The sequence below is a fragment of the Solanum pennellii genome, chromosome 7 (assembly GCF_001406875.1).
Source record: "Solanum pennellii chromosome 7, SPENNV200".
NCBI lineage: Eukaryota > Viridiplantae > Streptophyta > Magnoliopsida > Solanales > Solanaceae > Solanum > Solanum pennellii.
Genome location: NC_028643.1, coordinates 30,509,911 through 30,654,089, shown reverse-complemented (window position 1 = coordinate 30,654,089; position 144,179 = coordinate 30,509,911).

The following is a 144,179-nucleotide window of genomic DNA, read 5'->3' as shown; positions in this document are numbered from 1 at the left end:
AACTATACATAGGATGTAGTTTAAGACACTCATTGGGTTCCTTGTTCAATGACTAAGAATGACCTAGTGTCATTACATAACTCTAGTTCACCTCTTGATTATCCTACCCAAACACCTTTGGTATCGTTCATTTCATTATATGTATTACATGAGGCTATCCACCTTCTTTCTTTGTGAACTTTAATTTTCACTGTCATAGATCATGTGAGCTCCACGAAATATTGTGTCTACCCCACACCAAAAAGAGGTAGAATCACAAGCCAAAGTTAAACTAAAACATCCTAGCGTATATAGGGAGTAGAATCCTGCTAGATCCCTATGTTGGCTGCATAGGTTAAAACACTAGGAGATAAAAGGAGATTCATACCCGTCAAGATGGACAGTCTCATCTAATGAGAATTACACGAACCTCTGACTTCCCGAAAGAAGGAATCTCCACTCATAGATAGCCTATAGGTGCACAGTATAAAGTTCCATTACATTCATCGCATACATCATAGAAGCTAGATTCTAGCCGGAGGACATCATAGCTCATTAGATGATTTCTCATATCATCATTAGAATGAAGTATAGATTAACTTTATTACTTTTATTAGAGTGTCGATAAAGACTTGTCTCTTCATTAACATTATACTCTCAAAGGTGAGTACATTTTGGTAACATTTACTTCGGCTCATTTGAGATTGCTCTCATATTTCACATTAGCCTCTTATGATGTTGTCACAACATTCATTAGTCTTAGCACACTTTCTCTTTATAATTAATCACCCTTTTTTACGTGATTGTTCATTTAACAATATGCCAATGCACTTGGCCTTTTAGTGTGTTCCACACTCTTACTTAACCCTTCTGGGGTAACATCTTAGGTTCACTTACTTTTAAACGTCTGCTGGACTTATATATGCAAGCCATGTGGCTTCATTCGTAATTCATCTAAGTGATTCATACTTACCCAAGGTAATGGGTACAAGACTTATCTATCTTGTAAGTATGCCAAAGTCTCAATTTTGATTCCTATAGGCAGCGGCATTATTATTTAATCATGTAGGACTTATGTGACAATACGGAATCGGGCAAGGGAACCCTATTTCAAATCCCTTGTATAACACCTAGATAATTTTCTTTATGATTTTAATTGTAATAAACTTATTAGCTATGGAACCCGATCTACATTCCCCACACCTACACCTCGTTTCTTTCATTTCTTGATTTTCGTCTTAAACATTTCGGCCTGGGGGATCCAAGATCGCATCCCCGCACCCACATTCTTTTCTTTTTCTTTCATTACTTGATTCATTCGTTTAGACAAGGAGGGTGTGGGATGAAACCCCCACAACCCCATTTTATTTTTCTCCTTAATTCTCCTCATTCAGCCTGAGAGGTTGTGGATTTGATCCCACATAACTCATTTTATTATTTCTTTATATCATTTTTCTCCTCTGTACTTCACCCATACAAGATGTTGTGGGTTCGAACCCTACACGCCTCACTTCATTTTCTTTCATTTTTCTCCTAATTTTTCATTTGAGCTTTACCCCATTCTGAAACCCCCTCATCTCATTTTATTAAATAATTTTTATTACTTGTATATGGTGACGTCTTGGGTTAAATTCCCGCTGACTTCATGCATTTTATAAAGAATGCAAAAACAATTTTTTTTTACAGTAAGCTTGGCCGAAACAAATTCCCAGAATGTTGGAAATTTGTTCACCCTTTTTGCAGTCCATTTTCTCAATTTTTAAATGTTAGATTTAGGAAAATTTTCCTGTATAATCTAGTGCATCTTTAGGTGAGTTCTCATGGTTAGTTTTTGAAATTTGATCACATTTTTGTAGTACATTTTATGACCCTCTTTTATGTTAAACATTAAGACATTTCAAGTAGTTTTACGGTGATCTTTAGGTGCATCTTCAAGGTTACTTTCAATCAAAATTATCATTTAATTCTGCAACTTTGAATTTATATGAACATCACATTTTTAACATATTTGCACACACATATTTCATAATATTTTAACATGTCAATATAAAGCTTCAAACTGTGGCTAATTCACGGTACACACATGTACAAACAAGTTAACAAACTTCAGATTTTTGGAACACCTATTTCATTTCTACAAAATTCCAAATACACATCTAAACACGTAATCATAACCAGCGCTGATATCATCTACAAGAAGTCATACCAATGCATACTTGAATATTTCAAAGGATCTAATGACACCGGCATGCAACAAGGACAACCTTAGTTTGTTTTGATTTTGAATAGTCTAAAACATACGGGCCTCATGGGAAAGAGATCAAGAGAAAACAAACACATACCTTAATGTCGTTCAACACTTGTTTCAATGCTTCCAATATCCCACGATGCCAAGCCTCACCACCGAAACATCAAGAACAACCCGTTGAGGAACCCCTTTTTGTTTTAATTTTTAGAATGTCTTTGCTTTTGATTTTTAGCGTTCAAGTTCTTGATAAACTTTATTTTTTTGTTCTATTCTTTTTCTTTTGTCGAAGAATGATCGTGCAAGTACGGGGAGAGTAGATAGACAGACGTGAGAATGAGTGGATTAGGATTAGGAGAAAAAGATGGATACTCAGTCAAACTAGCACTCCCCATTATTTATTAATTTTAGTATAAATCTGATTTTCCTTTACTTGAGTAAGAAAATTAAATATTAATTAATTCAACTGATTCACTAAATACCAATTAATTTATGTAATTCGTTGCTTCAGCCAGGTACGTACACGGGTAAAGCTTAACTTCGCATAAGGGTTAAATTTTGTCAATCCCTACCTAAAGTTCCCCTTAATCATATAACTTGAGTAATTAATTAATACTTAGGGTAATTACAATACTACCCTTAGACTAGAAAAGACCATTTTACCCCTAGACCATCTAAACATAAGATTACCCCTTTTGAAGTCCGGTTAAGACTCATGCGGGATAATCTTCATATTTTGGTGCCCTACATCGGTGGACCCAACCTTGACTAGATCAACTAACTCACAAAGTTTGTTGGCTTGGATGTTGAATATGTTCAGAGGTCTGGTTCTACGCGCATCAATCAATGTGTACCCGGTCTAATCGTAGGCATTCTAGATACATTATGCAGTACTTATCATAGTCATTTTAGGGTTTTTACATTACCCCCCCCCCTCAGGAACATTCGTCCCCGAATGATACTTCTAATTATCTCGTACAATGCAAGTAATAATAACATAAGAACTTTACATAGTCAAGAAATATAAGCATAAAATAGAAGAGACAAGTAAACTAAGACTTAAGAATAAGGAGTCTAACCTCAAGAGCTGAAAAGATGAGCATAGTGGGATCTGATATCTTCCTCGGACTCCAACGTAGAACCCACAATAAGGTGGTTCCTCCACAATACCTTACCCTCCTTGTTTCTCAGCTGCTTTACCTGCCGGTCAAAAATTTCAACAGAAACCTCCTCATAGGATAAGTATTCAGCAACCCCCAGACAATCAATAGGTAGAATCAATGCTGGATCACCAAGGCTCTTCTTTATTATAGAGACATGAAAGACTGGATGAACAGAAGCTAGCTACACTGGAAACACCAACTCATAGGCCACCTTACCCACACGCTGTAGAATCTCGTATGGCCTGACGTACCTAGGACTCAACTTCCCCTTCTTGCAAAACCACATCACCCCCTTCAGGGGTGATATCTTAAGTGTACTTGGTCACCAACATCAAATTCTAAGTGTCATTTCCTTTTATCTGCATTAGACTTCTTCCGACTGTAAGTAGTAGCCAACCTGTCCCTTATAACACTGACCTTCCCCAAGGCCTCATTAATGATATCAGGACCCAAAATGGATGACTCTCCAATCTCGAACCACCCAAATGGAGACCTATACCTCCTACCATATAGTTCCTCAAATGGTGTCATTCGAATACTGGAGAGATAACTGTTATTATATGAGACCTCTATCAATGGCAGATGGTAGTCCCAATAACCTCTGAAATTGATCAATAAGGCCCTCAACATGTCATCCAATGTCTGAATGGTGCGCTCTACCTATCTATCTGCCTGAGGGTTGAAGGAACTACTGAGATTTACCTGCGTGCCTAATCTCTTCTGAAAAGATCTCTATAAATGCAAAGGTAACTGAGCTCCTCTATATGAAATGATAGACAAAGGAATACCATGACACCTTACAAGCTCATCAATGTAGAGTCTCGCATAATCCTCGTCCAAGTAAGTAGACTTCACGTGGATAAAGTGGGCAGACTTAGTCATCCTTTCCACAATAACCCATATGGAGTCATGCTGTTTCCTAGTTCTTGGAAAACCAACCACGAAGTCCATGTTAATGGCCTCTCACTTCCAAGTCAGGACCTCAGTCATCTGAGTGATACCACCATACTTAAGGTTCTCCGCCTTAACCTGCTGGCAATTAGGACACTTGGCCACATACTAAGCAATGTCTTTTTTCCTTTTATCCCACCAATAAATTTGCTTGAGGTCATGGTACATCTTGGTGGAACTTGGATGTATCGAATACCTGGAACCATGGGCCTCTGCAACAATATTTGTCTGCAAATCATCCACGTCTGGTACACAAAGCCTGTCATGGTACCTATGTATTATATAACCTCCCAAAGCAAAGGACTCATTCATCTTTACCAGTACAGAGTAATTAAACTCCATCAACACATGATCAAGATGATGACCCTTCTTGGCTTCAGCTACCAAGGATGATTAAGAACTGGGATAAACTGAAACACCCACACTAGAAGAAGCCATCAACCGCACACCTAGTCTGGCAAGTCTTTATACATCCTTCACCAACTCCTTCTTCCCACCATCAACGTGGGATGTACTCCCCATGGTCACCCTCCTCAAAGCATCTGCTATAACATTTGCCTTTCCTGGATCCTAGTAGACACTCATGTCATAGTCTTTCAATAGTTCCAACCATCTCCGCTGATGTAGATTCAACTCCCTCTGTGTGAAAAGTACTGGAGACTCTTGTGGTCTGTGAACACATCCACGTGCACTCCACAAAAGTAATGCTTCCACAACATCAATGCAAACACCAAAACTGCGACCTCTAGGTCATGAGTGGGATAATTGTTCTCATGAACCTTGAGTTGTCTGGATGCATATGCTATCACCTTACCACCCTGAATAAGAACACAACCCAAAATAACCCTAGATGCATCACAATAAACACTATAATTCTCACCATATTTAGTTAACGTAAGTACTAGAAATTCTGTTAGTCTGTCCTTGAGCTCCTTGAAACTATTTTCATATGTCTCCGCCCATTCGAACTTTGCTTTCTTCTTAGTCAATGGTGTTAGTGGGGAAGCAATGGAAGAAAAACCCTCAACGAACCTGTGGTAGTAACCAACTAATCCCAGAAACCTACGGATATCGGTGGGAGTAAGAGGTCTTGTCCAATTCCTTACATCCTCAGTATTCCTGAGGTAAATCTTTACACCCTGATCGACACAACATGACCCAAGAAGGTCACTGATCTAAGCCAGAATTCACACTTGCTGAATTTGGCATATAGTTGATTTTGTCTAAGTACCTGCAATGTTAGCCTCAAATGTTGTTCATGATCTTCCTTGGTCTTAGAGTAGATGAGGATTTCATCAATTAATACTATTGCGAAAGAATCAAGGTATTCACCAAAGACTCGGTTCATGAGGCCCATAAATGCAGCTAGTGCACTAGTGAGACAAAATGACATTACTAAGAACTCATAATGGTTATAACGGGTACGAAAGGCTGTCTTTGGGATATCTTTATCCCAAACCCCAAGTTGAAGATAACTTGAAAGAAGATCAATTTTCGAAAAGAATCTACAACCTTGGAATTGATCGAATAAGTCATCTATTATGGGAAGTGGATACCTGTTCTTTATAGTGACTTTGTTGAGCTTCCTATAATCGATAAACATCCTAAGGGTTCCATCATTGTTTTTCAGAAATAGCACTGGCGCTCCCCAACGGAATAAGCTCAACTGGATGAAGCCCTTTTCAGTGAGATCTTTTAGTTGCAGCTTCAACTCTTTGAGTTAAGCTGGAGCCATTCTGTAGGGAGGAATTGAAATCGATTTGGTATCGGGATCTAGCTTGATACCAAAAACAATCTCTCGAGGGGGAGGGACTGAAGGCAAATCATTAGGGAAAACATCTTGGAAACCATTTATTACAAGCACTAAGTCTATGGAAGGAATGCAAAGATCTAGATAATTGACACTCACAAGATGACATAATAATCCCTTGGACATCATTTTATTAGCTTTTAGGTTTGAAATCAAGGGACTTGAACGACTCGAATTGTACCCCTACCATACAAGCTTTAATTTATTAGGGAACAGAATATTACAACCCTACTATGACAATCCATGAAGGCATAATGTTTATGAAGCCAGTCCATACCAATTATAATATAAAAGTCATTCATGGGTAACTCAACCAGGTCTGCACACATAATCATACCACATACTACTATTGGGCAGTCTTTATGAACCCTTTCATCTCTCACATTTTCTCTCATGGGAGTACTTACTACAATAGGATCATGCAAAAGGTCAGGTAGTGTTCCAAAAGTAATGCAAGCAAGGGAGTCACAAAAGAAAGTGTAGATCCTAGATAAAGTAAAGCATAAATAGTGGTTTAGAAACTTGTAGCATACCTGTGACCTCATCAGCAAACATTCGTTCTCCTCCCTGCCCTTCAAGGCGTAGAATTTGTTCCTTTTAGGTTGCTCGGCTGTAGTAGCATTCTTGGGATTATACCTAGGCTGAACATTACCTCCAGCCTAACCCCTATTCACTGGGCAGTCCGTGACCATGTGTCCGCTCTTTCCACAATCCAAGCAGGCATTTGTACCTAGTTTGCACTCTCTACTGTGAATATGACCACACCTGCTACATTCCTTTCTAGGATGCTACACATCACCTCTATTCCCTTCTTTGGCTCTGGTCTGCCTCTTCTAGGTGTTACACTCCTCTTAGAGTTAGATTTCAATGAACTATGATGACCTTTTTTAAATAAGGGCTGATCATGAACTACGAAGTTGCTTCTGCCACAACCTCTATTGGAACCTGTCTGGTCAGAAGGTTTAGGCCTCCTGACCTCAAGGACTCTCCTCTTCTTCTGGATATCCTCAACAACTAGACCTCTATCATGAGCCTGGACAAGTCCATGCTATCATGTTGTATCCTAGTCTGACACTCCTACTCAAACTCCTCAAAGATCGCTGTAAGGAACCTGCTCCTCTCATCGTTGTTGTTCGACACAAAAGAAGTGGCATACCTGTAAAATTTCATGAATTTCAGGAAGAACTCCCTGACAGTCATCGATCCCTACTTAAGGTTGATGAACTCCTCAACCTTAGCCTCTCTGATATCTCTAAGGAAGAACCTCTCCAGAAAAGTTGTCTTTAACCGCTCCCATATAATCTGATGTCCGCCAACGCCCTGCTATCCTTCCACATCTTGCACCAAGACTATGAAATATCCTTTAATTGGTACGAGGCCAGCTAATCTTTCTCAATCTTTGTGGACCCCGTTTCTACAAGAATCTTCTAGACCTCCTCGACAAACTCCTGAGGGTCCTCTATAGTCTTAGATCCTGTAAACTTGTTCACCATGTGTGGGCTTGTGGGGTCTCCCACTGAACCTCTTGTCTGTTGTCTTGGGTTGTCATAGCCTGAGCCTGCATAGTTATGGCTGAAGCAATCTGTGCCAAAGTTGTCCGCACCTCAGCATCATTCAATCCAGTTGGGTTAAGTGGCATGGTCACTCCTGCAGCTGGAGCCCGGGATGGAACTTGGTTGTCCCCACCAGCTGCTCCTGCTCTTCCTCGACCAGCATTCCCCCTTGTGTTTATTTTCTAAAAAACTAAGAATTGATGTTAGATACTCTCATAACACCAAGAGTTCAGACGTTAAGGAAAGCACGATAAGATCAGAAGAAGAGAATTTTTTCTATGCATCATGCAGTCTATAATTCATGATAGAGGTGCACTTCAATATCATAAGTTAGAAACTACTCGATGTGGTTGATGTGAACTTATTAAACTTGAAATTTAAACTTAGGGCTCTGATACCACATTTGTCACGACCGAAATCTAGACCCCAAACAAGACCGGCGGCGTTGACCTCTCAGATATCGCATACAAGCCTACAGACGTCGTCGTTACTTCGTCTAGGTTAATTTTAGCAGAAAATTTGAACTTTTGTTTACTTAAAATTTATATTGGAAAACATTGATCTTTCATTATACTATCTACGTAAACTTTTAAGCATTCACAACAACCATCTAACTCAAGATAATAAAATGAAGGATATAGTCATCAGTATAAAGCTGCCAAAATTGCACCAATACAACGTTTGAAAGTAAATACGAAAGAAACTGTAGTGGAATATACTCGACTAGATTGTGCCTACGTCTACACTAGAATAAATCAGTAAGTATCCTCAAAAGCATGAGGGTCTATCAAATCCGGAGGAAAGCTCCACGTCCGGGTAACTTCTACGTCAACTCGTAAGCTCTAACGTCCAGCTACACCAGCACCATAAAGTAGATAAATGTATGGAATTAGTACACACTTGCACTAAGTATGGGTATATGAAAGCACACACCAAGGACATGCATGATTTAGATTATCTCTCTCCTAACGATATAAGTTATGGAAAGTCAAGTCATTGGACTTTCCAAAATAGGATAAGGAAAGTAATGCCATGAGATTAACATGCATAATCATACGTATCATATTGCACTCAGTACATAAAATATTGCATGTAGCACATAACATATTTCATAATTCACATATCATATTTCGCTTCATTCGTTCATATTCCATGAGACCTTGGAATCATTGACTTAACATTAGGACTTCCCAAAATGAGGGCTCAACATATGAGACCTCAACTAGGGATCCTTCTTTAGCAAACACATAGTCTACTTCATTCTTTCGTACGTACTTCATTTCATTTAATTTAAATCATAGTCTAGTGTAAACACCAGCTATACCTAGTGTCAGAACCCGAAAGCACCCCCTAGATGTTATGGAGAACCCTCGTTTCGTGACCGAGCGTACATGACCATATGGGGTCTTGTACAAGCTATTTACTATCTCTAATCACATAAGACATGAAAAGTAGTGCGGAAATTTAAAAATTTTCACGAATAATTAAAAAAAGACAATCTTTCATAAATACTTGGAGATTCTCGTTGTCACAACCCAACTTAAAGACACGACATAATAGATGTAATATCTTAGGGACATGCCCCTCTACAATAAATTAAAATGCAGAATAAGCCTTTAAATGAAAACTAAGAAAAGGACTATGCCTTAGAATATATGAGGACATATGTTTCCTTGAGAGAAACTTTCCCAAGATGTTCCTTCTAGCCTTCAAAACTTCAAAAGTTTCCAACCCATAAATATATTGTATAGAAAAGTATGGGGTTGGTACAAAACAATGTACTATGTATGGAATATTCAATAACATGTAAAAATGGGAATTTTAGTAAAAATAACTTTCACGCAATATGAGTAAAACATTTATGAATACGAAGGCAAAACGTCATACTAACTATCATTTACAACTTAGATAGAAATTCACATAAATTTAAGCCAACAAAAAACGTTACAATAAACCAAATTGACCTTCATAGTGCATTCCGTAAGCATGGACAATAAATACATTTTAACGTTGAAAATGAATCATATAAATCATTGACAATAAATTCAACTTTAACAATTACAATGAACTATCCTACACTAAATGAGTGAACTTCCAAGGACAAGAGAAAGAAAAAGTGAACTCATTTTCCATAAGAGTTTCCTAACCTCGTAATTATCCTAAGACTCACTACCAAATAGTTAAGACTTACCAAAACCATCAATCTGGATTAATTATCCTTCCTAGCTACCATCTCATAGGAAGTGTTCTTCTTGGGAGCATTAGGATCTAGGGAAGCTTGATTGATATCTTTCCCCATTGAATTGAGGTTTGGGCAGTCCCTCATCTTGTGGATTTTATGAACACATGAAAAATAACCATCCATTCTAGCAAGACACTTACCCCCTTGTTGCTTTCCACAAGTAAGGCACCTAGCCCTTTCATAGGAATGACCACCACCTTGAAAATGTTGATTTTGAGACCTATACTTGTTTTTGATGGAAGAATCTTGGGGATAAAACCTCTTCTTAGGCCTTTGATGACTAGAATCATCCGAACTAGGCCTTTTACCCTCTTGTCTTATTTCCCTAATTTTGGACTCCTCAATTTGTTGCGCATAAACTATGAGCATATAGTTATCGATATCGTTAAGAAGCATTGTCGTATGAAACTCTTTTTCCACCAAGATAGACACTCCCATTATAAACTTGTTCATCCTATCCCTAGGGTTGTCTACCATGGTCGGTGCATACTTAGAGAGTTAGGTGTATTTGAGAGAGTACTGTTGCACACTCATTCCACTTTGATGAAAGTTCATTAGTTCAACCATTTTCTTCTCCCTCCACTCTTGGTAAAGAACCTATCCAAAAAATCCTCATTGAATTCTTCCTAATCAACCGACCCTCTTTGTATGGTTGTCTCACTTCTCCATTGCTCAAACCACACTTGAGCCACCTCCTTATGTTGGTAAGCAGCTAACTCCGCTTTCTCCCTACGGGTCACACCCATAAAATCTACCACTTTGAAAACCTCATCTATGAAATCTTGTGGATCTTAATCAACCTTACTGCAATGAAAAGTAGGAGGGTTGATCCTCATTAAATCCCAAAAACTAGAGGCGGGAGTACTAGCATTTGGCTGGGGCCTATCTCCTCAGTTAGCCTGGCCGATAAAGTGATTGTTGAAACATGATCTTGAGCAATCATGAGTTGTGTCAAGTTAATTTGGGAATCCTGCAACTCTGTATTAGTCATATCACCCTCAACAAAAGAAGCTCGAGGCGTAGGAGGCACTAGAGGTCCTTGGGATTCCGGAGGAACTAGAGGTTCTTGGGGTTCCGAAAGCACTTGAGTTTCTTTAAGGGGAATGTCAACTCTCTCCCTCCTCTAGGCCGACAATAGGAACTTGGTCAAGTCGAGGGATCCTCTCATTAGCTACACCACCCTCCTTCCTTCTCGCGGTCGATCTCCTTGTATTCATGTCCTATAAACACAAAGAGAAAAGGTTAAGAGAAGACACCTTATATTACTCAACTCTACGACACGACATTAAAATAAAAAAGAATGTCAAATTTCTATCATTCTATAGCCACTTGTCCATGGATGTGTCGAAATCACACCAATGACCAAGATACTACTAGATGTGGCTTTTGAGTCTTTTAGAAGCTAAACTATTTCCCATAACCTTATACACTTATACGAAGTTTGTCACGACCTGAAAGCACCCCCTAGAAGTTAGGGACAACCCTCGTTTCCTGACCGGGCGTAGTTGACCCTTTGGGGTCTAGTACAAGCCCTTTAATTTCGTTCATCAAATAATACATAAAAAGTAGTGCGGAAATTTTAAACTTTGCGCGAATAGTTAATAAAAGTCAATCTTTCATAAATACTTAGACAATCTTTTCGTAACAATCCAAGTTAATGACACGACATAATACACGTAATATCTTAGGGACATGACCCTCTACAATAAAGTAAAATACATATAAAAGTCTGTTAATAAAAACTAAGAAAAGGACTATGCCCTCAAATATATTAGGACATACTTTGCGTTGAGAGAAGCTTTCCCAAGCTCTTCCTTCTAGACTTCAAACCTTCAACAACTTCCAACCTATAGTTTTATAGTATAGAAAAGTATGGGGTTAGTAAAAAAACAATGTACTAAGTATGGCATATGCAAAAACATGTAAAAAGGAACATTTTAGTAATAATAACTTTTCATGCAATTAAAGTAAAACATTCATGAATACAAAGGCAAAAAGTCATACTATCCATCATTTACAACTTAGGTAGGAATTCATATAATTTTAAGCCAACAAGAAACATTACAATAGACAAACTTGACCTTCATACTGAAATCATTAAGCATGTACAATATATACATTTGAACACTGACAATGAATCATTTAAAGCATTCACAATAAATTCAACTTAAACAATTACAATGAACTATCCTACTCAAATTGAGTTAACCTTTAAGGCCAAGCGAAAGAGAAAGTGAACTCATTTTCCATAAGAGTTTCCCTACCTCGGAATTATCCTAAGACTCACTAAGGTAAGATATGAAGGTAGTATGCATATGCCTCCTCCAATGCACACCAATTAAATCCTCAAGACCACCCCTTTCGGCTTACTCAAATAGGGAGAAACAAGCCCCTCAAGTAATGGCAAGACATTAAAAGACACCTAACAAACCACCAAAGTCTTCCCTCTCGGAATGCCTACTTAGTGCAATGAGTAGATAGCGTCGCATACCAACACCTACCCTAAGTATTACATTCTTTTAGAAGGTTTAGCACAAGGTCATTCCTTTAAAAATGTCCTACCTAGTGGTATGAGTATATAAGGTCTCATACTACCACCTACCCTAAGTAGTACGTTCTTTTAGAAGATTTAGTTTATTTGATTATTTGTGGGGGATTTTCTTAACCGACATAGACCATGAGACCTAGTCATGGAATCCAATTAATTACCTCTATCGGATAAGGTATCCTTACTTGCCTAGAGTAACGTCATGCTTCTTAGATTTTACATGGCTCTCCCAATAGCTACACCTATTTGCACACATAGTTAAGGGATAAGGAGATTGCCACCAAGTAACTTATTCTATACTAACGAGGAGTACTCATTTAAAAAGGTAATTTGGAAGTAAAATATCTCAACTCACGAAGTAAAATCCACTTCTCTTTCATATCCTCTCGGTGCTAGGCCTAACTCCCCACAGATTTCTTAACATAGTAGTCTATCATAGAAAGCTCACTAGGAAATGGTGAGGTTGCTGCTAGACACCACATCTCAACTCACGAAGTGTGTCCACCTCAAGATTCCCCATTTTACTTAATTAGTATAATACATTCTTAAATGTATGTGTGTATACATGTGCACACCTTTCATATAAGATCATTTGGTTTTCGTCAAGTTCTACACATACTTTAACCTTGGTTTATCACGTTACACACCCTACATGCTTGTCATAATAATAAACTTTATTTTGACTTAAACTAGGTCAAGCATGCAATTCAAGGTACACCACAACACAATACAAGACCCATTTCCAATATCTCTTCATTTCATATTTTAGAGCTTCAAGATTACATATTCAAACATACTAAACAACATCATGTTCTTCAACTAGCACCGCCATCCATATGATGACCTACCACTCAATATTAATTAGTAATAAGAACTATATAATGAAAGCAACTAAACATCAATTCAAACCATAATCAATTATCATAAATTTATCAATATTTAACCATATTAAAGCCCTTTGGGCAGTAGCTACACCAACATGACATATAGAAGAAGACCCAAGTTCATAATCTACTCAAATCATGCTCACATAAACAAATTTCAAGCCAAAGGTTGAAGTATAAATAAAAAAGATTTTATTTGAGTTTTAACATCAATATCATCAATTAACCCCAAAAAAAATACATTTAAACCATTAAAACATAAATACAAGAAGACCGCTACTAGAATTAAAAGTTAGACGGAGTTTTAGCTTAGAAACTATTTTTGGAAATTGGCTTCTTGAATGGAAAGTTATTAAAGAATGAATACCATACCTCACTTAATGAAGAAAAATACAAGAGTTTTTGATGAAGAGACACGTCCAACCAGCCCTCCTATCGTTCCTTGACCTCTAGCTTTTAATGAATTCTTGAGATAGTTTGTCTTTAGAGAGAGAGAGAGTTCGAATATTTTGAAGAGAGCGGTCTTGTCTAGGTCTAGGGTTTAAAATGATTTTAACAAAACCTAAACACACTAAAATTGTCCAGCTAGGGTCTGAAAGACTTGGGGTTTATTTACTTAAAACACCCCAAGTTGGCAGCAACTACACAGAATTGCAGCCCTCCTCGACGGATCATCACCAATGGACCGTTGGTAGGGGTCCGTTGGTATATACTTAGCTCGAAATGGAGCATGAACAATTGAAATTCACTGGTCCAATCGACTTACTAATTCGAAGGACCGTTGAGGGACAAACGAACCGTCGTTGTGGTCATCGATGGCCACTGCTTTTTTTTTTGCAGATTTTGCCCAAGTCTTGGGCCCTTCATCTATGGCCCCTTCTAGGTCCTTGGTTGGGTCATTATCGGATGTTAAACCCCTAAACTAATTCATCTATGTCTTAGGAACATTCAAAGCATGTTTAAAAAAAACGAACACTTAAACTTCGTCTTAACACAACAAGACACACTAGTACATTCGAAGGCATACTTTCCAAACATCATGGATGCTCATGGTTGATTGAACTCCAATCTTAAACCAAATTTCACACACAAGGTAAGGAGGCTAAACTAACTTAGTATAACTAAAAATCAACACAAGAAACAACCGCGAGGCTCTAGCTCACCTTAATTCTTTGTGGGGCGTTAAACCTAGGATGTAGTTTAAGACTGTCATTGGGTTCACTTTGCAATGACTAAGAATGAACTAGTGTCAATACATAACTCTAGTTCACCTCTTGATTATCCTACCCAAACACCTTTGGTATCATTCATTTCATTGTATGCATTACATCAGGCTGACCTCATTCTTTCTTTGGGAATTATAACTTTAACCGACATATATCATGTGAGCTCCATGAAATCCTTTGACTACACCAATCCTAAAAGAGGTGGAAGAACCGGCCAAAGTGAAACCAAAACATGCTAGCGTATATAGGGAATTGAACCCTGCTAGATCCCTATGTTGGCTGCATAGCTTCAAAGATTATGACACATAAGGAGACCCATACCTTTCTGGATGGACATTCTCTTCTCATGAGAGTTACACCAACCTCTGCCTTCCAAAAAGAAGAAATCGCCTCTCATAGCTAGCCTATGGGTGCTCAGTGTAAAGTTCCGTTACATTCATCTCATGAATCATAGATGTTGGCTTCTAATGGCTTCTCATTAGATGATTTCTCATCTCATTATTAGTATTAAGTTTATATTAACTTTAATACTTTTATTAGAGTGTTCATAGAGACTGGTCTCTTCATTAACTTTACACTCTCATAAGTGAGTACGTTTTTGTAACATTTACTTAGGCTTATTTTAGATTGCTCTCATATTTCATATTATCCTCTCATCATGTTATCACCACATTAATTAGTCTTAACACAATTGTAATTCATAATTACTCACCCCTTTTTACATAAATGTGCATTTCATCATATGTCAATGCACTTGTCCTTTTAGTGTTTTCCACACTCTTACTTAACCCTTCTGAGGTCACATCGTTCATTGCATAACATCATAGGTTCACTTACTTTTAAACGTCTGCTGGACTTATGGATCCACACATACAAGCCATGAGGCTTCATTCCTAATTCGTCTAAGTGATTCATACTTTCCCAAGATTATGTGGTACAAGACTTATGCATCTTGTAAGTATGCCAAGGTCTCAATTTTGATTCCCATAGGCAGCATGCATTAATTGTTTAATCAAGTAGGACTTATTTGTCAATACAGAATTGGGCAAGGGAACCTTATTTCAAATCCCTTTTATAACAATTAGTTAATTTTCTTTATGATTTTCGTTGTCATAAACTTCTTGGCTAGGGAACCGAAGATCAATTCCCCACACCCACACTTCCTTTCTTTCTTTTCTAGATTTTTAGTCCTGATTATTTGGCCTGGGGGACCCAAGATAGAATCTCCACGCCCACATTCTTTTCTTTTTCTCTCTTTACTTGGTTACATTGTTTAGACTAAGAGGGTGTGGGGTAAAACCCCCACAACCCCATTTAATGTTTTTCCTTAATTCTCTTCATTTAGCCAAGAGGTTGTAGGTTCTATTCCAACATACCTCATTTTATTATTTCTTTAATTTTTTTTCTATTCTATCCTTCACCAATCGAATAGGTTGTGGGTTCGAACCCCCTCACTTCATTTTCATTCATTTTTCACCAAAATTTTTGCTTTTGCTTTACCCCATTTCAAGTCCCCCTAACCTCATTTTATTATTTAATTTTTTTTTATTATATGTATATGTTGAGGTCTTGGGTTCAATTTCCACTTACCTCATGCATTTTAAAGAAAAAATTAGAAAATTTTTTTTTACAGTAAGCTTGTCGGAGACAAATTTCCAGAATACTGGAAATTTGTTTACCCTTTTTGAAGTCCTTTTTCTAAAAATTAAAATGTTAGATTTAGGACAGTTTGGTGTAACATTTAGTGCATCTTTGTATGAGTTCTTATGGTTACTTTCAAAAATTTGAACACCTTTTTGAAGTCCATTTTCTCACCGTCTTTTCCGTTAAACATTAAGACATTTCGAGTAGTTTTTAGGGATATCCTTAGGTGCATATTCAAGGTTATTTTCAGTCAAGAATTTTAATTTAATTCAGCAACTTTTAACTTATATGAACATCACGTTTTTAACATACTCGCACACACATAATTCATAGCATTTTAACATGCCAATATCAAGCTTCAAATTGTGGCTTATTCACGAAACACATATGCACAAGCAAGTTAACAAACTTCACATTTTTGGAACACCTCTTTCATTTATAATAATTCCGAATACACATTCAAACAAGTAATCACAACCAGCGTTAAAATCATCTACCTGAAGTCATACGAACACATACTTGAATTTTTCACAGGATCTAATGACAAGGGAATGCAACGGGGACAACCTTTTTTTTTATTTTATTGTGAATAGTATGAACATTAGGGGTATCTTGGGAAAGGGACCAAGAGGGAAAAAAACCCATACCTTAATGTCATTCAACAGTTTTTCGAATGCTGCAAATTTCCCACGAAACCAAGCCTCACCACCGAAACTTCAAGCACAACCCATCGAGGAACCCCTTTTCATTTTCATTTTTATAATGTCTTTCCATTTGAGTTTTAGCGTTCATGTTCCCGCTGAACATTACATTTTTGTTCAGTTCTTCTTCTTTTGTTGAAGCCTGATCTTGCAAGTGAGGGTGAAAGTAGATAGAGAGACGTGATAATGAGTCGATTAGGATAAGGAGAGTTATGTGGAGACTTAGTCAAATTAGGAATCCTCATTATTTAATATTTTTTTTATAAATCTGATTTTCCTTTAATTAAATTTGAAATTAAATATTAATTAATTCAACTAAGTCACTAAATAATAATTAATTCATTTAATTCGTTGCTTCCACGCAGGTTCGAACCCAGGTAAAGCTTAAATTCACATAAAGGTCAAATTCGGTCAACCCCTACCTGAATTGCCCCTTAATCATATTAATTAATTAATTAATATTTAAGGTAGTTATAATACTATCCTTATCCTGGAAGAGACTATTTTACCCCTAGTTCTTCCAAACATAAGATTACCCCTTTCAAGTTCAATTAAGACTCATCCGCACCAACCTTCATATTCAGGTTCCCTACATGGATGGACCCAACATTACCTAGCCCAACTGACTTAGAAAGTTGGTTGGCTTGGTTGTTGCATAGGTTCAGAGGTCTGGTTTTACGCGCATCAATGCACGTGAACTCGGTCTAATCTTAGCATTCTAAGTACATTAAGAATTATTTAGCATAGTGAATTTAGGATTGTTACATTGAAAGTCTTGGTGTTCAAGAGAACCTCTTTTCTGAGTAGGTTCTGGTTTAAATCCTTGATCGCCAAATGAAGGGGTTTAGGAACAAAAAGGTGGCCTCCGTAAAAGTGTTACAGAGAAACCACCTAGTTGAGGGAACAGCATGGGAGATCGAGGTCGACATTGAAGTCCCGTTATCCTCCTCACTTTCTTAATGAAGGTTAGTTGTTTCTCAATGAAGGTTAGTTGTTTTTACTTTTAATGAATATTATGACTAAATTTTATATTTCTTTCATTTCGGTGATGTTTTGCAAAATATGCATTTTATGGTGTTATTATAGTGAGGTTAAAGTGAACTATGCACATTCACTTTAAAATTTGCAATCCTTCTAGTTTGGAGCTATGTTGTGCTTTTTGATATGGTGTGTCATTAAGAATTGATGTTCAGCATGATGGTAAGTTGAATTTTGTCCTAATTTACTCATATTTCGTATGTTCAGCTCATGTTGTTTTGAGAAGGAAATTACTCATAATGTGATTTTGAGACATTTGTGTGAGAATTGATGTTTTGAATTACTATATGTGAAAAATGCCATGATTGAAGTTTTAACTCATGTTGTTATGCATTTTTGTTGGTTGTACTGCTTGTCTTGAGTCTATTCCTCCCTTTCAAAGAATTTTAGTTTAATTTGGGGATGAATGTTCCTTAGGGGGGATAATGTAATACTCCGAAAGTCTAAGACATCTTCCAGAACTTAGAATAGGTGTGAAAAGGTTTAGACACTATTTTAAGAATATAAATAGTTTATATAAGTTATTTAGGAAGTTTAGGAATCAAAACATCAAGAAACGTCCATGACGTTCCCAAACTAGTTCGATGAGGTATTAGCACCTTAGCCTATTTTACTATGTTTTAGGTGTTGGAAATTGATAAATTTTTGTGGAAGGCGGTTTAATATGTCTTAGAGTTAATTCATAGTCGAAACCTCTGTGTACGACTCTCCAAGGACCAACGAACGACACTTGAGGAGGACCCTTTCAAGTTGGCAAAAACCTTCCAAAAGGCATTGTGCACGACTGAGTACCATTGACGGATAGTGGTCCAATAGACGGGGCATCTTTTACATTTGAGTTTACCCGATAGAAGTAACCGGCATCGTTGTCCTCTTTGAGGACTAACACTAGAATATTAGTTTACATCATCATATTATAAGTCTAATTTAGCGGAAAATATAAAACTTTTATTACTTCTACGTTGGAGGTTTACATAGAACTCTATATAGATATAATTATATATATATCAAGCATACATAGACCCTTCCTATAAGAAGGTTACATAGACTTCTACTTTTTTTGCACATACATATATAAGATAGAAATTGGTGTCAAAGATTGTCTCATCTCATGACCATCTAACTAGATTTTCAAATTTTTGGCCTAGCCTATAGATCAATGTGAAGAGATCCTCATATAGGCTTTACAAAATGGGAATTCAAATGAAAGAAGATAAAATATAATAGCCTTTAACCTATAATGAAAACAAAAGCTCGATATTGGCATCGCCCTCAGAAAATGAGGACCTACCCCACATGGATGATCATAGGATCCAAGCTTCTTCAAGTCGCCTTCCAAAATACTTCGATGGCCAAAACATAAAAATTTTGGACAAAAGGGAAGAAAAAGGGGCTAGTACGCCACTTATACTAAGTATGAGACCATATGCACAAATAAGATCAAATCATGCTAAAAGGGGATATTTAATTAAACCATGCTATTTTACTCTTTAAACATCTTTTGCATAATCAAGTAAGTCACACCAAGTAACGAAACATGCTTACTAACTCAAACAGGTAATATACATATCATCGTGCTTGAACCCATAACCTACTAAAACCCTATCACCAAGTAATGACATCACAAACACGAATAAGAGTACATTTCATTTTAACAAAGCAAGATAATTACAAAAAACTCCTATAAAGTCAAAAAGTGCAATGACGAAGCAAAGCCCCATAACCTTAATCAAACAATCCAAAAATAATAATGTCCAACACCCTACTTCACATAACATGACAATTACATATACATTTCATATTACTTTAACGATATAACCCAACTCATATTCATAATTGAACTAATAAACATATGATATCAACAATGTGCAAGTTCATCATATGCATGCCATATTTATCATTATAAACATAACCATACCTAACATAATCCCCCTATGACTACCCTCAAGCGCTAACTAGTGCAAATGCTTCGGTAGAGTCTCATACCCCTACCTAGACTAAGCTAGACCACTTAGGTTATCCTGGATAGAGTTCAATCCTTGAATTCATTTTAAATTTTTGGAACAACTCACTCTAACAAACATTTACCACATTCGCTAGTGTGGAATCTGGTGTCATAATACCCTACAGCGTAAGAAGGCGCACTAATTTCCATGGTTGTACAAAAATATAAAACCTAGAAACTACGTGGATCCACTAGTTATCATTCCTATGTGGGCAACATAGTTCAAGAACTAGGAGATATAGTTTGGACCCTTTTTATGCTCCATGCATTGTAGTCTCCAGTCTCAAGAGTATTTTAGTGCTCCTACCTTCCCTATGTGGGAAGGGACACTCCTTAATCTACTTCACTTAGTGCTAAGCTAGAGTCACATTTTGAAATGTCATTAAACCTTTAATTATCAATCATAGCTTAGTTTAGGTCATAGGCTCTACCCCTTGTACAATCATGATCATCAATAGCTCAATAAGAATTGTATGAGTATAAGTCCTTTCATTACAATTTATATAAGTGAGGTTAGCACATTAGAATTTCATATTATAATAAGGCACATTGAAAATAATAATCATCTTTATAACACATACACTTTCATCAACCTCAAAACATAGTCTTGACATTTCAATTAATTATCATACCATGCTATGAATCAAAATACAAGGCTTACTCCAATATAACATCATGCCTTAACCACAATTAATCACAATTGGAAGTAAAGATAGATATTGTAAGACTTTTTAAGTCTCCATTGTAGTTCTTCATTTAGGCCTTACCATAAACGCTTAATTCAATCCAACTAAAAAATACCACATAATAATCCAATAATTAACATTATAAAAAGAATAGAAGAGTCACTACACGATTATTCAATACTAAATCAAAGCTTAAGACAAGATACAAAGGTCAATTCCCATAACCTAGATCACTTTTAAAGAACTATTATGAAAGTATACAAATTATCCAAATTTTTTCATGGTTAGTGTAACAACATCATTTAATAGTGATTTAACCAATAGTAAAATCAACTAAATCAATCCCAACCTAATTCACATTAAGATCAAACCTAGGGTTAAGGGTTAAGTGTAATGTTCTTCTATGTAGATCAAAACATCACAAATTATCCTAATAAATTTAAAATACATGTTAATATATTCATATTATCTAATAGAAAACATTATAAATTCAAATCATAATCCTAATTTCGAGGTTGAGAAGAACCCACATGAAACCCAACTTTTGAAAACATTTTGAAGAAACACTTTGAAGAAAGACGTCTCAAAGGTGAATTAAGATCCCATACCTTAACGTTTGATGAAGATTTGTTGCTGAAATCGTCCCATTTCAGCCACAAAAACCTCCCCCTAGCTTGTCTTAAATGCTGTTCAAATAGAGAGAGAATGAAGAGAGAAGGAAGAGTGTTTATTTTTGTGAGTCGTGTTTAGATTAATAAGGGTTGGGATCTTTATATGGGGGGGGGGGGGAATTATCTAATTTATCTTCCTTTAATACCTAAAGAAATCCTAATCCCTTAATTATTTTAATTGAAACAAACATAAATTGTCCGTAAAATATTACCCTAATAGATGGAACCCCATCGACGGGCTGTCTATGAATCAACGTTTGGTCCCTCCTCCGTCCTGCACAACCGTCATCTTTGTCAGAGACATGTGCACGCGAGGGATTTCCCAATTTGGCTCATGTTGGTATAATGGTAGGCATCTACGGCCCGTCGATCCACACATGAGCCATTCTTTGGCTTTCCTGGTATGCAAAACTGCCAGGCAGTGTTGCCTCCAACGTACTATGGTCCTCTTTAAGGGACCTTGGTTGGTCCTTGGGAAGCCGTACCCGAATGTTTCGACCATGAATCACCTTAAAACTTGTTATTACACTTCCACCGAATTTCACGAATTTCCGACTCCTAAAAGCTAGTCAAATAGGTAAAGGCACTGTAGTACCCCTTAGAACTAGTTTCTAAACTTCATGGACGTTCTTGGACGTTTTGGTTCATAATCTTCCTAAATGATCTATTTTCATTTTAACAGGTCTTAAAACAGTGTTTATACCCCATGTCACCTATGTTAGGCTTTAAGACTCGTCTTGGATTTTTAAAGGTGTTACATTATCACCCCTTAGGAGCATTCGTCCCCGAATGACACTCAATTCATTTGAATAGAGTGAAGACAGAAGCACAACCAATCAACAATATCATTTAAACAAGGCAATTTCAAATCTAGAATTACCACTCATAAGGCTCAAACACTTCATCATGAGCTATTTCCTTCTCACAACACACATGAGCTCAATATACATTACACGAGTCAATTAGCACAAAGTTCAAATTATCAATAGGTTACACAATTTTTTACTAAGACTCACCATGTCAAAATACACAACATAACTAAAACAAACCAAAAAGGAAAATTTTCAAGTTTAAGCATCAGCTTACTGTAATTAACTGTAATGCAACCAAAAAATGCACCTTTTTGCAAATCTTTACAAAAAATCATGAAACTTCAAACTTTAGTCATATTTATATTATAAAAAGGAATGACTAAACTTAATTATAAATAAAAGAGCGTGACGGGAGTTCATGTTAGCCTCATCCTCCCATGTTGTACCCTTAACTAGGTGATTCTTCCATAACATTTTTACGAAAACCACATCACTATTCCTTAACTTCTTGACTTGCCTATCAAGAATTTGGACCGAATATTTCTCATAAGAGAGGTTATCCTTGACACCAAGACTCTCAATAGGAATAATCGATTCAGGATCACCACTACACTTTTTAAGCAAAGAAAAATCGAATACCGGTTTAACCGAAGCCAATTCACTAGGATGTTTCAATTCATAAGCAACCTAACGAACTCTTTTCAAGATTTCATATGGACCCACATAACGTGGATTCAACTTCCCTTTCTTTCCAAATCTTACCACCCTTTTCATTGGTGCAATTTTCAAAAACACCTTCTCACCTTCTTAAAACTACAAATCCTTTCACCTATGATAAGAATAAGACTTTTGCCGACTATAGGCCGTTTGCAACCGGTTCCTTATGATATGAACCTTTTTGAATGTCTTATAAAAAAATCGGGACCAAGAAGCGAAGGATCTCCTTCTTCAAAAAATCCAATAGGGGACCTACTTCTCCTACCATACAAGGCTTCATAAGAAACCATGGAAATGGATGAATGTAAACTATTATTATAAGCAAACTCCACCAATGGCAAATGCTTATACCAATTCCCTTTAAAATCAATAATGCAAGCCATAAGCATTTCCTGAAGGGTTCGAATAGTGCGTTCCTCATGACCATCGGATGAAAAGCGGTACTCAACTTCACCTTAGTACCCAACCCTTTTTGGTATGACTTCCAAAACCTAGATTTGAATTGTGCACCACAATCTTATATGATCGATAACAGAATACCATGGCTACACACAAACTTATATATGAAGATCCTAACAAAATATTCCGCCGAATAAGTAGACTCGATGGAAATAAAGTGAGCGGTCTTGGTCAACCTATCCATAACCACCCATATGGAATCATATGACCTTTTAGGCCGAGGTAAACCCACTACAAAGTTTATATTGATGTCTTCCCACTTCAATGTAGGAATTTTGATCTCTTGTAGTAAGTCACCCGACTTTTGATGTTCGACTTTTACTTGTCGGCAATTTGGACGCTTAGCGTCAAACTCCGTTATGTCCTTCTTCAAACCTTCTCACAAATATATATCCCTTACATCATGTTACATTTCCGTCGAACCCGGATGAATGGAATAGCATTACCCAGGGGCTTCTTCAAGGATCCGGTCCCTTAACCCATCTACCTCGGGAACACAAAATCTCCCTTGGTACCTCAACACAGCTTCCCCCTATGGAGAATGACTCATTTAACTTGCCGAGAACCAATTCTTTAAAATCCGTTAATGGTTGATCAAGGTTTTGTTTGGACTTAACCTCAACCACTAAAGATGACTCGGAGTTATAATGGACCATAGCCCCAATGTTCGGAGAACCTTCCAACCTCACTCCTTACCTAGCCAACCTATGAACTTCCTTCACTAGGTCTTTCTTGGCTTCATAAATGTGGGATACACTACCCATAGTCATACGACTTAGGTCATCCGCAAACAAATAAGCCTTGTTGGGGTGATAGAGGACACTCATATCATAATCATTCAACAATTCTAACCACCTTATTTGCCGGAGATTAAACTAATTTTGGGTGAAAACATATTGGAGACTCTTATAGTCGTTAAAGATATCAACATGAACCCAATACAAGTAATGTCTCCATATTTTTAAGGCAAACACCACTACCGCTAGCTAAACGTCATGAGTTGGATAGTTTCGCTCATGTATCTTAAGTTGCCTAAAGGCATAGGCTATTACTTTCTCATGTTTCATAAACACATACCCCAAAACCACTGGGGATGCGTCACAATACACAACAAAACCCTTTGGACGCTCCGGTAAAGTCAACGATGGAGAAGAAGTGAGTCTATCTTTCAACAATTGGAAACTTTTCTCACATTCCTCCTACCACTCAAATTTTTTACACTTTTGGATAAAAGTGGTCAAGGGAGATTCAATGGACGCAAAACCATCCACGAACCTCCGATAATAACCTGCCAATCATAATAAGCTCCTAATATCCGTTTTGGATTCAAAGGTCAAGGCCAATTTTCACCGCCTCCGTCTTCCTTGAGTCTACCTGTACTCCTTTCACTAGAGAAGATATGCCCAAGAAATGTCACAAACCTTAACAAAACTCACACTATCTATAATTGGCAAACAATTGATGTTCCTTAAAGGTTTGGAAGACCACCCCCAAATGACCCATGTGATCACTCTCACTTTTTGATTATACCAACATTTTGTCAATAAATACAATGACAAAAGAATCAAGGTAACTTAGAAACACCCTATTCATTAGGTCCATAAACGCTGCCGGAGCATTAGTGAGAGCGGAAGATATAACTAAGAACTCATAGTGCGCATACCTAGTTAGAAATGACGTCTTTTGTACATCCTCACCTCTCACCCTAAGTTGGTGATACACAGACCTAAATTCAATTTTTGAATAGTAGCTCGCCCCTTGGAATTAATCAAACAAGTCATTAATCCGAGGGAAAGGATAAATATTCGTATAGGTGACCTTGTTGAGTTGGTGGTAATAAATACTGGACTTACTCAATGGGACATATTCAAGAGTCTCGATCTTGGACTCTCACAATATGGTATAGAAAACCTTTTGAGATCATTTTTCATGCTTTTACACAAGAGATAATATGATCTCTAGTAATAGAATTTCCCCCTTTTCATTCAATAAGTAGTTCATTTGGGAAGTTTAACTTTACCACCCTAGTCCTACAATCAATAGAAGTAAAGCAAACATGCCACCAATCGATACCCAATATAACATTACAATCAAATATATCGAGTTCTAGTAGTTCAACATAAGAAACTCTATAGGGAAAAATAATAGTATAATTTTTATAAACCCTCTTTGCAACAACCGACTCACCCACCGGAGTATACGCTATAAAAGAATCATGCAAAATATAAGGTAAATATCAAACTTTTTTGCTACAAGAGGTGTAACAAATGACAAGGTAGCACCCGGATCAAGTAAGACATATACATCAATAGAGAAAACATTCAACATACCGGTAACCACGTCAGGAGAAGTCTCTTGGTCACCCCAAGAGCGGATAGCATAGAAGTGGTTGTTATTTTGAGTTTCATTTGAAACACTTGCTTGTGCTTGACAACTACCCTTGTCTTGACCCCTCATATTTGGTAAATCCCTAACCTTGTGCCCACTTTTACCACAACAAAAAAAATATTCCATCCTCTTAAGGCAATCACCATAGTTCTTCTTGATACACTTTCCACAAATTGGCTTCTCAGTTGGTGAATTAGTACCTTTTCCCTTCTTGAAATGAGGGTTAGACACCCTATCACCACTAGCATTTGGGAACTTGGAAAGAACTTGACTTTATACCTTCTCTTAAACCTAGGCTTGTCTTGAATCTCATGTCTATTATTTGAAGAACCTCCATTAGAAGATCTTGCCCTCTATGCAACATATCCGAATGACACTCCTCTTGCAAATCATCCTACACCCCCATCACAAAGCGGCTAATTCCATCTCTAGGATCAGAAACCAAAGATGGAGCATATTTTGACACTTTAGTGAATTTCAAAGAGTATTCCTGAATAGTTATACCTCATTGGCGAAGGTGATGAACTCCACTACATTATCCTCTCTCATTTCCTTAGGAAAGAACCGATCACGAAAAGTTTTCTTGATGATCTCCCAAGTCAAAGGACCACCTCGCAAGGGCCTATTGTCCCTCAATTGCACAAACAATCCTTGAGCCACGTCCTTGAGTTTATAACTAGCCACCTCGGCCTTTTCACTTGTGGACAACTATCACAACAAGAAACTACCCCCAGAAGTTAGGGAAACCCTCATTTCATGACCGGGTGTACTTGGCCCATTGGGGTCTTCTACAAGCCCTTTAAGTATCTTACATAACATAAGTCATGAAAAGTCGTGCGGAATTAAAACTTTTCAAGATATTTGATATAAAAGGGATTTTTTAAAAATACTAAGAAAAGCTCATCGTCACAAGACAAACATAATGACACGACAAAATTAACTTAGGGACACGGACCTTTACATTTGAAAGAGATACATAATAAGTCTTCAAATAAGAAAAGTACGGAAATGACTATCCCTCAAGTATATGAAGACATACTTTGTCTTGAGAGGAACTTTCCCAAGCTTCACCTTCAAACAATTAAAAGCTTCCAACCTATACTTATAGAATAGAAAAGTATGGGGTTAGTATAAATAATGTATTAAGTATTGCATATGCAAAAACATGCAACAAGGGACAGTTTAGTAAAGTAACATTTCATGCAAATTAAGTAAAACATTCAAGAACATAAAAGCAAACCACCAAAAGAATCATAATTTAAAACTTAGAGAAGAATTCCCATAATTTTAAACTCAAAAGAACACTTTACACTAAACTTACAAAATATTAAAGTGAATTCATATGACCTTTTAAGTGAACTACAAGACTCTAAAGTAGTGAACTTCAAAAGTATTGCCAATGAGGAATAAGCATCATTTCCGTCAGAGTTTCCCTTCAAAGGTCATCCTAAGACTTACTAAGGTAAGAAATGAATAAAGTACAAATATACCTCCTTTAATACACACCAAAGCAACCCTCAAGACTTCCTCCTTTTCGGCATACTCACCTCGGGATAACAAGCACCTACTCAATGGCAATACAATGTAAGAGCACCCAACAACACATCAAGAATTCCCTGTAGGAATTACTACTAAGTGAATGGGTATATGGAATCACATACAACCACGTATTCTAAGTAGTATACTATTTTAGAAGACTTGGCACCGAGACTCCCTTTTCATAAGGTCCTACCTAGTGAAATTGATAGATAGTGTTTCATAACACATCCTACCCTTAGTAGTATGTTCTTTTGGGAGACTTAGTTCATTTAATTCCAATAAAAATCACCAAGACTCCCCTTTCGGATTTCCTACTTAGTGTAATGGATAAATAGTGTCTCATTCCACTACCTATCCTAAGTAGAACACTCCTTTAAAAGACATAGCAGATTCGTTTATTTTGAAGGAGTTGGGTTAACCGACATAGACCATAAGATCTAGACATTGAATTCCGATATTAACCCCTATCGGATTAGGGATCTTCACTTTCCTGCAATTTGGCAATTCTCTTAGCTTTTACATGGCTTTCCGAATAGCTAGACCTATGCGGGCGCATAATTAAGGGATAAAGAGATTGCTACTAAGTGACTCATTCTCTACTAACGAGCATTACTCATCTCAAGAGGTACATTGGCATACAATATCTCAACTCACAAAGTGTAACCACCTCTTGTTCGAATCCTCTCGGTACTAGGCATAACTTCCCATGGATTCTAAATATTATAAACTATAGGATAAGGATATACGTAGAGAACGCCACATGTCAACTCACGAAGGGCATTCATCCTCTAACATATCTTAAAAAGCTCATGGGATGTAGTGGGGTGTCTACTAAACACTTCATCTCAACTCACGAAGAGTGTTCAACCCGAAACTCCCCCTAGTACTTAGCTTAGCTTCATTCATTCATTCAAGTGTGAGTGTGTGTGTGTACATGTGACCACACCTTGCACATAAGCTTCATTTCAATTACATTTAACTTCTATACATGCTTATACCTTCATTAATTACATTAGACATTTTACATGCTTCACATAGTCATACAAATGCTTTAGACATAATCCTTAACATACTTCCATAACAATCTTTGTAAAACAATTAACAAGAATAATTTCATTAATCCCTGCAATCTAGTCTACTTCACATAATAACTTCATTTAACAACACTGACTTATTAATCATCTTACTTCCTTAACAAGCCCTAATAGACTCATTCACAATAAACTAGTAACTTTATATTCATACAATTCGAGTAAACACCGTCACCAAGAAGGTTGACCATACCACTCAAGAGTATTTAGAAATTAAAGCTAAACAACATAACCAAATTACTCTTTAATACATGATTTCATAACCTACAACATTTTTACTCATTATTTATTAATAATAAATCCATTTGGGCAGTATTTAAACAACAATAACAACCATAAGAAACCAAAACTTGAAGACTACCAGTTCATGCTCATTTAACCCATTTCCTAAGTCAATATTTGACGAAAAGATTTAACATGATTTCATTTAAGTTTTAACCTTAAAATAATGAACTAACATTAGAAATTCCATTATTAAGTCATTAGTAACGGTTCCATGAAAGACCCATATTTAGAGTTGAAGATAGTAGAAACTAGCGTTGGAAACCTTTTTTGAAAATTCATTAGAAGGGACTACTTGGATGGAACAAATTTCAAGGATGTATACAATACCTCAAATTGAAGAAATACAAATTATTTTTATGAGTAAACGACCATCAACATCCCTCCAAGAACTTCTTTACTTCTAGATTCGATGGTGACTTAAGAGTCTTCTAAGAGCGAGGAGTTTTGGATTTTAGGGAGATGAGTATAAAAATGAGGTCTTAGGGTTTATATCACATTATAATGTATAATAGACCCTAAAATAAACGTCGTAGGGTCATAAAATTCTTGGGCTGAATTTACAAAACACCCCAAGCCAAGGAAGCCCCTTAACAATTTTGCAGGCCTCACAAACGAGACCTAACCAACGGACCGTCTATTCATCAATAGACCGTTGATGGGGACTGGTGGGTTGATAATTAGCTCCAAATCGATCATGTACAACCTAAATTTAAGGTAAGATGAAAGGACCAAGACGACAGGCCATTGGTTGACTTACTGGCCGTCGTTTTGTCTCGTTGGTGGACACCGCCTAGGTAGTTTTATGTCCAAGTCTTGGGCCCTTCTCTGGGGCCCCTTGTGGGTCCTAGGTGGGTTCGTCCCTGTAAACCACTAAACTAAGTCATCTAGGTATTAGTAACATCTCACATCAATTTCACTTAAAACGAACACGTAAAACTCGCTCAAACTAGTCAAGACACACAAGCGCTATCTAAGACACACCTTCCGAATGTCATGGACATTCTTAGACGTTTGACCTCCAAACTTAACCAAACTTCACACACCCTATAAGAACAAAAAATAAACTCATTTTAAAACAAAATAAACTCAATAAACACTCAGGGGGCTCTAGTTTCACCTTAGTTCTCTTTAGGGTGTTACATTCTCCCTCACTTAGAACAACATTCGTCCTCGAATGACACTTAAACCTTAAGTGCAACAAGGATTCACATAGAATCACATAACACATTTCAATCAATCTCAAAAACTACAAAATAAAGCGTCAATTAGAAATGTTCACATTTTCACACTTTGAAACAATAGAAACATAAACACTTTTAGCAAAACTTTCATATTTAAAAATCTTCTCTTATCCTTCACTTATGGAGGAACTTATTTCTCCAACATTAAACATTATCATATGCAACAATTTTGCACACATTGAAATTTCAATTAAGGCAAGGAATATTTTTCTAAAAAAAAATTTTTTTTACAGTGAATTGCTCACTGTAACACTGCCAAATATGCAACTTTTCAAAAATTCATTCTTTGAGCAATTTATAAAGATGACAATATCATATGAGTTGTAATGCCATATAAACTCATCTCATCATAAATTGTAACCATAATTCATGAAATATTCAATTTCCTAAAAATTTGGACTTACATACAGTGAATTAAAAAGTTCACTTTGTCACATGCTTAAAAATTTCCATAATGCACCTTTCAAGCAACTTTAACAAGGTGTCGTGACAATATGAGAGACAAGACTATACCTACTCCAAAGAGACTTTGTAAGTTACACTAAATGGAATTTTAGAGTAGAATCCCATACTACAACTCCCACTTAGTGACCCATGAGGATTCTCTTGGACTAAATTACGACATGCAAGTTAAAAAAAAATAATTCTCCCCACATAGGGTAAAGCCCTCTTCAAGGTATAATACTTAAAACCAACATTATGCCTCTCACAAGGTAGGGACTCACACCACCCTTTACTCATGCACATGATGACTAAAAATCAACCTTACCAATTAATCATAACACTTTCCTCTCAGGATTCAAGCCTAGACAAACTCTCTTAAACATTACTTCATTCAACATTTAGGCAACCCTTATGTAACATCAGGGTTTACCCCCTTGATGTAATCGGCGTTGTCGTGCTTTTGATGGACTATGATCGTCCACTTAGTTTCATGACTTTACATTCATAGCTTAAAAAATGCAGAAAAATTTTAAACTTTTATAATCACTACTTGGAGGTTTACATTGACCTCTACATACACATCATATATTTATATAGATCGAATATACGTAGACCCTTCATATAGGAAGGTTACAGAGCCTTCTACATTTATTGCACATACATATATAAGAATATGGAATAAAGTCTAAATAATTGTCTCATCTCATACCATCTAAACTAATACAACAATGTGGGCATAACCCTTAACTCAATTTAACAAGACCATATATTGGTCGGACAAAAGTACAATATTCAAATAAAAAGGAAAGGAATGATATAGTCAATAAGCTCATAAAAAAAAATCCAAAGCTAGATGATGGTATTACCCTCGAGGTTTAAGGACCTACCCTACTTGGATGAAAGGAAGAATCCAAGCCTTTAACAATGACGCCCCCAAAAACTCTTCAATGACAAGACCCTAAAATGTTTTGGGAAAAGGGAAGAAAATGGATTAGTACTCCACATGTACTAAATATGAGATCATATGCCCATACAAAAGCAAAACATACAAAAAGGGGTCTTTTAGTTAATTCATGCCATTTTACTCCTTTAAAAACTTATGAACAACCAATAGTTAAGGAAGTCAAATGTATATCAACACGCTTGAACACATAATATTGTATACTCTATCACCAAGTTATATCATTACAAGCATGAATAAAAGTAATTACAAAAATAGCAAAGTAATGTAAAAAATCATGAATTCGAATAGATTTAACAAGTGAAACGACCAAGCAAAGGCCCATAAACTAGTTAATCAAGTCACCCAACAAGAACTATAATTAGTATCATACTTCACATAATATAACCTCATATATTCATAAATTCATATGTTTAGTCATTAAGACCATCATGACCATTTGCACGTTCATGAGGATCATAATCATCATATAAAAAATTTTACATTCACAATCCATATAAATAATATTAACTTCACAAAGCTACCATTAAGGCAAACTAGTTCAAGGTATAGGTACAGTCCCATACCCCTACCTAGGATAGAGTCCCATAACCCTACCTAGGCTAAGTAAAACCCCTCATGTTACTATAGTGAGTCTATGCTTCATTATTTCATTTTAGTTTAGGGAGCACTAACTTTATGTGACATAAACCACATGAGCTAAATGTGGAATCCGGTGTCCTAAAAACTTATTCCAATGGAAGGTGGTTTACCGAGCAAGGTAAAACCTCATATAAATAGAGCTTTCTAGGTGGATTCACTAGCTAGTATCCTATTGTGGTAACATAGTTTATGGAGCTTGGGGGACAATGGAAATTTTAACTCTACACCCTATATTGAGTCGTGAGGCTGTTTACCCTGTGAAGACCGTAGCTAACTCTACCTTCCCTACATGGGAAAAAGACACTACATCACCTACAAGATCACTCGGTGCTAAGCTATGTACCTTTATTGAAATGTCATTAAGCCTTTAGTTATCAATTGTAACTTAATTTAGACTATAGGGTCTACCCCTTGTATAATAATAATCATCAATAGCTTAATAAGAATTGTATGAGTATAAGTCCTTTCATCACTATTCATATAAGTGAGGTTAACACTTTAGAATTTTATAACATATTAAGGCACATTGATAGTTTTCACCATCCTTATAGCACATACACTTTAACTAACATAACTAATACTAATACTTCCTCATATTCTATCATGAAATTCTTATGATCAAGCGCTAACTCAACCCAACTTGGGGAGTAACGTCATCACAAAATGATACCAAACGAATAACAGGGCCAATTCCATCTCTATAACAGTATTAATCTTTACATCACAACTTGAGAAAAGGTAGATAGGCTAATTCAACATTATATTTCATTTAAAAAACACATCTAAAGAACTAAAATGATAGACCTATATTTCATATGAATTTAATAATATATGTCAAGATTGAATGATCACAATACAATACATGTCAAGATTACTACCTAGGGTTAGGTATAGAGGGTCATATTCTTCAATTTAGACCAAACAATTAACAATTACCACAAAAAAGATGAATTACATGTTAATATACTCAATATAAACTTAAGAAATAATTAACAACTCAATCCATAACTTCAATTTTGTAATTGGATGAAACCCATAAGAAAACTCAACTTTTTATAATATATTTTGAAGGAACCCTTTGAGGAAAGGATATCAAAGGTGAATAGAACCCATACCTTAACGATTTTTCAACAATTGGATGGTCAATTCATCTCTTTCCAGCCCACAAACCCTAGTTCTTGCAAGACTTCATCAGTTAGTTCATGTAGAAAGAGAAATAATTGAGAAGCAAGAGAGTTTATTTTCGGAGTTGTCTTTACGTTAATGAGGGTTGAGGGTATTTATAGTGGGACTAAATAAACTTAATTAGTCTTCCTTTAATCCCCAATTACCACTAAACCACTTAATTAAATAAATGAATTTCATTTAAAATGTGTAGGAATTTGCCGACCCCATCGATGAGACCTCGATAAACGGACCAATGGTCCATCGCCGGTCCGTGCTGCACATCCGTAAGTTCGGTCAGAGACTAGTGCAGGTGGGTTTTTGTTCATTTTTATAACATTGGGACCACGGTGGCATCTACGCCCCGTTAATTCCAAACATGGTCGTCGTCTGTCCCGTCGATGCACACTACTAGGCAGTGCTACATCAAAAAGTAGGGGTCCTTCTCAAGGGCCCTTGGTTGGTCCTTAGGGAGTCGTAACCAGATGTTTCAACCAAGGAACAACTCAAACAACCATTACCTTCTTTTCAACTATTTGTACATTTTCGACTCCTAAAAGTTAGTCAAAAAGGCTAAGGCACACTAACATCCCTTTGAACCAACTTCCCAGATGTTTTGGACGTTTTGGTTCTTAAACCTCCTAAATGACGTATATTCATTCAAAATGGACTCAAAAACAGTGTTTAGACTTTATGAATTTATTCTTTTCAATGATTCTTGGATTTTTAAGGTGTTAAATTATCCCCACCTTAAAAACATTCATCCCGGAATGACACTAAAATTCTTTTGAAGGAAGTAATAGACCCAAGACTAGCATCCCAACCAATCAACAATATCAAAAAATAAAAATAATGTTATTTAAACAAGGAAAATATCAAAACTCATATTACCAAAAATAAGACTCAAAACACTTCATCATGAGGCATTTCCTTGTCACAACACTTATGAGCTCAACATATTTTACATGAGTCAATTAGAACAATGTTCAACTTAACAATATTGTACCTATCATTAAATGAAGACTCACCATATAAAAATGCACAACATAACTCAAAGGAAGCAAAAAGCAAAATTTCAAGTTTGTAATAGCAATACTATAGTGACTTCATTGTAGAACATATTTTGAGGTTTTCAAATATGTAATTTTTGTAACACTTCACCCAAAAATCAAGAAACTACAAATCCATGTCATAATTATATAATAAAAAAGAATGACTAACCTTATTTTTCAAAAATATGAGGATAACGAGACTTTATATCCGCCTCGGCCTCCGATTTAGAATCCTCAACAAATTAATTTTTCCATAACACTTTTACGGATAAAACCTCTTTATTCATTAACTTCTTTACTTGCCTATCAAGAATTTGAACCATAACATCCTCCAAAAAGAGAGGTTATCTTTGACACCAAGACCCTAAACAGGAAGAATGGACTCGGGATCACCGATGCAGTTATTCAACATAGAACCATGGAAAACAGGATGAATCGAAGCCCATTCACTACGAAGTTTCAATTCATAGGCAACCTTACAAACCTTTTGCAAGATTTCATAGGGACCCACATAACAAGGAATCAATTTCCCTTTCTTGCAAAATCTAACCACCCCTTTCATTGGTGAAATTTTAAAATACACCTTATCACATTCTTCAAACTCCAAATCCCTTCTCTTATTATCGGCATATGACTTTTGCTGACTATAGGCCGTTTTCATCCGTTTTTTTATGATATGAAACTTTTCCAAAGTCTTATATATCAACTCGGGACAGGGGATAGATGGTTCACCCATTTCAAACCATCCAATAGGAGACCAAAACCTCCTACCGTACAAGGCTTCATAAGGAGCCATGGAAATGGATGAATGAAAACTATTATTGTAGTCAAACTCCACTAAATGTAAATGCATATCCCAACTCCTTTTAAAATCAATTATGCATTCTCTAAGCATATCTTCAAGGGTTTGTATGGTACGCTCCGCTTGACCATCCATTTGGGGATAAAAAACAGTGCTCAATTTCAGTACAGTACCTAACCCTTTTTTTAACTACCTCCAAAATATAGATGTGAATTGTGTGCCCCAATCTGATATGTTAGATAATGAATGCCATAGTGGCACAAAATCCTAGGAATATATTTGCATAATCCTCCGCCGAATATGAAGACTTGATGGGAATAAAAAGAGCACATTTTGTCAATCGATCCACAACAACCCATGCGGAATCATAGGACTTTTTGGTCCGGAGTTAACCTACTACAAAGTCCATATTGATGACTTCCAATTCCAAGTTTGAATTGGATCTCCTGTAGTAATCCAACTGGTTTTAGGTGTTCGACCTTTACTTTTTGGCAATTCCGACATTTAGCGACAAATTCCACTATGTCCCTTTTTACATCATCCCACCAATATATTTCCTTTAGGTCATGGTACATTTTTGTCGACCCAGATGAATTGTGTAATGGGACCTATGTGCTTCTTCTAAGATCCGATCCATCAACCTATCTAAATCGTGACCACATAGTCTCCTTTGTTACCATAGTAAACCATTCCCCGAAGGAGAATGATTCATTAAACTTTCCAAGAACCGATTCTATGAACTCCATTAAGGATAAATCAAGGTGTTAATTGGACTTCACCTCAACCAGTAAAGAGGACTCGGAGTAATGATAAACTATGGCACCCCATCTGGAGAACTCTCCAACCTCACTCCCAACCTATCCAACCTTTGTACTTTCCTTGCTAGGTCCTTTTTGGCTTCGTGAAGATGGAATACAATACCCATTGTAATCCGACATAGGGCATCCACAACTAAATTAGCCTTGTCGGGGTGATAAATGACACTCATATCATAATCTCTCAACAACTCAAGTGACCTTCTTTGTCGGAGATTTAACTCCATTTGGGTAAACACATATTGGAGACTCCTATGACTGGTAAAAACATGCAGATGCACCCCATACAAGTAATGCTTTCAAATTCTTAAAGCAAACACAAGGGCCGCTATTCAAGGTCATGAGTGGGCTAATTGCTCTCAAGTACCTTAAATTGCCTAGAGGAATAAGCTACTACCTTCCCGTTTTACATAAACACACACCCCAAACCCATTCAGGATGCGTCACAATACACCACGAAACGCTTTGTACCCTCCGGTAAGGTAAACACTAGAGCAGAAGTAAGCCTATCTTTCAACAATTGGAATCTCTTCTCACATGACTCCGACCACTAAAACTTTTTACTCTTTTGGGCCAAAGGAGACAAAGGAGACGCAATGGACGGGAAACCATCCACAAATCTATGATAGTAACCCGCTAAACACAAGAAACTTATAATGTCAGTTGGAGTCAATGGTCTAGGCCAATTTTTCACCGCTTCTGTTTTCCTTGGGTGTACTTCAACTCCCTCACTAGGAATGATGTGCCCAAGATAAGTCACCAATCTCAACCAAAACTCACACTTACTTCATTTTGCTTACAATTGATGTTCTTTAAGGGTTTTTAATACTACCACTAAATGACCCATATGATCAGCCTCATTCTTTGATATACCAAGATATCGTCAATGTAGACAATGGCAAATGAGTGTAGGTAATTTTGAAATACTCTATTCATTAAGTCCATAAATGCCGCCGGAGCATTAGTGATACCTAAAGACATGAACAAGAACTCATAAATGACATACCTTGTTCGAAAGTCCGTCTTTGGTATATCCTCCCCTCTCACCCTAAATTGATGATACCCCGACCTTAAGTCTATCCTTTAAAAGTAACTCACCCCTTGGAGTTGGTCAAATAAGTCATCAATCCGAGGGAGAGGGTACTTATTCTTAATGGTTACCTTGTTGAGTTTGCGATAATAAATACACATTCTTAAAGACCCATCGTTCCTTTTGACAAATAATACCGTAGCATCCCATGGAGGTATACTAGGCCTTATAATGCCTTTGTTAAGAAAATACTTTAGTTGAGAGTTCAACTCCTTCAATTCGGCTGGAGCCATCCGATATGGAACGATTGAAATGGGATTTGTTTCAGGTAGCAAATCGATACAAAAATTAATAACCCGTTCAGGAGGAATACCGGGAAGGTCATTAGGAATAACCTCTGGAAATTCACTCACTAGGGGGACCGACTCAGTAGGACGAATTTTGGAATCCAATTATTGGACTCTTACTATGATATATAGACAACCCTTTGAGATCATTTCATGCTTTTATACAAGATATGATTTGACCTCTAGGAATAAAATTTCCCTCCTTCCACTCAATAACGGGTTCATTTGGGAAGTTAAACCTCACCAATCTTGTCCTACAATCAATGGATGCAAAACATGCATGCAACCAATCCATAACCAATATAATATCAAAATATAGCATATCGAGTTCTACTATAACAACATAAGAAACTCTATTGGGCAATGTAATAGGATTATTTCGATAGACTCTTTTAGCAACAACCGACTCTCCTACCACCGTAGACACTAAAGAAGGCTCACGCAAAATATTGAGTAAAGTATCAAACTTTTTAGCTACTAGAGGTGTAACAAAGGGCAAAGTATCACCCGTATTAAGTAAAGCATACATATGAAGAGTAAAGATTATTAACATACCGTTCACCACGTTGGGAGAGGTCTCTTGCTCACCCCTAGAACGAAGAGCATAGAAGAAGTTCTTCTTTGGAGCATCACTAGAACCACTTGGCTGTCCAACCTTCTCTTGCCCCTTAGCATTAGGACAATCTCTCACCTTGTGCCCGACCATGTCATAAACAAAGCATTTTTCATACCCAAGGTGGCAAACACTAAAATTCTTCTTTCCACATTCATTACAAGATGGTTTATCAATAGACGAACTCACAATCTTCCCCTTTTGGACTTTCCGACTAGACGCCTTTTCATCCCTATCCTTATGATTTTTGAATTGAACTAGATTTTAGAATCTCTTCTTGAACCTAGGCTTCTCTTGAATCTCCAGCCTATTCTTTATAGATCAACCCTTAAAAGACCTTGCCCTCTTTGTATCACCATCCTTCCTCTTAGATTTAGCCTTCTCCATCCTCGTAGAATGCACCATAAGACGTGAAAAGTTCATATTGTAATGTAAAATCCCTAAATGACATTCTTCTTGTAAGTCATCCGATACACCTGACACAAATCGAGTCATCTCATCTCTAGGATCGGAGACCAAGGAAGGAGCATATTTAGCTTATTTGATGAACTTTAAGGACTTATCACGAACAGTCATACCCCCTTGGCGGCGATTAATGAATTACACCACTTTGGCTTCTCTCATCTCTCTAGGGAAAAACCAATCAAGAAATGCCTTCTTGAAGATCTCCCTAGTCAATAGCCCTCCTCTAAGTGGTCTAATATCTCTCCATGGCACATACCATGTTTGGTACACATCCTTGAGCTTGTATGTGGTCAACTCGGCTTTCTCACTTGTAGAGACAACATACAATAAAGTATCTGGTATACCTCATCAATAAATTCTTCAGGGTCTTGATCAACATTAGACCCATAGAGTGTACGAGGATTCATCCGAATGAAGTACCTAAGTTTGGATGCCATAGTATAAACTTGTTGATGAACCCTAGTTGCAACCTCCGGATTGGCTTGGGCCGTCATAACTTGGGATTGAACAATCGCGCTTGTGCTTGAGTAGTCTTGGCTTGAGCCATTTGAGAAACAATAGCCCTCATCTCCGGCTCCGTCAGAGGTGGAGGGTTAGTTGGGTTTTGATCAGCATTAGCATTCACATCTAGTGGAGGAACTTGCTCAGCATAGGGAGGAGCTCCTGCATTAGCAACTTCCTCCTCAAGTCTTTGAGCCGCATTCCTTCGAATGTAAATGCTGCTTTCTATAAGAACAACAATATGATTAAGTGAAAAATCACACCATAAGTATACTCTATTTGCACGATATGACATTTGCAAGAAAGAGACTTATTCCTAAGAATCATATAGCTTCCTACTCATAAGTGTGGCGCGCTTCACAATTATGAATACAAACCTACATAGACGTGGTAGAGAGATAGACATAACTCAACGGTATTCAACCTCATGATCGTATACAAAGTTCGTCATAATCGGCATCTTCGTCCTTTTGAAGGACAAATACTAGCCTCTTAGTTTCATGTCATTTTGATTCTTAGGTTAAAAAATGTGGAAAAATTTAAGACTCTTATAATCACTACTTGGAGGTTTACATAGACCTTTACATACACATAATATGTATATATATATATATATATATCGAGTATACATAGACCCTTCATATAGAAAGTTACATAGCTTATTATTTTTATTGCACACAATGATTGTCTAATCTCATTCAATCTAAACGAATATCACAGTGTGGGCATAGCCCTTACGTCAATTCAACAAGACCATATATAGGTCGTACAAAAGTAGAATATTCAAATAACAAGTAAAAGAATGATAGAGTTAATAAGATTATGAAAAAATCAAAAGATAGATAATGGCATTTCCCTCGAAAGTTGAAGACATACACTACTTGGATGAAAGGAAGAATCCAAGACATCAACAATGACGCTTCCCAAAATTCTTAAGCGACCGAAACCTAAAATTTTTGGAAAAAAGGGAAGGAAATGGGGTTAGTACTCCATATGTATTATGTATGAGATCTTATGCACATACACAAGCAATACATACAAAAAGGGGGCTTTTAGTTAATTCATGCCATTTTACTCCTCTAAGAACTTTTTCACAATCAATAGTTAAGGAAGTCAAATGTATATCAACAAGCTTGAACCCATAATACTGTATACTCTATAACCAAGTTATCATTACAAGCATGAATAGAAGTAATCACATAAATAGAAAAGTTAGGTAAAAAATCATAAGGTACCATAGTGTTAACAAGTGCAATGACCAAGTAAAGGCCCATAACCCTACTTAATCAAGTCAACCAACAAGAACTATAATTAGTATCATACTTCACACAGTATAACCTCATATATTCATAAATTCATATCTTTAGTAATTATGACCATTAAGACCATTTCCATGTTCATGAGCATCATAATCATCATATAAAAACATTTACATTTAATACACTGTACATATACATATTATTAACTTCCCAAAGCTCCCATCAAGGAAAACTAGTGCAAGGCATAGGTAGAGTCCCATAACCTTACCTAGGCTAATTCAAACCCCTCAAGTTACTTTCGTTACTCTATGCTGCATTTTTTCATTTTACTTTAGGGAACACTCGCTTTAACCGACATAGACCACATGAGATTAATGTGGTATCAAGTGTCATAAAAACATAAACCGATGGAAGGTGTTCTACCGGCCAAGGTAAAACCTCATATGAACATAGCTTTCTAGGTTGATCCACTAGCTAGTATCCTATTGTGAAAACATAGTTTAGGTCATGAGGATAGCCAATCCGTAAAGACCATAGTGAACCCTACCTTCTTTACATGGGAAAGTGTCACTCCCTCATCTACAAGATCACTCGGTCCTATGCTAGGTCCCTTTATTGAAATGTCTTTAAGCCATTAGTTATCAATCATAACTTAATTTAGGCCATAGGGTCTACCCCTTGTATAATACACATCAATAGCTCAATAAGAAATGTATGCATATAAGTCCTTTCATCACAATTCATATAAGTGAGGTTAACACATTTGAATCGTATAACATATTGAGGCACATTGATAGTTTTCACCATCGTTATAGCACATACACCTTAGCCAACCTCACAATATAGTCAAGACATTTCAATTCAACATCATACCACCCAATAATCCTAGTATAAAGCATACTCCAAAGTTAATATCATGACTTGACAACAATTAATCACAATAGGAAGTAATGATAGAGATTCTATGACTTACCAACTTTTCCTCATAGACTATAATCAAGGTCTTACCATCAACCCCTAAGTCAACCCAACTAGGGGAGTAACATCATCAAACAATGATAACCAATACAATAACAAGGCCGATTTCATCTCTATAGCACAATTCATCTTTAGATCATAACTTGAGACAAGGTACATACGCTAATTTTACATTATAATTCATAACCGAAATCACATCTCAAGAAATAACATGATATTCCTATAATTAATCTTAATTTAATCATAATATCACCATAGGATAGTAATCAAATCAGCACCCAACTTAATTTAATGATAACAATACAATATAGGTCAAGATAAGTACCTAGGGTTCGGGATAGAGGATCAATTCTTCAATTTAGACTAAACCATCATCAATTACCACAAAAAAGTTTAATTACACGTTAATCTACTCAATATAACCCTAAGAATTCATCAAAAACTCGATCCATATCTTCAATTTCGTAATTGGATGAAACCGATAAGAAAACTCAACTTTTGGAAATATATTTTAAATGAACCCTTTGAATAAAGGATATCAAAGGTGAATATAACCCATACCTTAATCATTTGTCAACAGTTTGATGGTGAATTCGTCCCTTTCCATCCCTCAAACCCTAGTACTTGCTTGCCTTCAATATTGAGATCATGTAGAGAGAAAAATAAGAGAGAAGGAAGAGATTTTATTATAAGAGTTGTCTTTAGGTTAATGAGGGGTGACGGTATTTATAATGGGACTTAATCAAATTAATTAGTTTTCCTTTAATCACCAGTTACCCCTAAACAACTTAATTAATTGAATGAATTTAATTTAAAATGTGGAGGAGTTTGTAGACTCGATCAATGAGACCTCGATTGATGAACTGTTGGTCCATCGACAATTCGTGCTGCACATCCATAATTTATGTTAGAGACTGGTACAAGCATGGTTTTTCTTTGTTATTCAATGTGTGCAAGAATAGTGGAAATGACACCCCGTCGATCCATACACGGATCGTAGCCTGCACATATGCATTATGTCGATGATTCCTAAAACTGTGCAGGTGAAGGGAACTTGTCCACCAGCCTAAATGTGGGATGACGGTGGCATCGACTCCCCGTTGATACACACACAGGCCGTTGTCTTTCCATTCGATGCACACTGCCAGGGAGTGCTGCATCGAACTGTAGGGTCCCTTCTTAAGGGCCCTTGGTTGGTCCTTGGGGAATCGTACCAATACGTTTAAACCAAGGAACAACTCAAACACCCATAAGCTACATTTCCACCCATTTTTGTTCATTTACGACTCCTAAAAGTTAGTCAAAGAGGCTAAGGCACACTAACATCCCTTTGAACAATCTTCCCTGACGTTTTGGTTCTTAAACCTCCTAAAGGACCAATATTCATTAAAAATGTACTTAAAAAAAGTTTTAGACTTTATGAAACCTATGTTAGGCTTTACAATGAGTCTTGGATTTTCAAGGTGATACAACTTAAACTCAATTTCATGGAACAGAACATCCTCACTAGATATTTATGCCACATTTCCATCTTAGTGTAAGCCTACACAACAAAAACCACCAATCACAAGGACAACAATCAAACGTTGGTCACACAAGGGAGTTGCCTCCAACTTCTATAAAATCTCCACATTCTTTCAACATTCCACATATTTAAATATTGAAACATTTCTACCATCATTAAAAATATTCACAAGATAATTCATTATCTCTCAGAGGCACTTTATTAAATCATTATTATCCTTACCATGCTTAGAACTACATCACCATAAACTTTCTCATCACAGCACTTCAAATCTCCTAAATCACACCTAGCCATAAATGGTGTGACATCACAATTCTCAAAAATTACTTTTATACCTACTCTTCTAGACACAAAACCATCATAACATTAAAACTCATCTTCTCTCTCCCTCTAACTTAGAAAAACCTCCCCTTCCAACTAATCATACCTTGAAGACCACCGGGCAAGTGACCATAAAAGAGAGAGAACTTATGGAGTTAAGTTTTATGGAACGATTAAAGAGTAATGAAGAAAATGAAACTCTATCGTCGTTTAGCCTCTTGTCCATTGATGTGTCGCCACTCACACCAATGACCAAGATACTACAAGACATGGCTTTTGAGACATTTAGAACCTAAACTATTTCCCATAACCTTATGCTTTTATACCATGTTTTTCACAAACCGAATGTACCCCTAGAAGTTAGGGAAACCCTTGTTTCGTGACCGCTTGTACTTGACCTTTGGGTCTTGTACAAGCTCTTTAACTCTAGGCCATTACATAAGACCTGAAAAGTAGTGGGGAATTAAAACTTTTCAATACATTTGATATCAAAAGGAATCTTTTATAAATACTAAGAAAATCTCATCATCACAAGCAAAACATAAAGACACGACATAATTCTCTTAGGGACACCGCCCTTTAAATTTGTAAGAGATACATTATAAGTCTTTAAATAAGAAAACTACGAAAAGGAATATGCCCTTGAATATATGAGGACATACTTTGTCTTGAGAGAAACTTTCCCAAGCTTTGCTTTCAAACCTTCAAAAGCATCCAACCTATACTTATCATGTAGAAAAGTATGGGTTTCGTACAAATAATGCACTAAGTATGGCATATGCAAAAACATGCAAAATGGGACATTTTAGTAAAGTAACATTTCATGCAAATTAAGTAAAACATTCAAGAACCTAAAAGCAAAACACCATAAGAATCATCATTTAACACTTAGATAAGAATTTCCATAACTTTGAACTCTAAAGAACATTTCACAGTAAACTTACAAAATATAAATGTGTATTCATACGACCCTTACAGTGATCTACAAGACTCCAAAGTAGTGAACTTCCAAAGTATTGCCAATGAGGAATAAGCGTCATTTCCGTCGGAGTTTCCTTTCAAATTTCATCCAAAGACTCACTAAGGTAAGACATGGAGAAAGTACAAATATATATACTTCAATACACATCAAAGAGACCCTCATAACTTCCTCTATTTTGGCATACTCACCTCGGGATAACAAGCACCCACTCAATGGCAATACAATGTAAGAGCACCCAACAACACACCAAGAATTCCATTTCGGAATTCCTACATAGTTAAATTAGTATATGGCTTCCCAGACCACCACCTACATTAAGTAGGACACTCTTTTGGAAGACTTGACACCAAGACACCCCTTTCAAAAGGTCCTACCTAGTGAAATGGATCGATAGTTTCGCATAACACCACCTACCCTAAGTACTATTTTCATTAGAAGACTCAGTTCATTCAATTCCAATAAGACTCACTTTTCGGATTGCCTACTTAGTGCAATGGATAAATAGCATCCCATTCCTCTACCTACCATAAGTAGAACACTCCTTTATAAGACTTAGCACATTTGTTTCTTTTGTGGGAGTTAGGTTAACTAACTTAGACAATTAGAGCTACACATGGAATCCCGCTATTAACCCCTATCAGATAAGGGATCCTCACTTTCCTGGAATGAGGCCATTCTCTTAGCTTTTAAATGGCTTTACCAATAGCTAAACCTATGCGGGCGCATAGTTAAGTGATAATGAGATTGATCCTAAGTAACTCATTCTCTACTAACGAGGAGTACTCATCTCAAGAGATACATTGGCATAAAACATCTCAATTCATGAAGTGTAGCAACCTCTTGTTCAAATCCTCTCAGTGCTAGGCATAATTTCCCACGGATTCTAAACATTATAAACTAGCTTAAGGATAACTAGTGAACACCATATCTTAACTCGGGAAGATCATTAATCTTCTAACCTATCTTTGAAAGCTCATGGATGTAGTGGGGTTTTTACTAACCACTTCATCTAAACTCACGAACAGTGTTCATCCCATAAATCCCCTTACTAATTATCTTAGATTCATTCATTCATTCAAGTGTGAGTGTGTGTGTATATATTAGCACACCTTGCACATAAGCTTGATTTCATTTACATTTAACTTCTATACATGCTTAGACCTTCATTAATCACATCACACACTTTACATTTTTCACATAATCATACAATTCCTTTAGACATAATCCTTAACATATTTCTCATAACAAGGTTCATAAAAAAATTAACAAGAATAACTTCCTTCAAGCATGCACTCTAGTCTACTTCACATAACAACTCTATAAGGAACATTTAATAAAAATGGAATATTTAAAATATTACATCACATAACAAGACATAATAGGCTCATTCACAATAAACTATTAACTTCACATCCATACAGTTCAAGTAAACACCGGCACAAAAAAGGTGGATCATACCACTCAAGAGCATTTCGAAATTAAAGCTAAAAAATATAACAAACTCACGCTTTAATCCATATTTTCATCACCTACAAAAATTTTACTGAAATTTAATCATTATAAATCCCATTGTTCAGTAATTAACAACAATAACAACCATAAGAAACAAAAACTTGAAGACTACGAATTCATACTCATTTAACACATTTCCTAAGTCAAAATTTGACGAAATGATTTAACATGAGTTATTGAAGTTTTAACCTTAAAATAATAAACAAACATCAGAAATAATATTATTAAATCATTAGAAACGTTTACATGCAAGACCCATATTTAGAGTTGAAGATAGTAGAAACTAGGGTTGGAAACCCTTTTTAAAATTTCATTAGTAAGGTCTCCTTGAATGGCAGAGAGTTCAAGTATGGATACAACACCTCATATTGAATAAATACCAATGATTTTTTATGAAGAAAAGACCATTAACAACCCTCTTATAACTTCTTGACTTATAGCTTCAATGGTGACTTGAGAGAGTCTTCTAACAGAGAGGGGTTTTGGTTTTTAGGACGAGGAATCTACAAATGAGGTATTAGATTTTAGAAAAATTCAATATATCTAGTAAACCCTAAAATAAATGTCCTAGGGTCGTAAAATACTTGGGGTGAATTCACCAAATACTCGAAGCCAAGGCAGCCCCTTAACAGTTTTTGTAGGCCTCACAGACAGGACCTAACCAACAGACCATCTGTTCATGAACGAACCGTTGGTGGGGTTTCGTGGGTTGATAATTAGATCCAAATGGATCAGTTACAATCAACGGACCAAAACAACGGTCGGTTGGTTGACCTACTGGCCGTCGTTTAGTCTCGTTGGTGGACACTGCCTAAGCAGTTTTGGGTCCAAGTCTTGGGCCCTTCTCTAGGGCCCCTTGTGGATCCTAGGTGGGGTCGTTCCTGGAATTTAAACCCCTAAACTAATTTATCTAGGTCTTAGGAACATCCCACATCAATTCCGCTTAAATCAAACATTTAAAACTCACTCAAACACATTAAGACATACAAGCTCTGTCTAAGGCACACCTTCCTAACGTCATGGACGTTCGTAGACGTTTGACCTCCAAACATAAGAAAACATTCCAAACTCCCTAAGAACACTAAATTAACTCATTTTAAAACAAAATTAACTCAATAAACACTCATGAGGCTGTAGTTCACCTTAGTTCGTTTTAGGGCGTTACAACAACCCTATAGCCAAAAGTATCTTATAGACTTCATCGATGAATACTTGGGGGTCTTCCTAAACCTCAGACCCGTAAAAAGTTGGAGGGTTCATTCGAGTAAAGTCCCTTAGATGGGAAGCCATAGTAGTTGATGAGGACGGGGTACAACCTCCCGGTTCGCTTGGGACGTCATTGCTTGGACTTGAGCCGTAGCCGCTTGTACGTGAGTGGTGATATCTTGGGCCATTTGAAAAAGAGAGGTCCTTAAATTCTTATCCGTCAAAAGAGGAGGGTTGGCCAGTAGTTGCTCCATGGTAATATCTTCTTCAAATGGAGGAACATTATCACCATGGGGAGGAGCTCTCGCATTGGAAATTTCCTCTTCAAGTGTTTGTGCCACATTGATTCTTGTGTTCATTCTTCCTATAAGAACAAAAATAGGATTAGATGAAAAAGCGCATAATAATTATACTCTAATGGAATGATACAAGATTTCCAAGAAAATGAGAATTTCCTAGGCGTCATGTAAGGTCCTAGCCAAAAATGTTGCGCACTTCACAATTAAGAACATGAACTTACATAGACGTGGTTGAGAGAGACATTGACTCTATGATAATCTAGCCTCATGCTCTAATACCATGTGTGTAACATCCGGGTTTACCCCCTACACGTAATCGGTGTCCTCGTCCTCTTTGAGGACTAAGACTAGCCTCTTTGTTTACATCATCACATTCATAAGTAAAACTTAACGGAAAAATTTAGATATTTTATTAATTCTACATTGGAGGTTCACATAGATCTCTACATACACATAATTATATATATATCGAGTATACATAGACCCTTCGTATAGGAATTTTACATAGCTTTCTACTTTTGTTTCACAAACATATATAAGATAGAAATTAGTCTCAAAGATTGTTTCATCTCATTACCATCTAACTAGATTAGATATTTTGGGCCTAGGCCATACATCAATGTGAAGAGAGCCACATATAGGATTTGTATGATCCGTACTCAAATGAAAGAAGATAGAATATAATAGTCTGGAAACTAAAATGACAACAAAAGCTTGATATTGGCATTGCCCTCGGAAAATGAGGACCTACCGTACTTGGATGATCAAAGGATCCAAGTCTTCTTAAAGCCTCCTTCAATATCACATCAACGATCAGACCTAAAAATGTTGGGGAAAAGGGAAGAAAAAGGGTTAGTACGCCATATGTACTAAGTATAAGACCAGATGCACATATAAGATCAAATTATGCTAAAAGGGGACATTTAGTTAAACTATGCTATTTTACTCTTTAAAATTCATATGGATAATCAAGTTAGTCATACCAAGAAACAAAACATCTTTACTAACTCAAACAAGTAATATACATATCATCGTACTTGAACCCATAATCTACTACAATCCTATCACAAGGTAATGACATCACAAACATGAACAAGAGTACATTTCGTAATAAAAAATCAAGATAATTAACCACGAACCCCAATCAAGTCTACAAGTGCAATGACCAAGCAATGACCCATAACCTTACTCAATCAAACAACCCAAAATGAATCATGACTAACAACCTACTTCACATAACATGACATTAAGATATGCATTTCATATTACTTTAACAATATAACCCAACACATACTCATACGTGAAGTAATCAATATATAGTATCAACAATGTGCAAGTTCATCATATACAAGTCATATATATCATCATAAACATAACCATACATAAGAACATCCCCCTAAGACTCCCCTAAAGGCTAACTCGTGCAATGCTTTTGTAGAGGCTCACCCCTACCTAGACTAAGCTAGACCACTTAGGTTATCCTCTTAGAGTTTAATCCTTGGATTCATTTTACATTTTGGGAATAGCTCGCTCTTACCGACATAGACCACATGACCTAGTGTGAATTACGTTGTCATAATATCCTACACCGAAAGAAGATGGGATACTTGTCGAGGTAGTAACAAAACATAAAACGTAGCAACTTTGTGGATCAACTAGCTTGTATTCTTATGGGGGCAACATAGTTCAAGAAATAGGAGAAAATCGGGACCCTATTTACACTCCATGCATTGTAGTATCCAATCTCAAGATTATTTTAGTGCTCCTACCTTCCCTATGTGGGAAGGGACACTCCTCAATCTAGTTCACTCGGTGCTAAGAGAGGGTACTTTTTTAAATCTCTTTAAACAATTAATTATCAATCATACCTTAGTTTAGGTCATAGGGTCTACCCCTTGTATAATCATCATCTTCAATAACTCAATGAGAATTGTATGAGTATAAGTTCTTTAATTACAATTCATATAACTTAGTTAGCACATTAGCATTTCATATCATAATAAGGCACATTGATACTCATCATCATCCTTATAACACATACATCTTTATCAACCTCAGAATAGAGTAAAGACATTTCAATTCATCATCATTCAATCCTATCAATCCTAATACAAGTCTTACTCCAATCTAACATCATGACTAACCACAATTAATCACAACTCTAAGTAAAGATAGAGAACGTAAGACATACCAAGTCTCCTTCATATTTCATCATTTAGGCCTTACCATAAACCCTCAATTCAATCATACATAAACTTACCACATCATAATCCAATAATTACCATGATAAGAAAACTAGAAGAGTCACTATACAATAATTCAACACCAAATAAAAGATTAAGACAAGATACTTAGGTCAATTCCCATAACTTATATAATTTCTCAAGAACTAGTACTAAAGGCTACAAATCATCCTAATTTTTTCATCGTTACTGTAACAATATCATCTAATAGTGATTTAACCAATAATAAAGTCAATTGAATCAATCCCAACCCAATTAACATCAAGATAAAACCTAGGGTTAAGGGTTAAGGATCATGTTCTATCGAGATTAAAACATACAAAATTATACTAATCAAGTTAAAATACATGTTATTATATTCCTATTATCCAATATAAAACATAACCAATTCTATTCATAACCCTAATTCCGAGATTGAGAAGAACCCACATGAAAACCCAACCTTTGAAAACATTTTGAAGGAACCCTTTGAGGAAAGAGATCTCAAAGGTGAATTAGATCGCATACCTTAACATTTGATGAAGATTTGTTGGTGAAGTCATCCCTTTCAATCCCCCAAAACCTCCCCATAGCTTATCTTCAATAGTATTTTCAAAATAGAGAGAGAAAGAAGAGAGAACGAAGAGAGTTTTGTTTTGTGAGTTGTGTTTAGAGTAATGATGGTTGGGGTCCTTATACGGGGGGTTAAATTAGCTAATAAATATTCCTTTAATCCCTAAATAACCCTTAAATCAATTAATTATTCTAATTGAAACTAATTTAAATTGTGCAGAAACTTTGACCCTCAGACACAGAACCATGTCGACGGGCGGTATGTGAGTGGACGATTGGTCCCCCCACCTTCCTAATCAACCGACATATGGGTATGAGACTTGTGAAGGCGAGGGATTTCCCATTTTTACAAAGTTTTGGGCGAAGGTTTGCATTGACGCCCCATCGATCCACTCATGAGCCATTCCTTGGCTTTCATGGTTTGCAACACTGCCAAGCAGTGTTGCCTCCTACGTACTAGATTCCTCCTCAAGGGCCCCTGGTCGGTCCTTGGGATGTTTTACCCGAACATTTGAACAATGAATCACCATAAACAGATGTTATACACCCTTCCACCCAATTTCATAAATTTCGAACTCTTAAAAGCTAGTCAAATAAGCTAAGACACACTAGTAACCCTTAGAACATGTTTCCAAACGTCATGGACGTTCTTGGACGTTTTCATTTATAAACTTCATAATGACCTATATTCATTGAATAGGTTTTAAAACAGTGTTTAGACCCCATCGCATCTATGTTAGGTTTTAGGACTCGTCTTATATTTTGTGAAGTGTTACAAAATCGATATCCACTGTCAGTGAGTACTTAGACAATCCAAGTGAGGCATGTTTTGAAAAGTCTCTTAACTAAACGATGGACAAACAGTACGGTTGTTCCCTTGGTACGTTGATTGACAAACGGGGCATGGACGGGGAATCTTCTATGAGACCGCTGATTTTTTTGCACTTTTTTAATTTAGTATTAGGTGGTTAGTTAATAATTTGTGGCTTAGAGATGTCTAATTAAGTTTCTTAATGACCTTTGTTAAGTCCATAACCTAATTATACTAACCTATGCCCTCATAATTCCCAAAGCCAAAAATCTCTTCGTTCTCTCTTCTTTCTCTCTCCAAAGTTGGAATAAACCATAGAATGCCAAAGTAAAGGAGGTTCTAAGTCTTCAAAACTCAAATTTTATCCATAAAAATTCATCAATCAACAAAGTATAGGATTCCTTTAACCTTAGGGACTTCTTTCCCAAAAAGGTGCCTTCAAATTGGTTTCGAAAGATGAGTTTTTATGTGAGTCTTCTCGAATCACGAAATTTATTTGGTTATGGTTTATTATGTTTTTATTGATTAGATTATGTTTAACTTTGACTATATTACACTACTTATTGATGGATTGGTAAAGTTTGTAGATGATTACCTTTTCCCCGTAACCCTATTTTGTGATCCTAAATTGTATTATGTAGTATTAATTCAATTGGTTTGGTTAATATGTGGATTACTATCCTATGATGTTATTATGCTTATTATGTGTATATTGTAATATATTGTAGACCAATTACGTTAGTTCTTGAGTAATTTACCAAGGCTGTCAAGTAGATTATGAACATGATTTAAGTCTCTAATTCTAGGCCGTGACCTAGTGATGCGTTTTTGTATAATGATTCAATTGGCCTTGTTATCATGTTGATTATTATTGTTTGATCATATTACACCCTTAATGTGTTTAATTAAGGTTTGATGGGAAGACCTTGATGTAGGCTTATGAAGGGGACTTTGTAAGTCTTATGGTCTCATCTTTTGACTTCAATTATCATTATTTGTGATTAAGTGATGTTGTTATATTGAAGTATATGTTGTATTGAAATTTCTTGAATATTTTTTGTGAGGTGTTGAATGATATGTAAATGTTATAAGGATGGTGATAACTTACCAATGTGTCTTGTCATTTATTATTATATAAACGTGCTAACCTCACATGTATGAATTCTAATGAAAAGAAAATACTCATGCAATTCTTATTTAGCTAGGATGATGATGATTATATAAGGGATAGACTATATGACCTAAATTAAGCTTTAGTTACTAATAAATACATAAAGACATTTAAAAAGGGGACTCTAGCATAGTACCGCGTGAACTAGTGTGAGGAGTTTCCCTAACAACATAGGGAAGGTAGGATCACTAATGTAGTCATGATATTGGAGACAATAATGCATGTTGCATAAACAGGGTCCCCAGTATATCTCCTAGTTCTTGAACTATGTTGCTCCCATAAGAATACTACCTAGTGGATCCACGTAGTTTCTATGTTTTTGCTTTGGTACTACCATGGCAAGTAGTCCGTCTTCCTTTGGTGTAGGGTTCCATGACATCGGATTCCACATTATCTCATGTGGTCTATGTCGGTTAAGGAAAGATGTTCCTAAAAGGTAATATGAAATAAAGGAATGAAATCTAACTAGTATTACCTAAGGGGTTTGGCTTAGTCTGGGTAGGAATATGTGACTCTACCTAAACGTTTCCCTAGTTAGCCTTGAGGGAAGTCTTAGAATGTTGCTCTTATATATGTATATGCTTACAATTGGACATGATATGTATATGTGATGATCTTGCATATTGATGATACTATATGATCACTGGTTTCACTTATGAACATGTGTTGGTCTCCACTAATAAAATATTCTTATATGTACTCTTGATGATAAACAATCTGATGTTGGACACTGGTTATGGGTCTTGTTGAGTTTAATTGATTGGGTAAGGTTATGGGTTTTTTTCTTGTCATTGAACTAGTTAGCTTAATGAGATTTCATGAATAGTTGTCTTGCTTTGGTTATGTTGTAATGAACTTTTATCCATGTTTGTTGCTATTATAACTTGATGATAGATTTGTCTTGGTCATGTACTCAATTAAGTGTTATGCATGTACGATTGACTAGACTTAGTGTTATTAGTTTTGTGGGGTACATGACCTTGACTTAATAAATATGTCTTATTGATAATTATGGTCTTCTTGAATATGCATAAGGCTTTTCAATGTAAATGGCATACTTTAATGAAATATCCCCTTTTTGCATGATTTTATCATGTGCGTGCATATGGTCTCATACTTAGTACATGTTATGTGGTAACCCTATTTTCTCTGTTTTCCCCAATATTTTAGGTTTCTTTCGTTGAAGGGATTTTGAGATGACTTTTAAGGAAGAGTTGGAATTCTCACACATCCAACTTGGGTAGGTCCTCACTTTCTGAGGGCAATGACACTATCAATCTTATGAAGTGGTTCTAGTATAAAGACTTCTATGTTTTTCCTTTTTATTTGAGTACTAAAGATTGCATAGCCTATATGTGGCTTTATTACATTGATATATGGGATATTCCTTATTTGTACACTCTTCTTTAGATAGTTATGAGATGATACATCGGGTTTTAAGATTGTTATATATTTATCTGTGTGCAATCAAAGTAGAAGACTAAGTAACCTTCCTATATGAAGGGTCTATGTATACTTGATATGACTATATTATGTGTATGTGAGAGGTCTATGTAAACATCAAGATAGATATGGAAAATATTTAAATTTTTTACATTTTAACCTATGAATGTAATGATGTAAGATAAGAGGCTAGTCTTAGTCCTCGATGAGGACATTGTCGTCCGTTATTTCTAGGGGGTGCTCCCCAGATGTGACAATATAATTCACAAATCAAAGGAGGATTTTACTAAAAAAACCTTCACATGGCCGATAAATAGAATTCCAACATATTAGGTCCTCCATCTAAAGAAACCCTACAACAGAGCAGAGTAAGACTTCAAGTTGCAGCCCATTCTACCTCTTCATACCACACCTAAGTATTCTTCAAGGGTACAATAAACATGAACTTTTATATTTAAACATGACATGCAATGGAATTAACTTCATCAATATAAGAGAGGCATGAGAATTAGATAAACCAACTTCGCACATTAGAAGTATTACCTAAGACAACATCCATGTCATACTTTTGCAAGTTCAAGTAGCATGCAATAATACTACTCCCACTAAGTAATCCTTTCCATAAACCAAATTCAAAGAACATTTATGTACTATAAGACATGAAAAGGATGTATCTCTTTATACCACAATGTTTAGCTCGGATTTTTACATTAGTATATAAGAGTCAACATCACTCAATCACTTCGTTTTAACTAATTAGACCTTAAGTAATCATTCTCATTAACATTAACACAGGAGGAATATCATTTATTCAGAGGACTTCATACAATAGTAATGAAGACTTAGGGAACTCACTAAAGCCCTTTCAAAGCCTACTTGTTGTAACAACCCTCAAAATGACCTAGGATGAACTAGAGCTTCACTTGTGTTTTGAGGGCTTTTAACTTGTTAATTATTTTGTTTATAGGTCAGTTCGGTAGGGATTGAGGTCAAACATCAAGGAACGACCAAGACATTTGGAGACTATTCGTCAATGTTCTAATGTGTGACTATGTGTTTTGATGGAATTTAAGTGTGTTGTTTAAGGTCTATGTTAGTGGCGATGACCCTAAAAACTAGATGGGTATGTTTTGGGTTTTAACATCGAGGTACAACTCGCCAACAAACCACGAGGAGCCTTTGAGGAGGATCCCATCCATTGGCCAAGAAGCTGCCTGGTAGCAACAATTGACGACAATAATTGAAGGCAAGTCAAACTATTGATGACCAGTCAATCTATTGATAGATAATGAATGGTGGCAGTCAACTAGGCCTGCAAGGTGCAAAACTTGTGGAGCTGCGGTTTTAATCGATGGACCCCATTGACGGCCATTCAATTACTTGACAACGAGTCAATAGAGGGTGTCAAAATGTCACCTGCGTTTCTTTAAATTTTATCGGCCAAGGCAAGGGTGCATTTGTAAATTCATCCCAAGTCTTTTAAAGTGTAGAGTTTATTTTTTTTATGCATATCAAGGTATTTTAATTACATTAAGTTTATTAAACCCTCTTTTAGACTCTAGAACCAAAATAAAAACCCTCCCCTCGCAAAGTTCTCTTCAAAAACCTCCCAATGGAAGCATGAATTAAAGATGGTGCTTGGGTTGTCGATTCATTGCCTTTCTTCTTAAATTCTCTTGGTATTTTTTCTAATAATATATGAAAGTTCTTTATCTAAGGGTATCTTTCACCTTACATCCAATATCAATGTGATTTAAAAGATCTTTAACTTTATGGAGATGTCAAGTTTTCTCTCTATCATAAAGGTTGATGCATGAAACGATTTCAAATCATTAGATATGATATTATTGATGTTAAATTTATGTTTTCAAATAAAGATATCTATGAACCATTAATCTTCTCAAATCCCTAAAATTAGGTTATGAAGTGGGTTTCTTGTGTATGATGTAATGTTTATGTAATTGTTATTTTAATGAGTTGTATAGTTGATTTCGATTTTTCATATGCTATTATGCTATGAATTGTTGCAGATTTTAAGGATTGGTGATGTTTTCTTTTGGAAGAGTGTAAGTTGACCTTATTACCTTACTAATGTAGAATTGATATAGAATTTCTCTTGCTTGCTATGGTTAACATATGGTGGCGGTGTTTACTTATTGTTCTTATTGTGATCATGGGCTGGTCGTCATAATTATTTTAAATAGTAGCATCATGTCAGGTTATATATGAAAGTATAATGTGAAGTTACGTATGTGAAGTAATATTACTATGTTTAAGGTGTTATGGCATACATGAATATATAAAGTGATGTTATTATGTGATATATGTGTGATCTTTTGTAGTGTTCATAATGTGATTGTGTTCATATGATCTGAAGGTGATCTTGTATAAAGTTATGTGATACTGTGAATGAAAGCATGTTTCTCGAAATGTTCTTATGTTATGATGATAGATTATGAAGAGTCTTTACATGTTTATATGGTGTCTTGTATAGGTAGACCTCGTTGTCCTTACTTGATTCATGAAAGTTATGTGACTGTTATCTCCTGACTTTGTAGACTTAGGTACCCTGGTCATGTATTTATGAATGAATGGACGTATACGATCGGTAGATCTAAAGTAGGTACCCTTTTATTAATGAGAAATATGAAACCTTGAATATGAAAGTTATGTTAAGAATGTGAAACTTTGAATATGAAAAGAAAGTTAATAAAGAATACTTGAAGTGGAAGACCAAAATGGGGCGCTTCATGAGTGGAATGATTGACTTATAGGTGGGTTGGATGAAACATTGCGAAACAATATTTCCGAAAGTCGTAAGAACTATCCTAATGAACATTGATAGGTAGACCCTTGTGGATACCTTCTTGGTAGTGGTATTATTAGTTTATAAGTCTTAGAGATGCTACCTTCTCAAATATTTTTATGTGAATGAGCAGACTCTATGAAAACCAAGGCAAAGCACTGAGTGGACATGCTTGTGGTAGTACCTCCACTTGCAGTATTAGAAAAGACTACCAAGAAGCCCTTAATATCCCTTAACCATGTGCCAACATGGGATGTGTCCTAATTATTCCTTTGGTAAGTAGAACACCTTGCATGGTGTAGGGTCTTATGACACCGGATTCTATAGGTAGCTAGTATGGTCTATGTCGGTTAATTCTTATTCTCATCATGTGTGGTATGCATATAAATATTGACTAGGTTCTACAATTTTTAGGTAGTGGAATGGGCCGTTATCTACACATGGCACGAGTAGGAGTAAAAGATACTAAAGTGAGTTCCCTATGTCTTCTAAAACCATTATGTGAATCCCCTATTTTATTAGTTGTCTCCTAAATAGTTTAATTTAATAATGTTTACTTAAGTGAAAGTATGTTGAATAAGTAAAATTCTTATCTAGGGTGGCTTTTAGGATCACATATGTATGCTTGAAGAGAATGTATGGGTGATCTCTTCATGTCTTATTACTCAGGTGGGTGTTGCAGTTACTTTAGGTAGAGTGTCTAAATGATAAAAACGCTTTCTTAATGAATATGGAATTGGGAGTTATATGTTGATGCTAGTTGAATATGTCTTATATGTGATTGTTGTCTTGTGTTATTTCTCTTAAACACTTATGATGAAGATTGTTATCAAATAGAATGAAAAACATACATTTAAGTAAATCTCCCTTTTTGCATGGTAGTGCTTAATGTTCTAACCACTTCTTTTCCCTTTTTGACTAAAGTGTCGGGATTGGATGTTTTGATATGCTATGGATGATGGATAGGTTTCAAAGAGTTGAAGATGATGTTTTAGTGAGTCCTCATAGATTCGAGGACAAGACCCCACATGTTCTTTATATGGTCTTTTAGTCATTATATCAAGTCCTATATGAGTTGAGCCCTATGTTATACTCTAAAATTATCACATGGTTTAATGAGACATAAATGTGTTGCTGATTATTTAATGTATTCTTCATGTGTGACGAAATGTTTTTTAAATTCTTAGTTTGAGTATGATATGCAATGAATTGTAACATTTTCAAAATCCAAGACGAGTCTTAAAGGATAATATAGGTGCTACGCGGTGTAAACACTATATAAAGACATATTCTAATTTACATAGGTCATTTAGGAAGATTAGGAACCAAAATGTCCAAGAATGTCCATGAAATTCAGAAACTAGTTCTTAAAGGTACTAGTGTGCATAAGCCTATTTAACGAGATTTTATAAGTCGTAAATACATGAAATTAGGTGAAAGGGTGTATAACATGCGTGACAGATGATTCGTGGTCTAAAATCTTGGGTAAAAGTCCCCAAGGACCAACCAAGGGCCCTTGAAGAGGACCCTAGCACATAGGAGATAGTAGTGCCTTGACAGTGTGCAACCATAAAAGGCCATCAACGGATCGTGTGTGGAACGACGGGGCGTCGATGCAAATTGTCGTCCCACACTTTGACAAATTGATGGAGCCCTCTCATGCATATGTCTTTGACCAAAACGACTAGTGTGCAGGACTAAGGGAGGACCAGTCGTCGACTGAAAGACGGCCCTTCCAACGGGGTTCTGTCTGTGAGGGATCATTTTCTGCACAATTTAGGTTAAGTCAAATAATATTAAGTGGGGGAGTAGGTGTTCAATTAGGGGTTTATGGGAGTGTAGTTAAAATAAATAATCTCCCATATAAATATTCCAACCGTCATTACAGTAAACCCAACTCACAAAACAAATCCTCTTCCTTCTTTCTTCTTTCTCTTTCTATTGAAAGACACCATTGAAGAACAAGCTATGGAAGGGTTTTGGGGCCTTCAAATGGGCTATTTCACCATCAAATATTTATCAAACGTTGATTTATATGATCTAATCACCTTTGATACATCTCTCCTCAGAGGGTTCCTTCAAAGTATTTCCAAAAATTATGTTTTCAATTGGGTTTCATCCAATTACGAAATTGATGTTATGATCTGAGTTGTTTATTTTTTTGTAGGATATAATAAATATATTAACATGTATTCTAACTCTATTATTGTATATCTTGATGAGTTGGTATAGATTGTAGATGATGATCTTTAACCCTTAACCCGAAGTTTGATATTGACATGAATTAAGTTGATATTGGTTCAATTAAATTTCTTATTGGTTTAATTGCTATTAATTGATGTTGTTAAATTTATAATTAAAAAATTACAATTCATTTTAGTCTTTTATGCTATTTCTTGAGATGCTGATCCAGGTTAGGAAGTAAGTTAACCTAAGTGTCTTATATAAGCTATGATCTAGTATTGAAATGTGATATAGTGATTCTTCTAGCAATGTTATGGTGTTGATCATTGTATTATGATGTTGTATACCTTAAATAGGATTGAATTGAGGGTTTATGGTAAGACCTTGATTATGAAATATGACGGGGACTTGTTAAGTCTTATGATCTCTATCCTTTACTTCAAATTGTGGTTAGTTGTTCTTAAGTCACGATCTTATATTGGAGTAAGCCTTGTAATAGGATTTATAGGATGGTAGGTTATTGAATTGAAATATCTTTACTATGTGGTGAGGCTAATTAAGGTGTATGTGTTATAAGGTTGGCGGTGACTTTCAATGTGCCTTAATATAATTCGAAATGCTAATGTTCTAACCTCACTCATATGAATTTTAATGAAAGGACTTATACTCATGCAATTCTTATTGAGCTATTGATGATGTTGATTATACAAGGAGTAGACCTTATGACCTAATCTAAGTTAGATTAGCACCGAGTGAACTAGAGTGAGAAGTGTCCCTTCCCACATAAGGAAGGTAGGAGCACTTAAGTACTCTTTATATGGGAGACTACCATGTGGATCATAAAGAGGGTCCAAAGAATATCTCCTAGTTGATGAACTATGTTGCGCCCATCGGAATACTAGCTAGTGGATCCACGTAGTTGCTATGCTTTCTGTTTAGGTACTAGTTTGGCAAGTAGTCGGCCTTCTTTCGGTTTAGGGTATTATGACACTGGATTCCACACTAGCTCATATGGTCTATGTTGGTTAGGGCAAGATGTTCCGAAAAGGTAAAATGAATTAAAGGATTATACTCTAACTAGGATAACCTAAGGGGTCTAGCTTCCTCTAGCTAGGGGTATGTGACTTTACCTAAGCATTGCACAAAGTTAACCTTGAGGGACGTCTTAGGAGGATGTTATTATGTATGTTTATGATTATAATGACATATGATATGTACATGACAAACTTACACATTGTTGATACTATATGATGATTAGTTCACTTATGAGTATATGTTGGGTTATATTGTTTAAGTAAGATGAAATGTATATAAAAATGTCTTGTTATGTGAAGTAGGTTGTTAGTCATGATATTGTTGGGTTTCTTTAATGAGTAAGGTTATGAGGCTTTGCTTGGTCATTGCACTTGTTGACTTGATAAGAGTTCATAGGTAATTGTTTTGCTTTGTTATAATCAAATGTACTCTTATTCGTGACTATTGTTAAATATGACTTGCTGACGGAGTTAATTGAAATGTTACTCTACATGTTATGAAGGGTTGACTTGACTAGACTTGAAATTTGTAGTATTGTGATGAACATGCCTATGACTTAATAAATATGAAAGGTTTATTGGTATGGTATAGCTGGATCTGCATAATGGTTGTTAAGGAAAAAAATGCATACACTATGAAATGACCCATATTAGCATGATTTGATATTATATGTTCATATGGTCTCATACTTAGTACTGGTGGCGTACTAACCCAATTTCTTCCTTTTTTCCAAAATATTTTAGGTCCAATCGTTGAAGTCTCATTCGATATGAATTGAAGTAAGCTTTGATATTCTTTACAATCCAAGTGGGTAGGTCCTCACTTTCCGATGGCATTGCCAATATCTGCTATGGAGCTGCGTTGTTTTTCTAAGACTTTTATGTCTACTCTATGTTCATTTGAATATTATTTTCATAAGCCTATATGTGGCTTCTTTACATTGATGTAGTGCTCAGCCCAAATTTCTACGATCGTTTAGTTTGTATGAGTTGAGACAACTTTAATACTATATTATATATGTATATGTGCAATTAAAGTACAAGGATATGTAATCTTTCTATACGAAGGGTCTATGTATACTCGATATATGTATATATATATATATATATATATATATATATATATATATCTACTATGTGTATTTTGAGGTCTATGTAAACCTCCAAGTAGATGTAATAAATAGTTTAAACTTCCTTTATATTTAACTTATGAATGTGATGATGTAAGCTAAGAGACTAGTCTTAGTTTTCAATGAAGACGCCGTCGCCGGTTACATCTAGGGGGAAAACCCTGATGTCAAATGAATGATCCATGTGGAATGTATGATATCTCCAAGAGGTCGATTACACCAAGTTACCTCTAGGGGGTACTTCCTGATATGAAAAACTAGGTATCATAGTATGAGGTTTGCGCTATGGTCTATAACGACATCTAGTACAGTCTTGTTGATAGTGTTAAGAAAGTCACAAAGAGGCTTTTAGGTGGTAAAAAAGTTTTACTTCTTCATTCTTCTAGTCATGCCTAAGAGTATTGTTCTTTGATATATTTCCATTTATCCTTATGTGATGGCCTAGGCGTTTTATGAGTTAACTAGTAATGGTGAGTATTGCTAGTACAATTCGTCTTGGATAAATTGTAATGTTGAGTTAGGATGAAAGAGATGATGAAATGTGGTGTTAGAAATATATTGGTGTGATGAGTATGAAGGTTAATTTTGTTTTTATCCTTTAACACCTCTAAAAAAACTTAGGTCAGACTAGATCCCAAAACTTGTGTCTTGATGTTACTAAGTCCTAAATTGTGTTATACTTAGTTTGGGAGGGTGTGCTTAATGTTTTGTGAAGTTTGGAGGTCAAACATCCAAGAACGTTCATGACGTTCGAAAGGTTTACCATGAAACGTCCTTGTGTGCCTTTGTATGTTTCACCGAGTTTTGCGTGTTCATTTTGGAAAAAATTGATGTCAGAGGTCAAAAAATCGTATATGAATAGAAGCGAGTGGGAAAAGTTCGTGTGAAACTTCTGAAGGACCAATCAAGGGTCCTTGGGAAAGGACACATGTGCGAGAGAGAAGCAGTCAAACCAGCCCAACCTACGGAAGGTAGTCCAATACCAGTAGGCTTGTCGATTCCCCATAGGTGAGGGTCGTAGATTGACACTTTTGTGTGGGAGATTGTGCTTCATTTAATCCAGCCTCTGACCCATACCATGGAACATCAAAATGGTCCATTAGTTGGGCGACGAGGCGTAGGTGAGCTGGCAGTCGATGGGTCTTCAATTCTCGCATGCTCACTTTTAAGTGTAGGGGATTAATTGGGAAATTCCCCCTACTTTAAAATAAATAAAAGGGCATCTTCTTAGGGGTTTTTTGGCTATTTAACGTGGGTTTATGAGCCTAACCACCTTGATGAATTCATTATTCCAAATCAAAACCCAAAATCTCTAAGAAACTCTCTAGAACTCCATTAAAGGCAAAACTCAAGATAGAGCTTGGATTGAAGATTTTTGGTGATTTCTCCATCAATTGTTCATCATATTGGTGTCCGATTTTGAAATCTAGCAGGGATCTTGCGTAAATCATTTTGAATCATTATATATTTATTGAATTGATGTCAATTTGATTATTTTAAACAAAAAAATCTATGATCCCATGCAATTCATGCATCCCTAGATTTGACTATTTTGTGGGTGATATGATTATGTTTTAATTCTATTAAAATATTATGTAGTTTTATTAGGCTGTTGTATTATGATAGAATCATGTTAAAATTTCTAGTATGTTTCCCTTAATACATAAATTCATGTTTTATCATCTTTGATTCATTGAATATTTTAATTGTTGCATTGATTTGTACACTATTGCTTTTGGTTAGAGCGTTGGTATATTGTGTTGGATAAATTAGCTATGGATTGAAGTAGTGAGGTTGGATAAATGGTATGTTGACCTAACATTCCCTATATTGGTTAGTATAAGCTTTAAAAATTAATGATGTTTGGTAACATCCACTTATTGTGGCGGTGCTTATGTTCTATTCTTGTGAATAATGTGGCCTCGTTAGCACTAGTTTGTGAATTAAGTTATTATGATGTTATAGCTTGAATAAGTTGATGGTATGAATGTCTTGATTACTTATGTGGTTGTGTGAAGTCAAAGCATGAGTTCTTCTAGTTGATTATATGTATCTCTAGTAGACTATAGTGATGACATCATGTGGATTGCTTGATGTTGAACTATGATATTTCATTATAGATTATATGATACTTCTGATAACTTAGATTGATAATTATGTAGTGGTTAATAGGGTTACGCATAGATGATATTTGTTATACCTATATGCATGTTGAATGATAAGTTATGTGTAAAGTATGAGTGTGTCTTGTTTTGGTAGATTTGAGTCCCTTACTTGATACATGTATAACATGAATATGACTTCTTGACAAAGTATGCGAGGACGTATTAGTCTTGTATGTATGATTGACACGTGACCTTTACCATTGTTAAGAAGGTCCTTTATGTGGAACCTCCAACGTAGTCGAAAAGTTATGATATCCTTGACGTTGATAGATGTAATGTTATTCTTCTTCTTTGAATGGTGAACTTAAGCTTGGTTTGCTGGAAAGGCCTGAAAACATCCTTAGGAAAATTATTGAGTTATTAGCTTGACCATTGTAGCTAGCCTTAGCAGACCCTTGTTGATAAGGTGTAATTTATTTTGGTTGTGAACTACATATGGAAGCTATTCATCTACTCCTCTATTGAAATACTCTACGAGGACAATGTCTAGCACTGAGTGAGAGATCTATCTAAGATGACATTAGAGAAAAGAACCTTCATATTCCCTTACCATGTGCCTACATGGGATGTGTCCTAGTTCTATAATTGGCAAGTAGAACAAACTACATCGGAGTAAGTGCATGACGCCATATTCCATGCATAAATAGTATGGTCTATGTCGGTTGTTTCCTATTATTATCATGGGATACCCACTAGTTTTGGAGAAGTTCTATTCAGTTTAGTTCGTTGTATGGGATATTATCTAGACATTGCACGATTAGGCTTTAAAGACGTTAGTGAGTGAGTCCCTAGGTCTTCTCAAAGACCATTACTCGAATTTGCTTATATGTTGAATGTCTCATAAGTGGCCTAATGAAGATGATGAATTAAGTTAGAAATCATGCTAATGAATAATTACATACCAAGAGTAGTTTAGCGGTTTCTTAGTTAAGAAATGAAGGAGGAATGAGAATAGTCTCTTCATCTGATTCCTAGGGAAGTCTTATGAATGACTCTAGAAAGGAAAGTAAATTGATAAAGTGCACATGATCTAATGACTCTACATAGGAAAGTAAATTGATAAAGTGCACATGATCTAAACTTAGGTAGTTGTAAGTATCATTTAGGTAATCCTTGAGAAGGTGTATGATAGTTCTCTTCTTTAATTACATAATTAAGTCTTTTGATAATGTTTGGGAGGAGAATGTCATAAGATTTACAGGTTATGGTGTGAAGTGAGAAAGAACTAAGCCTAGGGAGTTTAACGGATATTTTAAGTGTGTGTGAAGGGATTGTATGGGCGGTCGCTTCATAACTCACCCAAGTGAGACTTAGAATAATCTTTGGTAGGACGATTTCATGTTTATTCGTTTTTTAGTTGTTGTTGATGCTATATTGTAAGGGCTGAGTTTTATTTGAAGTTACAGTGAAATTACAGTGAAGTTCACTAAAAGCTCACTATAAGGTTCATTAAATTGATATAAATTGCATATGACTTATATCTTTTTCTAAAAGTGATACTTGGTGTTTAAATGTGAATCTTATACTCTTAATATGATGTTTTAACTAAAAAGAGCATATTTCTCATAAATGTTTGTTCCTCATGATTTTATGGATTATGCCATACTTAGTACATGTGTTTGTCCTAATTAAATAGTTTTTGTTTAACTCTAAAGGTGTGATAAACATGATAGAGGTATCTTGGAGAAATTTTAAATCTATTAATCGTTCAAGCAAACCTTAAGTATGTCCTCACTTGACTATAGGGCATAGCTATCATTACACTTCTTTTATTCAATTATTGTATTAGACTAAGTAATTATATATTTGGTATTGTATGGGTCATGTTCCATATATTCATGAGTCTAAGAATGACATATATTGATACTTAGTGTTTTAAGTGATTTTCATATGAAAGATTCTTTTATGATACATCGTGTGAAAAGTTTTAATTCCGCACTACTTTTTTTACATATATGCAATGAATTATGTCAAAGGGTTTGTAGAAGACCTCCAAGAGGTCAAGTATGTCGTTTCGCACTCAAAGAGTGACATATCATCTAAGGCGTACTTTTGGGATGTGACAAAGTGGTCATCAGACCATAGGTTATAAAAGTGGTCTTACGAATCAAAAATCCTCATAAAGCTACGTCTAGTAGTGTCTGATTCATCGGTATGAGTCGCGACACATCTATGGACTACAGGATATAGGACAGTTAAGTTTCCATTCTTTTTAACCTTGTGTCGTTCCATAGAGTAAAAAGTTATGAGTTTCCTTCTTAATGCTTTCCTTTGTGTTTATAGGAAGATGATTACTTGAAGGATGGCTACATGTAGAATTGAAGAAGAGAGGGTGAATGAGGAAAGTTCTTCAAGGTGCTCAAGGTTCTCAAGGGGCTCAAGGTGCTCAAGGTTAAACAAGTTGAGAAAGTTCTACAAGGTGCTCAAGGTTCTCAAGGGGCTCAAGGTGCTCAAGGTGTTTATGTCCTAATGGAGGTGAAAGTAATGAAGTTCAGGTAGTTCCCCCAGAAATGACTAATGGGGAGATTAGACAGCCTCAACTTGCTTTAGCCTGAGCCATGACTACCTATGTAAATAGGGGTGTTAAAGCTAAAGCTATGTTATGGAGAGCACTATGACCTCTAGATTTAGAGAATTTGTGAGGATGAATCGTCATGTCTTTCTTGGCTCTAAGGTTGGAGAGGATCCCCAAGATCTTCTAGATGGTGTGCATAAGGTGTTGAGTGCCGTTGGGTGATATCTAGAGAGAAGACATAGTTAGCTTTGTACCGATTAAGGGAGGTTCCACAAGTGTGGTACACCTAATTGAAAGATAATAGGCATGTCGGGTCTAGTATTAATGAGTGGGAAGAGATTAAGGAGGCTTTATTAATAAAGTGCTATCCCCATGAGAAGAGGGAAGTGAATGTTGAGGATTCATTAATCTTAAAAAATGAAGTATGCGAGTTGAAGAGCATTCCTTGAAGTTCACTATGTTGTCTAGGTATGATACATCCTTTGTGTCTAACACTAGGGATAAGATAAGTAGGTTTGTGACGAGTGTAGCTGACCTTGTGAAAGAAGAGTGTCATATGACCATTCTCCATTGTGATATGAACTTGTCTAGACTCATGGTATATGCTGAATCCATTGATGAATCTAATGTCACGGACATCTATTCTTACTAAAGCTCTATGCAGCACTAGAAAACTTACTCACGAATCTTTCACTATCTTATAAGCTCAAGGATGATTTTAAAACTAAGATCGATAAGAAAAAGAAAGGAAAGAGTTAGAGAATATAATAAGAAGTCTTTATGTTGGTTGGAAGATTGCTTACAATTTTCTTGGATCCAAGAAAATGAAGGCCCCTTCGATTTATACTACAACCTATGGGCCTAAGTGTAATTTTAAAATTACATACAAGTCCCTACATATTTAAACGGTTGTCCGTATTCTAGAGAAGTTTACACTTTATATGACTTTCCGAAGAGTTTCTTTAAATGTCCGTTATTATAAAGAATCTAAGCAATTCTCTAGACTTCTTGAATAATCTCGAAGGTGTCAGAGTTCTCTGTAAAAATTCCCACAAATCTAGACCCTTCCGCCCCCATTCGGACGCAAAATTTGATTGTCATGAAGTGGGACGTGATACCCTACCCCACCTATTAATGCGACGACCGCATCATTACATCATCAGTGACTCAGTTTTCACTTTTATATGCGCAACCAATAGTCAATTGACTTATTCATTGCCATCGTGCAAATCCTGCAATTGCTTCTTTATCTCTTCTAATTCGGCGTCACGATCTACCTCCTTCCTATGAGGCAAAAGCCTTGCCGGCTTCTTTGGAATCACGACATTGTTCCCTCTTGAAACCTTTTTCATATACGGTTGAAATGACTTATTATCACCATTGTCCTCTTTCAAACTTTAAATGTTATCTACAAATGTGGAATTCTCTTTATTTGAATTTTTCTTGAGCTGCATGGCCGTTACTCGAAGCTGCAGTTACTCGGACCTGCCCTTCTTTTTTCGATATCTTAAATATAAGAACCATGCGTATTCCTCTTTGCTCCATGAAAAGAAGTCATTGGAGGTAAGGATCGATCACCATGTGGAATTGCTGGAAGAACTCTTGCCCAAGAATAATGTCAAAGATATTTAAAGGAGTTACAACGAAATTTGTAATACATTCTCACTCGCCTAGCGTGATGCTTACTTCATGCGCGGCTCCAGTCATGGTAGTCAATTGTGCATTGACCATCCTAGGTTGGCGTTACTTCGACTGTAATGCAACCCAAACCTTGTTGCTCTTGTTTTAGTCATGATATTCTCCTCTTCACCTGTTTTTACCACAACACGAGCGGGTTTTCCATTTATCGTGATGTCGACATACTTCCTGCCACATACTCTCGACTTATCTCTTTGCTTGGTGATAGCTTTACATAGTCCTATCAATCCCAACTGCGCCGTCACTGCTCCTTATTCTTGGTCATGTGCTTCCTTCTATTTCCGCTCTCGCAGGATAGATCCAAGGCTTTTTAGTTAAACACACCTCGCATAGCCATGCACCCCACCACATACGTAGCAACCACCTCTTTTCGCAACCTATGTTTTTTTTGTGTGTTTCCATTATGAATAGACTTCTTTCCTTCAGACTGATAGTTATCATTCTTCATAGGATGTGGTCAATACTCCTTGCCTTTTCAAGTATTTCCCCCACCATGTTCATGACTACCTCTCACTTCATCTCCTCCAGCTTTGTTAGGCTTTTCAGGTCTTAAGTCTATCAAAGCTTTGGCCTAAATGATGGCTTCATCAATAGTCGTGACCTGTCATTATTCAAAATCAGTCTTGGACAAACTCTATAGCCCATCCATTAAGTGGAAAAACATATCTTCTTCCGTTAGGTTGGGAATATGAAGCGTGAGGGTAGTTAGGTAGTGGTTGAGGCGTAAAGAGTCGGAAATAGAGAAGGAGTGTTTCGCATCATGACCTCTATAACCCAACTCCTCTTCACTAAGTTACACTTGATGTAATTCTTCAAGTGACACTGGAAATTCTCCAGCTTTTGTGCATCATGGACACTTTTTAATATAGGTTGCTTGGGAGCCTCGACCTTGGCCTCCCTATCTCTGTTGAACGAAGACAATCCGCCAACTTCCGCGCGTTCCTTGAGTGCTTTTATATCAGCCTTCATGGTCTTAGTCTTGCGCAATTCCTCCATGATCAGACACTAAAAGGAAGTAATAACCTCACTCATATCAAAATAGGCCTTTTTTGGTCCCTCCAACTCTTTATGGATGTATTCAGTGTGCTCGAGAGTTTTAAACTTGCCATCAGCCATGTTCATATGCCCACCGAAACTCTCCATGTCCTGCCTCGCCACGTCAATCCCATGACCCATTCTTCTCTAGCGGTGACGTCAATGGCTTCCTTGACAAGTTTGTCTTCACTTGATTCGCTGGTTGAAGGCGGATGAGATGTTAGAGTCTAGCTTGGGTTTGGATCAAAAATATTTCCTCACTACTCATTAAGTGATTATTTCCCTTGCGGTTCTTCGATTACCCCTCCAACCTAACATTGGTCGTGGTAACAGTATTTACGTCTCCTTTCTTAGAGATTCCGTTAGTGCAAACATTGATCAGATACCACGTTTTCACGAACTGAGACTCATACTAACGATTCGTGCGGCACTGGATAAATTACTCATGAATCTTTCATGAACTTGTAAGCTCAACTAAGCCTTTCAAACTAAGATCACGAAGTGAATGAAAGGAATGACAGAGAGAAATTTATAAGAAGTCTTTATATTAGTTGGAAGATTATTTACAACTTCGTAAGACTTTCCAAAGACTTTCTTACAAAGTCTAAGTTATTCTAGAGAATTTAAGTTATTCTAGCCTTCTTGATTAATTTAGACGGTTGTAGAGTTCTCTGCAACCCTCCCCACAAATCAAGACCCTTCCTCCCCAATCTGGACGCAAAATTTAATTGTCATAGAAGAGGTTGTCTTTTACACAAAATCCCTATTTATTAAGAATAGACTCGGGATCACTGATAAACTTCTTAAGCATAGAAATATGGAAAACATATTAAACCGAAGATAGTTCACTAGGGAGTTTCAACTAATATCCAAGCTTACCTGCCTTAGGCAAGATTCACAAGGACCCACATAACGAGGACTCAACTTCCCTATCTAACAACCCCTTTCCTAAGAAAAATTTTCAAGAAAATTTTTTCACCTTCATCAGACTATAAATCTATTATATTGTGATCACCATAAGACTTTTATTATGAGGGTTTAGGAGTCGATGAGAACCTTTGTTACCCAGAGGTTCCAGTTGAAATTTTAGATCGCCAAGTGAAGCGGCTGAGCAACAAGGAGGTTGCCTGCGTAAAAGCGTTATAGAGGAACTACCTTGTTGAGGGAGAAAAATGGGAGGTCGAGGCCGTTATGAGATCCCATTATTGTCAATTGTTAAGTTCTTGAGGTTAGATATACTTTTTCTAAGTCTGATTTTATGAATGACACTCTAAATTTTAGTGCATTAGTCAGTTTTTGTGTTTTAAGTCCATAACTGTGTTTAATACTTGCACTATATGAGTTAATATGAGTTCATCCTTGCATTCATGTTGCTGTTTTTGTGTAGCGTTGACATGATTTTTGTTTTGCATTAGTTTTGATGTGCATTGAGTTTACGTAACTTGGGAAGGAAGTTCCTCAATCTCAGATAGGAATCTTTAGATAAGCTTTGGGTGATATGCATCATCCAGAGTAAGTTGTGAATCACATATTCACAAATATAATGTTTCAAGTATGTTGATGTGCTTTCGAAAATACCCTCTTTAATTCATAAAGATGTGTAGTGTCATTCGAAAACAAATGTTTTTAAGGGTGGGATAATGTAACTTTCCAGAAAATGTACTTGTTTAGTGAAGGTTCTATTAGGTTTTAAGAATATGTATTAGGGTACATAGGCATCCCAATGCCAAATATTGAGTAATATTTTGCATGTTAGAGAATATTGGCTTAAGGGTGTTAGACAATTTCTATGTATTATCAACTAATTTAAAATACACCTTAATATTCAATTGCTCCAATCTATGTTTGTTTAGGAGTTGTACCTTCAATGAAGACCCTAAAATAACATGCTTAATTCCTTAACCTACAATTTAGGTACGAGGCGTCCAAATGTCAAGCCTAGGTACCATAGCACATGATCATTTTAAATGATCATGTCGAGTAAGAAGTGCTCAATGATATAGTGAGGATCCTTGGTACAACAAGAAATGAGAAGCAACACATGTTCAAGCACATGTGCTAACCGGACAAGAGACAAGAAACCAAGCCTAACCGAATTCGGTTAGGACGGTTAAGGGATATACACATGAATGGGTAAAGCCATGTGGGGCCTAGCTTCCTAACAAACTCTAGTCTCTAACTAAACTACCTAACTAACTTAATAACCTAGGACTAACCGAAATTAACTAACTGGTGTGCCCAAAATCCTAAGACTTAAGCGGGTGTAACGAGTTGGGTAAATAACTCAAGAAACATCCTAGTACCCAATCTAGGATGGTCCAAAGGGGTTGATTATGGTCATAACGACTTAAGGGTACATTAGCAATTACCCAAGATCACTTGATTAATTAAATAAGCAACTTAAATAACTAAAATTGAAGGTCAAACTCGAAACTCTTAGGAAAATTTAAAATTTGGCTATGTTAAATGTTCTCCTATTTTTACTAAATTTAGGAGGGGTATTTTTGTAATTAGGTAATTGATTTCTTTAATTAAGTTAATTAGCCTAAATTTATTTATTCAATATCAGTTTCTAAGACTTAGACTCACTTTTAACCACTAGGAACATACGACTCAAAAAAGTTAACAAACGTAAGAAAAACCTTAAGCGATTTCAAGGCAGTCCTTCAAGGTTTTTGTGCAAACTGCAAAGTGAGCTTCGTAAATTCAATTATACAGTAAGGTATTTTTTTCTATTTTGGTTTCCTTTACAAATAGGATTTTCAAATGTTTTGAATTCAAGAGATCTGAAAGTAGGGTTGATCCCAATGAAACTTTCGAATGTTCATCTCCCTTGTAATCCATATTTTCGACTTCTAGTAGTATGTATAATGCAAATCTTAAGCATGTTGTTGGTAAATGGTGATAACTTATAATTATGTGTAGGTTTCTATGATTTGATAACTTTTTCATTGTAGGGTTGACAATGAATTTCATGTTAGCTCACATGATCTTAGTACTAAAGATTTCTTTATGAAAGTTAGAAACAAAGAAGAAGAAATGTAAGTTCAAAGTGAACTAAGAAAGCAAGAGCTAAATAATATCAATCATCAGCGTTTGATAATATTGATATTTTAACAAGTTATGGGCATAATCAATAAAGATTGGCGTATAATGACTTCTTATATTATGTAAATGATCAAATAATGGGCATAGCCAATAATATGAATATATGTGCCCTAACAACATTATATTTTCCAAAAAGATAAAATAATTGGCATAGACAATATAGATTGGGTTATAAAGACTTCATGCCCAATATAACAAGAATAGAAGAAATAACTTGTGAGTAGAGTAGCCAAATAATTTCCTTAGTGTTTTGGATTACTTACTTGATTTATTAAAGGTATAGGACTACAATGAATCATTGCACTTGTAAGTAAAAAATAGGATCAACGGAGATCATTGAACTACACAACAAGAAGATGAAAAAGACTGAAAAATAAACTAAGGCATTGAGAAAAAGCTCTCGACCTAATCGAGCAAAAATATAAACTTTTGCTCTAGTTGTTCTAAAATTATGTTCATGATTCCAAGGTCTAATGTTCATATAGAAAATAAGGTTAGTGCTTTAAATGAATTAAAATATGACATATTCATAGCATGATTCATAAATAACGAATTACGAATGTAAAGTGACTTCGCTTTTGAGAAATTACATGTTGCTATTTGAAGAGCTTTCCTTGAACATGCATAGTGTTTATGTGCATACACCTATACTTAGTACAAGTGTGTACAAACCCCTATACCATTACTATTTTTATAGGTGCAGGTTCTTGAAGATGATTGAAGATACGTTTAAGTGATTTCGACTAGTATCTCCAAAACTTTGGTAGGTCCTCTTGAGTTCGAGGATGATACATTTATTATTGTAGCTTTAGTACATTATACATAGCTAGTGGATGTTGTAACTAGTGTTTCCTTCAAACAGTAATTCTAAGGTTTTTTATTAAGACCGTTTGGCAAACTATTATAATATTATGAATTCTTTGTTTCATTTGTTCAATATATTAGTAAATGATTGTTGAATTTGAGCATGTTAGTATATCACTATTATGCAAAATTATATAAAGTTAAGAAAACTTCACTAAGTTTTAAAAATGTTTTAAATTTTCTGCAAATTTAACTGTATGACTGTGATGAAAGCTAAGAAGAGGTTTGTCTGTGACCTCTATGAGGTTAACGACGTCGGTCTCATCTATAGTCTAGACTCATGGTGTGATAAACTTGGTATCAGAGCATAATCTTAAATTACCTAGAAACTAAGGCTCAAAACAACCACATTGCGTAGTTTCTAACTTATGGTTGTGAAGTGCACCACAATAATGACTTAGAGAATAAGTGATATTAGGAATCTTCCCTTCTTCTAATCATCATCGTGCTGCGTAGAGTTTTGACATTTTGTGTCATTCTCGCATCTAACTTCCTTCTTTTGTCTGTGTCTGGAACAATAAACACAAGGAGAAATGGAGGTAGAAAGAGTTGAAGAAGTAGATGCTGCAGGAATCCAAGTTTCTTCTCAAGCCCCAGCTGCAGGAGTAAAAGTGCCTGTAAACCTGGCTACGTTGACGGATGTAGAAGTGAGCAAAGTGCTAGTTCGGATTGCCCAATCCATCCCTACTCATGTATAGTCTATCACAACCCTGGCCACTAGAGAGGCTGCTCCCAGGTAGAACCCATATTCTAGCACAATGGCTCGAAGACTAAGGGATTTCACTAGAATGAATCCTCTATTCTACTTCGCATTTAAAACTAATGAGGATCCCCAGGATTTTGTGGATGAGGTCTAGAAAATTCTCATAGCCATGGGTGTTAATGAAAACGATAAGGCTGAGTTTGATGCATATCAACTCAAAGATGTGGCTGAGGTGTGGTAAAAAATGTGGGAAGATGGATAAGCCCAAGGAGAAGTCTCCATCACTTGAGACATTCTCAAGACTGCATTCCTGGAGAGGTTCTTTCCTAGAGTGCAGAGATAGGCTAAGGTTGAGTAGTTCATCAACCTACAACAGGGAGGTATGTAAGTCAAGGAATACTCATCGAAATTGGTTAAGCTTACCAAATATGATTCTTCCGTGGTGTCCAATAGAAGGGATGAGATGAGCAGGTTTGTGACTAGTGCAATGGAGGATTTGGAGGAGGATTGTCGAGCAACCTTGTTGCATGATATCATGGACCTTGGTAGGTTGATGGTACATGCACAACATGGGGAGGAGAGTCATCAGAGAATGAGAGTCCGAGAAGGAAAAAAATCCTAGGCCCTCGAATCAGGTTATTTCTAGCACTGGTAGAAGTTTTTTTGGAGTCCAGAACTGCCCCATGTTTAAGAAGGAGCAAAAGTACTCAGGCAATCCTACTCCTTCAAGGAACAATAAAACAAAAGGGGGCAAGTCTGGTCCCAAGAAGGGCAAATATATAAATGTCCAGCGTAACAGCAAATCGTATGGTAAGTGTGGTTGTTTGCATGGAGGTGAGTGCATGGTAGGTACTAATGCCTGCTATGGGTTCAGCAAGAGTGGGCATGTTATCAGGTACTACCCATATGCAAAGAATCAGGCCAAGGCAAATACTCTACCTTATCTTAATCCTAATGATGTTGCTGATCCTCCTAAGAAGAACAAATTCTATGCTTAAGAAGGTGGAGAGGAACAGAAGAAGTCAGTTGATGTGGTCACTGGTACGTTGCATGTCTTCTCTTTTCTTGTGTATGCATTGTTAATTCTAGGATCCACTTTATCATTTGTTATTCCTTTAGAAGATAGTAAATTTGACTTGCTTCCTGAAATATTGCATGAGCCCTTTCTAGTTAGTACTCTCATAGGAGACATCATTAGAGCTGAAAGAGTATATAAAGATTGCTCAACAACTATTCTTAATAAAGTAAACTATGCTGACCTAATAGAATTAACCATGCTTGAACTTAATATAATTATGGGTATGGATTGGTTCCATAAAAGTTATGCTACCATAGACTGTTGAAACAAGGTAGTAAGGTTTCAGTTTCCTAATGAGTTAGAGCTGGAATTGGAAGGGTGTAGTTCAATTACGACAAGCCAAATTGTTTCCAATCATAAATACAATAAGATGTTACCCAAGGGTATTTTATACCACTTAGTCAATTCAATGACTTAGAGCATGAGGTTCCTTCCATAGACTATGTGTCCATAGTGAATGAGATTGAATATGTGTTTTCGGAGAATTTACCAGGAACTACTCCTGAACACGAAATTGATTTTAGTGTTGACTTCGATCACAATACCAAATAAATTTCCATTCCTCCCTATAGAATGACTCCAACTTAACATAAATAGTTTAATATGTAGTTAAGAGATCTACTTCATACGGGCTTCATCTTGCCGAGCATATCCCCATGGGCTACTCCAGTGTTGTTCGAAAAGAAAAAGTATGGAACTCTTAGAATGTGTAGCGATTATCGGAAACTCAACAAAGTCACTATAAAGAACAAATACCCTCTACCTAGAATAGATGATGTATTTGATTAGCTCCAAGGTTCATGTTTCTTTTCTAAAATATATCTTCGATCAGGGTATCACCATCTTAGAGTAAGACAAGAGGACACTCCTAAGACTATTTTTCGTAGAAGGTATTGTCATTACGAGTTTATTATCATATTATTTATTCTCACTAACGCACCAGCCACGTTTATGGATCTTATGAATAGGGTATTTCGTGAGTACCTTGATTCTTTTGTCATAGTATTCATAGTTGACATTCTCATATACAATAAGACTAGAGAAAAGCTTGAACAACATTTGAGAATGACATTGCAAGTACTCAAGGAGCATCAGTTGTATGCAAAATTTAGATAATGTGAGTTTTGGCTAAGATCAATGACCTTCCTTGGTCATGTTGTGTACGACCAAGGTGTAGAGGTTGATCCGAAAAGGATTGATACCCGAAACTCCTATAAACATTCGGAGTTTCTTAGGTTTGGCTTATTACTATCGCAGGTTTGTTGATGGATTTTCTTCTTTTGATGCTCCATTGAAAGCATTAACAAAGAAGAAGGCGATGTTTGAGAGGTCTGAAACTTCTTAAAAGTTCTTCTAAAATCCCAAGACCAACTCACTTCAGTCCAGTTCTCACATTGCCGAAGAGTAGTGTAAGGTATGTCGTATACTGTGATGCTTCCCGAGTAGGTTTTGGATGTTTTCTTATGCAGGATGGAAAGGTGATTGCATATGCATCAACATAGTTTAAAATCCACGTGAAGAATTACCTTACCCATGATCTTGAGTTAGCTGTTATGGTATTTGCGTTAAAACATTGGAGACATTACTTATATGGTGTACATGTTTATGTATTTACTGACCATAAGAGTTTTTAGTATGTTTTTAACAGAGAGAATAGAATCTTCGTCAGAGAAGATGGCTAGAGATACTCAAGTATTATGACATGAGTGTCCACTATCGCACATGTAAGGCCAATGTAGTGACGGATGCGTTTAGTCGATTGAGCATGGGTAGTGTGACTCATATTGATGATGAGAAGAAGGAGCTAGTTAAAGGGGTACACAAATTTCAAGGTTTGGTGTACGACTGGTAGATACATCAAGTGGGGGTGTTTCAGTTCATTCCTGTTTTGAATCCTCACGTGTTATTGATGTTAAGGATAAGGAACATCTCGACCCAGTGCTCATGAAGTTGAAAGATTCAGTGTTGAGTAAGGTGAATGAATCATTTTCCCTAGGGGAGGATTGTGTGCTTAGATACCAGGGCAGATTTAGTGTCGCAATATTGATAATATGAGTACTAATATTATCGCAGAGGCTCATGGATAAAGGTGTTCTATACATCTAGGTTCAACCAAGATGTATCATGATCTCAAGGAGATCTATTGGTGGGAATGTAAGAAGAGAGAAATTTCTAAGTTTGTGGAGGAGTGCCCCAATTAAAAAAAGTTAAAGGCCAAACATCTTAAGCCTGGAGGTCTTAACCAGTCGATTGAGATCCCAACATTGAAGTTGGAGGCTATTAATATTGATATTGTGGTTGGTCTGCCCAGGACAAGGGGACTGCATGATTCAATTTGGATCATTGTTGATAGGATCACTGAGTCTACTCCACTTCATATGTGTGAAGTCTACTTACAGGGACGACGATTATGCAAAGTTGTATATTGATGCGATAGTGAGGAGGCATTGGATTCCTTTATCTATCATATCAGACGGGAGAGCACAATTCACTTCTAACTTTTGGTGATCGTTCCAAAATAGCTTGGGTACACAGGTGAAGCTTAGTACTACATTTAATCCCTAGAGAGATGTACAAGCAGAGTGTACCATTCAGACCCTTGAAGACATGCTAAGTGCATGTGTTATTGACTTCAAGGGAGTTTGGATAATAGCTACCATTCCAGTATTTGATGGAACCTTTTGAAGCACTATATGCCAGGAGATTTAGGTCTTAAGTTGGGTGGTTTGAGGTAGGAGAGTCTTCAATCCTTGGTTCTGAGATCATAAATGAGTCAGCGGAAAAGGTGAGAGTGATCATGAATAGATTGGAGACTGCTTACACTCGTCAAAAATCCCATGCTTATAACAGGAAAAAAGCTCTTGAATTTGAGGTAGGTAATCAAGTTCACCTGAAGATATCACCCATAAAAGGGATGATGAGGTTTGGTAAGAAAGGGAAGTTCAGTCCGAGGTATATAAGTCCTTCTGAGAACTTACAGCGAGTTGGGAATGTTGCCTATGAACTAAAGTTACCAAATGACTTTGCTTCTGTTCATCCAGTATTTATGTTTTGATTCTTAAATAGTATCTAGGCGATCCAGCATCCATTCTGCCTTTTGAGGGGTTAGGAGTCGATGAGAAACTTTCCTACGAAGATGTTCCAGTTTATATTTTAGATCGCCATGTGAAACGGCTGAAGAAGAAGGAGTTGCCATGGTAAAAGTGTTATGGGTGAACTACCTTTTTGAGGAAGCAACATGGCAGGCCTAGGCCGATATGAGATCCATTTACCCTCACTTGTTCAGTTCTTGAGGTTAGATATACTCTTCCTAAGTCTGATTTTGTTTATGAAACTCTTAATTTTAGTGCATTAGTTAATTTTCGCGCTTTAAGTCCATAACTGTGTTTTATTCTTGCACTTTATGAGTTAATATGAGTTCATGCTTGCATTCATGTTTCTGTTTTTGTATAGCGTTGACATGATTTTTGTGTTGCATTAGTTATGATGTGCATTGAGTTTAAGTAAGTTGTAAAGGAAGTTCCTAAATCTCAGATATGAAACTTCAGATAAGCTTTGAGTGATATGCCTCATCCAGAGTAAGTTGTGAATTAGATATTAACAAATATAATGTTTCAAGTGTGTTGATGTGTTTTTGAAAAAAACCCTCTATGATTCAAAAAGATGTGAAGTGTCATTCAAAAATGAATGTTTCAAGACCACAGAGCACCTTCCCTCCTTCCGTGAATATGCATCATAGCGCTTCAAGTGGCTCGTGGTTCTCTTATACAACACCTTACCTTCACTCACCAACTCACACACCTTTTTAGCTAAGGCCTTTTCAACGCAGCCCTTTTCCCTACGTCATGTTTACCACAAGTCGTGGAGTTACTCGTTTTGTCTTGGACAATATCTAGGATTCCTTTGAAACTCCCCACAACCATGGATAATGATTCTTTAGATGCTCCCCACCTTAGCCGTGGTCAACGCCAAGAGTCATGGTCATGCCCCTTAACAGTGGGGAAGTAGCCTCCCTATTGGACAACCTTGGCCTCTTGTCTTTTAATTTACCTTGGACATTGGAACTCCTCACTTGTCCTAGCATACCTAAGCCATTCTTTTACACATATATACATCCTAAACATTTCACCAAGATAGAACCCTTCGACACTTTGTTGAACCTACCAAGTCGTCTAAAAAGCACCTAATCCTTTTGCAACGGTTCAAATAATTGCAATAGATCTTTATTATAATGCTATCTTAAGCGTTTCTGAAAATTCCGTTGTCGTAGGCCTAATTTCTAGTAGCGAGTGAAGTTCACTGTAAGCTCACTGTAAAGTTCATTAATTTGATATATTAAATTGCATATAACTTGTTTTGTGTTATAAATGTTATATTTTTGGTTTAAATGTTATTCTTATACTTTAATTTGATATTCGAATCAAAAAGAGCATATTTCTCATAAATGTATGTTCCTCATGATATTATGCATAAGTCATACTAAGTACATGTGTTTGTACTAATTCCTAATTCTGGTCTATCTCTAACGGTGTGATAAACTTGTGAGAGGTGTCTTGGACAAAGTATTGAATCTAGTAATCGCTCAAGCAAAGTTGATGTAAGTCCTCACTTGACTTGAGGGCATAGCTATCTTTAGACTTTTTTTATTAATGTATTGTAATAGGCTAAGTTATTCAATATTTTGTATTGTATGAGTCGTGCCCCAATTATTTTTGAGTCTAAGATTTACTTATGTAGAGACTTAGTATTTTCACCTAATCCTAAGCCACTCACATCTTTCACGTTTATCTCTCTCTCTCATTCACGTCTATATCTCTCTCATTTCACACTTTTTTTCTGGATGCCAAACGTGAGAAAAAAATTAGAAAACAAAAGTTCTTCACACTTTAAGAACTATCACGGAAAAAACAAACAAGAAAGTAATCTGAAAACGTTAAGAAAAATGCAATACACTAGTTAGGTAAGGTGTGAGTTTCGGGATTGGACGTGAATTTCGAGAAGTTTTGGGCAGCAAGTTCAAGTATTGAACAATGTTAAATTCGGGTATGGGTTTTCTTACCCTTGGTCCCTTTCACAAGAGACCCTTAAGACTCAGAGAATTATATTCCGAAACTAGGATTGTTCCCCATTACACGTTCCCTGTCACTAGCTCCTATCACTGATCATAGGTTTGTATGTTTGCTGGTAGATAAGGTATGAAGTGTGATTTTCGTGATAATGTGTTCATGATTACGTGTTTGAAATTGTTTGAACGATGAAGTATGTCTGCCTAATTTTCGAAAAAATTGTATGTGTATGCCGTAACATGATTTTCAGTTTTAATCCTTAAAAATGATATGTCTTTATGGTTGAATTTTATATATGAATGTTTGAGTAAATCTTGAGGTGTAAAAGTGGTTTAATGTTGCTGGATTTAATGGTAATTCTTGGCTGAATATAATAAAAAAAATTACACTTAAAGATGCACCAAATGATCCACGAAATTCCTTAAGAATTAACTTATGAATGATAATAAAAAGATGCTTAAAATAGTGAATAAATTCAAAGCATTTGGTAGGTTGGGTTTGTCTAAAAAAAGTGGTACAAAATGCAATGAAAAATGAATGTAAATTAAGTGAGATCACTGAGGATTGAACCCAAAACATCATCACATGAAAGCAAAACAAAATAATAAAAAGATTGAGAGGAAAATGAATTGAAATAGACCAAATTTCCAGATTGCTTGAAATTGGAGTCTCGACCAATGACAACGAAAATTAGCTATGTTGTTAAAAATTTTTAACGTGATGTCATTGGGAATTGAACCCATGACCTAACCAAATGAAAGTTTTCCTAAAATTTTCAGGAGAAAAATAAAAGGAAAAATAGATGTGGTGAGTGGGGATTGAACGCACAACCTCTTGAATGGATGAGAGAGTTAGGAGAAAAATAAAGGAGAAAAAAAATGTGGAGAGTGCGGATTGAACATACAACCTCTTGAATGGATGAGAGATTTAGGATTATAATAAAAGAGAAAAATTATGTGGAGAGTGGGGATTGAAACCGCAACCTCTAGGGCAGGTGATAAAGTTAAGAGATAAATTCAAAGAAAAATAATGAGCTTGTGGGGGATATAACCCACAACCTCCTAACCTTAAAACGAAAAAGGAGAGGAGAACAAGAAAATAATATTATGAGGTTGATGGGAATCGAACTATGGTCTCCAAAATCTGAAAAATGTAATTACCAAGTTTAAAATAAGATTAAGTGTTGTTCAAGGGATTCGAAATCGGGTTCCCTTTCCCAATTCTGTATTGACATATAAGTCGTACGTAAACAAATATTTAATGAATGCTGCCTTTAAAGATAAAATTCAATATCTTTGCATATCTACAACATGCATAATTCTTGTAGCGCATAATCTTGGGTAAACATGAATCACTTAGACAAACAATGAATGAAGCCTCATGGCTTGTTTGTATGGACGCATATGTCTAGCATACTTTTAAAAGTAAGTGACCCTAATATGTATGTGATAAAAATATGTAACCCTAGAAGGGTTAAGTAAGAGTGTGAAACACACTAAATGGACAAGTGCATTGGCATATGATGAAATGAACATTCAAGTGAAGGGGTGACTAATTATTAAAAGCAAATGTGTTAAAGTTAATGAATGAAGTGACAATATGATAAGAGGCTAATGTGAAAGATGAGGGCAATCTCAAATGAGCCTAACTAAATTTTATAAAAACGTACTCACCTATAAGAGTGAAAAGCTAATGAAAACACAACTCTATATGAACAATGTAATGAAAGTATTGAAGTCAATGAATAGTTAATACTAATGATGAGATGAGGAATCATCTAATAAGCTATGATGTGCTCATTCTAAAAGCCAACTTCCATGATGTATGAGTTGAATGTGATGAAACTATATACTGAGCACCGATATGTTAGCTATGAGCGGCGATGCGTTCCTTTGGGAAGGGAAGGGGTTCACTTAACTCTCATAAGATGAGACTGTCTGGAAATGCCGGGTATGGTTCTCCTTATATCTCCTAGACTTTGAACCTATACTGGCAATATAGAGATCTCACAGGTTTCGATTCCATATATACGCTAGCATCTTTTGGTTCACTTTGGCCGGTGATTCCACCTCTTTTCGGTGTGGGGATTACACACTGGATTTCATGATGCTAACACGATGTATGTTGGTTAAGGTTAAAGTTCCCCAAGAAAGAATGAGGCTAGCCTCAACGAATGCACATAAAGGAATGAACGATACCAAAGGTGTTAGGATAGGATAATCAAGTGGTGAGCTAGACATAAGTAATAACACTAGGTTATTCTTGGTCATTGCACAGCGAACCTGATGACAGTCTTAAACTACATCATAGGTATGAGTAGTGGTTGTACTAGTATATGAAAGAATGAAAATGAATTACGTATGAGTGAATGAAGCTGACTTTGTGTTTGTTAAAGAAGGCTTCCTAGTTGAGGTCACATATGTCGATTCCTCATTTTTTGAAGTACTAATGTCATGTCCATCAGTCCAGGGTCTCATGGCATATGAAAGAATGATATGAACTATGTGAAATGATATGTGTAATATGTTATGTATTCTTTGGAAAATTATAAGTATGATGATGCATGTTACTCTCATCGCATGGCTTTCCTAATCCGAAATTGGCAAGTCCACTGACTTGATTTTCCATAATTCATATCGATAGGAAACAACTCTTATTAATCATGCATGTCCTTGATATGTGCTTGTATATACCCATACTTAGTACAAGTGTGTAATTATCCCATACAACACTCTATTTTTAGGTGCAGGCATAGGTCGACTGTCACGACCGGAGTTCAGACCGCAGACGAGTCCGGCTTTGTTGACCTCTCAGAGGTCGTAGAGGCCTACATACGTCATTCTTACTTTGCCTAGATTAATTTTAGCGAAAAAATTGTAACTTTTTGTTTCCTAACATGCTTACTAAACGTTCTATTACATGTATAATTATTCACCATCAACCATCTAACATTAAGATCATCAAATAAAAGAAATAGTTTGTAGCAGCATTAAATGTGTATTTGCCAAAACGACACCAATACAAAGTCTAAAATTAAATGGGAAATGAAACACTAGTAGTACATGCTCCACTAGTTAAAGACTACATGTAATCTATGTAATTAAAGTACACAACCTTTAAATCATGAAAGCCTACAAAGTACGGATGAAAGCTCCACGTTTGGCTAGCTGCAACGTCGTATTGTAAGATCTAAAGTCCACCTTTGCCTTCACCTAAAAGTAGATATTTGTATGGAATTAATACACACTTGTACTAAGTATGGGTATATGCAAGCACACAACCAAGGACATGCTTTAGAAAGAATAGCTCTTCCCTAACAACATGATTTACTGAAAGGCAAATCAATAGACTTGCCAAATTTTGATCAGGAAAGTCAATGGACCTGCCAAATTTGGATTTGGGAAGTCATTCTATGAGTGTATCATGCATCATCAAATTTATCATTTTGGAAACAGCACATAGCATATTTCACATAGCACATATCATAATTCATATACCACATAACATTGTTCATATCATTCATTCGTATGCCATGAGACACTGAAATTATGGACTTGACATTAATACTTCCCAAAAATGAGGGCTCAACATATGGGTCCTCAACTAGGGAGTCTAATTTAGAAAACAGAGTGTATGCCTCATTCATTCATACGTACTTCATTTCATTTCATTATTAGGCCAGTGTAAGCAACAGCTATACCTAGGATGTAATTTAAACGTTTCATCGTCTTCGTTGTGCAATGACCAAGAATTACCTAATGTCGTTACTTGAATCCAACTCACCTCTTGATTATTCTATCCTAACACCTTTGGTATCATTCGATTCATTATGTCCGTCATTTGAGGCTTGCCTCATTCATTCATGGGGAAGTTTAACTTTAACCGACATAGATCATGTGAGCATCATGAAATCCAGTGTCATGAAACCCCATACAGAAAAGAGGTGGAATCACCGGCCAAAGTGACCTAAATCATGCTAGCGTACATGGGAATTGAACCCTGCCAGATCCCTACATTGGCAGCATAGGTTCGAAGACTAGGTATAAGGAAACCCATACCCGGCATGCCAGACAGCCTCATCTCATAAGAGTTACGTGAACCTCAGCCCTTCCCGAAAGAAAGCATCACCGCTCATAGCTAGTTTATCGGTGCTCTGTATAATGTTCCATGACATTCAACTCATACGTCATGGAAGCTGGCTTCTAGTATGAGGACATCATAGCTCAATAGATGATTTCTCATCTCAACATTAGTATTGAGTTTGTTATTCCCAATACTTTCATTAGAGTGTTCATAGACACTGGTCTCTTCATTAAGTTTACACTCTCATATGTCAGTACATTTTGGTAACATTTACATAGTCTCATTTGATATTGCTCTCATCTTTTACATTAGCATTATATCATGTTGTCACCACATTCATTAACATTAGCACATTTACTCTTCCTGATTACTCAACCCATTTTACGTGAATGTTCATTTCATCATATGCCAATGCACTTGGCCATTTGGTGTGTTTCACACTCTTTCTTACCCTTCTAAGGTTTAATCATTTCATTGTTCATTTCATCATTTCATTGTTCATTTCATCATTTCATTGTTCATTCCATTATGTGGCAATGCACTTGGCCATTTAGTGTTGTTTACCCTCTTACTTAACATCTTAGGTTCACTTATTTTTAAACATATGCTAGCATGATGGGTCGATACATACAACCCATGAGGCTTCATTGATCGTTCGTTTAAGTGATTCATATCTTTCTATGATTATTTAGTACAAGACTTATGCATCTTGTATGTATGCCAAGATCTCAATTTCGATCTAAGTAGGCAGCATTATTCTTGAATAATTAATTGACGTATGACTTATGTATCAATATTAACTTGAGAAAGGGAACCCAAGTTCGAACCCCTTGGACAATACTTACATTTTCCTTGAATTTATTTTTAGTCTTCATGACATTAGGACACTAAATTGAGCCCCAACATCAACATTCTATCTTTATTTTTCAACTTGGATTCTCCTCTCATTTGGCCGGAGGGTTGTGGGATCGAACCCCCACAACCCCTTCTATTTTTCATTTAAAAATTTATTTCCTTTTGTCCAATTTTTCATAGACCATGAGGTTGTGGGATCAAACCCTCACAATCTCTTTTTAATTATTCTTCAATTCGCTAGGGACTATGAGGCTGTGAGTTCGAACCCCACAACCTCCTTATTTTATTTTTATTTAATGTTTGACTTAACTATGCATTGGCAGTGATGTTGTGGTATTGAGTCCCCACAACCTCACTTTACTTTATTTTTATTTATCCCTTTCTCCTTTACAGCTTTGAGGTCGTGGGTTCGATTCCCTCGCCTCACATTTCTTTGCTTTTATTTTTCTTTCCTTTCATTCGCTGCCTGGAGGTCCTGAGTTTGATTCCCACGCCTCCCATTTTATTTTATTAATTGTTGTGCTCTACACATTCTTCCAGCATTCCCCATTTCGATCCCCCCTGATCCCATATATTTTCTTGCGAATTTAAGGCATCACACGGATGAGGTCACTGGTTCGAACCCTGGTGGCCTCATGCCTTTTAAAACAAATTAAATTTCGAGTTCCTCCTCTATACTTTAGTCTAAATGAATCTTGTTGTTTTTATGGAAAATAAATTATTTTTTTACCTTATTTTTACCAATATTTTCACGTGAAAACTTAGGAAAAGTCATGGATCATTAACACCTTTTTGGGGTAGATTTCATGGATTCGTTTAACACATTCTTAGGTGTAGATTCATTGTTGTTTTAGCTGCAACTTTCCACATAAAATCAGTCACATACACTTCAGATGAACATCTCGAATTACACATTTTATGCACGTTAATTTCAGCAATCAAAATAACCATTTTAAGATTTAAAACAGATAACAAGAACACCAAACATTTACATATTGCACTACATCATTTTCGGTTGACATCATTGAACATGCTTGCTATTTCCAAACACAAAAACACAAAGAATGTCACATTTCACACTTAGATACCAGCAACCATACCAACAACATGTTTTCTAACCTATTTAAGATTGAAATCTGAAGGAGACTAGGCACAAGGAGTTCAACAATCAAGGGGACAACCCTAGTTTCATACGTTTGAATTTTGTAGAAAGAAATTTCTCTTGTAGAAAGGATTCCAAGAGAGAAAACTGATTCCTTATTTTGACGTTCAAACCTTGAAGTTTCTACACAAAAACTCCACTCTAGAACAAGTCTAAGCCTCCTCAATACTCAACTTGAACGACAACCTCTGTTAGCCTAGTGTGCGATAGTGTTTGTTTTCTTGTGATTTCGTGTGAGTTCTTCAAGTCTGAAGAACTTGTTTTATTTTTATGCTTTTGTATCTTATTTAGGCAGAGAATTTCGTGTGAAAGAGAAACATAGATTGAGTGTGTGAATGGAGAGATAAACGTGAGAGAAAGTTGGAGTTATAAGAGGTTTAGGAGTCTAGTTTTAGGACTTTGTCAATAGGTTTTCTATTTATTTAATAAATATCTGATTTTTATATTATTTTAAATAAGCTAATAAATAATAATTATTAATTAATTATATTAATTCATTAGCATAAATACAAATCACATTAATTATTTGCTTCCACCTAGGCTCGAATCCAGGTGAAGCAAGACCTCACTGCAAGAGCTCAATTTTGTCTCTCTCTCCAAAAAGTGCCCATACACCTTATTAATTAAAAAATTAATTATATATTTAGGGTAATATGATAATACCCTTATCCTGGAAAAAGACTATTTTACCCCTATACCCTCCAAACCTAATATTTTCTCTTTTTAAGTCCGTTAATGACTCTCTCGAGTAAATCTTCGTATTTGGGAGCCCTACATGGTTGTACCCAACCTTTCCTAGCTCAACTAACTCCCCAACTTAGTTTGCTTTGATTTTTGCAAGGGTTCCAAAGTCTTGTATTACGTGCATCAAGATGTGTGAACCCGGTCTAATCGTTGGCATTCTAGACCCATTAAGCATTACTTAGCATATCCATTTTTAAGGTTATTACATTTTCCTCCCCTTAAGAACATTACTCCTCGAATGAAACTATTCTTTACTAACAATAATGAAGTCATCTATAGAATATATGCATACATAAGTAATCCAATACTCCCCATTGGTAAATATCTGATTCACATAATAAAATGACGGTGCACATCCTAGAAACCTACTAGTAGTTTCACATTAATAGACTAAGGAACTCTATCATAAACTAGTCTCATAAAAGCATACAACATAAGTAAACATATAAATCATATAAATCATATAAATCAGCAACCAACAAGATGTCTCAAACATATTAACCTCATACTAGTGCATACACGCCATCCACTGTCAAATACTAGAAGTATTAATTAACGCTACTCACCCGAGACTTCACCAGAGGCGCCTTCCCGTGCACCATCAGACTTAAGTGCGAAGAATCGTTGCCTCCTTGGAGCCTCTTCACTTGGACCATTAGACTTAACTCTCTCCTTCCCTTGTTCTTGACTTCTCCTAATCGAACAATCCTTAACCATGTGACCCAGTTTCCACAATTGTAACAAGCGTTAGTGCCCATCATACACTCTCCTCCATGTAGTTTTCCACACTTCCATCAATGTGGTCTCTCCTGATTTCTAAAGTTTTATGAACTTCAGGGAGTAATCCCTGACTAACATCGAGCCCTCATTAAGGTTGATGAATTCTTCAACCTTAGCCTTCTTCATTTATCTTGGAAATAACCGCTCTATAAAAGCCATCTTGAAAAGATACCAATAAATAGGATCTCCTTCTAAGGCCCTTCTCTCCTGCCACATTTTATACCAGGATTGAGCTACATCCCTTAGCTGGAAGGATGCCAACTCCGACTTCTCCACATCAATCAAACCCAATATCATGAGCTTGTAATGTTCTAGGTTGGGCCATCTGTACAAAATTTCCCTTTACTTTTCCATCCATCAACCCATTTGGGTTAACAGGCATCTCTATTCCAATAGCCCGAGCCTGGGAAGTAACCTGAATTACCCTAGTAGTTGCTCATGCAACCTCTCTGCTTGCTTTTCTCCTTGTATTCATCTTTTTGAAACTTCAATAGTTGATGTTAGATACTCTCTTAACACCAGGAAATCTGACATTAGAGAAGGTACGATAATATTAGAGGAAGGGACATGTATTCTACGCATCATGCTGTCTCTAATCCAGGATAGTGGTGCACTTCACTACCATGACTAAGAAACTACTCAATGTGGTTGATGTGAACTTAATATCCTCGGAATTCAACCTTGCGTTCCTATACAAACATTACATGTATAATTGTTAATTATCAACAATCTAACATTAAGATAATCAAATGAAACAAATAGTTCGTAGATGCATTGAATGTGTACATGCAAAAACGGCACCAATACAAAGTTTACAATAAAATTATAAATGAAACACTACTGGAACATGCTCCACTAGTTAAAGAATACATCGAATCAAGTTAATAACAGTAGATAGACTCAACATCATGAGGGCCTATCAAGTCCGAATGAAAGATCCACGTCCAGATAACTGCAACATCGTATGATAAGATCTAACATCCATCTATACCTTCACCTAAAAGTAGATATTTGTATGGAATTAGTACACACTTGTACTAAGTATGGGTATAGTCAAGAACACACCAAGGACACGCGTGAGAAAGAATAGCTCTTTCCTAACAACATGTTTTATGGAAAGTCAAGTCAGTGGACTTGCCAAATTTGGATCAGGAAAGTCAATGGACCTGCCAAATTCGGATTTGGAAAGTCATGCAAGGAGTGTAAGATGCAATTTCAAATTTATCATTTTGCAAACAGGACATAACATATTTCACATCAAACATATCATAATTCATATAACAAATAACGTTGTTCATATCATTTATTCGCATTCCATGAGACATTGGGATCATGGACTTGATATTAACACTTCCAAAAAATGTGCTCTCAACTTATGGGACCTCAACTAGGGAGTCTACTTTATCAAACACCGAGTCTGGTTCATTCATTCATACGTACTAAATTTCATTTGATTCATGGGACAGTGTAAACACCAGCTATACCTAGAATGTAGTTTAAGAGTTTCATAGGGTTCGTTGTGCAATGACCAAGAATGACCTAATGTAATTATTGAATCTAACACACCTCTTGATTATCCTATCCTAACACCTTTTGTATCATTTGTTTTTTTATGTGCATCATTTGAGGCTGGCCTCAATCATTCATTGAAAACTTTAACTTTAATCGACATAGATCATGTGAGCATCATGATATCCAGTGTGATGAAACCCTACACAAAAAAAAGGTGGAATCACCAACAAAAGTGAGTAAAAAATAAGCTAGCGTACATAGGGATTGAACCCTGCCAGATCCCTATATTGGCAGTATATGTTTGAAGACTAGGAGATATAAGGAGACCCATACCTGGCATACCGGACAGTCTCATCTCATGATGATTACATGAACCTCCGCCCTTACAGAAAGAAGGCATCACCACTCATAGCTAGTCTATCGGCGCTCAGTATAAAGTTCCATTGCGTTCAACTAATATGTCATTGAAGCTGGCTTGTAGTATTAGGACATCAAAGATCAATAGATGATTTCTCATCTCATCATTGGTATTAAGTGTATTAATATCAATACTTTCATTAGAGTGTTCATAGAGATTGGTCTCATCATTAACATTACACTCTCATAAGTGAGTACGTTTTGGTAACATTTACATAGTCTTATTTGAGATTGCTCTTATCTTTTACATTAGTCTCATATCATGTTGTCACAATATTTATTAACATTAGCACATTTTATCTTCATATTTACTTACCCCATTTTACTTGAATGTTCATTTTATTATATGCCAATGCACTTGGCCAATTAGTGTGTTTCACACTCTTACTTAACCATTCTAGGGTTTCATGATTTCATTGTTCATTTCATCATTTCTTTGTTGATTCCATCATTTCATTGTTCGTTTCATCATTTCATAGTTAATTTCAATATGTGCCAATGCACTTGGCCATTTTGTGTGTTTTACCCTCTTACTTAACCCTTCTAGGGTTACATCATTTCATTACATACATCTTAGGTTCAGTTATTTTTAAACAAATTCTAGACTTATGGGTCTATACACACAAGCCATGAGGCTTCATTCATCATCCGCTAAAGTGATTCATATCTTTCTAAGATTATTTAGTGCAAGACTTATGCATCTGGTATGTATTCTCCCCAAAGTGCCCCTTCACCTTATTAATTAAATAATTAATTATATATTTTGGGTAATTTTGATATTACCCTTAGCCTGGAAAAATACAATTTTACCCCTATACCCTCCAAACCTAAGATTTCCTCTTTTTATGTATGGTAAAGACTCCTTCGAGTAAATCTTCGTATTCAGGAGCCCTACATGGTTGTACCAATCCTTTCCTAGCTCAACTAACTCCTCAAGTTAGTTGGATTGGATGTAGAAACTGTTCCGAATTCTGGTTCTACGTGCATCAATACGTGTGAACATGATCTAATCGTTGGCATTCTAGACATATTAAGCATTACTTAGCAAATCCATTTTTAGGGTTGTTACATGGACGTAAGAGCATACAGGTCGACCCCTAAAGCTATCCGGACGTGGATCATTCATCCAGATTTGGTAGGCCCTCATGCTTTCGAGGACGCTTGCCCATTATATTTTAGCATAGATATAGGTTTGGGTAAGTGGAGTAAGTTCCACTAGCGTTTCTTTCTCATCTTATTTAAGACATTGTATTGGTGCCATTTTGGCAAGTATACACTTAATGCATTTTGTAACTATCTCTTTTATTTATGATCATAATATTAGATGGTTGACTGTGAACGTTTATGATTTTAAGTAGAATGTATTTTATGAATGTTAAGTAACAAAAAGTTCCAATTTTCCACTAAAATTAACCTATATGAAGTAATAATGACGTATGTAGGTTTTTCTGTGACCTCTTAGAGGTATACGACGCTGGTCTCGTCTGGAGTCTATACGCCAGTCCTGACAAAGTTGGTATCAGAGCGTTAGGTTAAATTCCGATGAAAATAACTTTGCATCAACCACATCGAGTAGTTTTTATGTTATGGTAGTGAAGTGCACAACTATATTGAATTAGTGATTGCATGATTCATATGAAAAATTCCCTTCTTGTGATCTTATTGTGCCTTCTCTAATGTCTGATTTCTTTATGTTAAGAGCGTATCTAACATCAAATCTTGAGATTCATAAAGATGTATACAAGGAGAAACGCAGGCGAAGAGATTAGAGGAAGAGCTGCTGGGGTAAATCAAGTTCCTTCCCATGCTCCAGCAGCTTGATTGGAGATGTGATACGCTCAAATTTTATTCTCAAAACAAAGTATAAATTGTCGCATCAAGTAAAGAACCCAACTGGTGAGGTTGGGATCGTTCCCACGAGAAAAATGGTTCAGACTTAACTTTATTCTATTATTACTTCTGTTTAGTTAATTATTTCCTTAAAACAAATAACTAAAGGGGGATTTTGATTAATGAAAGAAATTATCTAATTTAATCTAAACAAGTGACATGTTCAAGTATTGGAGTTAAATCATGTAATGAGAGTAACTAGGGCGTAAGTGTTCACCACAGGCTCCTAACTCGGTAATTCTAGCTATAACAATCCTTTCCTAGTATCTTCCATGCAAAGTGATTAGTTAGGTATCTCCAAATATTTGGTCCGGCATCTAAAGAATTTCACTCCATACCTTGGTCCGGCTACGTGTTTGCTTTACTAAACCTTATCATTGCCTCATATTAAGCATCATATTCGATATTTGACTAAGTTCTTACATCGTACCAACCGACACTAGCCTATTAGATAGTATACGCAAAATTTATGTTTATAATTCTTTTCCTATTATCTACCTCCTTGGTCCGTCAAGTACCAATAAGGAGAGTTCTAACATTGTCCATCCGTTAAAAAAACATCTAAGCAAAAGAATCATCAATACATGCAAGACACTATTCTAGAATCGTTATTTTGATTAGGTTTACCTTGTTATTTACCCATGGTTCCCACAACCCTAGTTATGGAGTTTAGTTACCCATGCAAATAATAACACAATTCATAATAATAATGTAATATTTCATGCACATACTGTGATGAGAACGAAAAAAATAAAGAAATTTACTTAAATAAATCACAAAACACCAATAATCGATTCCGGAAAAGTACAAATCCGAAAATAGAAAGTTCAATACTAAGACAATAAAACAGAGAATTATTCAAGAGTCTAACCCTAAAAATGATTCTTTTTGGACTATGTATAAGAAACAAAATTTAATAAAAGAGGGATATCTATTTAAGGAAAATTATGCCCAAAATGCGTCTGAGTCGACGACCCTAGTGACGGACCGTCGTGAACACGACGGACCATCATGGTCTTCCGTCGCTCCATACTTAGCTCTTTTTCTGTTGCTTTTCTTCATCAACTCTCTGTTACCCTCGACAAACAGGTATGACAGACTCTTGCTAGCACGAAGATCCGTCGAGGGGCATCATTCCACGACAATTAGAATCTTCTGAAGTTGGGTACTGAGACTACTCTCTTTTAGCATTGAGCTTCTGTATTAGCACACTTCGTAAGAATTCCCAAACTTCCTTCAGCAGCCATTATCTTATCACAACATTTGACCCCTACGAACCGTCACATACACGACGGACCGTCATTTCGTCCTTAGGTGGTCACTTCAGCAATTTAGCTAAAAATCTCTGCATTCTCCTATGTATGGAAATAAATTTAAAACTTCAACAAAAAGGCTTTAGACAGACACTAAGCCTAAGGAAAAAGCATGGAAAGTACTGTGAAACCACTGTATATCAACACCCTCAACTCAAGCGATGCACTACGACTCACTACAAAATCTTTTTACAAGAGTATCTGTATTTTAGCTTTCGTAATCATTTTGCTATCAATCCATATTAGTCTCATTATGTTTATGCATGTTATCACTATTACGAATGAATAATGTTGATTAGACTATGACACATACTCACAACAAACTGACATCTATACTCTTCGATCTCTCACCTAGGTGCTAATTTTTCCTGTATTACAACTAGTGTTCTAACTTCAACATAACATCATCATTTTTCAAATAATTATTGCACATTAAGTATAAGGATTACTTTTAAACACTCGCTCTCATAAAAACATCACAACTTATTTATACTATTGCCATAGGCTTCCTATTATTATCACTGCTTCTAAGTTCGCCATAACATATCTTAGGATCACGATAGGACTTTTTTAGCTTGTAACATAGGCTCAGGGTCAGGAAGGGTATATTTAGGTATATTTTAGTTACTTTTTGCCCTCGTTGACATATCGCCTAAGCGTACTACCTTTTTATCATTTTATTTTGTCCTATTTCTCAATTTTCTTTCACCTTGCTATTCTTCTTTTCTTCTCCTTATGTGTAAGTGACTCTCATCTTTTTTTTGTCTTTATTATTTTCTATAAATATTTTTATTATTATTTTTTTTAAATCACTTTTTTTTTCTTTCTTACTCTTTATTTTTTCAACCCCACTTTCCAATGTATTCCTCATAACAGCCACCCTCAACTAATGGCTTTACCATGAGTCAAGGTTCACAATAACAAAGCTTGGGTCAGTACCACGACAATGTTTATTTCTCCATTAGCCACCCTGAACTTATGCTTTTGTCATAAGCTAAGGTGCACCTGTCCAAGGAGGGACCAGGGCCAATACAATGTTTTCAGAAAAGATTAGTGGGGTGAAGAAGAAAGAGTTGTTTTAATCTCAAACTATTTGTATCAATAAGGGATTACTTCATTTTGTTTTTTAATTATTATGCTAAAGATTGACTATTTCGAACAAGAGATTATGATCCTTTCCTAATTGTCTATTACGGCCTATTTTTATCAAGACTAACCAGGAAAGTTCTAGCTCAATACCAATTGTGGAATATTCAAATTTTTCTAACTCTAACTGGACATCTCATTACTCTACCAGATTATCAGACACCTAGTTGGGGTCATGCCGTAGTGTATCTCTATGTCATGTTTAGAGCCACACATTATCAGTTACTATGACTAGTCATACATCATTTTCTTTACAACAGACTATCATTTCTGTTTTAGCCATCATACTTCAGAATTATACTATGTACACAAAATATACAAATGCTGGTTCAACGATAAAAATAATTAGTCTCTTGGGAAAAAAGAACACAGGAAAGAAAACGTCAAAAGAGAATCGTTAGTTGGGGTACTCAGACTTCACCCTAGCACTCACTTTCCATTTACCCCACCCCCAACAAAAAGATATGCAACTCACTCTAATGCATAAAAGAATCTAAAATAACCGAGTGGTAGGTGAAGCAAACCTGTTCCGGCGATCAAGAAGCTTGTGGGTCCGGTGTCCCGAAACCCACTCCCTCTGTAGTCTTGACACACTCAGTAGTGTGGGAAGTTAAATTTTTTTAAAACTTTTAATATTCACCGGTCGGGTCGGGTCGGGTATACGGGTTTTGACGCGACGAATCTCGGTCGATGGTCCATCGCAGGCTTTAACTTAGAAAAATTTGAAAAAAATACCTAGGCATGACGGATGCTTGCGACAGTCCATCGAAAGCGTGACGGTCCGTCGATGGGTCTGTTAAAGGATGATGTAGACCAATTTTCTGTAGATTTTCTGGTGATGTGATACCTGCAAATTTAACACCCATTAAGATATTCTATTTGAATTTTCTGGACATCTTTTTTTTGACACGGACCCTAAACTATGCTCTAGACAACACTTAAAAAAAAAAGATAGCAAATATTTAGATGGGACATTTAAGGAAATAAATGCAAAGAAACATGCAACTATAACTAGAAAATCACAAAAAACCTATACTTGTCTAGAGGATACATATTGGGTGGCCTCCCAACCAGCGCTTGATTTAACGTCACGGCACAACATAGGACACTTGATACTCAGACTTCGTCAAAATGGTATGCCTCGATCACTTCATTCGCCATTTCAGCGTGCCCTAGATAGATTTTTATTCATTGTCCGTTCACCTTAATGCACACCCTCCTTGTTCTCCAACTCAACCGCTCCGTGAGGGAATAGTTTGGTGATCAATTAAGAACCATTCAATTAGGACTTGAGTTTGCCTTGAAACAAACGCAACCTAGAATTGAATAAAAGCTCCAAATCCTCAAGCATAAGATCGAGTTTCTCAATCTTTTGGTCATGCTACTTCTTCATCTTTTCTTTGTAGAAGGCTGAACTTTCATAAGCTTTTAGGCGAAATTCATCAAGCTCATTCAACCCATTTAACCTCTGTTCAGCAGCTTCATTCCAATCCATTTTCAACTTTTCATTTAACCTCTGTTCAGCAGCTTCATTCCAATCCATTTTAAACTTTTTCATTTCCCAAAAGGCTTTATGCTCTAATTAAACTTTCAAGTGACAAGCCTTCCCATATACAAGTTGTTATGGTGGACATACATATGAGAGTCTTGTATGCTGTCCGGTAGGCCCAAAGAGCATCATCAAGCCTCCTTGACGAATCGGTTCTACTAGCATTCACCATTTTTTTAAAAAATCTGCTTAATCTCCCTAACTGACACCAAAACATGCCCAATAGTTTGAGGTTGGTAAGGCGTGGCCACATATAGCGAACCCCGTATTTCTCCAATAATCCCTTAAACAATTTGTTGCAAAAGTGGGATCCCCCATCACTAATAATAGCCCTTGGTGTGCCGAATCGGGAAAATATATTCTTTTTAAAGAACATGGTGACACTATTCTCTTCATTATTTATAAGTGAGCTAGGTTTCGCCCATTTAAACACATAATTGACTTCTACTAGAATGTACTTCATCCCATGAGAACTCACAAACCGGCCTATAATGTCAAATACCTTACACATTAAATAACTCAATTACAAGAATGAGATTTAAAGACAGGTCTTGCTTTCTCGATAATCCACATCTCATTGACAATTATCACATGCCTTAGTGAACTCATGAGCATCTTTGTGGATAGTTGGCCAATAGTAGCCACATCGCAAGATCTTGTGAGCGGTCCGGATACCACTATGATGTAAACCTACAGGTGAAGAAAGGCATGCCTCCAAAACACTCAACATCTCAACTTCTGGAACACAACGCCGAATAAGACCATAAACAGAACTCCTATACAAGTATGGATCATCCCAAAATAAAATTTTCACATCATATATGAACTTTTTCCTTTTATGAAAGGAAAATTCCGGTGGGACGATATAGCTAGCTATATAATTTGCAAAATCTGCAAACCATGGAATTAATTCATGAAAGGCGGCCAATACATTCTCATTGGGGAAAGTATCATCAATTTCAGTCTTAGCCCAAACTATCTCATTTCTTCATCCTCTAAACGGGACGAGTGATCAACAACTTGATTTTCGGTCCCTTTACTATCAATCACCTCAAAGACAAAATATTGCAATAGTAATACCAAATGAATCAACCTCGATTTCGCATCGTTCTTTGCCATCAAATATCTCAAAGCAGAATGATCAGCAAGCACTATAACCCTAGTGCCAAGCAAATAGGAGAAAAATTTCTCAAAAACAAAGCCTACTGCAAGGAGCTATAACTAAGTGATAGTGTAGTTATTTTGGGCTTCATTTACGGCTTCAAAAGAATAGTAAAAGTAGTGAAGGATTTTTCCCTTCTCTGGTCCAATACCACACCAAGAGCAACCCCACTAACGTCACACATTACCTCAAATAGCTCGCTCCAATCTAGCTAAATAATGATAGGTGCTGACACCAACTTTTCTTTCAACTCACCAAATTCCTTAAGATAGGATTCATCAAGATAAAATTTACACTCTTTATCAAGCAACTTGCACAAAGGATGCACCATTTTTTAAAAATCCTTTATGAACCTCCTGTAAAAACCTACATGCCCAAGAAATCTTCTCACACCTTTTATAGAGATAGGTGGGGGAAGTCTCTCAATTAACTCGACTTTAGCTCAATCAACCTCTATACCCTTTTTTGAAATGCGATGACCCAATACAATACCCTCTTTAACCATGAAGTGACATTTTTCCCAATTTAGTACTAGATTGTAGTCTTCACACCTCTTAAGAACCTCAAACAAATGACTCAAACACCTCTCAGAGGATTCACCAACAACAGAAAAATTATCCATAAACACCTCAATAGTGTCCTCCACCATATCGGAGAATATCGATAATATACATTTCTGAAATGTGGCAGTGCATTGCACAACCCAAACGACATTCTCTTTAACGCAAAGGTCCCATATGGACGAGTAAAGATTGTTTACTCTTGATGTGCCGGTGTTATAGAAATCTGATTATACCCCGAATAACCAATAAGAAAATAGTACCAGTCCTTTTCGGAAAGTCCATCCAACATATGATCCATGAGGGGCATAGGAAAATGGTCTTTTTCGGTCCATGCATTTATTTTCCTGTAATCTCCATTCAACCGTTCAATGGTCTCATTAGAAAAAGCTCATTTTACTCATTGGGGACCATAACCATTCCCCCTTTCTTAAGTACACACTGAACAGGGCATACACAACTACTATCAGCGATTGGATATAACACTATGGCATCCAACAATTCAATAATTTCCTTTTTCCTACCTCTTGCATAGGTGGATTTAGACGTCTCTGATGCTCAATACTTGGCTTATGATCGGGCATGAGTAGGATTTTATGAGAACAAATACCGAGAGGGATCCCAATAATATCAGTAATAGTCCGCCCAATAACTCTTTTGAACCTTTTTAAAGCTTTCACCATACTATCAACTTGTTGCACATTCAGATCTGATGCAATAATAACCGGAAAGTATCATCTTCTCCCAGGAATACATACCTCAGATGAGGTGGTAGAGGCTTAAGTTATCATTTTGGAGCCTCTTCAATAGACGGTTTTGCGGGTGGAGATACGCGATGTTGCATATCTTACTCAAATTTCTTTGGTTTAACATGAACATTACCTCGATCAAGTTCCGCAACCAATGATCCATACTCTTTCATGCCATCACAATCAAAATTCAGGATTACTGCCGCCAATGCTTCAACACCTAGATGGTCTTCAATTTGTACCTCTGATTACTCTTCAACTCCGTTAGTTGTAGTAGATAGCTATTGGAGATCACCACTCAGCATCATGGACCTACAAATATTGAAGGTTACTTCATCATTGTTCAACTGAACTTTCATCTACCCCTTTTCCATATCAACCAAGGCTCTAGCCGTAGCTAGGAATGACCTCCAAAGAATAATAGGCAGCTCAAAATCAACCTCACACCCAAGAATCACAAAATCGGCTGGAAATATGAACGACTCCACTTTTAATAGCACATCATGGAGTATACCAATGGGCCTTTTTACAGTTCGATTGGCCATTAGTAGCTGCATCGCATTGGCTTTCCGTCACCCAAACCCAACTTCTTGTAAAATGAGAGGGGCATGAGATTTATGCTTGCCCCATGATCACATAATGCTCTCGCAAAATGTAATAACCCAATTGTACAAGGAATAGTGAAAGCACCCGGATCATGTAGCAATAGAACTACAGTGCTGCATTCTATCATCATCATCAAAAGTGATTGATCTTTTCTTCGTAACTAAATATTTCATGAACTTGGCGATACCGGGCATTTGTTCAAGAGTTCTACCAAGGGGACATTAATAGAATGTTATTTAATCATCGTTACAAATACAAATATTTAACATCATCGGTCTTTTTTACTAACATTTGTGGGAAAGGAGGTGGTGGTCTAGGCATGGGGGTAACTATTTGGGGCACCTCAACATCTTTTACCATTTTAGCTTCTAACTCACCACTAACCTCCACCACCATATAATCATCTCTTATCACCTTTTCTACACAAGACGGCATAGGTGGATCAATCGTTTGCTTACCACCCCGAGTGCTGATTGCCATACAATGCCCATCATTTTTCCGAATATTGGACAGTGTATCTAGGAAAAGTGCCTTGTTGCTGTGTATTCACAGTTGCAGACAATTGCGCCATTCGCAACTCAAGTTGCTTAATCGAGATTGCATGTGTATCAACTTTCAGCCTTATACCCGCTAAGTCATTCCTTAAAACTTTAGTGTGCTCATCACTAGCGTCGAACCTCCTCATAATTTTATGCATCATATCCTCAACTCGAATCATACTACCTCCACCATCTCTAGGAGAAACATTATGATTTTTAGGAGGAACATACGACCCAATCCTATCATTTCTGTAACCATAGTTTCCCCTGTTGAAGTTGTTGTCACGGTTTTAATTCCCATCTCGGACATTATGACCCTCGCGGTTATAATTACCATAGTTCCGACTTTGGTTTCGTTGAAATTGGTGCCAATTATCCTGATTGGTGCCTAGGACATTCAGTCAGAACCCCCCCGTCTGATCATTCACCGAATATGAGTCCTCTTAATCTTAATATTCATAATTTGGCGGTGGTCGTGTAGACAAGTAGTTCACCGCATCTACCTTTTCCACACCCCTAGAAGCATGTTTCAACACCAACCAAAGGTTGGTTCTCATTTGAGCCATCTCCTCACGCAGATCATCTGCGATTGAGTTATGTGCGGATTGGACAACCATAGTGCTTCTCCAAGTATCTGACTTCCTAGTACTCCAAGCTTTATTATTTTGGGAGATTTTCTATAACTTTTAAGCAATCTCGGCATAAGGACATTCCCCATAAGAACCACCCGATGTCGTATCCAACACCGCTTTGTTATTGTCATCTTCTCCCCGTTAGAAATACATTTTTTGAGACTAATCATCTATGTGGTGATTTGGGACACTTCGCAACAACGAAGTGAACCTATCCCAAGAACTACTAACTGACTCTCCCGGTAGTGCCACAAAGTTCTTCACTCTGTCTTTGTGGTTTAGTTTCTTAGACAACGGGTAGTAAATTTATAAGAAAGGATCCGTCAGTTGATTCCAAGTGAAGATTGAGTTATATGGGAGATAAGTAAGCAATATAGCAGCCTCTCCCGTAACTGCGAGAGGAAAAAATCTTAGCTCGATTACATCCATACTCAAATCAGGCCTCCCTACATAACTTTTGCACATTGCCCTTACCTTAGCGATGTAGGCATGTTGATCCTCAGAACGTATCCCTGATAAAACAAACCTCTGGCAGTGAGCATTTGCATCAGACTACTAGTTACCACAAAAGTGTGGCCGTGTTGTAGAGGGGGCAAGACGAGTGGCTCATCAGAGTCTGCGATATTTTCATAGACCCTATAGTACTCTTGAGGGTGTGGAGCGGGAGTTTGTCTTCGTATTTCACCTTCACCATGAATATCAAGTAATACAGGGTCATGAGCGTTTACCAATAATGGCGTTTGCACGTCGACCTCATCACCATAGATGCCTTAATTCAGATTTATTCTTCTTGAAGAAAACTCGAGTTCGCGGTCAAGTTTAATTACGGGTATTCCTCTACTTCGTGTCTTTGGCATATAAGGAAGTTAGAACTGCAGGAGACAGAAACAAAAAGACAAAGTAAAATTAGGAAAATGTTGACTAATCTTCGGTAATAAGCTTAAAGTTAATCTAAAAGCCTGTTTCCCTTGCAGGGGCACCAAAATTTGATACTCTCAAATTTACTTCTAAAAACGAAGTTAAAGCGGTCATATCAAGTAAAGAACCCAACTAGTGAGGTTGCGATCGTTCCCAACAGGAAAATGGTTAAGACTTAACTTTATTCTATTATTTCTTCTATTTATTCAATTATTTCCCAAAAACAAATAACTAAAGGGGGGTTTTGATTAATAAAAAACATTAGCTAAATTAAATTAAACAAGTTACAGGTTCAAGTATTAGAGTTTAATCAAGTAATGAGAGTAACTAGGGTGTAAGTGTTCCCCATAGGCTCCTAAATCGGTAATTCTATGTATAACAATCCATTCCTAGTATCTTGCATATAAAGTGATAAATTAGGTATCTCTTAATCCTTGGTAAGGCATCTAGAAAATTTCACTACGCACTTTGGTCCGGCTACGTGTGTTTCTTTACTGAACCTTATCTTTACCTCATATTAAGCATGATATCTGATATTCGACTAATTTTTTATTTTGTACCAACCGACACTGGACTATTAGATAGTGTACACTAAATCGATATTGATAATTCTTTTCCTATTATCTACCTCCTTCGTCCGGCAAGTAGGAATAAGGCATGTTCTAATGTTGGACATTCGTTAAAAATACATCTAAGCAAAAAAATTATCAAAACATGCATGACACTATTCTAGAATCTTTAGCAAGGTTTTACCTTGTTATTTACCCATAGTTCTCAAAATCCTAGTTATGGAGTTTAGTTACCCATGCTAATAATCAAACAATTGATAATAATAATGTAAGAATTCATGAACTTACTTTGATGAGAATGAACAATATCCAGAAATTTACTTGAATAAATAACAAAACACTAATAATCAATTATAGAAGAGAAATATCAAATACAAAAATTGAAAGTTCAATACTAAGACAATAAAATTTAAAATTATGGAAGAGTCTAACCCCCAAAACAAGGTTGCTCGGACTATTTATAAGAAAAAAACCTAATAAAGGAGGGAAATCTATTTAACAAAAATCTGCCCAAAACGCGTCTGAGTTGACGACCCTCCTAACGGAACGTCGTGGACATGACGGACTGTCATGGTCTTCCATTGACCCATACATAGCTCATTTTCATATCTTCATTAACTCTCTGTTACCCTCGACGGATAGGTGTGACGGACCATTGCAAGCACAACGGTCCATCGAGGGGTTTCATTCCATGACACTTAGAATCTTTTGAAGTTGGGTACTAGGACTACTCTCTGTTAGCATTGACAAATGTGTAGCAAAGACCGTCGTGGCTATGACGGTCTTTCGTGAGATTTTGTAGTCCCAAGAATTCCCAACTTTTTGGAGAATCCATTATCTTCACACGATGGTTGACCTTTATGGACTGTCATAGTCACGACGGACCGTCGTGTGGTCCATAGGTGGTCTTTTCTGCAATTTCAGCTCAAATTCTCCGTGTTCTACTTCGAACAGTTTCCTTGAAATAAACAGAGAGTAAATCAAAAATCAATTAAAAAAAAGGATAGACACACACTAAACTTAAGGCTATGACAGATAGAGAAGTGAGGACAACCTTGGTAGAGCTGTCCCGAACTTTCTCTCTACAAGCTCAGGCTATGACGGCCCAGGCGGAGCAACAAGGTGTTCCCAAGGAGAACTCACCTGCCACAACCGTGGTTAACAATTTATGGGACTTCACGAGGATGAATCCTCCTGTTTACACTAGATCAATGTTTTGTGAGAATCTCGAGGAAGAGTGTAGGGTATCTATGATGCATGTCAGCATGGGTCTTTCTAGGCTTATGGTCCATGTCCTACAAGTTGAGCAAAGCAGGATGAGAAAGTATACTATGTTAGGGAACAGGTCAAGACAAGGTGAGAAGAATCTTTTTGAAGGAAGAGTAGTACTGAAATCAGGAATAGTCGCAGGTTTAAGAAGGGACTCTCCTACCAAGGGGAGTCAAGTTCCTCAAAGGATCGTTATGATAGGGATTCCAAGCCAAGAGTTAAGAGTAGGAAGTGTGTAAAACATCATGTAGAAGAGTTTATGAGGGGCTTTAATGCCTGTTAGAGTTGTAGCAAACTGGTCACATCATGAAGGATTGTCCGTATATGAGAGGTCGAGAAAAAGGGAAGGAGAAAGTTCAGCGGAATGGTCCAATTGAAAAGGATCCAAGGAGGTAACGATACTTCGCAATGAAGTATAGATGTGTACGGGAAGACACCTCTGGTGATGTCTCAGGTGCGTTTCCTAAATTAGTTTTTCATGTCTATAGTTTTTTGCACTAGTATGAAGTTTATATGTTTGAGTCATCATGTTGGTTCCTAACCTAGGTGACTAATGTTTTTGTGTATGTTGTAAACTTTGATGAGACTAGTTAAGGTAGGAGTTCCTTAGTCTATTAATGTGATGCAGCTAGTAGGTTTCAAGGATGCGCACCAACCTACTAATATTTGAATCAGACATTTACCAATAAAAAGCCAATGGATAACTTAGGTATTCATTTTCTCCATAAGTGTTATGCTACCATAGACTATCAAACCAGGGCAGTGAGGTTTCTGTTGCAAAATGATATAGGGTTTAAATGGGTAGGGCGTGGATCAATTTAACAAAGCAATAAATTTCAAACCTTAAGACCAACAAGATGTTATCTAAAGGGTTAGATATACTCCTCCTAAGGCCGGTTTTGTTTAAGAAAATCTAACATTTAGGGAAATAGTCGACATGGTGTTCTATGTCCATTATTGTATGAGTAATAATTGCAGCATGTGAGATAAAATGAATTCATGTTTGCATGTCAGATTGTTGTTTTTGTATAGAGTGGACATTATTTTTGTGTTGCATGAGTTGTGATGTGCATCAATTTTAGTGCGATTGAGATGGACTCAATCAAAAAACTCCGTCTTTATTTTAAAATAACGTGTATTTTCATTCAAGGACGAATGTTCCTAAGGGATGATAATGTAACAACCCTAAAAATACTATGATAAGTAATATCTAACGTATCTAGAATGCCTAGATTAGACCAGGTTCACTCAGATTGATGCGCGTAGAACCAGAGGTCAGAACCTATGCACTAGATAAGCCAACCAACTTTGTGAGTTAGTGGAGCTAGGCAAGGTGAGAACCAACCATGGAGGGCACCTCAATATGAAGATATACCTAGATGAGTCTTAACCGGACTTATAAAGGGGTAATCTTATGTTTGGAGAGTATAGGGGTAAAATGGTCTTTTTCCAGGCTAAGGTAGTATTCTAATTACACTAAATATGTAATTAAATTTTTAATTAACAAGGTGAAGGGACTTTTTAGGTATAAAGGGAAAATTGCCCATTGACGAAAATCTTGCTGCACACGGGTTTGAACCTTGGTGGGAGCAATGATTTTACTTGACTATTTATATTGGTGAATAAATCTAATTAATTAATATTTAAATTATTATTTAATAAAAATAAAAATCAAATTATTAATAATTAATTAATTAATATGGGTGGTTTGAGTCCGGTCGACCCGGAGGGACCCGTTTTCGTGATGGGGACGTCACGGGTTGGAACCTCGATGAAAGCAACATTTAAGTGGATTGAATTGAGGTTTATAATCTGATTTTGTAAGCTCATTATGGTCATTTCACTAACCTAATTAAATTAGATTTTCAAGGTTTGAAAGAGTCCTAGTTGAATAAGTCTAAACTACATCACCCAATCGTAAGCCACTCACCTCTTTCACATTTATCTATCTCTCCTTCACGTCTATCACTCTCTCATTTCACACTTTCTTTTATGGCTGCCAAACGTGAGCAAAAAAATCAGAAAACAGAAGTTCTTCAGACTTGAAGAACTTACACGCAAAACACAAACGAGAAAGCAATCCAAAAATGTTAAGAAAAACGTTATACGCTAGTCATGTAAGGTGTGAGTTTCGGGATTGGATATGAATTTGGAGAATTTTTCGGCAGAATGTTCAGGTGTTGAACAATTTTAAAATCAGGTATGGGTTTTCATGCTCTTTGACCGTTTCCCAAGAGACCCTTAAGAGTCAAATAATTCTATTCTGAAACTAGCATTGTTCCCCATTACACGTTTCATGTCACTAGCTCCTATCACTTATCTTAGGTTGGTATGTTTGCTGGTAGATTAGGTAGGAAGTGTAATTTTGTGATAATTTGTTCATGATTATGTGTTCGGAATTGTATGAACGATGATGTTTGCCGAAATTTCGTGAAAAATATATGTGTATGATGTGACATGATCGTTTTTAAGCCTTAAAAAATTATATGTTTTTATGGTTGAATTTATGTACGAGTGTTTTTGTAAATCATGAGATGTAAAAGTGGTGTAATGTTTTTTTATTTAATAGTAATTCTTGGCTGAATATAATCATAAAAATATTACACATAAAGATGCACCAAATGATACACGAAATTCCTTTAGAATTAACGTATTAATGATGATTAAAAGAAGCTGAAAATAGCGAACAAATTTCCAGCATTTGATATGTTGGGTTTTGGCAAAACAAAGTGGTACAAAATGGAATGAAAAATGAATGTAAAGTAAGTGATATCGCTGAGGATGGACTCCAAGACATCATTACATGAAAGCTAAAAAAAAAGATTGAGAGGAAAATGGATTGGAACTTGCTGGAAGTTTGGAGTCTCGGCCAATGATGAGCAAAATTAGCTATGTTTTTAAAAAATTTTAAATGTGAGGTCATTGGGGATTGAACCCATAACCTCATCAAATGAAAATTACATAAAATTTTCATGAGAAAAATGAAAGGAAAAATAGATGTGGTGAGTGGGGATTTAACCCACCACCTCTTAAATAGATGAGAGATTTAGGAGAAAAATGAAGGAGAAAATAAAATGTGGAGAGTAGGGATTGAACCCACAACCTCTTGAATGGATGACAGAGTTAGGAGAAAAATAAAGGAGAAAATAAATGTGGGGAGAGGGGTTTGAACCCACAACCTCTTGAATGGGTGAGAAAGTTAAGAGATAAATTAAAAGAAAAAATATGAGCTTGTGGAGGATTGAACCCACAACCTCCTTGCCTTAAAAAAAAGGAGAGGAGAACAAGAAAGAAATATTATGGGGTTGATGGGAATCGAACTAGGGTCTGCCAAATCTGAGGAACGCACTTATCAATATTAAAATAAGATTAACTGTTTTTCAAGGGATTTGAGATCGGGTTCCCTTGTCCAAATTCGTATTGACACATAATTTATACGTAAAAAAATATTTAATGAATGCTGTCTCTTATGATAGAAATCAATATCTTGGCATTTCTACCAGATGAATAAGTCTTCTACCACATAATCATGGGTAAACATGAATCACTTAGACAAACTATGAATGAAGCCTCATGGCTTGTATGTCTAGACTAATAAGTCTAGCATACGTTTAAAAGTATGCGATCCAACGGTGTAAGTGATAAGATGATGTAACCCTAGAAGGGTTAAGTAAGAGTGTGAAACACAATAAATTGCCAAGTGCATTTGCATATGATGAAATGAACATTCACGTTAAGGGGTGAGTAACTATGAAATGCAAATGTGTTAAAGTCAATGAATGAGGTGACAATATGATAAGAGGCTAATATGAAAGATGAGAGCAATCTCAAATGACCCTTAGTAAATTTTATCAAAACGTACTCACCTATGAGAGTGTAAAGCTAATGAAAAGACCAAACTGTATTGACAATATAATGAAATTATTGAGTTAATGCTTACTTAATACTAATGATGAGATGAGAAACCATCTAATAAGCAATGATGTCCACATGCTAGAAGCCAGCTCCCATGATGTATGTGATAGGCTAGCTATGAGTGGTGAAGCCTTCTTTTGGGAAGGGCCGAGGTACACGTAACTCTCATAGTGAGACTGTCAGTCATGTGGGGTATGGGTATCCTTATATCTTCTAGTCTTTTAACTTATACTTTCAATATAATGATCTAGCAGGGTTCAATTCCCTATATACGCTAACATTTTTGGTTCACTTTGGCCGTTGATTCCACATATTTTTTATTTGGGGTTACACACTGGATTTCATCATGCTCACATGATCTATGTCAGTTAACATTAAAGTTCCCAAGAAAGAATGAGGCCAGCCTCAACGAATGCACATAATGAAATGAACGATACCAAAGGTGTCATGGTAGGATAATCAAGAGGTCAGCTAGACTTAAGTTATAACACTAGGTTATTCTTGGTCATTGCACAGTGAACCCGATGAGAGTCTTAAACTACATCCTAGCTATAAATGGTGGCTTCACTAGTATATGAATGATTGCAAATGAAGTACGGATGAATGAATGAAGCAAACTCTGTGTTTTTTAAAGAAGGCTCCCTAGTCGACGTCCCATATGTTGAGCCTTAATTTTGGGATGTCTTAATGTCAAGTCCATGATTCCAATGTCTCATGGCATATGAAAGAATGATATTAACTATATGATATGATATGTGTAATATGATATGTGTTAATGCAATATGGAACTATTTCATTCATTTGATGATCTTAATATTAGATGGTTGATTTTGAACGTTTATTAGTTTAAGTAGAATGTCTTATATGAATGTTAAGTAATAAAAAGATCTAAATTTCCACTAAAATTAACCTAGATGAAGTAACGATGACATATGTAGACTTGTCTGCGGCCTTTGAGTGGTCAATGACGCTGGTCTAGTCTGGCGTCTCGACTAATGTCATGACAAGATATCCTTATCTTCTCCTTATGTGCATATTCAAGCCTTTAACTAAAAGGTCGTAGTATCTTTGTTCATGTTATAGTATTTTTTGAAAAATGAGTTTCGACATATTCTCCTTAGGATATGCATGTGTTGGTTAAATTCTTGTTAAACGAGAAAATAAATTTTCATGCATTGTATTCCCTCATGTTCATGTGCATTTAGTTTAAATTGTCTAATTGCTTCATGAGGTGAAATTGTGAACATGCCTAAATTGTACATGAGCTAACTTATTTAGATGTCTAATGTGTTATTGAGATGTTTCATGTTGAGAATTTATGGGGAGAATTGCTCTGACTATGTCTTATTGAAAATATTGCATGTTTGTGCTTTGATGATAAATTTAATGATGAGATAAGGGTTGTTTAAATGAGCATTACATAACTTGTAGAATAAAGTTTCTCCAATATCAAGAGAAATTGTAAATAATGATTATTAAGGAGGTAGTTAGCGTACCTCTACTTGCTTGAATTGAATGATATTGTTTGGGCCTTTTATGTGGAGATATGATCCTCCTAACTATGTATATGGTTTATGATAGTGTATGAATGAATGTGGGTCTATTTTCTTTAGTATCTTTCCTTTTAAGTGATTAAGTGTCATTGAAAGTCAAATGTTCCCTAGTGTGGGGAATGTAACAACCCTCCAAGTGATCTTTGATGAACTTGTAACGCCCCAAAAAAAACTAAAGTGAACTAGAGCCTCGTGAGTGTTTCTTGAGTTAATTGTGTTTTAAATTTAGTTATTTTAGTGTTATCAGTCAGTGTCTGAAGTTCTGTTATGTTTGGAGGTCAAACGTCCAAGAACGTGCATAACATTTGAAAGGTGTGCCTTAGATAGCGCTTGTTTGTCTTGAGGTGTTTGAGTCAGTTTTATGTGTTTTTTTTTATTTAAACTTGCATGAGATGTTACTATGACCTAGAAGACTTAGATTAGGGTTTTAACGTCCAGGCAAGACGCTTCCTAGGACCCACAAGGGGCCCTAGATGAAGGGCCTAAGACTTGGACCAAACTGCCAAAAAGCAGTGCCCATCAACAAGCTAATCAACAGCCCGTCGACCAAGCGACGACCCGTCGAAATGGTCCGTAGAATGGGGCATGAAAACCTGCAAATTTGGGAGATGAATTAGCAGCCAACAACACCCCATAGATGGGGCATTCGTTGACAAACAGCCCGTCGTTTGATGGTCGTGGAGGCTGCCTAGAAAAGATGTTAAGTGGCTTCCTTTGCTTGGGGTGTTTGGTAAATTCACCCCAAGTATTATAAGGACCTTTTACATTTAATTTAGTGTTATTCAGGTATATTAAAGTGTTCTAAACCCTAATACATCATTTTAGACCCCTCCTCTTAAAACCTAAAATCCCTCTCTCTTAGAATTCTCTCTCAAGTCTCCATGGAAGCTAGAAGACAGGGAGAGCTAGGAGGGCTGCTGGTGGTCGTTTATCCATCAAAAATATTTGGCATTTTTGTTAAATGTGAGGTATGATATCCATCCTTTTAACTCTCTTCCAATCAAGGAGTCCCTTCTAATAAATTTTCAACTCTATCTTCAACTCTAAGTATGGGTGATGCATGAATGTGTTTTGAATGACTAAATAATGATGTTTATAAAGTTATTTGATGATTTTAAAGTTAAAACCACATTGAAATCAGGGTAATTTTTTTCTTCAAATGTTAAATGGGTTAAATAAGCATGCTTGTGTGTTGAATGAGCTTTGGTTTTTCTTATGTTGTTATTGTTGTTTAGCTACTTCCATGAGGGCTATATTATGTTTACATGTTGATAAGATGTTATAGGTGATGAAATCATGGATTAAAGGTTAAGTTGGTTATGTTGTTTATCTTTAGTTTCAAAATGTTCTTGATTTTTGTGGTCAACCTTCTTGGTGGCAGTGTTTACTTTAATTGTATCAATGTGAAGTTACTAGTTAATTGTGAAGGAGTCCATGAAGGCTTGTTATGTCAAATAAGGTTATGATGATGTTATTCGGGCTAAATGTGCCTTATGAAGCTATTATGTGAAATAGGCTAGGGATTATGCTTATATAAAGTATTCTTGTTAAGTTTCTTATGAAGTGTTTTATGAGAAGTATGTTAAGGATATGTTTAAGATGCCTTAAATGATTATGTAAAGAATGTTAAAGTGTGTGATGTGATGAAATAAGGTCTAAGCATGTATAGAACAAAATGTAAATGAAATGATGTTTATGTGTAAGGTGTGCTCACATGTGCAAACACACTCACACGTAAAAGAATGTATGATGCTAAGTTGAGAAAAAAGGGAATCTTGGGGTGGAAACTCTTCGTGAGTTGAGATTAAGTGTATTGTAGCAACCTCACTCTTCCTAATGAGCAACCTAAGATATGCTTGAGGATGAATGCCCTTCATGAGTTGAGATGTGGCATTCACTATTTATCCTTCACCTATAGTTTATAATGTTAAGAATCTGTGAAGATTTATTCCTAGAACGAGATATGAAGGAGAGGTGGATTACACTTCATGAGTTAAGATTTTGCATTTCCAATGTACCTCTTGAGATGAGTACTCGTTGTTAGTAGATAATGAATTACTCATTAGCAATGTTCTTATCTCTTAACAATGTTCCTAGAAGGTGTAGCTATTGAAAAAGACATCTAAAAGCTAAGAAGCATCACCTTACTCTGTGCAAGTAAGGATCCCTCATCCGTAGGAGTTAATATCACGATTCTATGTCTAGCTCTCATGGTTTTTGTTAGTTAAGCCAATTCCCACAAAAGAATTGATTAAACTAAGTTACCATGTATATTGCTGATGTTGTGAATGAATCTCTTGAAGTGCTCAATCCAAATAGTAACCATTAGGAGCACTAAGTGGGAGTAGTTGTATGGGATGCTATTCTCACATTGCACTTTGTGTGACCTATATCTACTATAAGAGAAGAGTACAATTATGAAATCCTAATGAATGAGTGTTATGGTATGATGGTTTAGATGATTATTGTTAAGTGCTTGGGTAAATGGGATCCATTTGGATCACTAAGTCGGAGTGGTAGTATGGGATTCTACTCTCATATTGCACTAAGTGTGTCCTATATTTCCATGAGAGTGTTGCATATGTTAGTCAAGGGCGTGGATTTTATTTCCAATAAGTTAAGCCTAAGATTTCGTGGTCATAAGGGTCGCTTTGGTGTGCTTTTAAGGGTGTGTATGGATGATCCCTTCAAAGCTTACCTTAGCGAATCTTAGGATAGCCTTGGGTTAGAGAAACTTCAAAGGATCATATGACTTGGAACGTGCCATTCACTATAGGGCTTTCACTATAAGTTTCCAAACTATTCGCTGTAATGTTCATTCAAGCTTAATGTTAAGTTTTGGTAAGTTCATTGTAAAATGTCTTTTGGTTGATAAATTATTTGAGTCATTCTCTAAGTGTAAAATAATGCTTATTATGTAAATTTGTTTCTAAATTCATGAATGTCATATTTAATTAGCATGAAATGTCATATTAATAAAATTTCCCTTTTTGCATGTTTTTGCATATGTCATACTTGTTACATTAAGTGTATTAATCCCATACTTTTCAATACTATAAGTATAATTTGGAAGCATTTTGAAGGTTGAAGTCTACAAGGCAAAGCTTGGGAAAGTTCCAATCAAGACAAAGTGTGACCTCATATATTCTAGGGCTTAAGCTTTATCTTCTTAGTTTCCTTATGTTAAGACTTATTGTGTATTGCTTTCAATGTAGAGTCCCATGTACCTAACATATTTATGTCATTTCTTTAAGTTTGTCCTGTGACGATGAGATTTCTTAAGTATTTATGAAAGATTTCATTTTTTCTTAATTTTTCTTGAAAGTTTTAATTCCGCACTATATTTCATGTCTTATGTAATGAATGCTAGTTAAAGAGTTTATACAAGACCCAAAAGGGTCAAGTACGCCCAGTCACGAAACGAGGGTTCCTCCTAACTTCAATGGGGTACTTTTGGGTTGTGACAGACCTAGACCTTCACTTGTGTTTCAAGGGATGTTAACTTGTTAATTTAATGATTAATGAGTTTATCGATTTCTTCGGTTGTGTTTGAGGTCAAACATCAAGGAACGACCATTATTTTTAGAGACTAGTCGTCAATTTGATAATGTGTGCCTATATGTTTTTATGGATGTTAAGTGTGTTGTTTGAGGTCTAAGTCAGTAATGATGACCAAAGAACCTAAATGGAAATGTTTCGAGGTTTTACGTCTGGGTACGACTCTCCCAAGGACCAACGAGGGGGCCTTGAGGAGGACCCCATCCTTTGGCCAAGAAGCTGCCTGGAAGAATCAACTGACGACACCAGTTGAAGGCCAATTAGACAATTCAAGGATCGTCAATGGTGGTCGTCAACAACGCTTACAAGACCTGAAACCTTTGGAGCTGCAGTCCCAATTGAAATAAGCCATTGATTGCCATTCAATCAATTGATGGCCTATTATTTGAGGGCGTCAAATGGCACCTACAACTTTGTAAATTTCCTCGGTCAAGGTAAGGGTGAATTAGTAAATTCACCACTAGTTTGTTTAAGGGTAGGGTCTGATGTTTTCTGTGTATTAAAGTATTTTAAGTTTGTTAAATTGATTAAACCCTCTTTTAGACTCTAGAACCTAAATCAAAACCCTTCCCTCCCAAGGTTCTCTCAAAAAACCCCATGGAAGCATGAAGTTAAGATGGAGCTAGGGTTGTTGATTCCAAGGTCATTCTTCTTGAATTCTCTTGGGATTTCTTCTAATAAGGTATGCGATTTCTTTATCTAAAGCTAGTTATCACCTTATGTTACATCCCTAACAAATAAATAGGATGAATTAGAGACTCACGTGAGTTTCTTGAGTTAACAACTTGTTAAAATGATGAAGAATAGCTTTATCAAACATCAAGGGATGACCAAGACATTTGAAAACTAGTCGTTTACGTTCTTGTTTGTTCTAGTATATTTTATTTGTTTTGGTGTGCTGTTGGAAGTCTAAAAGTAGTGGAGGTGACCCTACAGTCTTAATATTTGATTTAAGGATCAAACCGTCTTGGTAAGACTGCCCAACAACCAATCAAAGGGTCCTTGAGGAGAACCCAAGATTTTTCAAGGAGCGTACCGAGGCAACTTTCAAGCAACGCCTTTCAAAAGGTGGTGGCGCGCGCGTAGTTAGCACTTGAAAGGAAAAAAATTTCATTGAAACATAGGCTTGTCATGAAACTCATTGCCTTATAATTGTTTTGAAAATCAAAATCTGAATCTGCCTCCGCAACGCACAGTGGCTGCCCAGTTTTGGTTACGTCATTTTAAAGTAAAGTTAGACTTAATTAAAAGGGTCCAACTAATGTAGGGGTGTTTGGGTATTTTTAGGGTGTATTATATGCTGATTTTTTTGGTCATTTTACACCCATTCCACAATCAAAAACCCCAAACCCATCAATTAGAAATTTAAAATTTCAAGACCCTCAAAAGAACTTCTCTTCCAACATTCTTTCAAGACTCCATCGAAAGTCAATGTCTTGGAGCTTCCTATGACCTTAGAGAAAATTTCAATGTGATTTCAAAGATTTCTGATTTAATGGAAAAGTCCAATTTTCACTCTCCCTAATGTGTTTCTTGCATGAATCTTTTTAAAAATCATTAGATATGATATTGTTGATGTTAAATTGATGTTTTCCAATGATAATCTCCATGAAACCTTAATCTTATCAAATCCCTAAATTTTTCATATGAAGTTGGTCTATTACTTATGATCTATTTTTGATGGAATTGTGAAAACAATGAGTCATATTGTTGATTTGTATTGTTAATTATACTATTATGTTGTTATTTTTTGGGTATATTAAAGAGTGGTGATCTTTGCTATTGGACGAGGGTAAGTTGTATGTTTACCTACTTCCCTTACATATGTAGAATTGATATAGAATTTCTATTGTGTTGTTTGGTCCCCTTATGTTGGTGGTTTTTACTTGTTGTTCTTATAGTGATCATGGCCTTGTCGGCATTATTATTTTATTTGTACTACTATCATTTTATGGTATATGTGAAGGTGTAAGATGAAGTTTCTTACATGAAGTAATTTTAATATGGGCAAGGTGTTATGGCATACATGAATGTATAAATAAAAGGATGATATGATGTATGTGTGATCTTGTATAATGAGGTTATAATGCTATCAAGTATATTCTCTTTTTATGTTAATGTGTGATGATAATGGATTGTGAAGAGTCTTATATGATGATGTTGTGTCTTGATTTGGTAGACTTAGGTCCCTCTTCTTGATCCATGAAAGCTTCTAGATTATGAACTCTTGGATTTGGTAGACTTAGGTGCCTTCTCCTTGATGTATGAAAGTTATGTGAATGTGATCTCTTGTCTTTGTAGGCTTAGTGTCACCACCCGCCACATCATAGTTAAATATTTCATTCGGATAGAGGAAGAAGGGTCTAGAGTTTTGGAGAAATTTGCGGAGAACTCTAGAACTTTCTCGAATAATCATTAAGGATAGAGAATTCCTTAGAATTCTCTAGAATAACATAGCCTTTTCAAGAATGTCTTTGGAAGATCCTAGAAAGTGTGGACTTTTCTAGAATTAGGACTTGTTAGTAATTTTTATTTACATTTATCCCCTAGGAAGTAGCAGAACTAGGTGAGCTCTAATTTCTAATCCATCGACAAAAGTTGTAAGCAATCTTCCAATGTAATACAAAGCCTTCTTCCAAAGTTCTGTTTTGTTCTTTCTAAGTCTTCCTTTGTATTCTCTTCGCGTTCCAAGTCTTAATGGCTTACTTGTGATTACAAGATCGTGAAAGATTTGTGAGTAAGTTGTCAAGTGCTTAACAGAGTCTTAGAAAATACTCTAAGTCTATGACAATGTGGTATCACGGCAAGGTTTGATACTAGGGGAATGGATACCGAAAGAGACATTAATGGCAGTAGCACCACAAATGTCAATATGGATGGTGGAAAGAATAACTGATAGGGGATGAAAAATAAATAGGGTAACGAGGAAGAACTACCCGATCCCACACCTAGAGAGGCGCCAACATCTCATCCACCATCGACTACAAAAGCAAGTGACGAAGAAATGGGCGAAGACGCCATAGACGTCACCACAGGAGAAGAATGGGGCGAAAGGGTGGAAGTGGCAAGGTAGGCCGTGGAGATATTAGGCCGGCACATGAATGTGGCTGTCAAAAACTTCAAAACCCTTCAGGACTTAACCCTTGAGGAGACCGAGAGCATCCGAAAGGAGTTGGACGGTTGCCAGCGAGCCGAGTTCAAGATGAAGGAGGTTATCACTTCCTTGGAGTGTCGGCTCATGGAGGCGATGAGCACGATTGAGACCATGAAGACCGAGATAAAAGAACCGAAGGAAGGCGCAAAAGTGGGAGGATCATCGTCGTTCGACCGAGATAGGGAGTCCAAGGTCGAGCTACTAAGACACCTATGTTCAAAGGCGTCCATGACGCGCAAGAAGTTGAGAATTTTTTTGGCACTTGGAAAATTATTTCAAGTGTAATCGAGTGAACAACGACAAAAATAATATCAACACAGGTGTGTTGCATCTTTCGGAGATTAACATGCTATGGTGGTGGCGTAAAGATTCGGAAATAGGGAAGGGGCATTGTACCAATAACAGATGGGAGAAATATTCCGAGGATTTCAAGAAAGACTTCTTCCCTAACAACGTCATCTTTGAGGAGAAGCACATGATTAGGGAACTGAAGCAAACGGGCAGCATACGCGCATGTGTGCAGGAGTTCACCACCCTTACGCTTCAGATCCCCAACCTCACAAATGATGATATGTTGTTTCACTTCATGGATCGGTTGCAATGTTGGGACATGCTATAGTTGGAACGCCGATAGATCTGGACTATTGATGAAGCCATCATGCAGGCTGAAGCTTTGATAGACTTCAGGAACGAGAAGCGTGACAGAGCCAAAAGAGATGATATGAGAGGTATGCATGACAACGGTGGGGGAGATCGTGGCAAAGAAATGGAGCAGCGTCCACATCCTAAGAAGCATGATACATATTAGTCCGACGGCAAGAAGTCTTGATGTCATGGGAACACGGAAAGAAAGACAGAGGTTGCAAAAAAAGGTGGTTACTACATGTGTGGTGGGTCGCATGGCTATGCGAGGTGCCCTAAACTAAAAAGCTTTGGTGTTGTCCTTCGATATCGGAGAAAAAGAAGGAAAAACATGAGCAAGAACAAGGCAAAGAGATGACACGGTTGGGCTCGATAGGACTATGCGGAGCTATCAACAAGCATTCAGTGAATCTTAGAATATGTGGCGCGCTGTATGTTGACATCATGATCTATGGAAGAAACGCTCGTGCTGTGGTCGACATATGTGTAAAGAATAATATCATGAAAGAGATGAAAGGAAAAAGGTTGGGGATGCCTTACATTCCAAGTAACGCCCAACTTAGTACGGTCAATGCACCACTGACTCCCGTGAGTGAAGTCATGCATGGAGTAAGCATCACGCTAGGCTAGTGGTAAGGTAAAACAAAATTCACCATCACTCCTTTATATCTCATTGATATAATTCTTGGGCAAGACTTCATCAAAACCTGTCACACGGAGATCGACCCTAACGTCCAAAGACTTTTGTTCATGGATAAAGGAGAAACATGAATGGTTCCCCTAGGTAAGGAACCAAAGACTGAAGGACATGTTCGACTAATTGCCATGCAGCTCGAGATAAGTAATAATAAAAAGAGGATCAAATTTGCATCCACCATTGCAAGTTCGAAAGAATACACTGTTTCCAAAGGGAACTCGCCACCACCTATGAGGAAGGATAAAAATATTGTGATGCCAAGGAACCCGTAGAGGCGCTTGCCTCCTAGGAAGGAGGTAGATCGGGTGGCCGAGATAGTAGAGATGAAGAATCAATTGAAAGAGTTGTGCGAGGGCATTGATCGAATCAATAGACTATTGGTCGCGCGTACGAGAAGACAAGACTCGGTCGCCGATAAAGTGATGAAGCGATGCGGTCGTCGAATCAATAGGTGGGGGAGAGTGTCACGTTCCGCAACATCATAGTTAAATTTTTCATCTAGATAGAGGCGAAAGAGTCTAATGTTCTGGAGAGGTTTGCGGAAAATTCTTGAATCTTCTTTATTAGTAAATAAAGCTACAAAATTCCTTAGAATTCTCTAGAATAACGTAGACTTTTCAAGAAAGTCTTCGGAAGATCGTAGGAAGTGTAGACTTTTCTATAATAGGTACTTGTAAAGAAAATTTTAATTTAGAGATTATCCACTAGGAAGTAGTATAAATAGGTCAGCTCTCATTTGTAAACCATCCAAGAAAGTTGTGAGCAATCTTCTAAAGTAATGCGAAGCCTTCTTCCAAAGTTTTGTTTTGTTCTGTCTAAGTTTTCTTTGCATTCTCTTAGCGTTCCAGGTCTTAAAGTATTACTTGTGCTTACAAGATCGTGAAAGAATTGTGAGTAATTGGTCAATTGCCGCACGGAGTCTTATCAAATACTCAAAAGTCTGTGACATTAGGTACCCTTGTCATGTATGTATGTATTACTGAATGAAAGTACCCTCACATGAATGACTAATGTGAAACGTAGAATATCAAAATAAGGTTAAGAATGTGAAACCTTGAATATTAAAAGAAGGTTAATAAGAATCCTTGGTGTGGTAGACCTTATTGGTGTCTTTCTTGAATAGAATGACCGACTTAGAAGTAATTTTGCCGGAAAAACATGAAACCATCTTTGAGGAAGTCATAAGATCTATCAAAATAAACCATGCTTTGAAACCCTAGTGCACCCATTCTTTGAAATGGTATAATGAGTTGGTAGGGATTAGTGATGGAATCTTTTCTAATACACTTATGTGAATGAACTCATTCTACGAGAACTGTAACTTCTAGGTAGCACCCCCTACTCATACCTGGAGTTGTCGTTCTCTTAGAGGACTAAGACTAGCCTCTTAACATTCGTCATTACATATTAGGTTAAAAAGTGTGGAAAATTTAAACTCTTCATCTACATCTAGATAATGAGGTTTACTTAGACCTGTCGCCTACACATTAATACACATAAAAATTTACATAGAGTCCTCACATAGGAAACATACATAAATTTCTTGTTTTATGCTAGATATACAGAATACAAAATATAGAGTCTAATAGAGATGTCTTATATTAAACCATCTAAGTAAGAATAGAAATAATTTGAGAATAGCCCATACACATATGTATAATTGCTACTTAGGCTTACAACAATGTGTGGAATAAAAAGAGTGAAACGAATGTCATTTGACTATAGCAAGTCACAAAGGTCGAATGAGATAAGGCACCATCCTCGGATTTTGGGAACATACCCACACTTGGAAAAATTATCCAAGCCTTCCTTGAATATTAGCCACGAACCCTTCAATGACAGGAGCCTATAATGTTAGGGAAAAAGGGAGAAATAGGGTTTACTACATTACTTGTACTGAGTATGGAAACATATACGAAGACAAATTAGAAATCATGCTAAAGGGACATTTGTTCAAAACCATGCCAAGTTACTTTGAAAATCCGTATTCACAACTTACAACACATATAAGATAACAACCTTATCTTCCTCAAGACAAAAACATATTCAACATAAAATTAACATACTGATGTTAAGACAAGTCAACATATGTATATCGTAATAGAATTCCTAGCCAATGCAACTCTAACATTATGTTATAACCAAAAAACATTTCCATTAGTTCATTCATATCATATGTAAAACCGTTACCATAACCCTTTACCAAGCTTACCAGTGCAATGGTCAAGTTAAGACCCATAACTCCACAAAACAAAGCAAACTATCCAAATGATCATGAATAATGTCTAATTTCACATAACATAGCATTATAAGTATTCATTATAATATTTAGCAATATACATCATTAATATTTAGAATAAACATAAGCATATCATTCATTCCATAAGAGCATAAGAATCATCTCCTAGGATTTCACTCAAGTCCAACTAGTGCAATGTATAGGTATAGTTCCATACCCCTACTTAGACTAAGTCAAATCCTTTATGTCCTTCTATTTATAGTTCACTATATTACTTCATTTTATTTTGGAGAACATCTTTCCTTAACCCACATAGACATCATGAGCTAATGTGGAATCCGGTGTCATGGAACCCTACACCGAAAGAAGGTGGACTACTTGACAAAGGTAGTAATAATACATGAACATATTATCTAGAAGGATCCAGTAGCTAGTATTACTATGGGGGCCACATAGTTCAAGAACTAGGATATATACTTGGGAATGTCTTTATAAAACATACATTATAGTCTTCAATCTCATGAGTACGACAGTTACCTACCTTCCTTACTTGGGGAAGGAGACTACTCCTTACAAGTTCACTCGGTGCTAAGGTAGAGTCCCTTTTGAAGTGTCTTTCTTTAATAATCTTAACTTAATTTAAGTCAGAAGAGTCTACTCCTTATATATTCATAATAATTAACTCCATAGGAAATGCATGAGAACATCCTTTCATATAACTCTAATTTGTGAGATTTTCACATTATCATCATTATGTCATAACAAGGCACATAGACAATTTATAACTAACCTTATATCCTTATATATTGAGCATAATCTTACAATCACATAACCAAGACATTGAAATTAATTGATCATACCATACCTACTCAATATAATCACAAGAAATACTTCAATTGAACTTTATCACCCAGTACAATACATCATAATTGAAGTAGAGGCTTGAGATCACAAAGACTTACCAAACGACCTTCCAAAGTCATCGTTTATGGTCTTACCATTAAATAAAAAATTTAATCAAATAATAAGTGTAATAACATCAAATAATAGTAACTAATATAATAACTAAGTCAATTTCATCAATACAAGTCAATTCTACATTTGTTCATACATAGTTATAGGGAATTGGGTCAATTCATGATCTATTCCTACACAAGGTTAAATCACCAAGAACTAGATTAATTGAATCATGATACATCATAATCAAAGCATAATAACTAAAATAAACCATAGAGAATAAAATTTAGAAGATCAGATTCTCCTTAGGAAGAAAATCATATGAAATCATCTTTTTGAAAACCAATTCTTGAAGAACCCTTTGAGGAAAGGAATCCCAACGGTTAAAAGATCCCATAACTTGTTATTTTTTGAAGATCAATGGAGAAAATTTCTCTTCTTTCTGCCATAATGACTTGATCTAGTCCGTCTATGGAGTTCGTCTTTGGCCGAGAGAAAGTAGAGATAATGAAGAGCGAATTTTAGTTTAGGAAAAGTGGAGTGTTAGTTTTGTTTAGGCTTAGGGTAGTTTATATAGTTGATTGACTAACCTAATTAACCACCCCTTAACCGCTAATTAAATACCTAACTATTTAATTAATTATTTCGGGTCACTAAATTTAATAGTGAAAATAGCAAGCCTGACCTACGAGACGCCGACCTACGGTCCGTAGGTCACTCGACAGGGCCTTGGACCAACTGTCCTGCAGGTCTGTTGTGCGCTAGTGAGACTATGCATTTTTTCAATTTTTTAAGAATGTATAAGTTTTGATCGATTCCCCATCAATTGACCTACACCCCGGTGCTTGCAGCTTGTAGGTAGACACTGTCTACACTGCCTCATTTTGCATCTTTGGGTCAAAATGTAAGGGTCCTCTCCAAGGACCCCTAGGGTTTTCCTTGTGGAGTCGTACTTAGATGTTTCTACCCTAAATCTACTGTAATATGTGTTATGCACCTTTTTACAAATTTTCATTAAATTTTGACTCGTAAATCTTTTGAAAATAGGCTAAGGCACACTAGCACCTTTTGCACTAGTCTCTGTACATCGTGGACGTTCCTTGACGTTTTGACTCTAAAAATTCTTATATAACTTATATACATTTTTTTTACCTTAGAGCATTTTTACATACCTTAGACACTCGATGAGACTCTAGACTCTAAAATCTCTTGAAAGGGAATGGATATCTTCAATACTAGCAACCCAACAAAAATACAACATAACAACATGAGTTACAACTCAATTCAACACAACAAGATGACATTTTCATAAAATAACTCAAGATATCAATTAAAACACATAATAGCTCAAAATCACTACATGAGGAACTACCTTTTCAAATAAACATGAGCTCAACCTAACATTAAAAAATAATTATGCCAAAAATAATTTTAAAACATATTAATATGCTCAATCTCATTTCATATAGGAAACAACATAACAAATACACAATAAGTGCAAATTGAGCAAAATATATGAAACTTCATTTTAGAAAAATCTTTAGCAATCTGCACATCTTCGAAAAAAAAAATTCAATTTACTCATTATTATATTATTAATAGGAGTAATCTTCCAAGAGATGAGGGTAACTGGACTTCATGCCGGCCTCGGCCTCCCATGTTACTCCCTCAAATAGGTGGTTTCTCCATTGGATTTTTATGTAGGACATCAATTTGTTCCTAAATTTCTTCACTCGACGATCAAGGGTTGTCACGGAAACCTTTTTATAGGAGAGGTTTGCATACACACCTAGACCTCAATAGGAAGAATGGACTTACAATCACCAATGAACTCCATGAGCATAGAGACATGGAACACCGGATGAACCGATGCTAGTTCACTAGGTAGTCTCAACTCGCATGCAACATTGCCAACCCATTGCAATATTTCATAGGGACCCACATAATGGATTTAACTTCCCTTTCTTTTCAAATCTCATCACTGCACTCATAGTTGAAATTTTTAGATATACCGTGTAAACGTCGTATAATTCTATGACCCTCCTCCTATTGTCGACAAAAAATTTTCTTGCTATAGGCTGTTTTCAGTCAGTTCTTTATCATATTGAACTTTCACCAAAGTTTTATAAATCAAATTGTGACCAAAGTGTGAAGACTCAGCGACTTTGAACCACCGAATCATAGATCTACATCTCCTACGACACAAGACCTCAACAAGATCCATGGATATAGTCGAATGGTAACTATTGTTGTACGAGAACTCAACCAAAGGCAAGTGTTCATCCCAATTTCCCTTGAAATCAATTACACAAGCTCTAAGCATTACATAAAGGGTGAATAGTATGTTTTGCTTGGCCATCTGTTTGGGGACGAAGCGGTGCTTAACATCAACTTTTTATCCAACCCTTTTTGTAATGACCTCCCAAATCTAGATGTGAATGGTGCACCTCTATCCGCTATGATGGATAACTGAATACCATGAAAATACACAATCTATAGGCTATGTCACAGTAGTACATGTTGCACTAGTCTCCAAACGTCGTGGACATTCCGTGACATTTTGACTCTAAAACATACTATAAGACGTAAATACAATAAATTTTTTCCTTAAAATAGTGTTTCATACATTATACACTCATGTGAGGCTCTATATTAGGATTTGGACTTTTAAAGTGTTACAATAACTAAGGCAAAGCATCGAGTGGATATGTTTAAGGGAGTAGCTCTAGTTGAGTATGAGGATAGAGTACAAATATACCTTTGATAACCCCTAAACTATGTGCCTAAATATAGGTATCCTAGCTCTAATTATGTCAAGTAGAACACCTTCCACGGTGTGGGGTTTTAATAACACGGGATTCCATACCTACGTGTATGGTCTATGTCAGTTAATATCTATTTTAATCATGCGGGATGTGTAGTCTAGTTATTGGATAGGTTCTAGAATGTGTAGGTAGTTGAATGGGATGCTATCCACACATCACAAGTAGGATTTAAAAATACTGAAGTAAGCTCCCTAGGTCTTCGAAGACCATTATGTAAAGTCCCTTAATTGTATGATTGACTTCTAAAGCACATATCTAATATATGTTCTACGAATGCTAGTATTGTAACATCCGGGGGAGAACCCCCTCGAAGTAACAAGGCATACTTGACCTATCGGAGGTCTTATGCAAGCCCATATTTATCATTCATCGCATTGTCATAGGTAAATTAGCGGAAATTAAAAACTTTTCATAGCACATTATAAGCTATAAAATTCATTTCATATATATATAAAATATCATAAGCAAATATTTAGACCTTAACTCTCTTGGTAATCCTAGACACAACATCATTATATTACATAGGGTACACGACCCTTTAAACATAATACATAAGTAAACTTATACATAATTTTATAGTAAGTTATACTTAGGACATCCTTGAACTTAAGGATTACTTTCCTTGAGCTTGAGAATCAAATAAAAATCTCCTCACCATTTAAAGACATCCCTCAAGAATCCATAACCTTAAGTTTGTGTAAAAAGTAGAGAAGAATGGAGTTAGTACAAGAATGTAATAAGCATGACAACCATGAATTTAAAAGGGACATTTTCTTGAAATAATTCTTCATGCCTTTTTGAGTAAATCTTCATAAAACCTACATACAATAGCATTTATATCATTTACATACTTAATGTAGACATATTCAAAGGACAAATATCATATAAGATCACACATAAAATTTAAGCCTTATTTGGGGTCACTTTAAGGTGAGCTAGTTCTACTTTACAATGTGCATTTTCTTCTTTTCAATGAACTCCTTCTTTTAACTTATTAACCATACAAGTAACCCTCTAGTGATACTTGGTACAATGCATCACCTTAAGGCCACAAGGAAACCATATATACATTCTATACAAGTCATCATATATCATCATAGAAGTATAGTACATGATAGACACATTTAAGCCAAGACCTTAATGACTTTACAGTAAGCCACATCAACTTGCACACATACTAACTTCACTTCACTTAAAACATTATGAAACATTACTCAAATTCCCAATCTTAATCTACTAGTGCAATGTACATGTGAAGCCCCATAACCTCACACGTACTTAGTAGACCTATAATGATACGACAAGATATAACGTATCATTCATGTACCAAAGACATTGCCATAGTCAAGCACATACACTTCAATATAGGACCTTCAACACATAGTAAGATTAAAACTTCTTATCATGCATATAATCTCATCTTGTAGACACTAACACAATTTCATGCAGGAGAACCATAAACATAGACACATACCTTAGAACATTTTCCATGGACATCTCATAAGAGCTACTTTTGCAATGCATAGGTGAAGTACCATACCGCACCTACACTAAGAAACTACCTTTAGGTTATACTATTTAGGGTCCTTAGTTTACTTCCATTGTCCATTTTACTTTAGGGAAATTATAGCCTTAACAGATACGAAGACCATGGGTGCTACATGGAATTTGGTGTTGTAGAGCCTTACACCAGAGGAAAGTGTTCTCACCTAGCCAAGGAAAAATTTTAACATACATACTAGCGTACTATGTGAATTGACCTGCTAGATACTAGGAGGCTAGCAGAGTTTATGGAATAAAGAGATATACATGACCCTCCACATGCTCATTTGCATTGGAGCCTCGTCTCATGAAAAAAATGGGTGAACGTTCCTCAAAGGGCAACCACCACCTCATATGAAACCATAGGTCAATATTTATCTAAGGGAAGTCAAACCTTATGGGAACCCAATGGTGAATAATCCTCCAAGGGAAGTCGAAACTTTATGAGAAACCAATGGTGAATCTTCTTTGAGGAAGCTAACACCTCTAGTGGTAAAGTTCAATCGGTGCTATGTTAACTTTCCTTTTTATTATAAGCCTTTATTACTTTTACATCATAAAATATAGGCTAAGGATATTGATCCCTTATATGCTTATAACTTATTCAAGCACCTATATAGTTTAAGGGTACACCTGAGCACACCTTTAATGTCCCTTCTATTGACTAGAACTTCATACATGTGTGTGTGTACTTGTATGTGTGGAAACCTTGCATATAATACATAAATGTCATTCATGTTCATACATCAATGCATAAGTCTATAGGTTTAACTATATGAACAATCATTTCATATCAACACTTTAACACACTATGCACATTCATGATTCATCTTATCATATACTTAGCATCAAAGCATATAAGACATATTCATAGCATGTACAAACATACAAATTTATGTATATAGAAACAAAAACCTAGGAACTATTATATCAAGGCACACATGTACAATGCATATACAAGGTCCCATACCCTTGCCTATTCTAGTACACCTATCACGTAATCCTAGTTAAAGGAACGCATGACATACTTCACATACATTTATCTTACATGAATAGTAGTCGAAATTTTGTGAATATGAAATCAACCTTTCGTTAACTCTATGAACCTTTACTACATTGTAAGCATGCATTATGTGTTAGTGTTTGTGTAGAGGACAACATGATCACATAATGGCTGTCAAAAACAGATTCAAGAAGACACCTTCTTAATACCACATTACACTTTCAAGCATAGACCACACAACACAATTTAGCATATGAACACTTCATTATGGCATCCCCTACAAATGATCTTAACATGACCATTTACATGCTTATAACAGTAGTTGCATAACCTATATTCATAACTAGAATAGAAGGCTAGGCAAGAGTTACACATAGTGTGATCATCATAACCGCACACTCATCAATTCATTAATTTTCCTTCAATGCGATGGTCAACACATATATAATAAAAATAAAGTAACCAACGCTACCATAAGTGGACCATAATGCACAATGTCATACAAGGCTTCATGAACAATACTATCAACAAGTAGAGAAGTAGAAGAGTAGAGAAATTCTTACCAATCCATTTATCCTTTGGTCATCACTGACCATTATTAATCATTCATCAACAATTACAGTATAGGGCAGTAGATAAAGTAAAATAATCATGAAATAAATCATGTACAAGTCTCTGCAAGGTCATACTACAATCTAATAAAATAAATCACCTATATACTAGAAAGTAGAGAATGATAGATTATCAACCAATTTTCAAGTCTTTTTTATCAGTCATATTTTATCAATAATATACATTTAGGGAAGTATCTAAAGATATGTAACATCATAGTTAATCCATGGTTCACTCACCCTAGAATATAGATCACAACATGTACATTCTACCAAGTATATAGGCTATGAGAACCTAACTAAATCTTTGCCAATTAAATGGTTATCCATTCTTATTTGATCAATTATACTTAATTATCATCACATTACACATATAGGCAGTAGCTAAGACAATTCACCATGATAAAGTCACATATAACCATCCTAACGTCAAGATCGCAATTTACTACTTGATAGATTAGAAGAACCTAGATCAACTCATATCAAGCCTTCTTTACATTGATAATACAATAATCATAACCAAAATTCAACCATGATATTAAACTAAGGCATTATCTACAACCATATGAACATAATTGAATTCCACTTTTCTACATTTCAAGATCAATGTTATAGGAATCAAATAGAGGCATATGCTTGTCATGTTAAATTCTTAATACGTTAAACCCCATGGATCATTGATAAAAATTTCACCATCAATATACATAATAAACAGTATAAATGAGCTATTCAACATAATAGAATCACAATTCAACCAATAACAAGCCATGATCACAATACCAATGAAAGGGCTAAATCGAGTTTGGGAAGGGACATGGGTTCATTGTGCAATTGAATTGAAATACACGTTAAAACGAATAAATTATCATAAATTCATCATGATTAAGCATTTAAAAATGTTTTTTAGAAAGAACCCATGGCTAGATTGAAGAAGGAGAAGTTTGATCCTGAAATAGCTTTGAAAACATTGAGATTAACTCTCGAGATGGAAGGATTACTAGATATGAAGGATCACCTTACATTAATGTGTAAGAAAAACTCTAAAACTTTTAGAATAATCCATATAAATCAGAGGTTCTTGAGCTTCACGTTCAATAGAGGTTTTAGAGAGAATATTTTTTTAGGGAAAGTCTATTTTTGTGGAAGGGATTTGAAATAGGTTGATCACGTTTTTGACCACATAAAAATACCAAAAATAACCTAATAAACCTATTAAGGTCAGTTTAGGATGTGGGGTGAATTTTCCATTCACCCCATAAATAAAACAGTCGTTGCGCAGCAATTGCAGGCCACCATCGATGCCCAGTAGGTCCATCGGCGTGCCATCTGTGGATTAAGTCAATTGGGTCTTACGAATTTCCTTGGATGAGACTTCCCCAAATGGGGCGTCGTTTATGAAAAAATTGGCGTCATTTTATTCAGTCGATTGACACTGCCAAGGCAGTGTCTCGACAACCTTTGGGTCCTTCTTATGGGGCCTTTTGCATGGCCCTTTGGAAGTTATACCAGGGAGTTTCCAATCTAAATATAAATATGATCAATTCAAGGACCTTCCACATCAGTTTCACTCAAAATAATTACACGCAACACGTCCAAACATGCTAGGCACCAGGAGGACAAAAACATGCATGTCTCAAGGGCTAACTTTCGAACGTCTTGGCTTCTTCTAAGTTTGACCTCCAAAGCTCAGAAAACTCGATACACTAAATATAAACATCATCTTCAATAATATAAGTACCTTATAAGCTCATTTAGCACATGTAAGCACATAAAAACACATAACACCCCTTCGCTGACTAGTTGTCGAACATCTTGGTCATCCCTTTATGTTTGACTTCCAAATGACATTGAATCACCAAAGAATAATTTAAAACAATTTATTAACATTTAAAAAAGATTAAATTCCTAAGTGATTCTATAGAGACCCTAACACATTTTTGGGATCATACAATATTCCCCACTTGGAACACTTTAATCACAACAAGGACTTTAATGAATCATAGAGCAGCTTATAACAGTCATAACATCATCATATATAAGTTAATCCACCAATATTATAAGAAACACATTTCAAACCATTTAGCAGTCAATGCATACAAGCAAGAAAAACTTTCATTCACTCACTCTCTAATCTTTAATGCATCAAACACATAGGCTCTTATCATGTTTATAGGAGGAACAACCTCCTACTAATCATGACATGGTCAATACACACCTTTTATTTAAGATCTCATCATATAAGGTTATACATAGGTAGATTCCAACAATACTCAAAAGTCATTTAAGTAATCATATTTAATAGCACATAGACTTGAGTGAGATAGGCTTACAATGGATTCTTATTAGTTAGGACTATGGCCATGAGGGTCATACTCAACCATACCATGCTTCCTTGTGTCCATGGAGGAATATCCTTCTCCTAAACACACTTATACATCTCTTTAGTGTACTCCCAAGCAAATGCACAACAATCAACTGTACTATAAAATGAGAATTTTTCAACTATTATCCAAAAGCATGTTCAAACATCCTTCTTAGTGAAGATAAATGTTAAGTTACACCAAGCACATCACAACAAAGGAAGCCATTTCACAACATGTCAATTTCTAACATAATCATAGCCTTCACACTAAACGTCATTTTGAAAAACACCAAAAATCATAGGCACTCACAAAGATACTATATAATCATGCCTTCACTTTTCAAAAGTGAGCCTACAATCATGCTTTGCAAATCATAGAAGTCATATAGTTTTTAAGAGACTCATCATATATAGTTTTAAAGAGGCACACTTTCTCATTATAAGGCTAAAAATTACACATTAGAATGACTTCAAACATATTTCTTACCTTATCTCATGAAGTTAAATACACAACTACCATATCAAGATGCACAATCAGCATCATAAACCATAAAGTTAATCAACAAATTTCTTTTCAAGTACTTTAGAGTCATCAAAATACTATTCAGATACTGTCAATCAAGACATACCAAACATGTGAAGGTCGTGCTATTCATATTTTAGACAAGACTTCTATGATGAACAAACTTACAAAAAATTATTAGATTCATGCTCAAGTAAGAATAGAGGACAAGGTAGAAATGTCTAAATCATTAGTACTGACATCACTATCCCCCGCTTAGGGTAAACCCAATTAAGAAAAAATTAACTTAACCTTAAGAGGATCTTAACTTAAGAACCTTCATTATTATCACTTAAAAGTGATTACCACTTTAAAATGAATTACATTAAGTCAACCAAGGAATTCTAAACCTCATCATCGATGCAAATTAACCCCCAATTTTCAAGGCAGATCACACTATTCAACCACATAAGGTTTTTATACAATACAATAGAATCTAAGGTCATACAACATTAGCGGAAACAATTGAAGAGACTTAACCATAGGGACTCTACCTTTTGCTTCAATCTTAATGTAAGGTGACTTCTACGTCAATCAACCTATCTCATAACCCAAGTAAGACAAACATACTACCTTCGCACCTAGGGTCAAGTTATACAAAGGACTCCTATCAATATTAAAAAATCATGAAAAGTCACACATATAAACAAAGGCAACATTTGAAAAATTTAAATATATACAGTTAGGCAACATGCATCTTTATAATATAATATATTACAAAAGTTTTTCAAGTTTAACAATGTTATAAGTCTAACATCATGCAATGTCATATATTAATACACCACTCCAAAAGGTACTCAGTTTAACTATAACAACTTCTAACATGCTTTAACTATATAATGAGATACATTCCTTAACATAGTATGCCATTTTACATAGATCTCATACATAACAATAAGGGACATCATATCCACATATCATTGCAAAATTCACCTTCACACATACTCATCAAACCATATAACCAACATAAGCATCAAAACTAACCTATTCTCCTTTAAGTACACAAATACCATCTAACACAAGGAATCACATCTAGAAGACCACCGAACAAGAAAACATAAAAATGAAATCTTATAGAATTAAGTTTTACGTTAGAATGAAGAAGAAGGGATACTCTATCGTCCTATCGTCACTCGCTCATAGATGTGTCATGATTCACACCGATGATTGAGACTCTACTAGATGCGGTAATATGAGACTTTTAAAACCTAAAAGCACTCTCATAGACCTCATGCTCTAATACCACATTTGTCACATCCAGGGAGCACCCCCTAGAAGTAACATGGCGTACTTTTCTTCTCGAAGGTCTTATACAAGCCTATAGTTATCAATCATCGCATTATATTAGGTAAATTAGCAGAAAATTTAACGTCTTATATATGTGTGTGCGTCACATCCCGAGACCATACCCTAGAAAATATGACACTCTCAGAGTGCAATTGGCATACTAGAACTCTCGGAGTCTTAATAAGCCCTTTATGTATCGTTCATCTCATATAAGTAATGAACTATAGTGCGGAATTCAATTTTTTCACAAAATAGTTTGTAGTCTTTAATATCTCTTTCACATAAAATCATACGACATTCTAAGTCTCAATGTCATTAAACTTAGACACGAGAATACTTGGGACACGACACATACTTCAAAATATTGAAATACTTTGTGTATTATAATACTTTGAAATAGAAGCCATAAAAGACATCCATATATTCCCTCGAGTCAATTAAGGACATACTTAAACTTAACTTGAATGATGCTGCGATCCAAGTCTTTTTTCCCAAATGCTCCTCACCTACCAATCACTATAGAGATAGATAAAAGCATGAAATTAGTACAACCACATGTACAAAGTACATCATTATGCATAAAATTATGAAAATGCACATTTACTAGAAATATGCATCTTTTCATTTAAAAATCATATAATAATCAGTGGAATAAGATATATAAACTTAGAAACACATAAGGAAACACTTTAAACAATTTATCATATTTTTGGAAGCACTTTACAGTAGCTTCACTTTCGTGTACAGTGAAGCTCTTAACTGTTACAGTGAAGTTACTTACCTTCTCCCAAGAAATAATCTAGTATGCACTTACCTCACTACAAGCTATCCTAAGACTCAATGAACTCGTACAAAAAGAGACCGCCTATACATCCTTTCTAAGCATTCCTAAATGACCCTCAAGACTACTCATAATGAGATACATACACACTTACAAGACACCAAAAAACATTACATGTATAATATGACATTTTCCTTACGAAGGTTATCAAAAGACTTAATTGAGTAAATCAAGAATATAACATCCGTTATTGACCGGTTAAAGACTACCTAAATAATCCTTAAGACTACCTAAGTATTATATCATGTACACATAATCAACATCTTCCCTAACTAGAATCATTTTTAAGGCTTATCAAGGTAAGATATGAAGTGACAATTCCTAAGCCCCCTTCACACCTTAACTAAAAACCCCTTAACTACTCTAGATAAGTACTTATTTATTTAACATACTTTCTTTATTAACTTAAGTCATTACATTCATTATTTCATTTAAGACTCATTCATTACATAAGGACATTAAACTAATATACTTAGACAGGACCTACAAACTATAACCAACACCTTCAAAGCCTATTGTGCAATCTGTAGATAGCATCCCATACCACCACCTAAACTTCATATAAGTTCTATAATGCTAATACATATGCAATATGATGAGAATAGGAAGTACTACATAGATCGTGATAGTAAAGCATGGAATCAAGAATTCTACCTTACACCGATGAGGGTGTTCTACTTTTCAATGGTAGAACTTGGACATATCCCATGTAGGAACATGGTTAATGAATATGAAGGGCTTGAGTTGTACTCTAGTCTCATTCTTTAACTAGAACAACTTCCATTACAATATACTCACTCGGTTTTAGCCTTTGTTCTCATAGAGTAATTTAAATTGAAGGTTCATATAAAGGGTTTCTATATCAATATCATAACCCAATCACATCTACCCTACCAGTGAAAGGTCCACTAGGGTTGCCTTACAATGGCAACAAAAATCTCATAATGACTTTCCTAAGGTCTAATGTGATGTTGTTCCAGCCAATCAATCTTTGGTCTATCATTTCTTTTCTTGAAGGATAACATTAAGGCTTTCGAATTAAACATTCGTAACCTTACTACTATGTTAAAGGTTTCCCATAAAGGACCCTCTGAACATCATTTAAGGTCTCATATCATTCATACATACAAGACTAAGAGTCTTTACCATCCTATGAAAAGATATCTCATATTCACATTGCTACAATGCATCAACTAAGGGACATAAGTCAACCAACACAAGACACAACATACTTCATCTTAACACATATTGCATGTCATTTAAGAAGTACCTTGAAATAACCATTATAATATTTATGTCATACTATATACTACCATATCATCATCAATATATCCTTCATAGACTCATGTAGTCAAGTTGGAATAACCATGCATTAACCTTAAGACTATACATATAAGCACATAGTCATAGTCTACATGATCTCCTAACATACATAATAAGAATACCTACTTTCACATTACTTCACATATGCATATATATTCTAATACTTCGCACAAATAAAATACAGAAATAATACTTAAAGTAGTGCCGACAAGTTCATGATCATTATATTTCTTAATATAACGCGGACAAGGCTACATCAATTGCAATTAAGGAACATAACACCGCTACCATAAGTGGGCAATACCTATCAAAACGTAATAGAAGTCTAATTAACATAAAATAAATGTAATTAGGGAAGTGTACCACCACTTCATCCTCAACACTTCAATCCATGCTAAATTACCCAATTCAATACCATAAGACCCTTACCCATGGACATAACCAAAAATTCAATATATAAACTATGATAGATAATGAAACTAAGTAAATTCAATAAGGATCCATCAATCTAAGAAAACCTAGATATCAATTCAATAAAATTTTCACATCATTCAATAGCACATAGAAAACTACACTAGAATTCGTAAACATCATGTCCAAATTACAAAACCCATAAAGTAGTCAAAACTAGTGTTCATCAATTATATGGGTTCATAGGTTAAATAAATCAAAATAATCAAATTAATAATTTGATCAATGTACAATGATTAAAAACCTTTTATGCAAGTACCTATGCATAGATCCTAAAATTGGACAATTCCTCTTTGAAAACATTAGAAAACATCTTTGAAAGATGGGATCCTTGATGAATACAGTTTCAAGGATCAAAAACATAACTAAATGAAGCTAATTCTTCAATTTTATGAATAATCTCCAGTCAATTCCCCAATCCTATCTCTTTCTTGAGTTTTGGCCCAAGGAGTTCTAGAGAATTTCTAAGGAATTTGGGTTTTGTTTTTGACAAATGAAATCTTCTAAGTGTTTTAGGCTTATAAACATATTTAAAATACCTAAAATACCCTTTATGAACAGCTCATTCTCTTATTTGTACGTGGGGTGAATTTAAAACTTCACCACTTAAACTGAACAGTGACTGCGCAGTATACAGTCCTCACACACGAAGGACCATCGACGAGCTGTCCTTTGACAAACGGACCGTCTTTATGGTCCATCATCTAGGAATGGGGCTTATATTTGGTATATTCTCTCCCAAGAGTAAGTGTCAATCAATGAGAAACCACCAACGGGGCGTCGACTAACCCATATGGCGTCGATTGCCATACGTTTGTAAGTTGTCTTGGGCAAAACTTAGGTCCTTCCCCAAGGACACCTAGATGGTCCTTTTAATGTTTTACCGATGTCTAAAATCTAAAACTTCTCGTATACGACTTTATAAAGTCCCACATGTATTTCAACCAAAACGAACATGTAAAACTCGACAAAACATACATAGATACACAAGGTTGTTTTAAGGAAAACCTTTCACTGTCTTACACATTCTTGAACGTTTGACGTCCAAACTTCACAAAACTTTACATACTGCCTATATACACTATAATAACTCCTTTATGGATCCTATAAACTCATAAATCAAATATAAACACTTAAAACCACATATGAGGCACATGGGTTACTTAGTTGTTGAACGTCTTAGTCGTCCCTTGACGTTTGACTTTCTATTCACCTTAACTCTTAGACAATGTCTCAATACAACATTTTAGACCACAAAAAGACCTTATACCATCATAAATACCATGTTAGGATCTAGATCTCCTAAGTTCTTCGTCCTCGAATGACAGTGGCCACTCTTCGAACACATCCTAGAATAGAGATTCAACCATACCATATATAACCTTATACAATTCAAAAACATATTAAAACATCAATTTCACATTACCTAGAGGATCAGAACACAACAAGAAACTAGAAGACATTCCAGAACTCATTATGTTATAAAAATCGCATGCATCATTCCAAATAGCAAAATCTCATTTGAAGTTCAATATCATACTCATATTCATATGTTATAAAAAAATTACAACAATTTAAGACCAAAGAATGAATTAGTAGTTTTTTCAGAAAATTTTATAGTGAGTAGGCATATTTTTAAGTGAACTAGGCAATTTTTCCAAAAATGCAACTTTTAGGCAATTTATGATGGAATCATGCTAATATACAATGTAGAAAAACATAAAAACATCTTAAAAATAATCATAACTTCATAAAATGCAAAATGCAAGGAATTAATGAAATTCTATTTCAACAAGACCCCTAAACACAATGAACCATGCAACATACTTCTATGACTTTCTACCCTCATAATTTAGTTGGATAGAAATGATGAAACAATCAATGCAACTCACACTCACCATACTCCCACACTTAGAAGGAACTCATAAAACTGAAGGAACACAAGAACTTACCAACATTATCATCATGATCCTCATTAGACTTTGATCCTTTAGTGTAGAGTACATAGAAACGCCTCTTATATGGAGCATCATCTTGTTTAACATTAGGAGCAACTTGTTTAACCTCTCTTACTCTTGAATCAATGGTAGGTAAATATCTCACCTAGTGTACCTATTTTGAGAACAACCTCCTTTGTACCATTTAACCTTAGAGTTCTTCTTGAGTTTGATCCCTCTTCGTCAACCTATATTTATCTTGGTCAAGCTAGGGTCATATCATTATATAACATCGTCGAACGACATTCCTCCTTTACAATATCGGCGACAACCATCCCAAAACAACTCATCTCATCTCTCGGATTAAAAAGAATTGATGGGGCATATCTAGATAACATTGATAAATTCAAAGAGTATTCCTCGACACTTATATTTCCTTTCTTATGTTTGTTATTGATGATCGATAGGTTTCTAAGGGTTGAAGATGGAGTTTTTTGGAATCCTCATATATTTGAAGACAATACTCCCATGTTCTCTTATGGTCTTTTTGTATTTATTTCAAGTCCTGTATGGTCTTAGTCCCTATTTTGTACTCTAATGTAGTAGATACTCTATGATACACACATGTTGTAAAGTTAGATGCTTATAAAGTTTTCTGCTATCTTTTTAATGATAGGATTCTGCGTGTGTGAAGAAAATTTTAAATTCTTACTTATTTCAAAGTATTGTTTGCAATGAAACATCCATGTGGCCTGTATAAGACCTTTGAGAGGTCGAATACACCAGTTATAGCTAAGGGGTACTTCCTTTGTTTTGACAAACTTTGTATTAGATCATAATGTTTCCGTTATGTTCCTAGGTTTTTTCAAAACCACACTTAGTAGAATATTGTTTATAATGTGAAGTGCAGGCACATTATGAATCAGAGGCTATTGGGTTCTATGAAAGTTTCACTTCTTCATTCTTTCATTCCTTCCTAATACTTTTGTTCTATTATGTTTTTCCCTTGTTCCTTATGTCATGGTCCTTTGAGCCGGATTTTCCCTTGTAAAGGTTGTTTTACAAGGTTTAAGGAGAGAAAAAGTTATGTGTGACTTGCTATATGGGATATAGAAGGTTGTGATGATGACCTTAGGTTTGATTAGTTAACCTATGATAGTGAGTATTGGATGGTAAAATCCGGCTTGGATACATTTTATTTGAGGTTGATTGACATAGATGATAACATGTGGTGATACAAATGAATAGGTGTGATGAGTGAGAAGGTTTGATGTTGATTGACGGGATATAGAAGTGGTGATGTTTAAAAGAGCTAGTTTGAATTTTTTCTAGTAGGAGATGTTGTGGCTTAGATGATGAGGCGTTGAGAGTCTATTGTTTTCATGAGATAGGATTGATTGATGGCATTGTTTCAAAAGGTGTAGTGAATTGAAGATTTGTGTGAGAATGGTGTTGGTAAGGTTGACGGCCCTTAAATAAGATTCTTATAGGTTGTCATGTTGACCGTATATTGGTTTTTCCTAAGCAGGGTAGTATGGTAATTAAATGCAGAGTGAGATATCCTTATCTTTGTTCATGTTGGAGTCTTATGTTAAAAAAAATGAGAATACAAATATTCTACTTCTGATAAGTGTAACGACACAAAATACCTAGTCCTTACCGGTGTCGTCGTCCTCGGACAGGACTACAGTAGCCCTGGCATTGATCATAGCACATCATAGGTAACAAATTTAGAAAATATAAAACGTTTACATAGTTAAGTATACTTAGACTTATCGTATATCATATATGAAGGTTACATAGACTCCTCACATATGAAGTTTACATAGACTTCTATTTTAGTATATTCAAATCATAAATGAATCGAAAGTCTTGTCTCACATATAAATCATCTAAAAGAGTATATTATTTGTACATAGACAATAAAAATTTCAATATGCCATTATAATCTTATATCGATGGTCTCAAACTATAAAAGTATGAATAAACTTCTCTACACAAAAGCAACATCATATATAAGGTGGAACATGGAAACATCCCTTACCTTGAGGACTCACCAATGACTTGGGAAAATATCCAAGTCTTCCTTTTAAATTGTGACAAACTCTTCAACGACACGACTTACATATTTGGGGAAAAGGGAGAAATATGGGTTAGTACATCACACTTATAATGTATGACTTCTATGCACAAAAAAATTATCAATGCATGAGAAGATGACATTTTAGTCAAAATCACGCTTTCTATCGAATTAATTCAACAAAAACATATAATAAGCACAGTAAATCAATTAAATATAATATCAACCCAACATGTTGAAAACCTAATCAATACCTGTGCAATACTAAGGATAGATTCCAATACCCCTATCAAAATATAAGTATCACATTAAGCAACCCATTTCATAAATATAACATATTTTCATATTCATCATGACAAGCTTTATTCATAATTACTATAGATAGCTTGTCACCATAATTATAATCATAATCATAAAAGAACACTAATAGAACCATCCCTTAGGATCCAACAAGTGCAATGTGTAAGAGAAGTCTTATACCCTCCCTCACACCATGTAGATTCTTAAGAAAAGACCTAATATGAGTTCATACACTTTACTTGTTCATTTACTTTTACATTAGTGAAAGAAGTGAAATAACCGACATTAGACAATGTGATCTACATGGAATCGGTGTTCTACTTCATACGCTAAAACTTACTTCTCAAATAAGAAGTAAAGCAGTCGTGTCAAGTAAATAACCCAACTAGTGAGGTTGGGATCGTTCCCACGAGGAAAAAAGTTTAGACTTAACGTCACTTTATTACTACTAATGTTCAGTCAATTACATTCTTGGAAAGCAAAAATGATAAAAAGGGCGGTTTCTATTCCTAAAAAAATGAAAATAACTAGCGAAATAAAAGGAGACAACTAACAGCTTCGAATGTTGGAGTTTAATCAATTAATCAACGTAACTAGGGTTTACGTGTTCCCCACATGTTCATAACTTGATAAGTTTAACGATAACAATTCTTTTCTTGTATCTTGCATGAAAAGTGATAAGTTATGTATTTCTAAATCCTTGGTCCGGCATCTAGAAAATGTCACTCCGCACCTTGGTCCGGCTACGTGTGTTGCTATCCTAACCATTATGTTTACCTCATATTACGCATCGTATTCGATATTTGACTTAGTTTTTACCTCGTACCAATCAATACTAGCTAATTAGATAGTGTACCCTAAATCTATGTTGATAATTCTTTTCCTATTATCTACCTCCTTGGTCCAGCAAGTAGCATTAAGGCGAGTTCTAACGTTGGCCATCCGTTAAAAAGACTTCTAAGAGAAAGAATTATTAATACATGCAAGACACTATTCTAGAATTGTTATTTTAGTTAGGTTTTACCTCATTATTTGCCTATGGTTCACGTAACCCTAGTTATGAAGTTTAGTTACCCATAGTCATAATCACAATATTCAAATATATGATATAACAATTCATGTACTTACTTCAATGAGAAAGAGTAAAATCCGAAAGTTTGCTTGATTAATCAGTAGAAGTCAACAACAATCAATGATAAAAGTCTCAAGATAATCAATAATCTCTCAAAAAGTCTACAAAATAATCAAGAGTCTCACAATATTCAAAAGTCTAACAATGGTCCTGAGTCTAACCTTAAAAACGAGGTTTTTCGAACTTTTTATAGAAAATAAAAACCTAATTAAACAAGGATTCTAATTGCTGGAAATCTGTCAAAACGCGGCTTGGTCGACGGACCTCGCGACGGATCGTGTGGTCACGACGGACCGTCATGGACTCCGTCGTCCCATACTTGTGAAATTTTTTCTGCTGCTCTATTCATTACCCTCGACGGCAAGTATGACGGATCGTCACAGGCACAACGGTCCGTCGAGGGTCTTCGTTTCAAAACACTTAAACTCTTGGAATATGGGTACTGGGACTACTTCTCTTAACTTCATGAGGAACCTACAGGATGGACCGTTATAGACACGACGGACCATCATGGACTCCATAACCCCAGACTTGGTCAGACTTCCCCATCTTCCTTCAGCAGCTGCACTACGCTGCCACCTACGGACCGTCACAAGCATGACGGACCGTCACAAGCTCCGTAGGTGGTCTCTTCTACATTTCTTCGCTCAAAAACCTCCGCATTTATCTATGGACAGATTTCCTGCAAATAAGGAGAAACTTATATAAAAATTAGCACAAAAAGGCTTTTGGACACACTAAACTTAAGGAAAAAGTATTAATAATACTGTGAATTCACGGTATATAAACACCCTCAACTTAAATTCGTTGTTTGTCCTCAAGAGACGCACTATGACTCAATACACAATCTTTGTACAATAGTATCCATATTTTATCCTTTGCAATCATTTGGCTATCAATCCCGATTAACCTCATCATATTTATGCATGCTATCACTATTAGGCTTAAATTATGTGGAATCAGACCATGACACACACTCACCATGCACTAACACCTATCCTCTTCAATTTATCATCGAGGTACTAATATTTACGGTAACGCAACTTGTGTCCTCACTTCAAAACAAAATCCTCATTTTTCACACAATGATTTAAGTTTGAGTATAAGGATTACTTTTCAACACTCACTCTCAGAACAAATTCACACTCATTCATACCTATTGCCATAAGTTTGCCCTTATTTTCACTGTTTTAAGTTCGCTATACAACCCTTAGAATCACGATAGGACTTTCTAAGCTTGTAACATAGGCTCAGGGTCGGCTAAACATAACATTTTCTATAATTTTTTCTCGCCCATTCTCTCATATTCTTTCACCTTGCTATTTTCTCTTCTTTCTTCATTTGTGTAAGTGAATTTCTTCTTTTCTTGCTTGTATTTCTTGGATATTTTTCTTTTTCATTCAACTAATTTTGAGTCACATTACTTTTGTTCTTTCTCTCTCTTTGTTCTTTCAACCCCACTTTCCAGAGCATTCCTCATAATAGCCACCCTCAACTCATGGCTTTGCAATGAGTCAAAGTACACAATACCCAAAGTTGGGTCAGGGCCATAACGAAGGTGGTTTACTGCATTAGCCACCCTGAACGTATGCTTTTGGCATAAGTTGAGGTTCACATGTCCAAGGAGGGACCAGGGCCAACACATTATTCCAAAAAAAGATCAGTTGGGGTGAAAAAGAAAGGTCCAGTTTAAGCTCAGATCATTTGGATCAAAGAGGGATAAATTTCATTTGGTTTTCTTTTATTTAGGCTAAAAATGGGCTATATTGAATAATGGCCTATGATCCTTTCATGCTTAGAGCCACACACTTATCAATTTCTATGCCTAGTCATGCATCATTTTCCATTTTATCAGGATATCATTTTAGCCATCATGCTCCAGAATTAAACTATGAACACAAGATATACACATGCCGGTTCAACAGAAAAAGTAATCAATCTCTTGGGGAAAAAGAACACAGGCAGGAAAACCCCAAAAGAGGATAGTGCATTGGGCTACTCAGACTTCACCCTTGCACTCACTTTCCATTTACCCCACCCCCAACAAAAAAAACATGCAATTGTCCCCAATGCATAAAAAATTGAAATACTAGAGTGGTAGGTGATTCAAACCTGTGGCGCAATGCGCCGATGATCAACAATCTGGTGGGTCCGGTTCCCCGGAACCCACACCCTCTGTAATCTGGACGTCCTCAGTGGTGTCCTCAGCAACAACAGAACTATCATCAGTGCCTCCCGCTATCTCCACAGTTCGGGAGCTAGACGCCTGAGCCGCTAACTCTCCTTCTCTCATATGGTGTGCCTCCTCCTCAGCAAGCGACGCTCTCCTCGCAGCCTCCATCTCACGGCGCTCCTTCTTCTGTGCTCGCGCCTCATCCTCCGCTCGACCCCTATGCCTCTTGGCATGCTCTCGAGGGGGAGATGGTGGAATCTATGAGGTGGTGAATAAGGCCACCAACACTGTGTCTTCAACAGGCTCGACAGAAGGGGCCTCAGACTCAGGCACCCTAGCCTCTAAGATCGTGTCAATATCTGCACGAAGATTGTCGATCGCAGCCTGAAGAGTCGACACATCCATCGGAGGAGCTGGCCGGGCTAGCACCCGCAACTCAAAAGCATCCAAGCACTGGTGAACCTCAGCGATCTTCCGCTCTGTATGCTGAACCATTTTCTACTCCAAGAGATCTTCTGCCTCGGTAATAGACCTCTGCATCCACGGCTGGATATGATGCAGAAGTGTAGCCATTTTCGCCTCTAATTTTTGGACCCTAGCAAGCGGAACCAGAGAGGGAAAAGGGGATGTGCGAGAAGAGCTCGGGGCAGTGCTACTACCCAGGATAGACTCGACTGGGGTAGTGTCACTGGATGCCGCCTGCGTAGCCGTGCGGGCCTGGACTACCGTATCAGCGAGATCGTCAGCAAGTGGTGGCAGCTCTGGACGGGGCCCTCTGCGCGGAGCCAACTCATTTGCCTCATCTCTGATGAGGCCGACATCAACAGTTCCCAGAGGAGTCTTGAGCTGATCAACGTGCCATATATGCACACCTGCGGACCTGCAGGGAGAAAAGATCATGCACGGGAAAGGGTAAGTAGTTGTGACCTTTAAAGCCCTCTCGTGTATGACTGCCTGTATAAGCCACGCAAAATCCACCTCGAACCCGGCTATCATTGCCGCCATCAATACTGCTCGATCCCATGTAACGATATTATCAGCGGCTGTGGGGAAAAGGCAGTGGCGGACAATCAACCACAAAAACTTTGCCGTGAATGTCAGGTTGGCCTTCTTGATGGCCCCCTTTGGATCGGTCACCCAGTCGGCACCCTCTCCATCAACTGACAAGTGCAGGTCCATCCACCTCTTGGTGGTCTCTTTCAGCGATGGCTCGCGCAGGAATTGGCCATCTTTACCAAGCTGCCATCTGTAGTCAAACTCGGCAGTGAGAGGGGTCCGAGTAGCATCAACACCCTCGCCGTATAGGACTCGGCTGATGGCAGGCAGGGAAATATAAACCTGAACGACCCGTACTTGGACCTGCTCTAGTGGGGCCTGTTTGGCGGGGGCAGCCCGCCTAACAATCTGTGATCGGAGAGTCGCTATGTAGGATGCATAGAACTCTCGGACAAGTTCTTCACTATAACGTCCCAACCGAAGTGCTGTCCACACCAGGCGATGTCCGGTGAAGAGATTGTGGATCTCAGGCATCGTCGGGAGACTCCCTGTAAGGACCCACCGCTCAAATGTGAGTGTTTGAGACATAACTACTTTGTCATGCAGGAACATTACGTCGGAGTATACTTGGAATTGCCCGTCGACAAACCACCGGTTGGGCTGGTCAGTAGCCGGGGTGAGGGCATGAGCTGGTGAACCTGGTGTGGATTCCAAACTCTCAGCCTCATCAGACGAGGCCGACGCTGCAGCGGTGGCGGGTGCGGGAACCTCATCAGAGCCGGAGGCTTCCTCCGACCATGAAACTCCTAAGGAGCAAGACGCTCCTTCTTCATTGGTTGCTGACCGCAAAGGTGTGTCGGTCAGTGTGCGCTCCTCATCAGACAGGGGGGCAATGACTACGCCGGATGCCACCTTTTTTAGTGTGGCTCTGGCAGCACGGGAAGGGGTGGAAGTGCCTGGGGGCACGTACTCGGGGTCACGCTCATTATCAGAGCCAATGACCAGGCGGGCAGACGGGGCAACAGACTTCGATCACCCGTGTGCATAGACTCGATCATGTTTTGGTGCCATAGTAGATAGTACCTGTAAAGGATCAATATTATTACGAGAAGTACCAAACATGACAAGAAAAACCACCTAAAAAAATAAAAAAATAAAAATAAAATGAAATTTCTGTAGTAACAGTGACACACGACGGGACAGGTGACGGCCCGTCGTGACTATGACAGATCGTCATGGGGTCCGTCGTGTCTTACTTAGACTTTGTGTATATGGAGAACCCTGAAGGAGAGTCTCTGAGCATCATAATGGTCATGCAGGACGGACCATCGTGGGTATGACGGTCCGTTGTAGGAGTCCGTTTGAGGACACTTAGAAAACGTGAGAGACCCTCAGGAATAGGTTCTCTGACAACCAGAACGGTATTGCAGGACGGACCGTCATGGGTATGACGGTCCGTCGCATATGTCCGTTTGAGGACACTTGCATAAAATTGGACAGTGGGGTGTTAGGGCTTTTGGAACGGACCCTACGACGGTCCATCGTGGGTACGACGATCCGTCATCGGGGTCTCGTTCTGTAGATCAGTGACAGAACTGGGGGTACCCAATTCATCCCCGATGACCCAACTCGAATTTGTAGTGTTTTGGACCTACATTTGTCGAACCTAAAATACCTAGTAAACTAGTAATGCAAAAGCACCTATGTCTATGGTTGTAAACACGGCAATTTCGAAGATTTTTAACCTAGGTTAGAAATAATTTTATATAAAAGAAATGAACATATCTATAAGAACAACGCTAAAAATAATTGATAAACAAAAATGCAAGATAAATGAGTAGAAATTAGAGACACATACCAGAGAATTGGAGAAAAACAAGATGAAAAAGTACTTGGTGATCAAGGATACACCCACAACAGCAACTCCGACTAGTAGATGATACCTTTAGGGCGTTGGAGAATTTTGGGGGAACAATGATCGGTTGATAGAGGGAGAGATTTTGGAAGTTGAAAAGGGAGGGAAATAGGGGGAGTAGTGAAGGAATGGGGGTGAAATTAGGGGTTGTGGAGTTTAAACGGTAAGATTTTGTAAAAAAAAAAAACTCCAGCCGGGTCAGGTCGGGTACGCCTCATTAATGACGCGACAGTTCCCCGACGACGGTCCATCTCAATTGTGACGATCCGTCGTTGGTTCCATCGTGTGTGACCTAGTTTAAAAATAACATAGAGACGAACCTAGCACGACGGATTCATGCGACGGTCCGTCGCTGTATCCGTTAGTTACTGCTGCAGAGAAATTTTCTGCAGAATTTCCTGGTGATGTGCCAGCAAATTTAAAACCCATTAGTAGAAAAATGCCACCATTACTAAAAGCACTATAAGTATTGGTTTGTCTCCCAACAAGCGCCTGATTTAATGTAGCGGCACGACTGGGGACACTTGATTACTCAGACTTCATCAAGATGGTATGCCTCTATCACTTCATTCCCCGATGCTTTATGCCCAAAATAGAGTTTTATTTGTTCTCTATTCACCTTAAACCGCACTCCCTTCTTGGCTTTTAACTCAACTGCTCCATGAGGAAATAGTTGGGTAATCAAGTAAGGGCCAGTCCGTTTGGACATGAGCTTGCCTGGAAGACTAGGCGACCCAGAACTGTCTAAAAGCACCAAATCCCCAACCATAAAGTCTTGTTTGCACTTTTTTGTTCATTCTCCTTCTTCATCTTTTCTTTGTGGGATATGGCGGATACCGATTGGAGCTCACCACTCTGACTCATGGTCCTACAAACGTTGAAGGTCGCTTCTTCATTGTTCAACCGAAATTTCATCTGCCCTTTTTCCATATCAACTAAGGCTCTACCTGTAGCAAGGAATGGCCTCCCAAGAATAATAGGCACTTCAAAATCGACTTCACAATCAAGAATAACAAAATCTGCCAGAAATATGAATGACTCCACTTTTACTAGCACATCATGGAGTATCCCTATAGGCCTTTTCACTATTCGATCAGCAATCAGTAGCCGCATCGCAGTGGGTTTTGGGTCACCCAAACCCAACTTTTTGTAAATCGACAGGGGCATGAGATTTATGCTTGCCCCCAGATCACATAATGCTCTCGCAAAATGTAATGACCCGACTGTACAAGGAATAGTGAACGCACCCAGATTTTCTTTCTTTTGCACGAGAGATCTTGTAGCATTAGCACTACAATGCTGCAGCCTATCATCATCCTCTAAAGTAATGATCTTTTCTTTGTAAGTAGATCTTTCATAAACTTGGCATAACCGGGCATTTGTTCAAGAGTTTCTACCAAAGGGACATTGATAGAAAGCTGCTTCAGCATTGTTATAAAATGCCGATATTTACCCTCCTCGGTCTTTTTCACTAATCTCTAAGGGAAGGGTGGTGGTGGTCTAGGCATGGGAATTACCTTTATAGGGACTTCTGCATCTTTTCCAGTGCTTTCTTCTGCTTCACCACTACCCTTTACCACCTTATCATCATCCTTTCTCACCTTTTCCTCATTAGACGGCATAGGTGGGTCAATGATTTGCTTACCACCCCGAGTTGTGATTGCCATACAGTACACATCATTTTTTGGATTTTGGACAGTGTTGCTAGGAAGAGTGCCCGAATGCCGTGTGTTCAGTGTCGCAGATAATTGGGCCATTTGCAACTAGATCTTCTTAATCGATATTGCATGTGTATCGACTTTTTGCCCAATACTTAATAAATCTCACCTTAACTCTTTATTGTGCTCATCACTAGCATCGAACCTCCTCATCATTTTGTGCAACATATCCTCAACTCACGCCATACTATCTCCACCATCCTTAGGAGTAACTTCACGATTTTGAGGAGGGACATAGAGCCCATTCCTATCATTTCTGTTACCGTACTTACCCCTGTTGAAGTTGTTGTCGCGGTTGTTGTTTCCATCTCGGACAAAATGACCCTCACGGTTGTAGTTACCATAGATCCGACCTTGGTTCCCTTGACCTTGGCGCCAATTATCATGATTTGAGCCGTGGGCGCTAAGTCGGAAACCCCCCCGTCTGCTAATTTACTTCATAGGTGTCCTCCGCATAATAGCATTCATCATTAGGTGGTGGTGGTTTCGATAAGTAGTTGACTGCATTTATCTTTTTTGCACCCCAGTGACATGTTTTAGTACCAACCCAAGCTCAGTTCTCATCTGAGCCATTTCTTCACGAATCTCATCTGTGGTTGGGTTGTGAGTGGACTGCACTGCGAAGGTGTTTCTCCCGGTATCTGACTTCATAGTACTCCAAGCTTTATTATTTCGGGAGATTTTCTCTAATTTTTCAGCAATCTCATCATAACGACACTCCCCATAAGATCCACCTGCTATAGTGTCCAACACTGCTTTATTATTATCATCCTGTCCCCGATAGAAGCATTCCTTCAGTGACTCATCATCTATACGGTGATTTGGGACACTTGTCAAGAACGAGGTAAATCTATCCCAAGAACTACTAACGGACTCTCCTGATAGTGCCACAAACTTGTTCACTCTGTCTTTGTGGTTTACTTTCTTGGAGACCGGATACTAGCGTGCAAAGAAGACATCCCTTAGTTGGTTCCAAGTGAAAATTGAGTTATAAGGGAGCTTAGTGAACCATATAGCAGCCTCTCCCGTCAGTGAGAGAGGAAACACTCTGAGCCCTATTACATCTACGTCCAAGTCAGGCCTCCCTGCACAACTTTTACACACTGCCCTTACCTTAGCTATATGGGCATGTGGATCCTCAGAAGGTAGCCCTGAAAATAAACCTCTAGCAGTGAGCATTTGCATCAGGCTACTAGTTACCACAAAAGTTTTGCCTGTGGGTAGAGGAGGAAAGACAAGTGGCCCATCGGAGTCTGCTATGTTATCATAGCCTCTGTAGTATGCTTGGGGCCGTGGAACGAGATTTTTTCCCCTCTGTTGGTGTTCACCCGGAGGATCGGGTAACAACTAACCATGAACATCAATCGGAGCTGGGATGTTCTGGTTTGGACCAACATCATTGATTCCCAAGTTTCGATTCATGTTGCGTAGTGTACGCTCTAATTTGTGATCGTAGGGAAACAAGGGTTCTCTTCCTCTCTGTGTATTTGGCATACAAGGAAGATGGTTCTGCAGGAATAAAAAACAAT